At 41.9% G+C, this 128,438-nt stretch overlaps 2 protein-coding genes and 1 long non-coding RNA gene across 5 annotated transcripts in view; 2 read left to right on the forward strand and 1 right to left on the reverse strand.

Moving 5' to 3' along the window:
- Positions 1-22,398: 22,398 nt before the first annotated feature.
- On the forward strand, positions 22,399-22,991 carry LOC117529972. Its single transcript, XR_004566162.1, has 3 exons — positions 22,399-22,524; positions 22,662-22,766; positions 22,852-22,991. It is a non-coding gene; the product is annotated as an uncharacterized LOC117529972 (long non-coding RNA).
- A 25,775-nt stretch (positions 22,992-48,766) lies between these two features.
- On the reverse strand, positions 48,767-91,318 carry reep5 (receptor accessory protein 5). The gene is made up of 5 exons (XM_034192292.1): positions 91,087-91,318; positions 90,909-91,002; positions 72,177-72,315; positions 51,830-51,998; positions 48,767-49,045 (listed from the first exon to the last, which is right to left on the reverse strand). Exons 1-5 carry the CDS (start codon positions 91,202-91,204, stop codon positions 48,996-48,998), a joined length of 570 nt encoding a protein of 189 aa, XP_034048183.1. The 5' UTR covers positions 91,205-91,318; the 3' UTR covers positions 48,767-48,995.
- Positions 91,319-99,615: 8,297 nt separating this feature from the next.
- Positions 99,616-128,438, forward strand: part of dcp2 (decapping mRNA 2) — a 44,676-nt gene continuing 15,853 nt past the window's right edge. The window contains exons 1-9 of one of the 3 annotated variants that reach the window (XM_034191508.1): positions 99,616-99,871; positions 108,490-108,641; positions 110,479-110,606; positions 113,799-113,897; positions 113,970-114,122; positions 114,257-114,369; positions 116,172-116,270; positions 124,209-124,320; positions 127,458-127,547. In XM_034191508.1, the coding sequence (XP_034047399.1) occupies positions 99,804-99,871; positions 108,490-108,641; positions 110,479-110,606; positions 113,799-113,897; positions 113,970-114,122; positions 114,257-114,369; positions 116,172-116,270; positions 124,209-124,320; positions 127,458-127,547 (1,014 nt within the window). In that variant the 5' untranslated portion in view covers positions 99,616-99,803. Of the gene's footprint in view, positions 99,872-108,489; positions 108,642-110,478; positions 110,607-113,798; positions 113,898-113,969; positions 114,123-114,256; positions 114,370-116,171; positions 116,271-124,208; positions 124,321-127,457; positions 127,563-128,438 lie in introns of all 3 variants that reach the window. The other 2 variants (XM_034191507.1, XM_034191509.1) reach the window with 2 other exon arrangements.

Raw genomic sequence — 128,438 nt, forward strand, 5'->3', positions numbered from 1 at the left:
TGTGTGCTGACAGCATGTGTCCCTCACCCTTCTTCCTTCAGTGGCACGATGTGTCAAACCCAGGCGCGGTCCTCAGCGTCTCACAAACGAACATCACAAGGTCGAGTTCCCGGCAATTCTGCTTGAATCACACATGGCTTAAATGCAGAACGCCATCTAATTATCTGCTTCAGCTGAAAGTCTTTAAGGTTGTATGTGAGCACCATTCACAGGTGCTGCACATACTGTTGATGAGGGTGAAGGACTCTTCTGCCAGCACCTTCTCCACAGACAAATCAGTTTTCATACCACCTGGAGAGCAAAGAAAAGAAAAGAACACCAAAATGTCCAGCCACACCCCCCTAACACACAACAGTACCCCCCCTTTAACGGGAAGCCTCCCGGCGACTGAACAGACCAGGCCCGAGAACAGCACCTCCCTCCGGGGTCCTCGTCAGGTAGCAGACAGCACAATGCTCCCAAGGTCCACCACAGACAGCAGGACAGGGCACCGCAGCTGGAAGGCCGGCTGGCATCAACAAAAACCCCAAAACAGTCCCCAGTACAATCCAACACACAAGAAAAAACATAAAACCCACCCAAAACCTCCCCAGGGGACCGTCCCATCCAACCCCGGGAAGAAAAGAAAAACTCCCAAACGCAAAAACCCAACACAGCCCCACAAACACAATACAAACATAAATGCATAAAAGAAAAATAACAAACAACCCCCCCAGAACGACCTGCAGAGCCCAACCCCCCCCCAGAAGGCCTTTACCGCCGGTTCCAGGAGGAATAGCCAGAACCTGAATCCCACAAAGGTCCCCAGGTATACATGGAGCAAACGGCGCCCCCCAGAGGACCGTACCATCAAACCCCAGGAGGCACCCTCCCCACAATCCCGGAACCCCAGACCCGGCCACACCTGGCTAGTCGGCCCCACAAGCCAATTCCCCCCCAGAGGACCGTCCCATCAACCCTGGAGGTGGAACCCGGAAGGAAACAAAACAAAATCAAAGTCCAACCCCCGGAGGACTACCGTAAACAACCCCGGGGGCAAATAAAACAACCGTTAAACCCTGTTACCTTCCCCGGCACCCCGAAAGACCCCAGGTCCCTTCCAGAGCCCCTCGGCGGCTCAATTTTGGCGAACGGCTCAAAACCTTAAGCCGGGGAAGGGAACAGGAAAAACTAACCCAGCCCCAACCCCAAGGCGCAGCGGAAAACCGGAAATACGTCCAGTGCCCCAACTCGACCATACCCCAGCCTCTCGGGAGGGGTGGAACTACCGAAATGGCGAACGGCAACAGATCGGCCCACCCCTCCGACTTAGGTATGTTCCCGCTGCACCACACCCCGGCAACACCAATGACGAACGGTTCAAAGGCTCACCGAGGCTGGAGTGGAACCGGGCCCTAACCAAACCAAGAAAAACGCCCCTAACAACCCCCCCTAGGTGCAGAGGTCTACTGAGAACGCTCAGCGTGACCAACCTGCACTACCCCACAACCCACAAGACGAACGGTCTTGGGACAAGTGAGGTTGGGGTTAGGGATGTAGGGAAACAAAAAACAACAAAACAAAACGACCCCAAAACCCAAACAGAAAATACCTAAATACACATAAAAAAATAACGATTAAGTGAGCCCAGACGGGCTTCTAACCGCCTAACGTTCACTCCACCAGACACGCCTCTGACTCCCCAAACAAATTATAACCCCTATTAAAAAAAAAAAAAACATTAACCCCTACAAGTTTTTTTTTTCTTTTTTTTTTGTGTGTGTGTGTTATTTCGCCTGTCCCAGAACACCTGGAGATACGTCACCATTATTTTTCTTGACGCTTATATGTCGGGGCAATACAGTGGTCTCTGCTCGTCCAAGCTGCATGGGCTCGTCTGCAAGAGGAGCCAGAGGTCCCGTCGGAGGAGCCTCAGTGGGGCGAAGAAGAGGCGGCCCAGATCTGTGTCGGGGAAAGCCCCGAGACGAAAAAACCCGCCTCAGATGGCCGCCCTCTCTCGCGTCCACGCTCCTTCATCCGATCATCTAGACGAATCACCAACGATATTAGCTCATCTAAATCGTTTGGCTCGTCACGGACTGCCAGCTCGTCTTTTAATGACTCATTTAACCCATCTACAAACACTCCTCGTAAAGCTGCGGCGTTCCAACCTGACTGAGCAGAAAAAATCCGGAAGTCCACGGAATACTCCGCTGCACTCCGCCTCCCCTGCCTGAGATTCAGCAACCGTTGGGCAACGGTATTCGTTTTCACCGGATGGTCAAAAACCAGTCGGAACTCCCGGGAGAAATCCTTAAAGGATCCTAACAATGGCGAGTTGTTACTCCACAACGCTGTGACCCAAGCTAAGGCGTCACCTCGGAGCAAATTTGTCACATATGAAACACGGCTCCCATCAGAAGAGAAGGAAGCCGGTCGCTGAGCAAAACCAGAGAACATTGCATCAAAAACGAAGCACAGGCTTCAACGTCTCCCGCATAAGGCTCCGGATGACAAATAATCAGTTCGGACGCCGAATCTCTGGGTGACGGAGTTATCTGCACCGGTATCGATGGTGCCGCAGCTGGAGCAGCAGGAAGCGGAACGGCTTACGCTGCAAGCTCCGTAACACGGGCGTCTGTTTGTTTAATTTGGTTTGCGAGATGCTGTAATTGCTCCCATATTTTCTCCAAGTGTTCTTGAACTTTTTCAGCGAAAGGAACCGCCTCTGCCGCTGGGTCCATTATGGAATGGCCGGGAACTACTGTTATGTGTCGACGCGGGTTGAGGAGCGGACCTGCGTCCGATGGAACCCAGCGCTAAAATAACCAGAAAGCGGTTCCAATAACAAAAACAATTTATTTTTTCACCCTCTGGTGCATAATAAAGTGTAGAAACTAAAACAGCGTCATTCTGGTGGAGTGAAGGCTGGCACGCTCTCCAGCGCCCAAAAGGATCGAAGCCCGACGCTTCTGGACTCACTGTTACCGCCAAACACCCCCCAGGTGGACACGACAAACCGACTCTCTGCGAAGGATAGAAGAGGTGAGGTAAGTCAGCAGTTACAAGCAATATCCTTCAAAAGGCACACACTATCAGCAACACATTCAGGTGTGTATTTTAAGCTTTATGTAAATGAGCAGCTTCTCACAACAGGTGGAGGATCACCAGTCCGCACACCACGGCAGTGAGAAGCGAGCTGCACAATTCTCATCACAATTCAAATCTACTGGAATAACAAAATACCAAGTTACTATCAACAATTAATCAAACAATTATTCACCTCTGATGTGTGCTGACAGCATGTGTCCCTCACCCTTCTTCCTTCAGAGGCACGATGTGTCAAACCCAGGCGCGGTCCTCAGCGTCTCACAAACGAACATCACAAGGTCGAGTTCCCGGCAATTCTGCTTGAATCACACATGGCTTAAATGCAGAACGCCATCTAATTATCTGCTTCAGCTGAAAGTCTTTAAGGTTGCACGTGAGCACCATCCACAGGTGCTGCACATACTGTTGATGAGGGTGAAGGACTCTTCAGCCAGCACCTTCTCCACAGACAAATCAGTTTTCATACCACCTGGAGAGCAAAGAAAAGAAAAGAACACCAAAATGTCCAGCCACACCCCCCCAACACACAACACCACTACAGAACCACCCAACACCTGTCACTCCTGGACCAACAGGTTCCAAACAGAGAACCAACAATCACCCACCTCTGCTAGACCAATGGCCTCTAACAGAAAAACACCCAACACCCAACCTTCCTAAACAGGTGGCCTCCAATGGAGAACCCAGGACTTGCACTTCATGTAACAATGACCTCTAATGGAAAAAATAAACCTACAGAACAGCCAACCTTCCTAAACCAATGAACTCTAATATAGAACCACCCAACACCCACCTTTCCTCAACCAACAGACTGATGCAGGAAAAGAGGACCAATGGGCTCAACTGATCCTCCATCAGAAACAATGTTCTTTTTCTCTATTTTACACTTTGAGGATGAGGAGGATTCTTTGAGGAGACATGAGTGAGGATATGTCAGATCCTCATGGAATCTTTTTTATGGTTCAAATATACCCCATTTAACATAAACTCTCTCTGTCTTTGTTGATCAGTTACTTTTAGTGATTTGTTCAATGACCACTGTGGAAACAAAAGAGAGAAAGAAAAACCTAAATCAGCTTCTACACAGAGTTAGTTTTCAACTGAATCTCCGACACTCAGCTGTGACTTTAAAAATGACTCAGCAGGGTGGTAAATCCAAATCAGTGAGAATGTGGACTTAGTAGGAACGTCAGCTGTCTAGATACATTTTATCATCTCAGGTTCTCTAATCCACATATGAAGTATTTAAAAACAGATTTTTCCAGACACAATGTCTTCATACAGAGACACAGTCAGAGGAATGTCGTCCTTCTGAGACACATCTAAGAAATACAGAGGATCCAGTGTGACCTGTGGATTAAAACCCTGCTGGACCAGCTTCATCTTCTGCTGCTTGAAGGTCTCAGTGACTTCAAGAACTCTCTAAAATAAGAGAGGAATAATAAACAGAAAACATGTGGCTCCAGTGTCATTTTTAAAAAGACACAGTTCAGTGAACCTGTCGTACCTGCAGTCTGAGAAACCATGAACAGGTTGTGTTTGCTGTAGTTTATTTTCATCCTGAAACCACGTCCTTGACACACTGATCAAGCAGCAGCACTCGAGCCTGAATTTTGGCCCTAAAGCAGAAGTCATTTTTCTTGTAGTTCCTTGCCTGGCCACTTGAGGCTGACTCCAAAACAGAGCACTTTCCCATAGGACTCCATGTTAAAATGTCCAACTTTAGAGCAGAAATAAACATGTTTACAGGCTGGAACAAAAACAGTTTTGGTCTTTACAGATAGTTTCTGCCTCCATGAGAACTATACGCGTGTGAATTATTTTTTTTTTCGAGCTTCTTAGTTTTAGACATTTTAAGCAATAAAGTTCTGTATAATTGTGGGCGTGGCTCCTTTGAGTGACAGATGATAAGTTAAGCGACAACTCCACCTCTCGTAGCCTCGACCGTAACTCAGAGTCCGCTGGCAGCGGCTGCTCTCTGTTGTTTTGTTGGTGTGTCTGTTTGGAGTATTTTATTAATAATATGGCTTGCTGTGCAGTGAAACGTCTTAACGGATCGTCGAAGACGTTCCTGTTGTAATATTGATGCTGAGTGAAATTTAATGTTGTGTGCTAAAGGTGTTAGCACTTTTAGCAGCTGTCAGTAGATCCACTTAATGCACGATGACTGAGGAAATATAACGGCTAACATTTACTGTCTTCATCAAAGTAAACCGTTATGAGAACCACCGCGCAAAAACATGATTTAATAAACACCCAAACCAAGGTTCGCTTCTTAGCTGGCGCTTCGGACTCGGAGGAGTGTGTTTAGGCATTTGTCGTCACATACAGATCCACGCACGCTCCGCCCCTTTATGAATCAATGAGTTCACTGTGAATCAGTGTGGGCGGGGCTCTCAACATGGTGACACCCAGAAAAGGCATCATTTAAGCTGTTCCACGTCTCTATAGAAAACCAAAGGATGACGTCACGCAGGCTCTGTCCAGTATTCATACAGTCTATGGCACTGATTCTAACAGTCTCCTTACTTTTTTTTTTTTACACAAAAACACAATTTTGTAACTACTTTTTTCACCCAGGTGAAGATGTGTACCTCTGCTCGTGAACATAACACAAGTGGTGCAGCCGAGCTCTGCCAGCAGTAATGTGTGGATAGCTTTGTGAAATGCACCAGTCTCCATGTTGCTTAAATGCAGCAAAATTGAAAACTTTCTCGCTACCTCCTTGTCGAAATCCTATGAGGAGGTGATTTAAATTTATAGCAAGGTTTGTTGCAAAGCAGACATGCACACGCAGGGAGCATATCTGAGTGTGTGTTTAATAAAGCCCCTTCACACATAATGCAACGTTTGGTCAAAATCAGCAAATCAGCGCGAAACAGTTCGAATTTGCGCACCACAAAACGTGCCAATGATCAGGCGTGCATGATCCCGGTGCAAGACTTCATGCACGCAACGGTGTCTTTCGAGCAAGAACACAGTGAGTGGTGCACCACATCGCGCTGCCTATGTGGAAAAAATAAAAATAAAAAAACCATACCACCCATGGGACGCGAACTGGCACCTTCCAAAAGTTGCAATTCCCAGTCAGAAACTGTACCACTGAGCTACAGAACTGTCCTTCGAAAGCTGCAGGAATCTGCCACATATCAGGAAGGACATGGATGTACTACAAAAAAAATTTAAATCACACACCTTATAAAACACCGCTTTTATCAAGCGAGCAATACAAATGTGATCCATCTGTTCCTCTGTAGATGACCCATGGTCACTGACATATGATCATGAAATGACATGAATGACAAGCAGTGTGCATTGATCATGTCCACATCTACTGGACCGGTCCGTCCAGTTGCTCCGCGTGCATGTTCTGCCCGACACGCGTCTTGTGGAGGGCGTGCCGCAGCACAGACACCATGTCATGCGTGTTCTGATTTGACGGTCTGTTTCAACCTGGCAGGCTGTCAATGTCCGCTCCATGTGCACGCTTGCTCGCTGCTGCTTGTCGCCACTGCCATATATGTTTTTATTTATGTCCACTTGATAACAGCAAACACACGCATCACAGTAGTCAGTCGTTAGTCCATGTTTGTCCAAACACAGTACGTGTTGTCCAGCTGAAATATCCAGAATGACAGATCACCACAGCCGTTTGTCACAGACCAAAGCCAGACTCATGGGGAACTTAGACAAATTTCACTGCGAGCAGAACAGTGGTTGTCTGCAGACTTTTGTTATGCCAAGAGTGCGATGGTTACACATTTTCTAAGTGCCAAAAGAGAGGTGTTAGATGTTTGTGCATGTCAATTGGAATTTGGCTGGCACCTGCCACGAGAGGGTTTGATGGGTTCACACATCGTACACTCTGTCTTTCAGTCATTGGTATGGGCAAATAGTTGCGGCAACAGGTGTACGAGGCATTGGAGGCAGGTACGAAATTACACGGTTTGCATACGATTCCTGCTTCATGTGCACTTAATGTGCAATTCAACCAAACTACGCACTATGTGTGAAGGAGCCCATAGAAATGTGCACGTTTGGCAGGAGAGTTGTTTTTCTGACTGTAGTTTATTGTTGAACTGTGGACTCAAGAAAACTTGCAGAATGAATGAAAAAAACGCAACACGTGCCGCATTATTTATAAGGACAGGATGGACACAGTGAGAATGTGGTACATGTGTGCGATGTGACTGCTCACAGTAAGAATGCTGTAAAAAAGAATTGAATGTGGAACATGTACAATCAGGTGCAGGGTAAACATTTGTGGGAACGAGCTAGCTGCTGTGATAACACGGCAGGGATGTAATGAGGATGAAGCATGGACTTGAAAACTGTATGTTTTTCCATTTTGATCATGCGCCTGATGTGTTCAACAAAATTTGCATGATGAACATGAAGCTTTTGAGTCATAGAGACAGTTGAATTTGTCTCTGCTTTGCTGACTTTATTTGTTTGTTAATGAAAAGTCTGACACGGCAGGGATGTAATGAGGATGAAGCATGGACGTGACAGTAAGTCTCATCTGTGGTCACAGATGTTCCACTGACTACAGCAGCTGCACAGTGAGGTGTCATCGGGGTGGTGGGTGGCGTGGTCTCAATCCTGGACTCTTCCATCATAATCTCATCTTTAAAGCGACACTTCAGCCAAGAACAGAGAAGCTGCAATGACACACCGTGGTCACTCATTTATCCTCACCACTCCACCAACAGGGGCAAGAACAAATGGCTGCACGCTCAATTTAAACAATAAATAAATTCTCTGTATCACAAAACACTTTCCACAGTTTGACCGTCACTGTGGCGCCAAGAACACATTAGATTATAATAAAATAGACCAATATGGAGCAACACACTCTGTAGCCGGCAATCAATTCACCCGATCCACCTTATTCTGAGTCCCCATGAGGCCTTTTGTGAATTATGGGTGAGACTTCCAGTAAGAACTGGAACCAGCGTTTGTCTTCATGTTAACTGTTCGTGCTAATCCACTTTCTATGACGATTAGAGACGTAAACAGCAGCTGTCACAGCTCAAACGAAACAACATTACAATCCCGATGTCTACAAATACAGAGAGGTGGGAGGACGACATGAAGAAGTGACCAAAGATAACATAAGGTAACATTTTTAGCTCCTTTCTTAACTCTCGCTTCAGACGGGGAGGCAATGAACAATCTGTGGCTGGTTATCTGGACACCTGGGGCCTAAGCGGGGTTAACTTACTCAGATGTAACCCAGGGTCAACCTCTTAAACCGGGTTGACAAAACCTGGTGTCTCAAGTGGTGTTAATCGGTACTACGACACTGATTAAGATGTTGATTTGTTGAACCTGTGTTAACCTAATTGGAGTTGTGCACGTTCACATAAAAGGGGCAGGTTGCAGCGCATGTCACCATTTTTCAATGATGGCGCGGTCACCTTACTTTACCGGAGAAGAATGCACGATTATTATGTGGAGCTACGAGGAATTTAAATTAATGTTAAGGGGGAAATCGAACACATCGTCTGCCAATAAAGCAAGACAGGCTTGTTGGCAACGTATTGCTGATCAGGTAAATGCATAAGTACAATTCAATTGTTCTCCAAATCTGTTACAGATTATTAACCTGTGGAATGTCTATGTGTAAAAAAATTACCTTCTTCCATTAATTACGTCCAGATGCAACACGATTCAGAAGTGGGCATATATCCACTGAATGAATGGAATCTGGGATGAAAGTACAGCATGTTGTGTTCAGCAGAACACAAACTCCTCCCTGTGAACCAGTAAGCAAGTCTAAAACCATGCGATTTGCATCACCATGGTACGTAAAGCATCTATTTCAGTGTTTTGAGCTACTACTATTTTCTCAGTTACATTCATGAACAGACCCAATCGATAATTCAGAGTTTCAATCATTAATGAATTTTTTACCACTCCTATCCAGGGGAACAGTGAATGTGCTATTTTATCTCCTACAGACCACAATGTTTTGGTCCTTTGGTACATCCGAGCCCCACATGTGATCATGTGGCAACGCATCTGGGTATATCGATCTCCTCCGTCTGGTGCTGCCATTCTTCTTTGTGGGGGTCCTTGGCACTACCACATATGTATGGTCAGTCACCTGGGTAGGTGCACACACACCACCCCAATTTGGTGGGAGACTCATGTACAGTCTGAAACCACAAAGCCAATAGATGTCATCATACACCGGAGTACCATTTACAGGTGGTAGCAAAAACTTACTAACATAAGGACATGATTCATCCGTTCCCATGGACAGGAGCCTGTATGATTACATCCACGTCCAATGTGATGAAGATAAGTACCATCCACATAATATGTTTGGTTAGGCTTAAATTATTTGATAAAACATACGTTTGGGTACACAGACGTTTCCTAATTTTACCTACAGTTCCCGTAAAAGCAAATCGGGAATGGTCGTTGTGATGACAATTTAACATGTGATGATATTTTTGCATTTCCCTTCAGTCTAGTCAATGGAGCAGCACTTGGGCACGCTTGTACGTCTTCTGTTGAAATCCCTATCATATAAGTGGTTGCACTGAGGCAAGTGGTATTACGTTTTGTCAGATTTGCTGAGAACTGTTGCCCCCCGAAATACAGTTTGATTATGCATCTGTATGATAAGACATTCTGTCACCCTAGCAGGGTACGGTTTAGCCGTCAAAGCTGGGTGTGTTGAGGATATAGGCATTTGCGAACAAACATAACAATTAGTAACATGTAATTCCATAGCCAATAAATGAACATATCTGTACCACATATTAGTATGGTATATATGAGGGTGTCCATCTGTCTCATTCACATTATGAATAAACCTCTTCTGACGTTGCTTCCGTTGTTCTCTGGCTCGGTCCACAGTGAGCTGCAGTTCTTGGGTCAACCACCAGGCCAGAATCCAAGGAGCACGAAACACACTAAGATCACAACGCAACCGGCTGCCCTACCAACAGTCCGGCAGCGGCGGCGCTGAGCACGCCGCTCCAGGGTCTGCTGTAGTTCAGTCATGATTGCTAGGATACAGTGTTGTTAACCAACCTCACCTAATAGTGCAAGGATCTCCCTGCTTCACTGGCGTTGAGACAATCTATTGCTAATTAAATAGACTCCCTTTGTAGCCAGACTTCCCCTTACACTGTGGAGGCAGCCAACACACGCTGTATCTTACAGTGACTTAGATGTATCCACGTTGATCTCTCCGCTATCTTTACTGCAGTTGGTGTTGTTAACAGCACTTGGTATGGACCTTCCCAACGAGGACTGGACCAGTTCTTCCTCTTAATCACTCTGATGAACACCCAGTCTCCTGGCTGGACTACTGGAAGGCCGTCCTGTGGGAGATCAAAATTATTCGGCAGTAAATGTGTTTGAGTTATCTCTTTCTGTGTTAATGTCTTTTTCATAAAATCTTCTAATGTTTGTTCCTCATCTGCTGTTTTAGTATCCATGTCAAAAATTGGTAGACGATATGGTCGTCCATAAAGTATCTCAAATGGTGTTAAACCTGATGGTGTTGGTGTTATTCTTATATACAATTTTACTAGGTCCAAACATTCAATCCAGATTCGTTTTGTCTCTTCCATACATTTCCTTAGTCTTGTTTTTATTGTGCCATTTGTCCTTTCCACTAATCCTGCACTTTGTGGGTGGTAAGCAGCACAATGATGTTTTAACTTAATTTTCATGTGTTCTGCTACTCTTTGTACAACTTCATTTACAAAATGTGTTCCATTATCACTGTACAATGTCTCTGGTATTCCATAATACGGAATAATTGTCTTACACAGTGCTTTTGCTACTGTTAAAGCATCTGCTTTTTGTGATGGAACAATTTCTACCCATTTTGAAAAGGCATCAATTAATACTAGACAGTATTGATAAGGTCCACAAACGATTAGTTCAATAAGTCCATATGAACAATTTGAAAAGGATACTGTGGTTTTGGGAATTGCCCTCTCCGGGGTCTTATATTTCCCTGTGGGTTGGTTTCAATCAGGTAACACAGGCTTTACAAAACTTTTTTGAGTATAAATTAAATCCATAGGTAGTAAAGTGTTGGTCTACCATATATACCATCCACCCTGCGACACATGCGTTAACCCATGCGTCACAATTGCAGCTGCTTTGAATAAGCTTTTGGGTAGGATGGGTTTGTTATGTACACAATAAAGTCCTTTGGGGTTGGGGTTGCCCCATTTTTCAACCACAAATGTCGTTCCTGCGCTGGTGCCTATTTTTGCATATCCAATAAAAAGGTCAGAATCTATTAATGGTTCATTGTCTGTCTGAGCTGTGTAAATAGAAGAGTGTCCATATCGACCAGCTGCTGCTTCTTTTGCTATTTTGTCTGCCAGGCAGTTTCCTCTGGAATCAAATCTGTACCTCTGGTGTGGGCTGCGCATTTACATATGCCAGGTGGTGATGGTAATGTCACTGCTTCTAGCAAATTTGTGAGTAAGCCTGCATGTGTCACTGGTTTCCCTGTAGAGGTTATCATACCTCTTTGTTGCCATTGTTTTGCAAAGAACCAAATTGTTGAAAATGCATATGGACTATCTGTACAGACTGTCAGTTTCTGTCCTTTAGCCAAGATACAAGCTCTGGTTAATGCAATGAGTTCTGCCGCTTGGGCTGATTTAAAATGATCAATCTGTTTTGCTTCAATAACAGTATTTGGTAATTGAACAACAGCATAGCCTGTTAATGTCTGTCCTTTCTGATCTTTGAAACATGAGCCATCCACAAAGTAATGTAGTCCATCTGTAAATGGTTCGTCTGTTAAGTCTGGTCGAGGTAATTGTTGTTTCTGTGTGTCTGCCAAACAATCATGCGGTTCACCATCTGTCTCAGTAGGTAGGAGCGTGGCGGGATTCAAGGTGTTGCATCTTTCAATGGTAATATGTGGCTGAGACAGTAGCATTGCTGTATAAGCTATCTGTCTAGCAGGCGATAAGAATGTCATCTTTGTTTGCAGGAGTAACACACTGACTGTGTGTGGTACTTTAACAGTCAATGGGTGGAACAAAACAACATCCGCTGTAATTTCCACTGCCATTGCTACTCCGCATACTGCTTGGACACAGGGAGGTAGGCCCTGTGCCACTGGATCCAAACGTTTGGAATAATAGCCGACTGGTTTATTTTTATTACCATGTTGTTGTAGCAAGACTGCACACATGAATCCCTGTTTTGTGTCCACCATGAGAGTGAATGGCTTGGCATAATTGGGCAGAGACAATACTGTGGAACTCACAAGTTCTTGTTTAAGAGCTGTAAACTGTTCTTCAGCTTCTTTATTCCACTGTATTTTGTCACTCATAGCCATTGGTATAGAGTGTAATTAAATCCTGCAATTTCTGCACCTTCTCTGCATAACATGGAATCCAGGCTCTGCAATAATTACAGATACTTAAGAAAGTCATCATTTCCTTTTTTGTTGACGGTTTAGGCGCTTTGAGAATAGCGTGCTTTCGATCGTCTTGTATTCGTTTCCCCTCAGCTGATAGGACATGGCCTAAATAAATCACTTGTGGTTGCACGAACTGCAACTTTTGCTTTTTAATTTTACTTCCTGTTTCTGCCAAATGTTGCAAAAGCATCATGGTGCATTTGTACAGCTGTCTTTTGTCTTTCCTGCCACCAAAATGTCATCTACATACACCAAGATTTGTGAATCTTCTGCTGGAGTAAATGAAGATAAGCAACAATTTATTGCTTGTGTAAAAATGGTCGGACTGTCAGCAAAACCTTGAGGAGTCTTGTATATGTGTATCTTTTCCCTTTGAATGTAAAAGCAAACCAAAATGAGAGTCTGGATGAACAGGTACTGAGAAAAATGCATTACTGATGTCTATGACAGAGAAGTACATGTTTCCAGGACTTAATCTATTTAGCAGCGTATGTGGGTCTGGGACCAGAGGAGCACTAGTTTCTACTGCAGCATTTACTGCACATAGGTCTTGTACCATTCGTCATTTCTGATTGTCTGCTTTTTTCACAGGATATATTGGAGTGTTACAGGATGCATCTAAACATTCCCTGATGACTCCTGCTTCCAATAATTCTGCAATAACCGGTTCAATTCCTTTTCTGCTTCAGGTTTTAACGGATATTGTTTATCCGTGGTCTCCAATCAGATCGTGGCTTAATTTTGACTGGCGGAATATTTTTCAACAGTCCTACATCTGTGGGTGCTTTCACCAGAGATGAGGAGGCAGTTTGGCCAATAAAGTCTCATCTTCCTGTGTCAACAACACAGATGTTGTTAAATTTCAATCGTCCAGATCTACTTCATGTATCACCGGTGTCGTCCAAGCACTTACAAACATGTATTTCCGATACAAGCCTGTGGATGGACTGAAATCCCACACCGACATTGCATCTGCTTCATGCCATCAGTCGCTTCCTCAGCTATTTTAGCAATTCCTCCAAAGGTCCTTCCAGGACTGAGTGTCTGCCCCTGTCAGTGAATATGCGGCACAGCCTCAGGTTTTCCTCTGTACCATTTGTCTACACTTGGGTCAGCACTACACTACACACAGAGGTGGTTTTTCTGTCTGTGTATAGGTGTGCTACTGTCTGTAATTCTGATGGAATTTTCAGAAATCCTGCTCCATAACCTTTCACATCATTTTGTGGAGTGAATAGCATAGTTATGTGTAGATCTTTTGGTGACATCATAATACATGTTCTCTGTTTTCACAGGTCATCAGACCTTCCTCCAATAATTGTTCAGTTTGTCTCAACTCCGACAGATCCAGAGTACTGCCAGGCCTGGGCCAAATTTGTATACACAGTAGCGGCCAGCCTCACAGCTCTCATACCACCTACTGTTGGCGTGACTCCTATAGATAAGGCAGTCATCAAATCTCGTCCCAGTAAATTTACTGTTCAATGGGGCGAATAAACCACAGAGACACAAGCAGTTTGGTTCGTTTCAGGATCTTCAAAATTGACAAACTTCAATATTTTCTCTGAATTCACCTGTCCATTTGCAGATTTTACCCAAACAACTTCTTTTGCAAATTTAGTTCCGGGAGGTCTGTCTGTTATCACTGTCCTACATGCTCCTGTGTCACAGAGAAAATCCATGTCCTGTCCATTTACCTTTAGAGTCACCACAGGTCTTTCTTCATCTTTATGGTGTTATGTGTCGGACGCAGCCCGGAGAACCGACCAGCGTTTGAAGGACCCAGTATAAAATAAGCAGAGCACGGTACAAAGGATAACTGAGTTTAATAAACATAACAGTGATGTGAAAAAATACCAACAAATAAGTTGCGCGCGGTCTGGCGTGGCGGATTTGCGGTGCGCTCCAGCAGCACAAAACGGTCGGAGCCAGAACCGAGTTCGGACCCAAGGACCCCGCCGACACCCCCCCAGGTGCCGCGACAACCGAGTCTGTGAAAGAAGAATCATCATGTGAGTTCACACTCCACACACAGAGGGAGAGACCGCTCAAAGGTGTACAAACAGCAAACCACTTCCGTGCTTAATTACTAATCAGCTTCCCCACCCTGCAGGCATGGAACACACCTGTTCACAAAACTCCACTGCAGTGGAAGCTGATTAAACGACTACATACAGCTCATATAATAAGGGGTGAGGGACACCACATTTACTGACGTATAAGGTTGTCACAAAATCTAACGTACTCAGGAAGTGTGCTGACGAACTGTTAGACCCTCACCCCCTCCTCTTCACAGACCAGGCATCAAAAACCTGGACGTTCTCTGCATCCACTGATGATGGATGGCTCTCGAGACTACGATCTCACCCGTCTGGTCACAGGTCGTGTCTCTGGCAAATACACACTGTGTACTCCAGTCTTAAATGCCACACATGTTCCAATCCATGTAGATGCACCACAGCTCTGAGTCCTGACGAGCCGCAGGTGATCAGCCCAGGTGATCAGGTGATGGTCCTGATAAACTCAGCTACACAGCCACTCAGTCCCAATGCGCACTCACCTGGAAGGAAAACCAAAAGACAGACAAAAGCCAGCCAGGCACGCCAGCCACAACATATGGCCTCTACTCTCATCTGTGCTTCACTGAGCCACATTTTGCACACTCTATTTCTCCTTCTTTTCTTGCTTTCCTGTTACCCTTTTTATTTGCTGCTGCTGCTGTAAGTTTAAACAACCAAACCTTCACAATCTGGCACAACCAATTTACCTGAAAAGCCATATTTCTTTTTCCATTTAGTTATGTACTTCAGATTTTCCAGATTGCGTTTGTGCATGTATTTTTCGTCGCCCTGAAATAGGGGCTTATTTTCTGTGCATGTGTTATCCATGTGGTCACCTATTCCCCTTCACTCTGCAAAGTTCAGGTCAGCTTCTACCCGCCGTGGGGCGGACCTCCTTGGAATCCCCCTCTTTGCAGACATCGTCGGGATATGTGAGTGTGGTGCGTATGGACTTAAAATGACCTACTTTGCAGACAATACGGCTCCACTTTTATCCCCTGATAAAATGGGATATCAAGCTGTCCGTGCTTATTACTAAGGAATACTCAGTCACAACAATCCACACATAGAGTCCGACACTGTCATACACACACAACCACTCCACAACCGCTCCAACTCTCACACATATAAAAATAAATTACAGATTTCATCAATGATTGCAATTACAGACCAAGCCCTCATCTTAAAAAAATAAAAAATAAATCATTTTATATCAAGACATAAATAACCCAACAAATCCTTACAACAAAACAACAAAAACAGAATTTTCTCTCATTCATACCACAACACACTTAGTTTCACTTTTGCAATAATCAATTAATTCACGTCTCTAACTGCTTCTCCTGAAATTTTATTCTTACTCCTCCTGTATTTCTCAGCCTGATGGGGACTCAAACCCCTCCGCCACCTGTGCCGGCAGGACCGGAGACTCTAACTCCCTCCCCGCACTTTATTCCGGATGGGGACTCGAACCCCTCCGCCAAATGTGCCGGCAGGACCGGAGACTCTAACTCCCTCCCCCGCACTTTATTCCGGATGGGGACTCGAACCCCTCCTCAACATATTTTCCTCACAGGCAGGCAGTAATTACTTACGTTAATTTGTTGCGCCCCTCATTTGGTTCGGAGGCGTCGTCAATCTACTGCGGCGAGCGGAGGTGGACGTCTATAGTCACCGGCCCGACGGAGAATTCACTCCTCAGGACTTTCCTTCAATCCCTCTAGTGGAATCGGCACTGCGGCGTGTCTTCCTCCGTTTGCTCGAGAAGATCTGTCGACGCCCCACGTTGGGCGCCAAGAAAAAACTGTTGGGTTTGCACCCTGTTTTTAAAGAAATGAGAGGCACAGACACTGTAAAGAAACCAGTCAGAGAGAGACAAATATATATATATTTTGCTCTGCGCAGAGGAGAACAAGAAGCAGCTTATGTGCTAAGCTCCAAAGCTCTCCCAAAATCCCCTCCTCTGGCCCAGCCTTTTATTTAGTTCATCAACATGAGAAAAAACAAACAAGGACAGTCGGGAGAGGTTACACATGAGTCATGTCTGCAAGAGGGTGGTGGCAAAGCAAGGTAACGGCTGAAACCTTCCATTCCTGCAACATGAGCCTTGTGGCTCGTCAAAGCAGGATAAGGCACTTATGCAAAATGAAAAATAGTTTGCTCAATCATGAAGAATGCAGACAAGTCTTTCTTTCTAAAACCTCCTCTTCTCACTAAGAGGAAAAATAATATAAGCATAAACTATAAGAAAATAAATAATAATAATATAAGCATAAACTAAAGAAAATAAATGATAATAATATAAGCATAAACTAAAGAAAATAAATGATAATATGAGCATGAACTATATAAAATCCTTGACAGATAACGAATTCCCTCGGCTGAGAATCTATATTACATAGAGAATATCGTCCGGGTATGTCAGCAGATTCTGGCGGTCTTTAAAAACCCTCGCCCTGTGAAGAGAGCCCCTCACAATTTGTACCCCAATATCAAACGGATCATCCAGGTAGGCCGGCATTGTCTTCGGAGTGATTGAAGGTGGATGGACGGTACTTATAAAGGGAGTGGTTAAGCGAAAACCTCAAGCTAACCGAGAACATAACCTGCTCGGAGCAGGTTTGGCACACAGCATAAATTGCCATGGCAGCATACCTCGATCGAAACCTATCCACCTTTCATAGTACGGGTTAACCGGGAAGTTACTCCACACGTCATCAACTTACTCCCGAAGTTACCCTGATAAGCCAGTAACCCCGCTTCGTAGTACAGACCCCAGGAGTTGGACATTTCATTTGACAAAGTCTTTACAGACACATGAAACACCTCCAGAATTTACACTTTTCACATCTGCTTCCAACATTAGTGGCTGAAGGTTCGGCTCTGCCTCAGATATCTGAAAAATACAGTCATCACTTATCAGGCGTAATGTGTGTTACACACAACCAAAGAGAAGGAAAATAAAGAAGGATAGAAATAAGTCAGTTGTTTTTTTTTTTTTTTATTGTTACAAGGAAAACAGTGTTTTCAATACATTTTCAACGTATGTTCCAAAAAACAAAAAACATTATCTGTGTTCTGTACATGTCACATTTTACCCCATAAATGTCAGAAATAAACATGATTATTCCAGGGAGGAAACATCCAGTAAATACTTAACTGTGTTATTTGCATAATAGTGACTGTATGACTCACTTCTTGAATCCAGTTCTTTTTTGCTTTTTGAAAACTGTCTCTGTTCAGTCAGTTACACAGATTGTGTTGGCAACATGCTCTTTAAAAGTTTTTGGCAACGTTGCTTTGATTGTTTCTCCAGGCAGCCGCACAATGAGATCCTTCATGTGTTCACACATAATGTCTACCCACAGTCCCACTGTCCTGCTGACCTGACCTGTGATATTTTAAATCACTGTGCCAAATCAGCCATGACAAAGTTTTGTCTTAGTTTCATCAGTCATTAGAATTTGATCCACAACTGGCATTGATGGTGAAGTGTTTAAAATTCTGTGAGTGGAATCCCTGCATACAGACGGGAGTCTGCATCACTCTCTAAGATGCTCTCTCTCTTTCTTCGTCTCTGCTTGCAGCAGTTTCAAGGTGAAATAAACCATGACTGTCCCTTTGTGATTTAGTGTTAAATGCATGCTCTAAACCAAATCAGTTGATCATAAACCCACGTATTTGATTGCAGAGACGCTGCATTCACCACGCGCATGCATGGTTTTCCTCCTTCCTCTGCTGTGGCCGGGGAAAAAAAAAAAACACATTCTCCTTTATCGTTGGTGGAAAAACACATGATGCAAATCAAACAAAAGCACTTGTTGCAGCAAGTTGGTGAATTGTTTTGTTCCGCCAACAATCCACGTGGATTTGTTTGCGGACCCCATGTGGGATTTTTCTTCAAGAAAAACAGCCACCAGAGACAAATGATCCCATCAAGTGGTCGGCAGCAGAAATGACAAAGTATCAGGCCATTCCAAAGCCAATCAATACAACTCAGAGAGGTCTTGCTTTGGACAAGAATTGGTTGAGTTGCAGAAATATAATTTGTGTGGCATGTGATTGCATGTAAACTGCTGTACAAAAAATGCCTGAAACACTCCTGCATTTTAATGCAAATAGATGTATGTAACTTTGTTTTGCTACATTTTTACACATTTTTGAAATTTGCAATTTATATTTGCATTCTAAGTTATAAAATGGCAGGTTGTCCTAAAGTTCCCTAAAAAGCCTTCAGTTAATTCAAAATGCTGCAGCTAGAGTACTGACGGGGACTAGAAGGAGAGAGCATATCTCACCCATATTGGCCTCTCTTCATTGGCTTCCTGTTAATTCTAGAATAGAATTTAAAATTCTTCTTCTTACTTATAAGGTTTTGAATAATCAGGTCCCATCTTATCTTAGGGACCTCGTAGTACCATATCACCCCAATAGAGCGCTTCGCTCTCAGACTGCAGGCTTACTTGTAGTTCCTAGGGTTTGTAAGAGTAGAATGGGAGGCAGAGCCTCAGCTTTCAGGCTCCTCTCCTGTGGAACCAGCTCCCAATTCAGATCAGGGAGACAGACACCCTCTCTACTTTTAAGATTAGGCTTAAAACTTTCCTTTTTGCTAAAGCTTATAGTTAGGGCTGGATCAGGTGACCCTGAACCATCCCTTAGTTATGCTGCTATAGACTAGACTGCTGGGGGTTCCCATGATGCACTGTTTCTTTCTCTTTTTGCTCTGTATGCACCACTCTGCATTTAATCATTAGTGATCGATCTCTGCTCCCCTCCACAGCATGTCTTTTTCCTGGTTCTCCCCCTCAGCCCCAACCAGTCCCAGCAGAAGACTGCCCCTCCCTGAGCCTGGTTCTGCTGGAGGTTTCTTCCTGTTAAAAGGGAGTTTTTCCTTCCCACTGTAGCCAAGTGCTTGCTCACAGGGGGTCGTTTTGACCGTTGGTGTTTTACATAATTATTGTATGGCCTTGCCTTACAATATAAAGCGCCTTGGGGCAACTGTTTGTTGTGATTTGGCGCTATATAAAAAAATTGATTGATTGATTGATTGAAAAGAAGATTTCTGTCTTAGAAAGGTAAGAACAGATGCATTATGGGTCATCGTGTGTTTTAGTGGTCCAGAGCGTGAATTCTTTATTCTCTGGAGCAGGTGACAAGAAAGACATAATGAGTCAGGAGTCATTCAGTGACTCCAGGAGTGAACTGAATGAAGTTCTCAATGTAAATCGAACCATCTGGAGTTTTTGCTGCTCACTGCTCAGGAACCATGAAAAGCAGCAGAGCAGCCAGTGGTCCTGTTAGTTTTGATCATTAAACATCTGGAAACCTTGACATGTAATGGACGGAAATTTGAAGGTGAATTTTTGTGTGAAATGAAAGAAATGAGTGTTGTGTCTTCATGTGGTGCAGGCGATTATTTCATCACGAAGCAGCTGCTCGACGTCCAGGAGAAAGTCCAAGCCTCAACCTCTGTCTCCATCACAGCTCCAACAATTCACAGACTGCATCAGCGTGTGAAGGCTGCAGGAAGTCTATAGACCCAGGTTTGTGAAATACACACACACCAACACACACAAGCAATTTTGGACTGTGACGTAAAATGAGTTCAGTGTGAACCAGTTCTTCTGCTTGGTGTCTCTGCACAGCTGGTGAAAATTCGAGCTGAGGCAGATGGTTCTGCACTCGGCTGGCTCAGGCTGAACAGGAGGCACAGGCCGTGCAGGGGAAGATGAAGGAGGAGATGAGAAGGTGCGCGAGGAGCTGCAGGAGGAGGTGCAAGCTCTGAACATCACGCCGGCTGATCTTCCACATGCAGGTTAGAAAAGTTTGTTTTTTTTTTTTTTTGTGCCGAGAAATGTGAAACTGCCTCAAAATCTTTCCTCTTTTGTGAGGTCGGTTTTCTTTTAATGTCAGGTTATAAGCATTCTCTTTATGATGCTCACAAATGAGGATAAACATCTGAGGTCCTGGAGGGTCTGCTGGACTGGTTTTTATTTCAGGATCTACCTGAATGAGACGTCACATCCCAGACGTCTGGAGCGGCTGTTCATTGTCCATGTGTTCTGGTGTTTTAGGTGGAGACTCAAAGGGACCAGATGGAGCTTCTGGAGCAGAAGAAGGAAAGTGCTGCTGGAGGAGAACAGAGCTTCAGCAGCAGCTGAGACTGTTGGAAAGGTCAGTGTTGGGAAAGTGTAGTGACCACGGACCCACAACAGGGGGCGCAAATGAACGGACAATAGAGGGAGTTAAATTTGAACACTTTACTGTTGTGAATGTCACACTACACACAGCAGATTATAGAATAAATACAAGTCAATGGATAAAGGTGTCGTGTGGGCAGGCCTCGACGATAGGAGACGTCCGTCTGGAGATGAACCGGAACCACACGATTTACACCGCCACCGAACCCGAAGGATACTGGAGCCGCCAGGTCCCGAAGTCCCCAGGTGGCCACCGTCTCAGCGTGTCGGATCTGGTACTGCTGGCGAAGAGCCAAAGACAGTCAAGTGTGGGTGTGTGTGCACCCCGTAACCAACAACGGTGGGAATTCCACCTCCACCTCTACACACACTCGTGCAGGCGTCTGAGTACCTTATCTGGTGGGAAGTAGAACGAAACAGTCGCGGCCCCACGCCGGTCCTCTGGGTAGACAGCTGCAACAAAGTAGCTCTTGCAATCAATTAGTACAATACGCAGGCAGAGAACGTTACCTCCAAAGATTACGATATCTCGGCGACGTGGTGGAGGTGTCATCCTGCTTTTATCCGGGGTGAAGTGCAGATGATCGGTTACAGCTGTCACCTCGGCTGTTCCTGTAAGGCGGCAGCGCCCCCTCGTGCCTGAAGCTCGCACTTCAGGCAGGGCGCCCTCTGGTGGTGGCCAGCAGTACCTCCTCTTCTGGCGGCCCACACAACAGTCAAAAGTGACTGTCTCTTCTTTCTCCACACCTTCAAGCTTTTGTTTGTCAGCAGCACACGCACATTTTATTTCCTGACCAACAAGTCTTCTTATTGTCCAAGACCCTGATCTGAGATCAGTGCTTCAGTTTGAGGATTCCATATAAGTCCCAGGAATAAGTGGGGACGTCCGATCAACATGATCACAGTCCTTTAACATTTAGGTATCAGTGGAAGACCCTCCAGCATGTTGTATTTACAGGGTCTCATGTTGGTACATAAAAGATGATGTGATTAACTTTTGACCAATACAGGTTTTGGGAATCAGTTCAACATTGATTGACTAATTTTAAAAGCACCTTTTATGAATTTCTGCCGTCAGGTCTATCAAGTAGCTGGAAAAGCCTTGTTGCGTGATCACATGTCCTGGTGGCCACTAGAGGTCACTGCTGCTTGTCCGGACACTACAAAATAAAAACATTGATTTTTATGATAAAAAAAAAACTATAAATGTATAAAGATTGTACTCATTGATGTCAGTAAAAGGTGTTTTCCATGTTCATATATGTTTTATTATATAGTCTTAAAAGTCTTAAGAGTTGTGAAATATTTAAAACAAAGTAACATTTTCTCTGAATAACTGATGAATTATAGTTAAGAATTTCTCTTGAGATTTTTGTTGCTGAGTATATTCACACATGAAATCAAGAAATTAAACAGCACATCAACACACAGGAAGAATATTTTAACATCTCACTTTAAATAACCGTCTTAAATTACAGTCTGCGACCGACAATCATCCATTATTGATTAAAATCATGATTTAACTCAATACAAGCTGAATATCAGGACTTTTAACAACAACAATGAACCAGATGAGCAGAAAGTCATCAGAAAATGACGTATTTTTGTTTCCGTCTCCTCCTGCAGAAAGCTGAAGGAGTCTGTGAGTCAGAACGATGATCTGAAAGCCCTCAGCAACCAGCTGGAACTGAAAACCAGCAGCTACACCCTGCAGGTCCAAAAGCTCCAGGAGTCTCTGGATGATGCTCACAAACAGGTGCGATGTGACAACACCTGCAGTCTGTTCAGCTCTGATCATGTGACGTGCACCGTGCACGTTCATACCTCAGAGGGTGTTGGTGCTCAGCTGCTGCAGCTCTTTCACTGACTTTGACGCTCCGTCTTTTCCTGCAGATGCTGAAGGCCAGAAGTGATGCTGAGGAACAAGATCGCTCAGCTGCAGCCACCATCTGTCAACTGCGGCGTGAAGTGACCAGTGCGATGGAGAAAATGATCAAGGTGCCAACAGGATTTTTACCAGCTGACTTGTTGCCTGTGTAGAACATGTGTGAGTAGTTGTGTAACGTGTGTTTGTCATGTTCAGATGGAGGAGGATGTAGCCCTACTGGAGACACTGAAGGATCGCTGCAGTTGAGTCAGACTCTCCAGAGCTACATCACTCACATTGTGAAGATCCGGTCAGGGACACACCAGGAGCTGGACGCTCTCCCAGCATGCACTGGGTCATCATCGTCCTTCACTACGGGACAGTTTGAGCACGGACACGGAGGAATCATCATGAGATCATTTGGAAGAACGTGTGAGGAACATTCATTTGTAAAATGATTTCAGTATGTAGAAGTTTTAGTCGTTGAAACAAAAACCAAATAAACGACTAATAAATACCAACTTTCAGTGGTTCTGATTATTTTAAAGCTACAGTGAAGTCAGAGTGTATCTCATGTGACGTATAATTTAATCATTTATTCACTTTTAGAGCACTTTCCAGTCAAAAATATCAAGGTGCTGAACACGAGCATCAAAAAACAATCTTTAAAACTTAACACAGATAAAAACAAATTCAAGCATCAAATGGAGACAAATTACACAACACTGGATTTGCATGTCATTTTGAATAAATTATTGTAAAATGGGTGTGTAAATGTGCATTGAGTCTTTGGAGAACCATCCAAAACCCAACCTTTCTTGGACCAACGGCCTCCACTTGTTATGTGTCGACGCGGGTTGAGGAGCGGACTGCGTCCGACGGAACCCAGCGCTAAAATAACCAGAAAGCGGTTCCAATAACAAAACAATTAATTTTTTCACCCTCTGGTGCATAATAAAGTGTAGAAACTAAAACAGCGTCATTCTGGTGGAGTGAAGGCTGGCACGCTCTCCCAGCGCCCAAAAGGATCGAAGCCCGGCGCTTCTGGACTCACTGTTACCGCCAAACACCCCCCAGGTGGACACGACAAACCGACTCTCTGCGAAGGATAGAAGAGGTGAGGTAAGTCAGCAGTTACAACCAATATCCTTCAAAAGGCACACACTATCAGCAAACATTCAGGTCTGTATTTAAGCTTTATGTAAATGAGCAGCTTCTCACACAGGTGGAGGATCAGTTGTCCGCACGCCACCGGCAGTGAGAAGCGAGCTGCACAATTCTCATCACAATTCAAATCTACTGGAGTAACAAAATACCAAGTTACTATCAACAATTAATCAAACAATTATTCACCTCTGATGTGTCTGACAGCATGTGTCCCTCACCCTTCTTCCTTCAGTGGCACGATGTGTCAAACCCAGGCGCGGTCCTCAGCGTCTCACAAACGAACATCACAAGGTCGAGTTCCCGGCAATTCTGCTTGAATCACACATGGCTTAAATGCAGAACGCCATCTAAGTATCTGCTTCAGCTGAAAGTCTTTAAGTTGTATGTGAGCACCATTCACAGGTGCTGCCAATACTGTTGATGAGGGTGAAGGACTCTTCTGCCAGCACCTTCTTCCACAGACAAATCAGTTTTCATACCACCTGGAGAGCAAAGAAAAGGAAAGAACACCAAAATGTCCAGCCACACCCCCCTAACACACAACAGTACCCCCCCTTTAACGGGAAGCCTCCCGGCGACTGAACAGACCAGGCCCGAGAACAGCACCTCCCTCCGGGGTCCTCGTCAGGTAGCAGACAGCACAATGCTCCCAAGGTCCACCACAGACAGGACAGGGCACCGCAGCTGGAAGGCCGGCTGGCATCAACAAAAACCCCAAAACAGTCCCCAGTACAATCCAACACACAAGAAAAAACATAAAACCCCCCAAAACCTCCCCAGGGGACCGTCCCATCCAACCCCGGGAAGAAAAGAAAAACTCCCAAACGCAAAAACCCAACACAGCCCCACAAACACAATACAAACATAAATGCATAAAAGAAAATAACAAACAACCCCCCCAGAACGACCTGCAGAGCCCAACCCCCCCCCAGAAGGCCTTTACCGCCGGTTCCAGGAGGAATAGCCAGAACCTGAATCCCACAAAGGTCCCCAGGTATACATGGAGCAAACGGCGCCCCCCAGAGGACCGTACCATCAAACCCCAGGAGGCACCCTCCCCACAATCCCGGAACCCCAGACCCGGCCACACCTGGCTAGTCGGCCCCACAAGCCAATCCCCCCCAGAGGACCGTCCCATCAACCCTGGAGGTGGAACCCGGAAGGAAACAAAACAAAATCAAAGTCCAACCCCCGGAGGACTACCGTAAACAACCCCGGGGGCAAATAAAACAACCGTTAAACCCTGTTACCTTCCCCGGCACCCCGAAAGACCCCAGGTCCCTCCAGAGCCCCTCGGCGGCTCAATTTTGGCGAACGGCTCAAAACCTTAAGCCGGGGAAGGGAACAGGAAAAACTAACCCAGCCCCAACCCCAAGGCGCAGCGGAAAACCGGAAATACGTCCAGTGCCCCAACTCGACCATACCCCAGCCTCTCGGGAGGGGTGGAACTACCGAAATGGCGAACGGCAACAGATCGGCCCACCCCTCCGACTTAGGTATGTTCCCGCTGCACCACACCCCGGCAACACCAATGACGAACGGTTCAAAGGCTCACCGAGGCTGGAGTGGAACCGGGCCCTAACCAAACCAAGAAAAACGCCCCTAACAACCCCCCCTAGGTGCAGAGGTCTACTGAGAACGCTCAGCGTGACCAACCTGCACTACCCCCAACCCACAAGACGAACGGTCTTGGGACAAGTGAGGTTGGGGTTAGGGATGTAGGGAAACAAAAAACAACAAACAAAACGACCCCAAAACCCAAACAGAAAATACCTAAATACACATAAAAAAATAACGATTAAGTGAGCCCAGACGGGCTTCTAACCGCCTAACGTTCACTCCACCAGACACGCCTCTGACTCCCCAAACAAATTATAACCCCTATTAAAAAAAAAAAAAACATTAACCCCTACAAGTTTTTTTTTCTTTTTTTTTTTGTGTGTGTGTTATTTCGCCTGTCCCAGAACACCTGGAGATACGTCACCATATTTTTCTTGACGCTTATATGTCGGGGCAATACAGTGGTCTCTGCTCGTCCAAGCTGCATGGGCTCGTCTGCAAGAGGAGCCAGAGGTCCCGTCGGAGGAGCCTCAGTGGGGCGAAGAAGAGGCGGCCCAGATCTGTGTCGGGGAAAGCCCCGAGACGAAAAAACCCGCCTCAGATGGCCGCCCTCTCTCGCGTCCACGCTCCTTCATCCGATCATCTAGACGAATCACCAACGATATTAGCTCATCTAAATCGTTTGGCTCGTCACGGACTGCCAGCTCGTCTTTTAATGACTCATTTAACCCATCTACAAACACTCCTCGTAAAGCTGCGGCGTTCCAACCTGACTGAGCAGAAAAAATCCGGAAGTCCACGGAATACTCCGCTGCACTCCGCCTCCCCTGCCTGAGATTCAGCAACCGTTGGGCAACGGTATTCGTTTCACCGGATGGTCAAAAACCAGTCGGAACTCCCGGGAGAAATCCTTAAAGGATCCTAACAATGGCGAGTTGTTACTCCACAACGCTGTGACCCAAGCTAAGGCGTCACCTCGGAGCAAATTTGTCACATATGAAACACGGCTCCCATCAGAAGAGAAGGAAGCCGGTCGCTGAGCAAAACCAGAGAACATTGCATCAAAAACGAAGCACAGGCTTCAACGTCTCCCGCATAAGGCTCCGGATGACAAATAATCAGTTCGGACGCCGAATCTCTGGGTGACGGAGTTATCTGCACCGGTATCGATGGTGCCGCAGCTGGAGCAGCAGGAAGCGGAACGGCTTACGCTGCAAGCTCCGTAACACGGGCGTCTGTTTGTTTAATTTGGTTTGCGAGATGCTGTAATTGCTCCCATATTTTCTCCAAGTGTTCTTGAACTTTTTCAGCGAAAGGAACCGCCTCTGCCGCTGGGTCCATTATGGAATGGCCGGGAACTACTGTTATGTGTCGACGCGGGTTGAGGAGCGGACCTGCGTCCGATGGAACCCAGCGCTAAAATAACCAGAAAGCGGTTCCAATAACAAAAACAATTTATTTTTTCACCTCTGGTGCATAATAAAGTGTAGAAACTAAAACAGCGTCATTCTGGTGGAGTGAAGGCTGGCACGCTCTCCAGCGCCCAAAAGGATCGAAGCCCGACGCTTCTGGACTCACTGTTACCGCCAAACACCCCCCAGGTGGACACGACAAACCGACTCTCTGCGAAGGATAGAAGAGGTGAGGTAAGTCAGCAGTTACAAGCAATATCCTTCAAAAGGCACACACTATCAGCAACACATTCAGGTGTGTATTTTAAGCTTTATGTAAATGAGCAGCTTCTCACAACAGGTGGAGGATCACCAGTCCGCACACCACGGCAGTGAGAAGCGAGCTGCACAATTCTCATCACAATTCAAATCTACTGGAATAACAAAATACCAAGTTACTATCAACAATTAATCAAACAATTATTCACCTCTGATGTGTGCTGACAGCATGTGTCCCTCACCCTTCTTCCTTCAGAGGCACGATGTGTCAAACCCAGGCGTGGTCCTCAGCGTCTCACAAACGAACATCACAAGGTCGAGTTCCCGGCAATTCTGCTTGAATCACACATGGCTTAAATGCAGAACGCCATCTAATTATCTGCTTCAGCTGAAAGTCTTTAAGGTTGCACGTGAGCACCATCCACAGGTGCTGCACATACTGTTGATGAGGGTGAAGGACTCTTCAGCCAGCACCTTCTCCACAGACAAATCAGTTTTCATACCACCTGGAGAGCAAAGAAAAGAAAAGAACACCAAAATGTCCAGCCACACCCCCCCAACACACAACACCACTACAGAACCACCCAACACCTGTCACTCCTGGACCAACAGGTTCCAAACAGAGAACCAACAATCACCCACCTCTGCTAGACCAATGGCCTCTAACAGAAAAACACCCAACACCCAACCTTCCTAAACAGGTGGCCTCCAATGGAGAACCCAGGACTTGCACTTCATGTAACAATGACCTCTAATGGAAAAAATAAACCTACAGAACAGCCAACCTTCCTAAACCAATGAACTCTAATATAGAACCACCCAACACCCACCTTTCCTCAACCAACAGACTGATGCAGGAAAAGAGGACCAATGGGCTCAACTGATCCTCCATCAGAAACAATGTTCTTTTTCTCTATTTTACACTTTGAGGATGAGGAGGATTCTTTGAGGAGACATGAGTGAGGATATGTCAGATCCTCATGGAATCTTTTTTATGGTTCAAATATACCCCATTTAACATAAACTCTCTCTGTCTTTGTTGATCAGTTACTTTTAGTGATTTGTTCAATGACCACTGTGGAAACAAAAGAGAGAAAGAAAAACCTAAATCAGCTTCTACACAGAGTTAGTTTTCAACTGAATCTCCGACACTCAGCTGTGACTTTAAAAATGACTCAGCAGGGTGGTAAATCCAAATCAGTGAGAATGTGGACTTAGTAGGAACGTCAGCTGTCTAGATACATTGTTATCATCTCAGGTTCTCTAATCCACATATGAAGTATTTAAAAACGATTTTTCCAGACACAATGTCTTCATACAGAGACACAGTCAGAGGAATGTCGTCCTTCTGAGACACATCTAAGAAATACAGAGGATCCAGTGTGGACCTGTGGATTAAACCCTGCTGGACCAAGCTTCATCTTCTGCTGCTTGAAGGTCTCAGTGACTTCAAGAACTCTCTAAAATAAGAGAGGAATAATAAACAGAAAACATGTGGCTCCAGTGTCATTTTTAAAAAGACACAGTTCAGTGAACCTGTCGTACCTGCAGTCTGAGAAACCATGAACAGGTTGTGTTTGCTTGTAGTTTATTTTCATCCTGAAAACCACGTCCTTGACACACTGATCAAGCAGCAGCACTCGAGCCTGAATTTTGGCACTAAAGCAGAAGTCATTTTTCTTGTAGTTCCTTGCCTGGCCACTTGAGGCTGACTCCAAAACAGAGCACTTTCCCCATAGGACTCCATGTTAAAATGTCCAACTTTAGAGCAGAAATAAACATGTTTACAGGCTGGACACAAAAACAGTTTTGGTCTTTACAGATAGTTTCTGCCTCCATGAGAACTATACGCGTGTGAATTATTTTTTTTTTCGAGCTTCTTAGTTTTAGACATTTTAAGCAATAAAGTTCTGTATAATTGTGGGCGTGGCTCCTTTGAGTGACAGATGGATAAGTTAAGCGACAACTCCACCTCTCGTAGCCTCGACCGTAACTCAGAGTCCGGCTGGCAGCGGCTGCTCTCTGTTGTTTTGTTGGTGTGTCTGTTTGGAGTATTTTATTAATAATATGGCTTGCTGTGCAGTGAAACGTCTTAACGGATCGTCGAAGACGTTCCTGTTGTAATATTGATGCTGAGTGAAATTTAATGTTGTGTGCTAAAGAGTGTTAGCACTTTTAGCAGCTGTCAGTAGATCCACTTAATGCACGATGACTGAGGAAATATACGGCTAACATTTACTGTCTTCATCAAAAGTAAACCGTTATGAGAACCACCGCGCAAAAAACATGATTTAATAAACACCAAACCAAGGTTCGCTTCTTAGCTGGCGCTTCGGACTCGGAGGAGTGTGTTTAGGCATTGTCGTCACATACAGATCCACGCACGCTCCAGCCCTTATGAATCAATGAGTTCACTGTGAATCAGTGTGGGCGGGGCTCTCAACATGGTGACACCCCAGAAAAGGCATCATTTAAGCTGTTCCACGTCTCTATAGAAAACCAAAGGATGACGTCACGCAGGCTCTGTCCAGTATTCATACAGTCTATGGCACTGATTCTAACAGTCTCCTTACTTTTTTTTTTTTTACACAAAAACACAATTTGTAACTACTTTTTTCACCAGGTGAAGATGTGTACCTCTGCTCGTGAACATAACACAAGTGGTGCAGCCGAGCTCTGCCAGCAGTAATGTGTGGATAGCTTTGTGAAATGCACCAGTCTCCATGTTGCTTAAATGCAGCAAAATTGAAAACTTTCTCGCTACCTCCTTGTCGAAATCCTATGAGGAGGTGATTTAAATTTATAGCAAGGTTTGTTGCAAAGCAGACATGCACACGCAGGGAGCATATCTGAGTGTGTGTTTAATAAAGCCCCTTCACACATAATGCAACGTTTGGTCAAAATCAGCAAATCAGCGCGAACAGTTCGAATTTGCGCACCACAAAACGTGCCAATGATCAGGCGTGCATGATCCCGGTGCAAGACTTCATGCACGCAACGGTGTCTTTCGAGCAAGAACACAGTGAGTGGTGCACCACATCGCGCTGCCTATGTGGAAAAAATAAAAATAAAAAAACCATACCACCCATGGGACGCGAACTGGCACCTTCCAAAAGTTGCAATTCCAGTCAGAAACTGTACCACTGAGCTACAGAACTGTCCTTCGAAAGCTGCAGGAATCTGCCAATATCAGGAAGGACATGGATGTACTACAAAAAAAATTTAAATCACACACCTTATAAAACACCGCTTTTATCAAGCGAGCAATACAAATGTGATCCATCTGTTCCTCTGTAGATGACCCATGGTCACTGACATATGATCATGAAATGACATGAATGACAAGCAGTGTGCATTGATCATGTCCACATCTACTGGACCGGTCCGTCCAGTTGCTCCGCGTGCATGTTCTGCCCGACACGCGTCTTGTGGAGGGCGTGCCGCAGCACAGACACCATGTCATGCGTGTTCTGATTTGACGGTCTGTTTCAACCTGGCAGGCTGTCAATGTCCGCTCCATGTGCACGCTTGCTCGCTGCTGCTTGTCGCCACTGCCATATATGTTTTTATTTATGTCCACTTGATAACAGCAAACACACGCATCACAGTAGTCAGTCGTTAGTCCCTGTTTTGTCCAAACACAGTACGTGTTGTCCAGCTGAAATATCCAGAATGACAGATCACCACAGCCGTTTGTCACAGACCAAAGCCAGACTCATGGGGAACTTAGACAAATTCACTGCGAGCAGAACAGTGGTTGTCTGCAGACTTTTGTTATGCCAAGAGTTGCGATGGTTACACATTTTCTAAGTGCCAAAAGAGAGGTGTTAGATGTTTGTGCATGTCAATTGGAATTTGGCTGGCACCTGCCACGAGAGGGTTTGATGGGTTCACACATCGTACACTCTGTCTTTCAGTCATTGTATGGGCAAATAGTTGCGGCAACAGGTGTACGAGGCATTGGAGGCAGGTACGAAATTACACGGTTTGCATACGATTCCTGCTTCATGTGCACTAATGTGCAATTCAACCAAACTACGCACTATGTGTGAAGGAGCCCATAGAAATGTGCACGTTTGGCAGGAGAGTTGTTTTTCTGACTGTAGTTTATTGTTGAACTGTGACTCAAGAAAACTTGCAGAATGAATGAAAAAACGCAACACGGTGCCGCATTATTATAAGGACAGGATGGACACAGTGAGAATGTGGTACATGTGTGCGATGTGACTGCTCACAGTAAGAATGCTGTAAAAAGAATTGAATGTGGACATGTACAATCAGGTGCAGGGTAAACATTTGTGGGAACGAGCTAGCTGCTGTGATAACACGGCAGGGATGTAATGAGGATGAAGCATGGACTTGAAAACTGTATGTTTTTCCATTTTGATCATGCGCCTGATGTGTTCAACAAAATTTGCATGATGAACATGAAGCTTTTGAGGTCATAGAGACAGTTGAATTTGTCTCTGCTTTGCTGACTTTATTTGTTTGTTAATGAAAAGTCTGACACGGCAGGGATGTAATGAGGATGAAGCATGGACGTGACAGTAAGTCTCATCTGTGGTCACAGATGTTCCACTGACTACAGCAGCTGCACAGTGAGGTGTCATCGGGGTGGTGGGGTGGCGTGGTCTCAATCCTGGAATCTTTCCATCATAATCTCATCTTTAAAGCGACACTTCAGCCAAGAACAGAGAAGCTGCAATGACACACCGTGGTCACTCATTTATCCTCACCACTCCACCAACAGGGGCAAGAAACAAATGGCTGCACGCTCAATTTAAACAATAAATAAATTCTCTGTATCACAAAACACTTTCCACAGTTTGACCGTCACTGTGGCGCCAAGAACACATTAGATATAATAAAATAGACCAATATGGAGCAACACACTCTGTAGCCGGCAATCAATTCACCCGATCCCACCTTATTCTGAGTCCCCATGAGGCCTTTTGTGAATTATGGGTGAGACTTCCAGTAAGAACTGGAACCAGCGTTGTCTTCATGTTAACTGTTCGTGCTAATCCACTTTCTATGACGATTAGAGACGTAAACAGCAGCTGTCACAGCTCAAACGAAACAACATTACAATCCCGATGTCTACAATACAGAGAGGTGGGAGGACGACATGAAGAAGTGACCAAAGATAACATAAGGTAACATTTTTAGCTCCTTTCTTAACTCTCGCTTCAGACGGGGAGGCAATGAACAATCTGTGGCTGGTTATCTGGACACCTGGGGCCTAAGCGGGGTTAACTTACTCAGATGTAACCCAGGGTCAACCTCTTAAACCGGGTTGACAAAACCTGGTGTTCTCAAGTGGTGTTAATCGGTACTACGACACTGATTAAGATGTTGATTTGTTGAACCTGTGTTAACCTAATTGGAGTTTGTGCACGTTCACATAAAAGGGGCAGGTTGCAGCGCATGTCACCATTTTTCAATGATGGCGCGGTCACCTTACTTTACCGGAGAAGAATGCACGATTATTATGTGGAGCTACGAGGAATTTAAATTAATGTTAAGGGGGAAATCGAACACATCGTCTGCCAATAAAGCAAGACAGGCTTGTTGGCAACGTATTGCTGATCAGGTAAATGCATAAGTACAATTCAATTGTTCTCCAAATCTGTTACAGATTATTAACCTGTGGAATGTCTATGTGTAAAAAAATTACCTTCTTCCATTAATTACGTCCAGATGCAACACGATTCAGAAGTGGGCATATATCCACTGAATGAATGGAATCTGGGATGAAAGTACAGCATGTTGTGTTCAGCAGAACACAAACTCCTCCCTGTGAACCAGTAAGCAAGTCTAAAACCATGCGATTTTGCATCACCATGGTACGTAAAGCATCTATTTCAGTGTTTTGAGCTACTACTATTTTCTCAGTTACATTCATGAACAGACCCAATCGATAATTCAGAGTTTCAATCATTAATGAATTTTTTACCACTCCTATCCAGGGGAACAGTGAATGTGCTATTTTATCTCCTACAGACCACAATGTTTTGGTCCTTTGGTACATCCGAGCCCCACATGTGATCATGTGGCAACGCATCTGGGTATATCGATCTCCTCCGTCTGGTGCTGCCATTCTTCTTTGTGGGGGTCCTTGGCACTACCACATATGTATGGTCAGTCACCTGGGTAGGTGCACACACACCACCCCAATTTGGTGGGAGACTCATGTACAGTCTGAAACCACAAAGCCAATAGATGTCATCATACACCGGAGTACCATTTACAGGTGGTAGCAAAAACTTACTAACATAAGGACATGATTCATCCGTTCCCCATGGACAGGAGCCTGTATGATTACATCCACGTCCAATGTGATGAAGATAAGTACCATCCACATAATATGTTTTGGTTAGGCTTAAATTATTTGATAAAACATACGTTTGGGTACACAGACGTTTCCTAATTTTACCTACAGTTCCCGTAAAAGCAAATCGGGAATGGTCGTTGTGATGACAATTTAACATGTGATGATATTTTTGCATTCCCTTCAGTCTAGTCAATGGAGCAGCACTTGGGCACGCTTGTACGTCTTCTGTTGAAATCCCTATCATATAAGTGGTTGCACTGAGGCAAGTGGTATTACGTTTTGTCAGATTTGCTGAGAACTGTTGCCCCCGAAATACAGTTTGATTATGCATCTGTATGATAAGACATTCTGTCACCCTAGCAGGGTACGGTTTAGCCGTCAAAGCTGGGTGTGTTGAGGATATAGGCATTTGCGAACAAACATAACAATTAGTAACATGTAATTCCATAGCCAATAAATGAACATATCTGTACCACATATTAGTATGGTATATATGAGGGTGTCCATCTGTCTCATTCACATTATGAATAAACCTCTTCTGACGTTGCTTCCGTTGTTCTCTGGCTCGGTCCACAGTGAGCTGCAGTTCTTGGGTCAACCACCAGGCCAGGAATCCAAGGAGCACGAAACACACTAAGATCACAACGCAACCGGCTGCCCTACCAACAGTCCGGCAGCGGCGGCGCTGAGCACGCCGCTCCAGGGTCTGCTGTAGTTCAGTCATGATTGCTAGGATACAGTGTTGTTAACCAACCTCACCTAATAGTGCAAGGATCTCCCTGCTTCACTGGCGTTGAGACAATCTATTGCTAATTAAATAGACTCCCTTTGTAGCCAGACTTCCCCTTACACTGTGGAGGCAGCCAACACACGCTGTATCTTACAGTGACTTAGATGTATCCACGTTGATCTCTCCGCTATCTTTACTGCAGTTGGTGTTGTTAACAGCACTTGGTATGGACCTTCCCAACGAGGACTGGACCAGTTCTTCCTCTTAATCACTCTGATGAACACCCAGTCTCCTGGCTGGACTACTGGAAGGCCGTCCTGTGGGAGATCAAAATTATTCGGCAGTAAATGTGTTTGAGTTATCTCTTTCTGTGTTAATGTCTTTTTCATAAAATCTGCTAATGTTTGTTCCTCATCTGCTGTTTTAGTATCCATGTCAAAAATTGGTAGACGATATGGTCGTCCATAAAGTATCTCAAATGGTGTTAAACCTGATGGTGTTGGTGTTATTCTTATATACAATTTTACTAGGTCCAAACATTCAATCCAGATTCGTTTTGTCTCTTCCATACATTTCCTTAGTCTTGTTTTTATTGTGCCATTTGTCCTTTCCACTAATCCTGCACTTTGTGGGTGGTAAGCAGCACAATGATGTTTTAACTTAATTTTCATGTGTTCTGCTACTCTTTGTACAACTTCATTTACAAAATGTGTTCCATTATCACTGTACAATGTCTCTGGTATTCCATAATACGGAATAATTGTCTTACACAGTGCTTTTGCTACTGTTAAAGCATCTGCTTTTTGTGATGGAACAATTTCTACCCATTTTGAAAAGGCATCAATTAATACTAGACAGTATTGATAAGGTCCACATCGATTTAGTTCAATAAAGTCCATATGAACAATTTGAAAAGGATACTGTGGTTTTGGGAATTGCCCTCTCCGGGGTCTTATATTTCCCTGTGGGTTGTGTTTCAATCAGGTAACACAGGCTTTACAAAACTTTTTTGAGTATAAATTAAATCCATAGGTAGTAAAGTGTTGGTCTACCATATATACCATCCACCCTGCCGACACATGCGTTAACCCATGCGTCACAATTGCAGCTGCTTTGAATAAGCTTTTGGGTAGGATGGGTTTGTTATGTACACAATAAAGTCCTTTGGGGTTTGGGGTTGCCCCATTTTTCAACCACAAATGTCGTTCCTGCGCTGGTGCCTATTTTTGCATATCCAATAAAAAGGTCAGAATCTATTAATGGTTCATTGTCTGTCTGAGCTGTGTAAATAGAAGAAGTGTCATATCGACCAGCTGCTGCTTCTTTTGCTATTTTGTCTGCCAGGCAGTTTCCTCTGGAATCAAAATCTGTACCTCTGGTGTGGGCTGCGCATTTACATAATGCCAGGTGTGATGGTAATGTCACTGCTTCTAGCAAATTTGTGAGTAAGCCTGCATGTGTCACTGGTTTCCCTGTAGAGGTTATCATACCTCTTTGTTGCCATTGTTTTGCAAAGAACCAAATTGTTGAAAATGCATATGGACTATCTGTACAGACTGTCAGTTTCTGTCCTTTAGCCAAGATACAAGCTCTGGTTAATGCAATGAGTTCTGCAGCTTGGGCTGATTTAAAATGATCAATCTGTTTTGCTTCAATAACAGTATTTGGTAATTGAACAACAGCATAGCCTGTTAATGTCTGTCCTTTCTGATCTTTGAAACATGAGCCATCCACAAAGTAATGTAGTCCATCTGTAAATGGTTCGTCTGTTAAGTCTGGTCGAGGTAATTGTTGTTTCTGTGTGTCTGCCAAACAATCATGCGGTTCACCATCTGTCTCAGTAGGTAGGAGCGTGGCGGGATTCAAGGTGTTGCATCTTTCAATGGTAATATGTGGCTGAGACAGTAGCATTGCTGTATAAGCTATCTGTCTAGCAGGCGATAAGAATGTCATCTTTGTTTGCAGGAGTAACACACTGACTGTGTGTGGTACTTTAACAGTCAATGGGTGGAACAAAACAACATCCGCTGTAATTTCCACTGCCATTGCTACTCCGCATACTGCTTGGACACAGGGAGGTAGGCCCTGTGCCACTGGATCCAAACGTTTGGAATAATAGCCGACTGGTTTATTTTTATTACCATGTTGTTGTAGCAAGACTGCACACATGAATCCCTGTTTGTGTCCACCATGAGAGTGAATGGCTTGGCATAATTGGGCAGAGACAATACTGTGGAACTCACAAGTTCTTGTTTAAGAGCTGTAAACTGTTCTTCAGCTTCTTTATTCCACTGTATTTTGTCACTCATAGCCATTGGTATAGAGTGTATTAAATCCTGCAATTTCTGCACCTTCTCTGCATAACATGGAATCCAGGCTCTGCAATAATTACAGATACTTAAGAAAGTCATCATTTCCTTTTTTGTTGACGGTTTAGGCGCTTTGAGAATAGCGTGCTTTCGATCGTCTTGTATTCGTTTCCCCTCAGCTGATAGGACATGGCCTAAATAAATCACTTGTGGTTGCACGAACTGCAACTTTTGCTTTTTAATTTTACTTCCTGTTTCTGCCAAATGTTGCAAAAGCATCATGGTGCATTTTGTACAGCTGTCTTTTGTCTTTCCTGCCACCAAAATGTCATCTACATACACCAAGATTTGTGAATCTTCTGCTGGAGTAAATGAAGATAAGCAACAATTTATTGCTTGTGTAAAAATGGTCGGACTGTCAGCAAAACCTTGAGGGAGTCTTGTATATGTGTATCTTTTCCCTTTGAATGTAAAAGCAAACCAAAATTGAGAGTCTGGATGAACAGGTACTGAGAAAAATGCATTACTGATGTCTATGACAGAGAAGTACATGTTTCCAGGACTTAATCTATTTAGCAGCGTATGTGGGTCTGGGACCAGAGGAGCACTAGTTTCTACTGCAGCATTTACTGCACATAGGTCTTGTACCATTCGTCATTTCTGATTGTCTGCTTTTTTCACAGGATATATTGGAGTGTTACAGGATGCATCTAAACATTCCCTGATGACTCCTGCTTCCAATAATTCTGCAATAACCGGTTCAATTCCTTTTTCTGCTTCAGGTTTTAACGGATATTGTTTAATCCGTGGTCTCCAATCAGATCGTGGCTTAATTTTGACTGGCGGAATATTTTTCAACAGTCCTACATCTGTGGGTGCTTTCACCCAGAGATGAGGAGGCAGTTTGGCCAATAAGTCTCATCTTCCTGTGTCAACAACACAGATGTTGTTAAATTTCAATCGTCCAGATCTACTTCATGTATCACCGGTGTCGTCCAAGCACTTACAAACATGTATTTCCGATACAAGCCTGTGGATGGACTGAAATCCCACACCGACATTGCATCTGCTTCATGCCAATCAGTCGCTTCCTCAGCTATTTTAGCAATTCCTCCAAAGGTCCTTCCAGGACTGAGTGTCTGCCCTTGTCAGTGAAATATGCGGCACAGCCTCAGGTTTTCCTCTGTACCATTTGTCTACACTTTGGGTCAGCACTACACTACACACAGAGGTGGTTTTTCTGTCTGTGTATAGGTGTGCTACTGTCTGTAATTCTGATGGAATTTTCAGAAATCCTGCTCCATACCTTTCATCATTTTGTGGAGTGAATAGCATAGTTATGTGTAGATCTTTTGGTGACATCATTACTACATGTTCTCTGTTTTCACAGGTCATCAGACCTTCCTCCAATAATTGTTCAGTTTGTCTCAACTCCGACAGATCCAGAGTACTGCCAGGCCTGGGCCAAATTTGTATACACAGTAGCGGCCAGCCTCACAGCTCTCATACCACCTACTGTTGGCGTGACTCCTATAGATAAGGCAGTCATCAAATCTCGTCCCAGTAAATTTACTGTTCAATGGGGCGAATAAACCACAGAGACACAAGCAGTTTGGTTCGTTTCAGGATCTTCAAAATTGACAAACTTCAATATTTTCTCTGAATTCACCTGTCCATTTGCAGATTTTACCCAAACAACTTCTTTTGCAAATTTAGTTCCGGGAGGTCTGTCTGTTATCACTGTCCTACATGCTCCTGTGTCACAGAGAAAATCCATGTCCTGTCCATTTACCTTTAGAGTCACCACAGGTCTTTCTTCATCTTTATGGTGTTATGTGTCGGACGCAGCCCGGAGAACCGACCAGCGTTTGAAGGACCCAGTATAAAATAAGCAGAGCACGGTACAAAGGATAACTGAGTTTAATAAACATAACAGTGATGTGAAAAAATACAAACAAATAAGTGCGCGGTCTGGCGTGGCGGATTTGCGGTGCGCTCCCAGCAGCACAAAACGGTCCGGAGCCAGAACCAGTTCGGACCCAAGGACCCCGCCGACACCCCCCAGGTGGCCGCGACAAACCGAGTCTGTGAAAGAAGAAATCATCATGTGAGTTCACACTCCACACACAGAGGGACCGCTCAAAGGTGTACAAACAGCAAACACTTCCTGGCTTAATTACTAATCAGCTTCCCACCCTGCAGGCATGGAACACCCTGTTCACAAAACTCCACTGCAGTGGAAGCTGATTAAACGACTACATACAGCTCAATATAATAAGGTGTGAGGGACACCACATTTACTGACTGTATAAATGTTAGTCACAAAATCTAACGTACCTCAGGAAGTGTGCTGACGAACGTGAGACCTCACCCCCTCCTCTTTCACAGACCATGCATCAAACCTGGACGTTCTCTGCATCCACTGATGATGAGATGGCTCTCGAGACGACGATCTCACCCGTCTGGTCACAAGGTCGTGTCTCTGGCAAATACACACTGTGTACTCCAGTCTTAAATGCCACCATGTTCCAATCCATGTAGATGCACCACAGCTCTGAGTCCTGACGAGCCGCAGGTGATCAGCCTCAGGTGATCAGGGTGAGGTCCTGATAAACTCAGCTACACAGCCACTCAGTCCCAAATGCGCACCACCTGGAAGGAAAACCAAAAGACAGACAAAAGCCAGCCAGGCACGCCAGCCACAACATATGGCCTCTACTCTCATCTGTGCTTCACTGAGCCACACTTTTGCACACTCTATTTCTCCTTCTTTTCTTGCTTTCCTGTTACCCTTTTTATTTGCTGCTGCTGCTGTAAGTTTTAACACCAAACCTTCACAATCTGGCACAACCAATTTACCTGAAAAGCCATATTTCTTTTTCCATTTAGTTATGTACTTCAGATTTTCCAGATTGCGTTTGTGCATGTATTTTTCGTCGCCCTGAAATAGGGGCTTATTTTCTGTGCATGTGTTATCCATGTTGGTCACCTATTCCCCTTCACTCTGCAAAGTTCAGGTCAAGCTTCTACCCCGTGGGGCGGACCTTCCTTGGAATCCCCCTCTTTGCAGACTCGTCGGGAATATGTGAGTGTGGTGCGTATGGACTTAAAATGACCTACTTTGCAGACAACGGCTCCACTTTTATCCCCTGATAAAATGGGATATCAAGCTGTCCGTGCTTATTACTAAGGAATACTCAGTCAAACAATACCACACATAGAGTCCGACACTGTCATACACACACACACTCCCACAACCGCTCCAACTCTCACACATATACAAAATAAATTACAGATTTCATCAATGATTGCAATTACAGACAAGCCCTCATCTTAAAAAAATAAAAAATAAATCATTTTATATCAAGACATAAATAACACAACAAAATCCTTACAACAAAACAACAAAAACAGAATTTTCTCTCATTCATACCACAAACACACTTAGTTTCACTTTTGCAATAATCAATTAATTCACGTCTCTCTAACTGCTTCTCCTGAAATTTATTCTTACTCCTCCTGTATTTCTCAGCCGGATGGGGACTCAAACCCCTCCGCCACCTGTGCCGGCAGGACCGGAGACTCTAACTCCCTCCCCCGCACTTTATTCCGGATGGGGACTCGAACCCCTCCGCCAAATGTGCCGGCAGGACCGGAGACTCTAACTCCCTCCCCCGCACTTTATTCCGGATGGGGACTCGAACCCCTCCTCAACATATTTTCCTCACAGGCAGGCAGTAATTACTTACGTTAATTTGTTGCGCCCCTCATTTGGTTCGGAGGCGTCGTCAATCTACTGCGGCGAGCGGAGGTGGACGTCTATAGTCACCGGCCCGACGGAGAATTCACTCCTCAGGACTTTCCTTCAATCCCTCTAGTGGAATCGGCACTGCGGCGTGTCTTCCTCCGTTTGCTCGAGAAGATCTGTCGACGCCCCACGTTGGGCGCCAAGAAAAAACTGTTGGGTTTGCACCCTGTTTTTAAAGAAATGAGAGGCACAGACACTGTAAAGAAACCAGTCAGAGAGAGACAAATATATATATATTTTGCTCTGCGCAGAGGAGAACAAGAAGCAGCTTATGTGCTAAGCTCCAAAGCTCTCCCAAAATCCCCTCCTCTGGCCCAGCCTTTTATTTAGTTCATCAACATGAGAAAAAACAAACAAGGACAGTCGGGAGAGGTTACACATGAGTCATGTCTGCAAGAGGGTGGTGGCAAAGCAAGGTAACGGCTGAAACCTTCCATTCCTGCAACATGAGCCTTGTGGCTCGTCAAAGCAGGATAAGGCACTTATGCAAAATGAAAATAGTTTGCTCAATCATGAAGAATGCAGACAAGTCTTTCTTTCTAAAACCTCCTCTTCTCACTAAGAGGAAAAATAATATAAGCATAAACTATAAGAAAATAAATAATAATAATATAAGCATAAACTAAAGAAAATAAATGATAATAATATAAGCATAAACTAAAGAAAATAAATGATAATATGAGCATGAACTATATAAAATCCTTGACAGATAACGAATTCCCTCGGCTGAGAATCTATATCTTACATAGAGAATATCGTCCGGGTATGTCAGCAGATTCTGGCGGTCTTTAAAAACCCTCGCCCTGTGAAGAGAGCCCCTCACAATTTGTACCCCAATATCAAACGGATCATCCAGGTAGGCCGGCATTGTCTTCGGAGTGATTGAAGGTGGATGGACGGTACTTATAAAGGGAGTGGTTAAGCGAAAACCTCAAGCTAACCGAGAACATAACCTGCTCGGAGCAGGTTTGGCACACAGCATAAATTGCCATGGCAGCATACCTCGATCGAAACCTATCCACCTTTCATAGTACGGGTTAACCGGGAAGTTACTCCACACGTCATCAACTTACTCCCGAAGTTACCCTGATAAGCCAGTAACCCCGCTTCGTAGTACAGACCCCAGGAGTTGGACATTTCATTTGACAAAGTCTTTACAGACACATGAAACACCTCCAGAATTTACACTTTTCACATCTGCTTCCAACATTAGTGGCTGAAGGTTCGGCTCTGCCTCAGATATCTGAAAAATACAGTCATCACTTATCAGGCGTAATGTGTGTTACACACAACCAAAGAGAAGGAAAATAAAGAAGGATAGAAATAAGTCAGTTGTTTTTTTTTTTTTTTTTATTGTTACAAGGAAAACAGTGTTTTCAATACATTTTCAACGTATGTTCCAAAAAACAAAAAACATTATCTGTGTTCTGTACATGTCACATTTTACCCCATAAATGTCAGAAATAAACATGATTATTCCAGGGAGGAAACATCCAGTAAATACTTAACTGTGTTATTTGCATAATAGTGACTGTATGACTCACTTCTTGAATCCAGTTCTTTTTTGCTTTTTGAAAACTGTCTCTGTTCAGTCAGTTACACAGATTGTGTTGGCAACATGCTCTTTAAAAGTTTTTGGCAACGTTGCTTTGATTGTTTCTCCAGGCAGCCGCACAATGAGATCCTTCATGTGTTCACACATAATGTCTACCCACAGTCCCACTGTCCTGCTGACCTGACCTGTGATATTTTAAATCACTGTGCCAAATCAGCCATGACAAAGTTTTGTCTTAGTTTCATCAGTCATTAGAATTTGATCCACAACTGGCATTGATGGTGAAGTGTTTAAAATTCTGTGAGTGGAATCCCTGCATACAGACGGGAGTCTGCATCACTCTCTAAGATGCTCTCTCTCTTTCTTCGTCTCTGCTTGCAGCAGTTTCAAGGTGAAATAAACCATGACTGTCCCTTTGTGATTTAGTGTTAAATGCATGCTCTAAACCAAATCAGTATTGATCATAAACCCACGTATTTGATTGCAGAGACGCTGCATTCACCACGCGCATGCATGGTTTTCCTCCTTCCTCTGCTGTGGCCGGGGAAAAAAAAAAACACATTCTCCTTTATCGTTGGTGGAAAAACACATGATGCAAATCAAACAAAAGCACTTGTTGCAGCAAGTTGGTGAATTGTTTTGTTCCGCCAACAATCCACGTGGATTTGTTTGCGGACCCCATGTGGGATTTTTCTTCAAGAAAAAAACAGCCACCAGAGACAAATGATCCCATCAAGTGGTCGGCAGCAGAAATGACAAAGTATCAGGCCATTCCAAAGCCAATCAATACAACTCAGAGAGGTCTTGCTTTGGACAAGAATTGGTTGAGTTGCAGAAATATAATTTGTGTGGCATGTGATTGCATGTAAACTGCTGTACAAAAAATGCCTGAAACACTCCTGCATTTTAATGCAAATAGATGTATGTAACTTTGTTTTGCTACATTTTTACACATTTTTGAAATTTGCAATTTATATTTGCATTCTAAGTTATAAAAATGGCTCGTTGAATTTTATGTTTTTACATGAATTTAGGTTCCATGTGTTAATATAGAAGGCCAGAATGGAAGAAAAACACACTTGAGGTTGTGCTGGAAAAAAAAATGACACCAAACAAGGCAAAGTAAACAGCTTTTAAATTGAATTATGAAGGTAAAACCAAAAGTAGCCAAAATCACCCAAATATACCCCAGACTCCAGAAGCTTAGTGATGGCGTTGTAAATGATGTAATATAGTAAATCAGTGGTCTCTTTCCTCAGGCTTTTTGAATTTATTTACTTTTCCCCCAATCAACTCAGGATTTTTTTTGTCTTTACACAAGTGAATTTCTCCATAATGATGCTTTCAGAATGTCACTTTTGGTAAAGGGAGAATTCTAATGATACAATTTTATTCGAGTGATTTTTGCATCTATTTTAAATCTGTGAACTGAGACCAAGTCAACAGGTTATCTTACATGTAGCTTGTTAGATCCAAAATAAACTAGTTTTTACATGTTTCTTTCACTTTTTTTTTCCTACATAGGCAATAATGTCAATATTCGATGCAGCCAAGTATATTTCTGGTGAACCATCCAACTGAGTGAAGTCACTGTTAAGGTTCACTCTGTTGTACAAACATTTCTTCTATATTTAAAAGAAATTTACACTGAAAAAAAAATCACAAGGTCAAAATACTCACTTGCTTAATGATCGTGTACACATTGAACATTTTGAAAGGGCATTTCAAGGAATTGATTCACGATACACCTATTAAACAGTAATATAAATTCACAGGTTGGATGTCTAGAAACTTCCTACTTTTAAACTCTGATAAGACTGAAATGATGGTTCTTGGTCCAGTGAGACATCAGCATCAATTTGACCAGTTAACGCTCAGCCTCAGCTCGTGTGTCATACATCACACTGACAAAGTGAGGAACCTTGGGGTAATTTTTGATCCTTCGTTGTCCTTTGTCCACATTAGAAATATTACTAGGACTGCTTTCTTCCACTTGCAAAATATAGTGACGATTCATCCCATCCTGTCTATGGCTGATGCTGAGACCCTGATCCATGCATTTATCTCTTCTATGTTCTATTTTCTGGTTTACCGCAGTCCAGCATTAGGGGTCTCCAATTGGTTCAAAATGCTGCAGCCAGACTTTTGACACGAAGCAGAAAGTTCGACCACATTACACCCATTTTGGCATCCCTTCACTGGCTTCCTGTCCCAGTGAGATCAGATTTTAAGGTTCTGCTACTAACCTATAAAATTATTCATGGACTGGCACCTCCCTACCTAGCTGACTTAATTAAACCTTACGTACCGGCCTGGGCTTTATGTTCTCAGGGTGCAGGACTACTTTGTGTCCCTAAGGAGAATAAGAAGTTTGCAGGTCACAGAGCTTTCTCTTATCATGCCCCGTTCTGTGGAATGATCTCCCTGTGTCAATAAAACAGTCAGATTCTGTGGAGACTTTCAAGTCCAGACTTAAGACGCACTTATTTTCCCTTTCATATGGCTAGCATACTGGTACAGTTTTGTTTTACGCTTTTTACTCTTTTAATTCATTTATTAGTAATTGGAGCGGGCTGCAGCCTCAACTTTACCTAAATTCTGGGTCTTTTAGTGAAGTTTAGGGCTAGTGGCCGGCGAACACCTTAGTAGTTCTCTGTTTTTCTTGTTGTTTAATGCTGGCAAATTATACAGTATTTTTTTTGTCTTTCTGATGCCTGATTCTGTTTTTTCTCTGTTTAAGGTGCAGCTCCATCCAGAGATGGGAGTTGTATGAGGTGTTTGTGTTGGCGATGCTCCTGTCCTGCGCGCCAATAGCATTTCTTGTATATTCGTCCGTGAATTGTTCTGTAATTTATGTTTGTAGCATGGCCCAAGCAGAGGGTCACCCCTTTGAGTCTGGTCTGCCTGAGGTTTCTTCCTCAGAGGGAGTTTTTCCTTACCACTGTTGCTCTGGGGGTTAGTAAGGTTAGACCTTACCTGTGTGAAGCGCTTTGAGGCAACTCTATTGTGATTTGGCGCTATATATAGGAAATAAATTGAAAAATTAACAGGTGAGGTGATGATCTGGCAGTTCAGCAGTAGGCTTAAGACCTGGTTCAAACCCCAGCCAGATTGGAAAATCACAAAGTTGCTCCTGGTGTGTCGTGAACACTTTGTATGGCAACACCCTGACATCAGTGAATGTGTAGCATCACTGTAAAGTGTTTTGAGCTGCTCATTCAGATATAAATGCAGTCCATTTACCATATCATCTTGGTCACGTGACCTCTGACTTTAGGTGACCTTGACAGGTCAAACAGCTCCTCATAATTATTTACTTCAGTATGGATTCAGGGTGGAAGAGTTGTGTATTAGTCAAAGAGGCTCAATATTGGAAACACAGACCCACGTCTGATGGCATCACTGAATCACTAAAAATGTATTTGCACAACTGTCAAACATCACAGGTACTGGTGTTGTACTTTTTTTTTTTTGGCAGCAAATCCACATTCAAGCCCATGTCAATGTGTACAGATTCTGAGTGCCGACCATCAGCTGGTACCCTCTAGTTTTAAATATTCTGTACTTAGATTAGGTAGAACTTTATTAATCCCTTGGGAAGACTCCCTCAGGGAAATTGAGATTCCAGCAGCACACAGGGCAAGAAGCACATCAAACGTTTCAAAAGTATAAATAAAAAATTTCCCAAATGTAAATACAAATATAAATACCAAAAATACTGCTTGCTACTGGCTACTACCCTCTCCTTTCCGTCCCGTTATTTGTATTCTTCTGGATTTTGTTTGAGAAATGTGATGCAGTTATACCGTTTTCAAGTTTCTGCAGGCACATCTTCTAACAGGATGATCCTTGACATGCTGAAAAAAACAAACAAACACCACATTGTACAGAACTTTGATTTACTTTGTAGTGATTATAATTAATGGTGTCTAAAGCTTCCTTTGCTTTCAATATTGACGTCATTCACATCAGTGAACATGAGCTCCTGCTTTAAACTATTTTAAATGTGACTTCTTTATCCTATGATCTATTTTTCATGTTTCTACATTTAGTAACAATGATACAGTACATGGCATTAATATATATATATATATACACACATATATATATATATATATATATAAAATTCTACATATTGCCAGAGAAGTACAGCTATTTAATTGACAGATCCAAAACATGCTTTTCCTCATTATTTCCAGCAGGTGGCAGTAATAACTTAAATGCCCCGCGATTCCTGTTTTTGATAAAGTTGTAAAAAACAAAACAAAACAAAAAAACAGATTCTCAAAGCTTTATGATGCATTCTGTGTATTTTTACTTTTAGTATTAGGTACACTTTTAAGGTTTGAAAACACCAGTTCCTAAAATCTTTAAGACAGCCTCGAAAGTCCAAGTTTACATTTTGAAGGCCTGTAAATGAACAGAGTTGTTGTACGGTATCTTTTGTAAATGGATTCAGATGTACATTCCCGTCTATTGTAGGCATTTTTTTATTATTATTAATCAAAACAGCATCCAGTCCCATCACCATGTTTCTGCTTTGCATCTATAGAAGAACTGTAGAACTTTAAATGTGCACCTCACCCAGCCAGTAAGGGCTGCCAAATGTCAGGGTATTCAAAAGCCAGTAGTGGGCAGTACATGCCCAGGTCAAATAGCTCCACATTGACAGTCTGCCCACTTTCTGAATGTCAATATCGCGATGTTAATCAAGGCAGGAATATGAGGCAATTATCGTAGAGGCACTTATCTATATACATAAATGCAACAAACACCTAAACTATAATATGGTGTCCTAAAAACTATATATATTCTGAATCAGCATGACATGGGGAACAAGTGGTACCATTTTTAAAAAGTTGAACTGAAAATTACCCAAAATAGCCTGCTGTGAGTATGACCAGGCAGATTCAAATTTCCAGCCCTGTATATGTGTTGGCCATCTCTGTTAATTTAATCCCTTTCTACAGCACACTCAGCAAAACAACATGCTTAGGGTGAGGCTGTGGGTACGACCAGGTAGATTAAAATTTCCAGCCCTGTGTATGTGTTGGCCATCTGTTTATTTAATCCCTTCCTTCAGCTACTTTATGTTCTCAACTGTTAAGCACCTGACTGTCCTGTACAACCCAGTTTGCCTTCCTGTCTGAATACATTAATTTAAAACTGCAATGTAAAAACAGTGAAATACACCACTACCTCAATTTTGATTCATTGATATTTACGCTGAAAAGTTCTAAGGCTGACTATGATGCAGTTGTCGAATTGAACAAATTCAGGGTTATTTTTCTACATAGTCTCCCTGTAACTTCACACACTTCTTCCAGCGGTGCTTGAGTGCTTCGATTCCCTTGGCATAGAAGCTTTCATCTTGAGAGTCAAACTAGTCCTCAACGGCAGCCATCATCTCGTCACTGCTCCGATAGTGCTTCCCAGCCCACTTTTTTCAGGTTTGGGAACAGATGAAAGTCCAAGGGTGCCAAGTCAGGGGAGTATGGTGGGTGATCTACCAGTTCGAATCCACACTCGTGGATAGTGGCCATGGCCACTATTGACTTGTGAGCTGGGGCATTGTCTTGATGGAACAGCACCCCTTTCGTTAGCTTTCCTGGTCGCTTCTTTTTGATAGCCTTATGTAACTGTCTCAGTAGGTTAGAATAGTACTGTCCATTTATGGTTTGTCCCTTTTCAAGATAGTCCACGAACACAATGCCCTTGGTATCCCAGAAAACTGAAACCATGACCTTCCCCGCAGACGAAAAGACCTTGGCCTTCTTTGGAGGTGGTGACCTTGGGTGTTTCCACTGCATTGACTGTTTTTTTGTCTATGGTTAAAAGTGGTGAACCCAACACTCATCCTGGGTAAGAAAACGTTACATGTAATTGGCTGGATCCTCTTCAAATTGCGCCAAGTTTGCCTTGGACATGACTAGCCTGGTGCATTTCTGATCAGGCGTCAGAAGACGTGGCACCCACCGAGCTGACACCTTTGACCTTCCAAGTTCTTCATACAGAATGTGTTCAGTTCTCTCACAGGATATTCCCACAGCATCTGCTGGCTGATTAATCGTCGATCGTCTGTCGTCCATCACCATTTCATGAACAAGGTCAATGTTTTTCTGGGTTGTGGCTGTTGCAGGCCGCCCAGACCTTGGGTCGTCCTCAAGGCTCTCTCTGCCCCTCTTAAATTCAGCTGCCTACTTCTGCACTGTAGATATGGAGGGAGCTTCATCCCCTAATGTAGTAACCATATCTGCATGAATGTCCTTGGGCTTTAACCCCTTCTTATGCAGGTACTTAATCACACCGCAATGCCAGATTTTGTCCATTTTAGCCGTTTCCCTCTACCACGAACTTTCAAACTTGGCTATGAACCACAAACTCACAACCTGGAAGAAAATAACACAGTTAGTCATCAGAAGAGTTGAACTTAATGCATGCCAAGTTTTACTGAAATGGCATTTCTCCTTCTTGGTGAGCCTTAGAACTTTTCAGCCAGCCCTCGTACCTACCTTTTGTGTGTAATTTTGTTATAAATTTGTTTGCAAAACAAAGTCCGCATGAAGGACTTCAAATGTGTTTCTTTTAACCAAGTATTTCCACTTAGTTTGGGGAGTCCACCTTTTATAGTTCTGCTGGACAAACTATAGCCAAACAAACATTAGCTATTATATTTATAAAACATCAGCATTAAAAAATAAATGTTGGGCAATTGTTTTGATTAAAATGATTGGCATTTGGCTTATGTCTAAAACAGGTTAACCCGGGCAGTGCCGGGTAACCCAGCTAGTACCAAATACGAAGACAACAAATTAGACAGATGCACAAAATGTTTCAGTATCCTCCTTGCGTGCCTGTCACACAGTGAAGCTCATTAGGATGAATCTGTGAAGACATTTGGGAGAATACAAATGCTGTTTATCTGTCATTAAACAATATACCACAGAACATGTTATTTCTGGAAAAAAAAAATGCATTTAATGACACCAAAAAACCTCTTCAGTATGTATGTTTTTATTTGGTTCATAAAGCATTTCCACTGCAACATACTGATGTCTCGCAGACAGGCAAAGTTAAATAAGTAAAATGATGTAGACAATGGCTTAATTATAACATTACTGTCAATCACAACTCCATTAAAGACCTAAAGTTCTTTTAAAACCCAAATATCTTAAAAGGCAACATTTCTTGTGTAACGGGGTGATCTCCAGCGACAACGCCGCCCTCTTAGGAACTCTTCTTCTCCTCAAAGATGATGTTCGCCGTGGCTTTTTTCGCTGTGGGCAAATGACAGAAACCTCACTTTCAAACACATGACGGTACACATTTAGTGCACATTCAAGACTACAGTCACACAGAAAATCTAAAATGCAAATTTTATGATCGCAGTCTAGCAGAAGCTCGACGTGAGCTGACACCACAGCTAAACACACAGGCAGTGTTGAGCTAATATTAAACATTCCAAATGTAATGTTGAATTAGGGCTTGGTGATATGGCCAAAAATATAATTACAACCTTTGTTCCCCATATTGATAGATTTTGGTATTTATTACAACTTTCAAAAGTTTGGAATTGATTTCCCATTCAGCTGAATGGAAAAGTGTGCCCAGTGTGACTGGCAGCAGATGATGAGGAAATATTTAGCAACTTTGCTCACTGACCACAAGTCACATTCATAAATGAGGTGAGAAACCAGACCCATTTTTAAGCCAAATGTTCTTGAATTAAAGACTGTATTATCCAAGTAGTAATAATATTAGTGGCAAATGCTAAATTGCGCATCCACTGTGCTATCCATGGAGCAAAACTGTACAAGGCTCATCGCCGAAAAGGTACTCCAAGTCCTTTTTGCTTCTCCCTTGTTTCACTTGTTGTCACAGCAGATCTGGGGTGAATCTACATGATGATTTGGCACAGGTTTTACACTGGATGCCCTTCCTGACCTAACTCCACATTAGATGGAGAATGGGCAAGGGTGGCCTTGAACCAGGAACCTTCAGCATTGAAGACAAGCACACTTAACCACTTAGGCATCCCCTTTAGCTCCAAAACTGACATAATTTTATTTGTGAGGCGGGTCCAAAATTGTTTAATCGCTCAGCCTTACATTGAATTATTGAGGCTTGTTTTCGGCATAACATGAAATAGGATCCTGGTGCACTGTTATTTAAAAATGAGACAGAAGTGAGAGATATTCTTTTGAGCTAACAGCTATGTGCCAATACATCACATAGCATGAGTGGAGAGGAGTCACCAAAGCTCCCTGAGGTGAAGCAGTAAGGTGAAGTTCTGTATTTTTTTTTTTTAATTTGTGTTTCTCTTTATTTTGTTAAATGGGTGTTTTCAATTCAGCTTAATTTTGTGTACACAGAGTGGATATGCATCATGAATCCACTTATGTAAAGGTAATGTTACACCGCATAGATACTAAAACAAGTCTGCATGTGTTTTTATTCAACTCTGCGCTCAACTTTAGACCAGATTTTTGGTGCTCCAACTGCTTTCTACGACCACAGGATAGCAATGCACCAGTACTGTGCTCGACCACACCAACGCACTCATGAGCGCACACTTATACTTGGCGTTTTCATGGTATTTGCGCGAGGTGTGAAAATGACCACTGTATTGCTTCTACAACAGCAATGACTTGCTACACAAAGTTTACAAAGTGGTGATTCTCGCTCCATCTTTGCTTGTGAACGACGGAGCCTTTTGGGGATGCTCCTTTTCTACCCAATCATACACTCACAAGTAGTGTCCTCAGTTCCCAAATGCTTATTGAGTGTTGTAAGAAGGAAAGGTGATGTAACACAGTGGTAAACATACCACTGTCCCAGCTTTTTTGAAATGTGTTGCAGGCATCCATATCAAAATGAGCAAATATCTGCACAAAAACAATAAAGTTTATCAGTTTGAACATTAAATATCTTGTCTTTGTGGTGTATTCAATTGAATATAGGTTGAAGAGGATTTGCAAATCATTGTATTCTGTTTTTATTTACATTGTCTTTGTGGTGTATTCAATTGAATATAGGTTGAAGAGGATTTGCAAATCATTGTATTCTGTTTTTATTTACATTTTACAAAATATCCCAACTTCATTGGAATTGGGGTTGTACAAGAAGCAGGGCTGCACCGTTGTCTGCCTGAGTGGTAGCTATCCAGAACATGGGGCAGTTCTGTGATGTGTTGAATGTGGCGATACATGATATTGGCACAGCGGTGGGCACAGTTCCGCTAATCTGCTAATTAGTGAAGATAACATTTTTGTTAGCAGATTAGCTTTTCAGATAACTTTGAAAGCCATCAGTGGACCAATTAGCTTCAGCTGAATTTAGTTATGCTAATTTTCAGTCTGCTAACTTTTTTTTTTTTTCTGGTAAAGTCAGTAAATTTAATGGTCAAAAACATTTCTAAAACCTAAAATCATACATGTTAGTTCCTGTTTATGAACACAGAGAGCTAGCTAACACTTCCGGTTCACAGGTCAAAACACAAGGGCTGGAAAGAAAACATGAAGTTACACTGTGGACAAAATGGAATGTAAGCAGCTCAAAAGTCAGTATTTTTACTTAGTTATTTTTTGTGCACTTGTTCTGTGTTTGTGAACGCAATACGGGTGAGCCGTAGCTCCGTTAACAGTTTATAAATATATAATAGAGAGAAACTGTGACTTCTAATACTGTGATTTACTGCTTTTGATAAAAATGATGACAGCGTTTGCGGTTTTATTTATTTATTTTTCATGTATTCGTTTTGTGTTTCTGATTGCATCTGAATTTACCCAGCAGCTCAGAACAGGCTTATCAGTAGTCGACAGTGTAATCCGATGTGGCCGCAATTGAGTCAATACTTAAAGTTAGTGGTAACGTCTGCAAAATTTTTTAGTGGTTCATCAGTTTAGCATTATAAAAGTTTACTTTTCAGTTAGCGGTTTAATGGTTATCGGAGCTAAGTTTTCGGTTAGCTATGCCCACCACTGTATTGGCGCAAGCTCCCAGACATGAACATGTTTACGCAACATTACAGGAAACATTATGGAGATGACTTCATTGCTCACCCTCATCTCTGAACTTATCAGCAGCTTCGGTTGCTTTGTCTTTAATATTCTTCACCGCATCGTCAATTCTAGCTTCATTCTTCAGGAAAAATGGTCGAATTATGCGGTTGTAAATCTGGATTGATCCATTGGAAGGAGTCGGAGCCATGCACCACACCAAGAAAGCACACTGTGAAGAAATACAAGGACTTTACTGTCAAACAAATTCCAAAAAAAAAAAAAAAAAAAAAAACTGTAACAATGAAAATAATGGTAATGAAACAGTGGTTTATTATACTGGTAATGAAACAGTACTTATTATAAGGGTAAGACTAACACACGGGTTGAGTGTGCAGTGTTGGCACAAACCATGCAGAGGAAGGGGGCGTCAGTGCTTGGCAGCGAGTACACTGTGACCAAAGACGGCCGAACTTTACTGAGCACTAGGTGGCAAAAAATACCTCTCAAATGACATGTTAAAAAAAAAAAAAAGTATAATGCAAAATAAAATACATAAACCAAAATTATGGCAGTAAGATCCTTCATAAATGCCAAGGATGATAAACTTTTAAAAAATACCTCTCTCAACAATGTCGATGATAACCTTTTTTTGTTTGTTTGTTTGAGGGTGGGGGCTAAGGCTGTGTGTGCAAGCTGTTTCTAACAATAATAAAATGCCTCCCTCATCACTTTTTTCTGACATCAAGGATGATAAACTATTTTGTTTTTAAAATGTGCATTGTGTGTATGTATGTATGTATGTATGTATATATATATATACACACACACACACACACACACACACACACACACACACACACACACACACACACACACACACACACACACACACACACACACACACACACACACACACACACACAGTGGGGAAAATGAATATTTGACCCCCTGTCAGTTTTGCAGGTTTTCCCACCTACAAAGAATGGAGAGGTCTGTAATTTTGATTGTAGGTACACTTCAACTGTAAGAGACAGAATCTAAAAAAGAAACAAACAAACAAACAAACAAAAAAAATCCAGAAAATCACATTGTATGATTTTTAAATAATTAATTTGCATTTTATTGCATGAAATAAGTATTTGACCCCCTAGAAAAACAGAGCTTAACAACTTGGTACAGAAACATTTGTCTGCCATTACAGAGGTCAAACATTTCCTGTAGTTCTTGACCAAGTTTTCACACACTGCACCAGGGATTTTGGTCCACTCCTCCATACAGATCTTCTCCACATCTCTCAGGTTTGGAGTTTCAGCTGCCTCTAAAGATTTTCTATTGAGTTCAGGTCTGGAGACTGGCCAGGCCACTCCAGGACCTTGAAATGCTTCTTACAGAGCCCTCCTTAGTTGCCCTGGCGTACTCTTACTGAGGGAAGGAGGTTGGTTGCCAAAATCTCACAATACATGACACCATCCATCCTCCCTTCAATACGGTGCAGTCGTCCTGTCCCCTTTGCAAAAGAGCACCCCAGAGTATGATGTTTCCACCCCCATGCTTCACGGTTGGGATGGTTTTCTTGGGGTTGTTCTCATCCTCTAAACACGGTAAGTGGAGTTGAAAAGCTCTATTCTGGTCTCACCTGACCATACAACCTTCTCCCATGCCTCCTCTGGATCATCCAGATGGTCACTGGTGAACTTCAAACGGGCCTGAACATGTGCTGGCTTGAGCAGGGGGACCTTGCTGCCCTGCAGGATTTTAAACCATGACAGCATCATGTGTTACTAATGTAATCTTTGTGACTGTGGTCCCAGCTCTCTTCAGGTCATTGACCAGGTCCTCCTGTGTAGTTTTGAGCTTTCTCAGAATCATCCTTACCCCAAAAAGTGAGATCTTGCATGGAATCCCAGACCGAGGGAGATTGACAGTCATCTTGTGTTTCTTCCACTTTCTAATAAATAATCATAACAGTTGTTGTCTTCTACCAAGCTGCTTGCCTGTTGTCCTGTAGTCCATCCCAGCCTTGTGCAGGTCTACAGTTTTGTCCCTGGTGTCCTTAGACAGCTCTTTGGTCTTGGCTATGGTGGACAGGTTGGAGTGTGATTGAGAGCCAGAATTCTTGCTGGTTGGTAGGGGATCAAATACTTATTTCATGCAATAAAATGCAAATTAATTATTTAAAAATCACACAATGTGATTTTCTGGATTTTTTTTAGAGTCTGTCTCTCACAGTTGAAGTGTACCTACGATAAAAATTACAGACCTCTCCATTCTTTGTAGGTGGGAAAACCTGCAAAACTGACAGGGAGGCAAATACTTATTTCCCCACTGTATACACACACACACACACTTTACAAAGTTTCACTGCAAATAGTTTATCATCCTTGATGTCAGAAAACAAGTGATGAGGGATTATTTTTTCTTACAAACATAAACAATACAGTAAAAAATTTGAAGTTGGGAAATTCCCCTTGTAATTTGAATTAAGACAAGTTCATGTCATTCTCGAGCATTCACAGCCCTGGTCCTTCTTTCCTGAAGCTTGTGGCCATCAACAAGACAAGATTTATTTATTTATTTTATTGAACACAATAAAACAATATAGAAAAACATACATCTTCTTTTAGAGACTGTACATTTTCATACAATAAAAGTGTTGTCAAAATACAGAGAAATACAAAGTAAACATTACAAAACAAAAAGAAAGAAAGAAATTGCACGGACTACCTACAAAGCAAAATCTTGCCTGGCTATAATTCAGATAAGAAACGAGATATATCCCCAAAGATCTTTCTAGCTATTTTGTTGGAGCAGCAAGACAAGCCGCACGTACAAGCGACAAGTCGGGACACCGGCCATTTTCGGCCACAGCATACTCGCCACCAAACGCTGACACCCCATTTTCTGAATGGTTTGTGCCGACACTGCATACTCAACCTGTGCGTTAGTCTCACCCTTATTATTACTGGCAATGAAACAGTGGCTTATTATACTGGCAATGAAACAATGGTTTATTATACTGGCAATGAAAGAGTAGCTCATTATACTGGTAATGAAACCGTAGCTCATTATAACGTTAATGACACAGTGGCTTATTATAACGGCAATGAAACAGTAGCTTATTATAATGGTAATGAAACAATGGTTTATTATACTGGCAATGAAACAGTAGCTTATTATAATGGTAATGAAACAGTGGTTTATTATACTGGCAATGAAACAGTAGCTCATTATAATGGTAATGAAACAGTAGCTTATTATAATGGTAATGAAACAATGGTTTATTATACTGGCAATGAAACAGTAGCTCATTATACTGGTAATGAAACAGTAGCTTATTATAATGGTAATGAAACAGTGGTTTATTATACTGGCAATGAAACAGTAGCTCATTATACTGGTAATGAAACCGTAGCTTATTATAGTGGCAATGAAACAGTAGCTTATTATAATCATAATAAAACAATGGTTTATTATACTGGCAATGAAACAGCGGTTTATTATACTGGCAATGAAACAGTAGCTTATTATACTGGCAATGAAACAGTAGCTTATTATAATGGTAAGGAAACAATGGTTTATTATACTGGCAATGAAACAGTAGCTTATTATACTGGCAATGAAACAGTAGCTTATTATACTGGCAATGAAACAGTAGCTTATTATACTGGCAATGAAACAGTGGTTTATTATACTGGCAATGAAACAGTGGTTTATTATACTGGCAATGAAACAGTAGCTTATTATAATGGTAATGAAACAATGGTTTATTATACTGGCAATGAAACAGTAGCTCATTATAATGGTAATGAAACAGTAGCTTATTATACTGGCAATGAAACAGGAGCTTATTATACTGGCAATGAAACAGTGGTTTATTATACTGGCAATGAAACAGTAGCTTATTATAATGGTAATGAAACAATGGTTTATTTTACTGGCAATGAAACAGTAGCTCATTATAATGTTAATGAAACAGTAGCTTATTATAATCATAATGAAACAATGGTTTATTATACTGGCAATGAAACTGCGGTTTATTACACTGCCAATGAAACAGTAACTCATTATACTGGCAATGAAACAGTGGTTTATTATACTGGTAATGAAACAGTAGCTTATTATAATGGTAATGAAACAGTGGTTTATTATAACGGTAATGAAACAGCAGCTTATCATTATGGCTTATTATAATGGTAATGAAATAATTATTATGATATTATCATTATTATTATTATATTATAATAATTATTACTATTATTATTGTAATGAAACAGTGGTTTATTATTATAATGGTAATGAAACAGTTAATGTAATGAATATAATGGTAATCAATCAATCAATCAATTTTTTTTATATAGCGCCAAATCACAACAAACAGTTGCCCCAAGGCGCTTTATATTGTAAGGCAAGGCCATACAATAATTATGTAAAACCCCAACGGTCAAAACGACCCCCTGTGAGCAAGCACTTGGCTACAGTGGGAAGGAAAAACTCCCTTTTAACAGGAAGAAACCTCCAGCAGAACCAGGCTCAGGGAGGGGCAGTCTTCTGCTGGGACTGGTTGGGGCTGAGGGAGAGAACCAGGAAAAAGACGTGCTGTGGAGGGGAGCAGAGATCGATCACTAATGATTAAATGCAGAGTGGTGCATACAGAGCAAAAAGAAAAAGAAACAGTGCATCATGGGAACCCCCCAGCAGTCTACGTCTATAGCAGCATAACTAAGGGATGGTTTAGGGTCACATGATCCAGCCCTAACTATAAGCTTTAGCAAAAAGGAAAGTTTTAAGCCTAATCTTAAAAGTAGAGAGGGTGTCTGTCTCCCTGATCTGAATTGGGAGCTGGTTCCACAGGAGAGGAGCCTGAAAGCTGAAGGCTCTGCCTCCCATTCTACTCTTACAAACCCTAGGAACTACAAGTAAGCCTGCAGTCTGAGAGCGAAGCGCTCTATTGGGGTGATATGGTACTACGAGGTCCCTAAGATAAGATGGGACCTGATTATTCAAAACCTTATAAGTAAGAAGAAGAATTTTAAATTCTATTCTAGAATTAACAGGAAGCCAATGAAGAGAGGCCAATATGGGTGAGATATGCTCTCTCCTCCTAGTCCCCGTCAGTACTCTAGCTGCAGCATTTTGAATTAACTGAAGGCTTTTTAGGGAACTTTTAGGACAACCTGATAATAATGAATTACAATAGTCCAGCCTAGAGGAAATAAATGCATGAATTAGTTTTTCAGCATCACTCTGAGACAAGACCTTTCTGATTTTAGAGATATTGCGTAAATGCAAAAAAGCAATCCTACATATTTGTTTAATATGCGCTTTGAATGACATATCCTGATCAAAAATGACTCCAAGATTTCTCACAGTATTACTAGAGGTCAGGGTAATGCCATCCAGAGTAAGGATCTGGTTAGACACCATGTTTCTAAGATTTGTGGGGCCAAGTACAATAACTTCAGATTTATCTGAGTTTAAAAGCAGGAAATTAGAAGTCATCCATGTCTTTATGTCTGTAAGACAATCCTGCAGTTTAGCTAATTGGTGTGTGTCCTCTGGCTTCATGGATAGATAAAGCTGGGTATCATCTGCGTAACAATGAAAATTTAAGCAATACCGTCTAATAATACTGCCTAAGGGAAGCATGTATAAAGTGAATAAAATTGGTCCTAGCACAGAACCTTGTGGAACTCCATAATTAACTTTAGTCTGTGAAGAAGATTCCCCATTTACATGAACAAATTGTAATCTATTAGACAAATATGATTCAAACCACCGCAGCGCAGTGCCTTTAATACCTATGGCATGCTCTAATCTCTGTAATAAAATTTTATGGTCAACAGTATCAAAAGCAGCACTGAGGTCTAACAGAACAAGCACAGAGATGAGTCCACTGTCCGAGGCCATAAGAAGATCATTTGTAACCTTCACTAATGCTGTTTCTGTACTATGATGAATTCTAAAACCTGACTGAAACTCTTCAAATAGACCATTCCTCTGCAGATGATCAGTTAGCTGTTTTACAACTACCCTTTCAAGAATTTTTGAGAGAAAAGGAAGGTTGGAGATTGGCCTATAATTAGCTAAGATAGCTGGGTCAAGTGATGGCTTTTTAAGTAATGGTTTAATTACTGCCACCTTAAAAGCCTGTGGTACATAGCCAACTAATAAAGATAGATTGATCATATTTAAGATCGAAGCATTAAATAATGGTAGGGCTTCCTTGAGCAGCCTGGTAGGAATGGGGTCTAATAAACATGTTGATGGTTTGGATGAAGTAACTAATGAAAATAACTCAGACATCTGAAATGGTGTTTAGTTTAGATTAAAAGGCCATTCACACAGTTCCTTTATTACCACATTATTAGGGACAACTTCACAGCTGTTTCTTAATGCAAATATTTTAATTGACGAGTCGGCTGCACAATGACCCAACCACAGTGTTCAGACCACTGGTGTCCCAGGTCTTTAACAATCAACACTTTACAGAGTTTATGGAGCAAAAACAGAAAGTTCTGTGGGTGAAAACATCAGAGGGTTGTTGCAGGGCTGACAGGAAAACCACAGTAACTCAAACCACCAATCAGCTCTCAGCATGATGAACACAAAGTCAAACCACACAGCACAGTGCAAGCAAGACAGCGACACTTTATTAGGTACATGTAGAGGAGACGTTGCATTCACTGCCTGGGATAATGGATGTAAAGCTGGTAACCATAATGTGGGGAACATCTAAAAATCAATACTCAGACACTGACGCTAAAAATGCTGCTGGTAATAAAAATTAAGCTGGCCAAAGTCAAAGTCAGAGCAGCGTTCGATACGACGGGATTGCACTGTCTCTCGTTTACGTGTCATGTGATGGTCAGAGCCCTGACTTCCAGGTCCTAGGCGGACAAAGAACTAGTTCTTCGCACCTCGCTGCTCGACTCAGACAGTCAACTATGACGCAGCAGGTATTAAAAATTAAAGACAAAACAGCATGTATACACACACGGTTTGAAACATGTTTCAAACATGTTTGAACTTTGTTGTCTTTACAAAGAACACACAAATAAGTTGTAAGTAAGTTGTTTTTGGGGATTTCAGTGAACGTCACTTCTGAGATATAACACTGCTAACCTCACTAATATACAGTCAAGATGAAAACATACAGTGCATCTGTACAGTATTCACTTTTTCCACATTTTATGTTAATGCAGCCTTATGCCAAAATGGATGAAATCCATTTTTTCCCTCAAAATTATACTCACAATACCCCATAATGACATGTTACAGTATGTCTATGTTGTTGACACAGAAAACCTGTAAAGCTGACTTTTAGTACACAGAACATTCACAAGAGGTATCGATAAGCGGAATCGATAATGGCATTGATATTGATAAAATCTTATCAATACCCATCCCTACTTAAGACAATAAGCAAATTTAAAAGACACATCAATAAAAATATACATCTAAAATATTTGCAGATAAGAACCAAATAAAATGTCAGAACGCTGCTAGTTGTGCAATAGCCATTTTAGAAAGGAAGGTTCTTAATTTAGTTTTAACAAGACCCAGGTCTGTGGCAACCACAGAGAAAGTCCGGTCTCCTCAGGGGCAGTATCTGGACCTCAGAACCTCTAGTGTACATTGGTTAGAAGATCTCAAAACTCTGGTTTTGTACATAAGTACATAAGTATTCACAGTCTTTGCCATGAAGCTCAAAATTGAGCTAAATTCAGTTGAGTTGACATCATTTGGAAAGACAGACACCTGCCTACATATAAGGTCCCACAGTTGACAGAGCATGTCAGACCACAAACCAAGCATGACGTCAAAGGAATTGTCTGTAGACCTCTGAGACAGGATTGCCTCAAGCACAAATCTGGGGACGAGTACAGGAACATTTCGGCTGCTTTGAAGGTCCCAATGAGCACAGTGGCCTCAATCATCTGTAAACTGAAGAAGTTCGAATCCACAAGGACTCTTCCTAGAGCTGGCCGCCCGTCTAAACTGAGCGATCGGGGAGAAGGGCCTTCATCAGGGAGGTGACCAAGAACCCAAAGGTCACTCTGTCAGAGCTCCCAAATTCCTATGTGGAGAGAAGAGAACCTTCCAAAAGGACAACCATCTCTGCAACAATTCACCAATCAGGCCTGTATGGTAGAGTGGCCAGATGGAAGTCACTCCTTAGTAAGAGGCATATGGCAGCCCAGCTGGAGTTTGACAAAAGGCACCTGAAGGACTCTCAGACCATGACAAAATAAAATTCTCTGGTCTTCATATATCCTTTGGTATTTTGTATGCCTTCACAGATCATATAAATAATCATGGTAGGCTGCCATGGCCAAAAATGCCAGGGCAATTTTTTTGGTCCCAGTCCAGCCCTGCCCTAAGGACACAGTGAAGATATCAAAGGAGTGGCTTCAGGACAACTCTGTGAATGTCCTTGAGTGGCCCAGACAGAGCCCAGACCTGAATCTGATTGAACATCTCTGGAGAGATCTGAAAATGAGCGTTAGTCTCACCCTTATTATTACTGGCAATGAAACAGTGGCTTATTATACTGGCAATGAAACAATGGTTTATTATACTGGCAATGAAAGAGTAGCTCATTATACTGGTAATGAAACCGTAGCTCATTATAACGTTAATGACACAGTGGCTTATTATAACGGCAATGAAACAGTAGCTTATTATAATGGTAATGAAACAATGGTTTATTATACTGGCAATGAAACAGTAGCTTATTATAATGGTAATGAAACAGTGGTTTATTATACTGGCAATGAAACAGTAGCTCATTATAATGGTAATGAAACAGTAGCTTATTATAATGGTAATGAAACAATGGTTTATTATACTGGCAATGAAACAGTGGCTCATTATACTGGTAATGAAACAGTAGCTTATTATAATGGTAATGAAACAGTGGTTTATTATACTGGCAATGAAACAGTAGCTCATTATACTGGTAATGAAACCGTAGCTTATTATAGTGGCAATGAAACAGTAGCTTATTATAATCATAATAAAACAATGGTTTATTATACTGGCAATGAAACAGCGGTTTATTATACTGGCAATGAAACAGTAGCTTATTATACTGGCAATGAAACAGTAGCTTATTATAATGGTAAGGAAACAATGGTTTATTATACTGGCAATGAAACAGTAGCTTATTATACTGGCAATGAAACAGTAGCTTATTATACTGGCAATGAAACAGTAGCTTATTATACTGGCAATGAAACAGTGGTTTATTATACTGGCAATGAAACAGTGGTTTATTATACTGGCAATGAAACAGTAGCTTATTATAATGGTAATGAAACAATGGTTTATTATACTGGCAATGAAACAGTAGCTCATTATAATGGTAATGAAACAGTAGCTTATTATACTGGCAATGAAACAGGAGCTTATTATACTGGCAATGAAACAGTGGTTTATTATACTGGCAATGAAACAGTGGTTTATTATACTGGCAATGAAACAGTGGTTTATTATACTGGCAATGAAACAGTAGCTTATTATAATGGTAATGAAACAATGGTTTATTTTACTGGCAATGAAACAGTAGCTCATTATAATGTTAATGAAACAGTGGTTTATTATAATGGTAATGAAACAATGGTTTATTATACTGGCAATGAAACAGTAGCTCATTATAATGGTAATGAAACAGTAGCTTATTATAATCATAATGAAACAATGGTTTATTATACTGGCAATGAAACTGCGGTTTATTACACTGCCAATGAAACAGTAACTCATTATACTGGCAATGAAACAGTGGTTTATTATACTGGTAATGAAACAGTAGCTTATTATAATGGTAATGAAACAGTGGTTTATTATAACGGTAATGAAACAGCAGCTTATCATTATGGCTTATTATAATGGTAATGAAATAATTATTATGATATTATCATTATTATTATTATATTATAATAATTATTACTATTATTATTGTAATGAAACAGTGGTTTATTATTATAATGGTAATGAAACAGTTAATGTAATGAATATAATGGTAATCAATCAATCAATCAATTTTTTTTTATATAGCGCCAAATCACAACAAACAGTTGCCCCAAGGCGCTTTATATTGTAAGGCAAGGCCATACAATAATTATGTAAAACCCCAACGGTCAAAACGACCCCCTGTGAGCAAGCACTTGGCTACAGTGGGAAGGAAAAACTCCCTTTTAACAGGAAGAAACCTCCAGCAGAACCAGGCTCAGGGAGGGGCAGTCTTCTGCTGGGACTGGTTGGGGCTGAGGGAGAGAACCAGGAAAAAGACATGCTGTGGAGGGGAGCAGAGATCGATCACTAATGATTAAATGCAGAGTGGTGCATACAGAGCAAAAAGAAAAAGAAACAGTGCATCATGGGAACCCCCCAGCAGTCTACGTCTATAGCAGCATAACTAAGGGATGGTTTAGGGTCACATGATCCAGCCCTAACTATAAGCTTTAGCAAAAGGAAAGTTTTAAGCCTAATCTTAAAAGTAGAGAGGGTGTCTGTCTCCCTGATCTGAATTGGGAGCTGGTTCCACAGGAGAGGAGCCTGAAAGCTGAAGGCTCTGCCTCCCATTCTACTCTTACAAACCCTAGGAACTACAAGTAAGCCTGCAGTCTGAGAGCGAAGCGCTCTATTGGGGTGATATGGTACTACGAGGTCCCTAAGATAAGATGGGACCTGATTATTCAAAACCTTATAAGTAAGAAGAAGAATTTTAAATTCTATTCTAGAATTAACAGGAAGCCAATGAAGAGAGGCCAATATGGGTGAGATATGCTCTCTCCTCCTAGTCCCCGTCAGTACTCTAGCTGCAGCATTTTGAATTAACTGAAGGCTTTTTAGGGAACTTTTAGGACAACCTGATAATAATGAATTACAATAGTCCAGCCTAGAGGAAATAAATGCATGAATTAGTTTTTCAGCATCACTCTGAGACAAGACCTTTCTGATTTTAGAGATATTGCGTAAATGCAAAAAAGCAATCCTACATATTTGTTTAATATGCGCTTTGAATGACATATCCTGATCAAAAATGACTCCAAGATTTCTCACAGTATTACTAGAGGTCAGGGTAATGCCATCCAGAGTAAGGATCTGGTTAGACACCATGTTTCTAAGATTTGTGGGGCCAAGTACAATAACTTCAGATTTATCTGAGTTTAAAAGCAGGAAATTAGAAGTCATCCATGTCTTTATGTCTGTAAGACAATCCTGCAGTTTAGCTAATTGGTGTGTGTCCTCTGGCTTCATGGATAGATAAAGCTGGGTATCATCTGCGTAACAATGAAAATTTAAGCAATACCGTCTAATAATACTGCCTAAGGGAAGCATGTATAAAGTGAATAAAATTGGTCCTAGCACAGAACCTTGTGGAACTCCATAATTAACTTTAGTCTGTGAAGAAGATTCCCCATTTACATGAACAAATTGTAATCTATTAGACAAATATGATTCAAACCACCGCAGCGCAGTGCCTTTAATACCTATGGCATGCTCTAATCTCTGTAATAAAATTTTATGGTCAACAGTATCAAAAGCAGCACTGAGGTCTAACAGAACAAGCACAGAGATGAGTCCACTGTCCGAGGCCATAAGAAGATCATTTGTAACCTTCACTAATGCTGTTTCTGTACTATGATGAATTCTAAAACCTGACTGAAACTCTTCAAATAGACCATTCCTCTGCAGATGATCAGTTAGCTGTTTTACAACTACCCTTTCAAGAATTTTTGAGAGAAAAGGAAGGTTGGAGATTGGCCTATAATTAGCTAAGATAGCTGGGTCAAGTGATGGCTTTTTAAGTAATGGTTTAATTACTGCCACCTTAAAAGCCTGTGGTACATAGCCAACTAATAAAGATAGATTGATCATATTTAAGATCGAAGCATTAAATAATGGTAGGGCTTCCTTGAGCAGCCTGGTAGGAATGGGGTCTAATAAACATGTTGATGGTTTGGATGAAGTAACTAATGAAAATAACTCAGACATCTGAAATGGTGTTTAGTTTAGATTAAAAGGCCATTCACACAGTTCCTTTATTACCACATTATTAGGGACAACTTCACAGCTGTTTCTTAATGCAAATATTTTAATTGACGAGTCGGCTGCACAATGACCCAACCACAGTGTTCAGACCACTGGTGTCCCAGGTCTTTAACAATCAACACTTTACAGAGTTTATGGAGCAAAAACAGAAAGTTCTGTGGGTGAAAACATCAGAGGGTTGTTGCAGGGCTGACAGGAAAACCACAGTAACTCAAACCACCAATCAGCTCTCAGCATGATGAACACAAAGTCAAACCACACAGCACAGTGCAAGCAAGACAGCGACACTTTATTAGGTACATGTAGAGGAGACGTTGCATTCACTGCCTGGGATAATGGATGTAAAGCTGGTAACCATAATGTGGGGAACATCTAAAAATCAATACTCAGACACTGACGCTAAAAATGCTGCTGGTAATAAAAATTAAGCTGGCCAAAGTCAAAGTCAGAGCAGCGTTCGATACGACGGGATTGCACTGTCTCTCGTTTACGTGTCATGTGATGGTCAGAGCCCTGACTTCCAGGTCCTAGGCGGACAAAGAACTAGTTCTTCGCACCTCGCTGCTCGACTCAGACAGTCAACTATGACGCAGCAGGTATTAAAAATTAAAGACAAAACAGCATGTATACACACACGGTTTGAAACATGTTTCAAACATGTTTGAACTTTGTTCTCTTTACAAAGAACACACAAATAAGTTGTAAGTAAGTTGTTTTGGGGATTTCAGTGAACGTCACTTCTGAGATATAACACTGCTAACCTCACTAATATACAGTCAAGATGAAAACATACAGTGCATCTGTACAGTATTCACTTTTTCCACATTTTATGTTAATGCAGCCTTATGCCAAAATGGATGAAATCCATTTTTTTCCCTCAAAATTATACTCACAATACCCCATAATGACATGTTACAGTATGTCTATGTTGTTGACACAGAAACCTGTAAAGCTGACTTTTAGTACACAGAACATTCACAAGAGGTATCGATAAGCGGAATCGATAATGGCATTGATATTGATAAAATCTTATCAATACCCATCCCTACTTAAGACAATAAGCAAATTTAAAAGACACATCAATAAAAATATACATCTAAAATATTTGCAGATAAGAACCAAATAAAATGTCAGAACGCTGCTAGTTGTGCAATAGCCATTTTAGAAAGGAAGGTTCTTAATTTAGTTTTAACAAGACCCAGGTCTGTGGCAACCACAGAGAAAGTCCGGTCTCCTCAGGGGCAGTATCTGGACCTCAGAACCTCTAGTGTACATTGGTTAGAAGATCTCAAAACTCTGGTTTTGTACATAAGTATTCACAGTCTTTGCCATGAAGCTCAAAATTGAGCTAAATTCAGTTGATTTGACATCATTTGGAAAGACAGACACCTGCCTACATATAAGGTCCCACAGTTGACAGAGCATGTCAGACCACAAACCAAGCATGACGTCAAAGGAATTGTCTGTAGACCTCTGAGACAGGATTGCCTCAAGCACAAATCTGGGGACGAGTACAGAAACATTTCGGCTGCTTTGAAGGTCCCAATGAGCACAGTGGCCTCAATCATCTGTAAACTGAAGAAGTTCGAATCCACAAGGACTCTTCCTAGAGCTGGCCGCCCGTCTAAACTGAGCGATCGGGGAGAAGGGCCTTCATCAGGGAGGTGACCAAGAACCCAAAGGTCACTCTGTCAGAGCTCCCAAATTCCTATGTGGAGAGAAGAGAACCTTCCAAAAGGACAACCATCTCTGCAACAATTCACCAATCAGGCCTGTATGGTAGAGTGGCCAGATGGAAGTCACTCCTTAGTAAGAGGCATATGGCAGCCCAGCTGGAGTTTGACAAAAGGCACCTGAAGGACTCTCAGACCATGACAAAATAAAATTCTCTGGTCTTCATATATCCTTTGGTATTTTGTATGCCTTCACAGATCATATAAATAATCATGGTAGGCTGCCATGGCCAAAAATGCCAGGGCAATTTTTTTGGTCCCAGTCCAGCCCTGCCCTAAGGACACAGTGAAGATATCAAAGGAGTGGCTTCAGGACAACTCTGTGAATGTCCTTGAGTGGCCCAGACAGAGCCCAGACCTGAATCTGATTGAACATCTCTGGAGAGATCTGAAAATGACTGTGCACTGACACTCCCCATCCAACCTGATGGAGCTTGAGAGGTGCTGCAAAAAGGAACAGGCTAAATCGCCCAAAAATAGATGTGCCAAGCTTGTGACATCATATTCAAGAAAACTTGAGTCTGTAATTGCTGCCAAAGGTGCATCAACAAAGTACTGAGCAAAGGGTGTGAATACCTATGCACACGTGATTTCTTTGTTTACTATTTTTAATAAATTTGCAAAAATAAAAAATAAAAAATTTTCACACTGTCATTATGGGGTACTGTGTGTAGAATTTTGGGGGGAAATGAATTTCATCAATTTTGGATTAAAGCTGTAACATAACAAAATGTGTAGAAAGTGAAGCGCGGTGAATACTTTCTAGACGCACTGTACATATCACACACAAAAGAAAATAGTTTCTTAAAAATAGTAAATGGCATTTGTAATATTACTGTTTCATCTGTCATGATTAAGGATGCCATGACTTTAGCTCTCATGACTAAAAGATGGATAAATTGGAGCACTGAATTTCCACCAGTTTCCTAACAAAGAGGTTGAAAATAATCCAACGTGACCACATGTTCAAATGTCAAAAATCCAAAATTAGTAAAAAAAATTTGTAATTCTGATCAAAAACACACGAGGACCCAAATACACAGAGCGTGAAATCCCAGAGGGACATGGCATGCTATCCCAGTATATAGTGGGACTGAACCTATGACATTCTGCTTAGGGGTGGGCGGTACAAACGGTATAAGCGGTATGTGATAAAAATTTGGCCCACGATAGAGATTTTCTTTATACCGTCATCCCACGATAGGTCGTGACGTCATCAAAGTACGACACGCTTTGCCTACTGGGACCTGCTACAACGAGGAAGCCACAGCGGTGGGGAACAGTGGCTGTGAGCAGTGAGCGTGTGGAGGAGATGGAAGACAAAGAGCTTGTCAAAAAAACCAGTGCAACGTCTATAATATGATCATGGTTTGGATTTAAAGTGTTGGATAGTGAACAAAACAACATAATCTGCAAAATATGCAGGGCAACCGTGATAGCAAAGAGAGATAACACAAGCAATCTCTTCTACAACCTGAAGTCAAAACAAGCTATTGAATATGAGGAAAGCCAAAGAATGCGTGATGTGCCACAAAAACCAAGCCAGTCTTCTTCGAGTGGGAAGAAAAAAGCACAACAGGTGTCTATCGCCCAGGCATTTTCAAAGGGCATACCATATGATAAAAAAGCCAGCAGTGGATTGAAATAACTAATTCTATCACCATATTCTTGTGCAAAGACATGGTGCCTTTTCAAACTGTGGAGAAAAGCGGCTTTTTAGGCATGGTCAAGACGCTGGATTCACGATACGTGGTGTCAAGCCGCAAGTATTTTAGTGAAGTTGAGGTTCCCAAAATCCACGCCGAGGTCCGAAATCGAGTGGAAAAGGAGCTCTCTGTCATTAAACATTGCACAAGTACCACGGACTTCAAGTCGTACGATGGACCCCTATATAAGCCTCACGATCCACTTCATCGATGACGAGTGGAATTTGTGCAGCAAATGCCTGCAAACCGTGTATTTCCCCGAGGATCATACAAGGGAGTCTACTGCCCAGGGATTAAAGGAAGCGCTCGACTCGTGGGGACTGAACGAAGAGTTAATGGTATGAATCACCACTGACAATGGTGCCAATGCTGTTAAAGCAGTGTGACTGAATGATTGGACACAACTTCAGTGCTTTGGCCACAGGCTTCACCTCGCTATCAGTAAGTTTCCCTGATATTTATAGGTTAATATTTTTTGTATGATACATGGGAACTGGTAGCCCTTAACCCTTTACCTACTGAGGCTATAAATGGACGATTGTTTATAATTTTTTATTATAGCAATAAAATTAAGAAATAATGTTCTATGTTTGTGTGCTTTGGTACCCTTTTCCAAGAGTACCTGTATTTCAATTATATTACACCTGATTAACCCTTTATCTACGGCGATGGCGCCCACGCCATATTTTCCATATGCGTATTTTTTTTACCGTAACTCCGCCATAGTTTGTCCAATCCGAATGATTCAAAGTGCATTGTTAAGTTAACACCAAGGGCTTTCCAATGATATATGGTGTATTATGGTAAACATAAGCCTGTGATGTCATCACGCAGAGGAAAAACACAGAAGTTTCACACTAGTGCGCTGCTGATTCTCATTACCGTAAGTTCTCATGTAAGCCCTCAATCTGAAAAATTTCAACACTGACAGCAAGCCAAGAACCCGTGCTTTCCAACAGTATGCTATATGTTGCATACGTTATGGTAAAGTGCGCTCGGTGACTTTTGAAACCAGGGAAAGTATGAAAAAGAGCGCAAAAGTGACAGAAAAGTACAGAGACAGACAGCAAACATAAATGTAGTAATTTTTGAGGAAAAGGCAGGGTGTTTGTAAAATTGGCCTCTGTCTTCAGCCAGACAGAAACTGTTACAAACAGTACCACACTGACAATGGACTGATGTAGTTTAGATCTAATTTTGATTCTTGGTTATATATTTGTATATAGTTTGACACTTTATTGTTTTATTCATATTGTATAATTTTGCACAAAATGAGTGATCAAATGAGTGATTTTATTGCACATTTTAATAATACAGATAATAATTGATATATTTATATATAGTTTTGCACTTTGTTGTTATTCATAGTCTGGTTCTGCACTTTAAAATTGGTTACTTTTTGCATATTTTCGCCTTGTAAAATGTTTACTTTTGCACTGTTTCTGCACTGTTTCTGAGTTCTAGACACACAAAATTAATTATTTTGATTGTAAACACGTACAGCTTCCTGTTAAAAATGTGAAATCCAAACTTCCTTTACATAATCATTTTTCACTAAAAAACTGAAAAAAAAATCAAGTTCGTTTTTGTGTTTTTTTCTCATTTTAAAAGCTAAAACTTACATATAATGTGTATAAATAGTTAAGTGTAATATCATGAGGAAAAATGTCTGTAGGTTAGATTTAACACAATAGGTGTTCAATGCATTAGGTTATAAGTCAACTATAAAGTGCCTTGTCCTTATTATTGCACAAATAGCCCAACTATTTTTCTGACAATATATGTTTCATCTAGGATTAGAGCCTGGTGTACAGAATTAGTGTATACGTCGTAATTGAAACAGTTTTGTTAATGTAGCTGGACTAATTTTTTTAACAATTTTGTTTACAGAGGCGAGCGTGAAAGAGCCCCGGATAGACCGTGCAGTAGGCTTGTGTAAGAAAATTGTGAGTGCATTTTCTTACACTAATAAACGAAGGAAGGCAATGACCAAAGTCCAGAATGAGCTACACCTGCCTCTTCACCGCCTCATTACAGAGACGCCGACAAGATGGGGATCACGGCAACAAATGATTGAGCGAGTACTAGAGCAGGAGAAAACTATTTCACAAGTCCTGAAAGCTGACAAAAAAGTCAGACACCTGATGCCTACTTGGCAAGACATTGATGTCCTTGAGTCGGTGAACAAGGCCCTTGCTCCACTGACTGAGTTCACGGATGCACTCTCTGGTGAAGACTACGTTAGTGTGTCCTATCTAAAGCCTGTACTCAATCTCTTGAACAACAGGGTCCTGTCTTCAGCTGAGGACGACACAGAACTGACCAAGCAGATGAAGAGGTCCATTCTCCAGTATTTAAATGAAAAGTACTCTGACCCTGCCACCGACGACCTGCTGGATATGGCCTCCCTCGTTGATCCACGGTTTAAGCTATCGTACGTAGCCGACGACCGTAAAGAATATTTGAAGACTAAAGCGGTGGCAGGAATTCAAGGCCTACTGGAAAAGCAGACACAAACAGCTTCACCTCAGATTTACCACCATCTGCCAGCGCAGGAGCAGCTGAAGAAGTTAGAGAGCCCAAGAAGGTTAAACGCAGTTTGGGCAGCTTTTTCAAAAAGGCACCAGTCGCAGCTGCTCTCCCAGACAGAGATGCCATTGAAGTAGAGCTACAAAGTTACCTCCAGGCACTGGATATAGATGGAGAGGCTGACCCATTAGACTGGTGGAAGCTGCATGAGGCTAATTTTCCAAGAGTAGCAAGCCTGGCTCGGAAATACTTGTGCATTCCAGCTACCAGTGCCCCGTTAGAAAGGGTATTTAGCACTGGTGGGAGTATTGTTACATGCCACTGTTCTGCACTAAAGCCAGAGAATGTGGACAGACTTGTGTTCTTGTCAAAAAAATCTGCCATAAACTGTAACCACTAATTCTCAGTTTGCCTTTGTGATATTTTTGCATATACATGTTTAGTCTACCTCTAAAATACCTAAAGCTTTTTGTTTTGCACTCCATTTGAAGTAATTTTGTGGTTAAATACATTGTTACCTGTTTACTTTAAGTTTTTTATTATTTAAATTTAAACTATTTATACGCCTTATTTGGTTGTTTACATAAGGAAAGTGAAGGGGAAAAAGTTGTATTTTGCACTAAAGTATACTCAACAAAAATATAAACGCAACACTTTTGGTTTTGCTCCCATTTTGTATGAGATGAACTCAAAGATCTAAAACTTTTTCCACATACACAATATCACCATTTCCCTCAAATATTGTTCACAAACCAGTCTAAATCTGTGATAGTGAGCACTTCTCCTTTGCTGAGATAATCCATCCCACCTCACAGGTGTGCCATATCAAGATGCTGATTAGACACCATGATTAGTGCACAGGTGTGCCTTAGACTGTCCACAATAAAAGGCCACTGTGAAAGGTACAGTTTTGTTTTATTGGGGGGGGATACCAGTCAGTATCTGGTGTGACCACCATTTGCCTCATGCAGTGCAACACATCTCCTTCGCATCATCCATGAAGAGAACATCTCTCCAACGTGCCAAATGCCAGCGAATGTGAGCATTTGCCCACTCAAGTCGGTTACGACGACGAACTGGAGTCAGGTCGAGACCCCGATGAGGACGATGAGCATGCAGATGAGCTTCCCTGAGACAGTTTCTGACAGTTTGTGCAGAAATTCTTTGGTTATGCAAACCGATTGTTTCAGCAGCTGTCCGAGTGGCTGGTCTCAGACGATCTTGGAGGTGAACATGCTGGATGTGGAGGTCCTGGGCTGGTGTGGTTACATGTGGTCTGCGGTTGTGAGGCTGGTTGGATGTACTGCCAAATTCTCTGAAACGCCTTTGGAGACGGCTTATGGTAGAGAAATGAACATTCAATACACGAGCAACAGCTCTGGTTGACATTCCTGCTGTCAGCATGCCAATTGCACGCTCCCTCAAATCTTGCGACATCTGTGGCATTGTGCTGTGTGATAAAACTGCACCTTTCAGAGTGGCCTTTTATTGTGGGCAGTCTAAGGCACACCTGTGCACTAATCATGGTGTCTAATCAGCATCTTGATATGGCACACCTGTGAGATGGGATGGATTATCTCAGCAAAGGAGAAGTGCTCACTATCACAGATTTAGACTGGTTTGTGAACAATATTTGAGGGAAATGGTGATATTGTGTATGTGGAAAAAGTTTTAGATCTTTGAGTTCATCTCATACAAAATGGGAGCAAAACCAAAAGTGTTGCGTTTATATTACAAAGTTTTAGCAACGTTTTCATATTTTGTGTTATATAAGTGAGGGGAGAAAGTAATATTTTGCACTAAAGTGATGTTTTATTTTTAAATTTACATTGCCTTAAGTTACAAAGTTTTTGCAAAGTTTTCATATTTTGTTATTTATATAACACAAAAGTAAAAAAGAGAGTTTTTTTTTTTGTTTTTTTAACAAAATTTTCAAATATGTTCTTGTAATTTTGCACAATAAATTTTGAAGAAGCATTTCTTGACTTGGGTTATAATATAGAAAACCACTTCCTACCAGAATGCGTTTATGGTGTACCCATTCCGAAACGGTTGAAATTCACACCTAATTATACCGCAATATATACACCGTCTACCGTCTATGGTTCAAATTATATTGCAATATACATTTTAGGCCATATCGCCCACCCCTAATTCTGCTGTGGTTCCATAATGAGGCACCAGCATTCTTTATCTGTTCCTACCAATGTTGTCGGTGGAGATTTTTGTCCTTCATTATGACACGTGTAATGAGCCACATTAGCACAATCATAACAGACGTGTTGGATCACGTGATGATGAGCTGAAATGTTTGGCACATCAGGACTACCAGCAGGCAGCGTCAAAGCCGACAACGTGGCATGAAGATGATGGAAAACATACCTTCCCAATGTAGTAGAACGGGAACCAGGACAGGAAGATGTCGGCAAAGAATTCAGCCACGCTGAATAGTCCGTAGACCACCCAGTATGTCAGCCACTTAGTGTCGTCATCTTTGGTGGCACTTTCAATGGCCTTGATTCTGCAGAAGAACAAGAAACCATGTAAGACACTCGTCCGTTACATCAAGTATACAGTACGATCAACATTAACCCTCTGGGGTCCGAGGGCATTTTTTGGACAGTTCACCTGCCTGGCATAAATGTTTTATTATTGCTGTTAACAGCTCTCCCTGCATCCCACAATCAAGTTTTATGTCTCTTTTTTCAGGACAACCTGTGCTTTCAGAATATATATGTTTTTTGTTGTGTTTCATAAGTGTAATAAAGGTTTACAATCAATAGGCAAGGAAAAAATAAAGCAAAAAATAATTTTCCACACACATTTATTCAAAACACAGCAAACTATAACAAACAACTGTTTTGACACTTTATAAAAGGTAATTTGAGGTCTTGTGTGAAAGACTGTACAACAAAAAGGCTCAAACAATAAACACAAATGCACATTTTGAACAATATATACAAAATGGTCTCTGAGTTTTGTTATTTTGATATGGTAAACAGTGCTTTACGCAGAGAAAGCAACAGAGTTATCCAGTAACATTCACATGCAAATAGCAGAGCAATCCTGATAGTTACACACTCTTTGTTTGAGCATGTGAGATTGTCATCAGAGGCTCTCCGTCTGCTCACTTTCGCTGTGCGTAATGGCGCAGGGTGCACTCAGTATGTACTAATAGTATGTACTCATTGCAGCAGAGCCGGCCCAAGGCATACGCCAACTACGCGGTCACTTAGGGCATCCACGCCACCAGGGGGCCACGAGAGCACCGAGACGTTGTGATAAAAAACTAAATATATACAAGAAATTAAAATAATATTGAAAAATTTAAACAAAATTGTATTACACCCGAAAAAAATCAATTCATTTTGACAAAATACCAATACTAGGTTAATTGATGCCTCCTGTTGGCGGCTGCCACCGTTGGGCAAATTTAGATGCACCGCTTGGGTCAGGTGGTCGATGACTAATCGTGAGGAATGAAGTGAGTGAAAGTCATGTCTCAGAAAATAAATTATCCCTCTGGAGCGGAGAAAAGAAAAAAGAAGAAGTTGGAAGACGAGAAAAAACAAGACAAAGGTAGGTTTGCAATATTACAATTTTTGTTGTCATTATTTGCGAAATGCTCCGTTCGTTTAGTGTCAAGTGCTTTAGGTGTCTTAAAGTCAGAGGCGATTGCTCTAAGACTGCAAGGGAAGCTCAGCTTCCCCTAAAATGTAAAAAAATAAGTGATCAAATATATACTACTGTTGTGTGTACATGTCATTGACTAAATATGCGCTACAACGCGCTCAACTTTTGTTCAGAATCAGCTTCTTATCACTGGTATCGACACGGCTTTCCTCTCACTCAAACCCGCAGCTTCACAGTGCTTTAAACAGTGTGGACGCTGAGCGTCCAGACAGAGTTCAATAGCGACACAAAGACACAAAGCTTTGTCCCGCCCATCGGACGCACAGCGTGTCTGGGGGTCTATGGGGCAGTGGGCTGGCCTCGGCTGGCCCGGATGCTCAGCTTCTGCATGATGATTGGATGAACTGTCTGAGGCTGAATCCCTTTTTGATTGACAGCGAAATGAGCGAATCAGCGATCTTTTGGTGTAAACATCCATGGGAGCATTTTCATTCTGTTCTGAATTGAACCGGAGACTTTCCTAATCCTCTTAGCCGCATTTTCTTTGTTAAAAACGACTAGCGACAAATCGAGCTTCTATTTCTGTTTTTTTTTTTTGTAGCAGCTTGTGTTTGGAGACTGACTTCTATCTCAGTTTCTGTCCCTACCGAGCAGCGGGTGCTGCTGAGCTCCTCCACCGTCACAAAGCGCTCACAGGCGGACAAACTTCATACTAGCCTTGCGCCAGTCCCAGCTAGCGAGCTAGCTAGGTAGCAAGCTGCACATAATGGCAGACAATTTGAATGTTGTGGACCGGATTTTGGCGAAGCCATTTGATAGGCTTCCTTACGAAGAAAAACGTAGAGTTAAACAGCAGGGCAGATCAACTCCTCAGATTAAGTTGGTGCAAAAGGTGGGGAAAAGTAGCTCAGCTCTCAATGGTTTGCAGGCCAAAGTTAAAGCAATAGTCCCAGTGCAATGTTTGTGCATTGCTATGCACACACATTGCTGTTATGTTGTGGATTTCTATGTTCATTTTGGAGATTATTTAAGTATTTAATTTTGATTACAGTCTCCTGCCTGCTGATGTTACTTTCAAATAGTTAAAATAATGAGCTATACTTATACATCACTCTGTATGTAGAAGTTAATTAAAACATATTTATGAGTTTGCTACCCATTTAAGGTTAAAAACAAGAATGACACCTGTATGATGTAAGATAATTACAAATAATGCTAATGATTGTGGGTACGTTACACACATAACTGCAGCCTATGGAATAATGAGGCATCTGGTGCTGATGTGATGGTAGGGGGGCCCCAAATGAAATTCTGCTTAAGGCCCCATAAAGGCTTGGGCTGGCCCTTCATTGGAGCACCCAGGGGGCTATTCAAATGGGCCAACTAGTAACATATCACTCCTGAAAACGATCTTTGGCTTTTCACGTGAGGTAAATCTGCCCTACGATTGGATTTTGGAAAATCATGTGACAGTGAACCAATTCCGATTGGACACTCACATTGCGCACGTCATCACACAGCTTCTACGAGGAGTACAAAGATGGCCAATGGCAGGCTCGAAAGTCCGTGGAGTTAACTTTTCAGAAAAAAAAAAAGAGTAAGTTTCTATCTCATATCATTAAAAAGTAATTTATATTTTAGTAAAGCTTGGTCTTAGCCATCGTATACGATGGCGTCAGCCCCAGAGGGTTAAAATAGATAACGGTGTCCGTCAGTTTTTCTGGCTGTCTGTCTTCCACGCAACTGGGCAAATGTTTTGTGTAGATGTGTGGCACTCAGGGTCACCACAGCAGATCTAAATGTTGATTTGGCACAAGTTTTACACCGGATACTCTTCCTGACACAACTCCATATTACATGGAGAATCAGCAGGTGTGGTCTTGAACCAGGAACCTTCCGCAGTGGAAACAAGCGCGTTTAACCGCTTGGCCACAAGCCCCATTAACTTGGACGCGTCGTCAGTAAACTCACATGTACATATGACACAGGCGGACTGATTGCACAGGGACAGCGGTTCAATATGAATGTGTGGATTGTACACTTTCAGGTTCAAATTTCTGAAGAAAAAGGTAAGTTATTATGACGGAGCCTCGAGAATTCTAGCATCGCGTTTAAGGTTGCATTTTGGAGTTTTCAATGCATTCTTTTCAGAACAAAAGGGTCAATACGAGCATTGTGTTGAAATATGAATCACTGCATCTCCTGACTAACTAACAAACCAACCAACACATGACGGTTGCTAGCTTTGGTGATCAACCTCATACAATATCCAGGTTCTTCGGACAGCGTGTTCAGATGAATCCCTCTGGATCACAAAACGTCTAAATCCATCCTGCACATTAAAAAAAAAGCATGGAAGTGATTTTGTGGCACATCTTGAGATGAATCCATGTTCTTTTGACCACTTGTATGAATTGGGGCATTTCAGTTGAATTCTATGAGCACACAGTGTCTGACAAGAAAAGCTGTGAACATGTGACCAACATGCACGCTGCGTGCACACTCCCCAGCTTCACATGGGTTTTGAACAAAAACAACTACAACTGAGGTTATGGACCGATCACAGCATAATATGCTCTTTGATGCTGCTGGAGGGGGCGGGGCTTTGACATAAGCACTGTGTCACGCATCTGATTACACGAAAAGTATTTTTGACATCGGTGCATTAAAGGGAAGAGACACATCAAAGACAGAGACAGAAACGCCTTTAAATGGGAACAAACTGAACCGTGCGTCTCTCCCGTGCAAGCAGCAGTTCTTTCGCTGCGTGACATGTCACAGGAGTGGTAAAATGAGCTGTTTCAGTCCTAAATTTTGTGTGCGGCAGGAGAATTTCTCCTTGCACAGTCACAGACTTGTGGGATTTGGTGGATGAGTCACAAACCTCATCCAGCTGTAACGCTAAAAGGTTGATTAAAGCAGATTTTGCACAGTTAGACCACTTTAACTTCAGGCTGCAAATGATTTTTGTTTGCTGTGTTGGTTTATTTTTGTGCTGAAGTGTCGCTGTATAAAAGCTCTTCTGTTCTCTGAGAGTCACAGGGTTCTGCTCCGCTTGGGAATAGATGTAATCCTTCGGCTATCCGTGCGGATGAGAGGCTCCCTGTGTTAGAGCTTCAAATGTAAACGACGAGAAGCCGGAAACATTAAGATGCTGGAAATCTGCGGCTCATTTCTCCGTCCACAAACTGCTTCAGGGCCAGATTTAATTTTCTCAGAATTTTAGATGATATTCTGTTTATGACGTGATGCAGCTTTTTTTTTGGCACATAATAAAAAAAAAAATCTGCACTAAATGAGAAGAAAACTTCTTTATAAAACACTTATCGTATTTTCTGGAGTATAAATTGCACCTTTTTCTGTATCATCAGCTCTTTAATTTGGGATTTTTGTGCATTGATGTAATGTACTTTTTCTTACTGGCATTTATTCTTTTATTATGAGAGTTTATTTTGTTCAGTGCTTTGATTCCTGGTAAAGTCCTGTAGAAATAGTCATCAAATGTATGATTTTTTTGGGGTCACACCAGAGTACAAGTCATAGAAACTCCCAAACTAAGGGAGAAAACAAAAACAAACTGCAACTTATACTCCAGAAAATAAGCTCATCAATATTACGGTCTGCATGTTTTCTCGTACTTCCTGTTGCAGCGTGGTGACTTGTCATTTCAGAAGCCACAGTCCGGTCCGTTCAAAGTTGAGATGATAAGGGCTCTTGGGAAACGCCTTCAGTCCCCTAGAGCTCCTTGCGAATGGCAGAACCCTGACATCAGTGTGTGAGTGCGTCTGTGTGAATGTGAGGCATGTGTAAAGCGTTTTGAGCATCTGGCGCAGATGGAAATGTGCTATATAAATGCAGACCATTTACCATTTGCCAAGATGAAGATGATGGATCTGTATTAGGACACAAATACATCTCGCCCCATTAACCATCAGGGTTCGCTATGATGCTGTCAACGTCATCAAAATACGTTGATTACAGCAGACCACCATAGTCTAATAGTGGGGGTAAAAATGGTAGGCGTGACGCAAGGATGTCAGGGGCTGGATGATTCTGGCGCGTGGTTCTTGATCCCGGGTGGGACACCGGCCCGCGCACTCGGTAGGTTTTTGTACCATCTGGTGTTGGGACCAGAGTATATGCCCTAGATCACATGCTCACAGGGCTGCTTGGTGCACACCTGCAGAGAGGTTTGATGCACCCACTTGATGGCTATGTGGCGTTTGGTCAGCACAGTCGCTTTTTGCCTCCTTGAAATTGATCTATCTTTTGTACTCCGCCCTGCCGCAGGGCGACACCTGCAGATTTGGGGCCATGTGGCACTGATGCAACTCATCCCACTCATTCATGACTCATGTTATTACACACACACACACACATTACGTCGACCAAACTCTAGTCTGCACATGTTGGAGTCATCGCACACACGCACACACACGTAACTCGCCATCTCTTCCTACAGCCCTTCAGATCTCTATGACTGCTGCTATCATCATCAGCACTTCCCCTTTAAAACATTTTCTTCCTTCTTGTGGTTTCCTCACAGTCCTTGTTAGAGACTGAATCATCATTTGTCATTGTTTGTCTGAAGCTGTCACATCAAAACAAAAAGAGAACTGCAGCTGCAATATTAAAGACAAACTGACATTTTTTTTAAAAATCTGGAGCCTATTTTTTTTTTTTTTTTTTTATCATTTTGGGTTCAACTTTCACTTGGCACAAAAACCCTTGATTTCAGTATTTCATTTGATCATTAAACCCATTGCAGCTATACAACGTAAGCATGCGGGGAAAGCTAAAAACATCACAAGAAAATACTTCTTGTCGCCATTGATCGCCAAACACGGGAGAGCATGCAAATTTCACACAAAGACCCCAGGTGGGAAGCGATCCCATGACCTTCTTGCTGTGAGGCAACAGTGCTAACCACTAACGCACCATGCCGCCCGATGGGTTAGAGTCTGACAATTTACCCAGACTGACAATAAATATGAGTAATTAAGTCAAAGTCAAGTCAAAGTTTAACTTTATTGTCAATCAAGCCATGCAACAGTACATTACACAGAAGACTGAAACTGCGTTTCCCCAGACTCCAAATGTGCAGTAACAGAGGCTAAATTAAACATACAACTAAATATAAACTGGACATCAGACATCACTGGGACATAAAATGCAAATAATATCAGTAACAGAACAACAATCAACACGACATACAGACAACAGTGAGCATACATTTCCAGGGCTGTCATAGTGTTTCAGAATGTAGGTATGTTATTGAGGTATGTTACTGGAGTGCAATACAAGTACTGAGTACGACAATATAGGTGCAATGTGGCAAAAGTGCAGAGTAGCAGCATGGAGGTGGATAAGTTTGTAAAGTTTTTTGTTTTTTGTGCAAATGAATGTGCATAAAAGTAGTTTAGTTTGTAGTGTGTGTGCGTGTGTGGTGGGGGGGGGGGGGGGGGGTTATGCTCTTGCTTTTGGGAGTGAGTTTAGCAGTCTGATGGCCTGTGGGGAAAAAGCTGTTGCCGAGTCTGGTAGTCCTGCAGCACATACTGCTGTAGCACTTGCCAGATGGTAGGAGGGTAAACAGTTTGTTTGAGGGGTGGGGAGGGTCTTTGATGATGTTGATGGTTCTTCTGTGGCAGCGGGATGGGTACAGGTCCTGTATGGCTGGTTGGGCTGACCTTGTGATCTTCTCTGCTGTTCTCACCACTCTCTGTAGCGCTTTCTGGTCAGCAACATGGCAGCTGCCATACCAGACTGAGAGACTGCTGGTGGGGATGCTCTCAATGGCGCCCCTGTAGAAGGTGGTGAGTGCTGAAGGGGGGGAGACTGGCTCTCCTCATCCTGCGTAGGAAGTGGAGGCGTTGCTGTGCTTTCTTGACAAGGGAGGTGGTGTTGGTTGTCTATGTCAGGTCATCAGTGATGTGCACCCCCAGGAACTTGGTGCTTTTCACTGATTCCACAGCACTGCCATTGATGGTGAGAGGTGTGTGAGGCTTGTGATTCTTCCTGAAGTCCACCGTTATTTCCTTTGTTTTGTTGACACTGAGGTGCAGGTTGTTGATGTCACACCAGTTGATGAGATGATGTACCTCCTCTCTGTAGGCTGAGTCGTCATCGTTGCTGATGAGGCCCACTACTGTTGTGTCATCTGCAAACTTGATGATGTGGTTTGAGTTGTGTCTGGCACAACAGTCATGGGTCATCAGGGTGAACAGCAGAGGGCTCAACACTTAAGTACTTTTATTTATTTTTTTTGGTGGTTTCTTGAGGCATTTTGTAAATGTGGAAATGTGCTCTGACCTCAAAATGTTCTCCTGTGAAATAAATCAAGCACACACACACTCTTTTTCGATGGCGTTTAACGGCAGCCGGTGTCGCGGACTGAATGGCCCCCCCGTAAAAATCGGTCCCCCCTGATGACGTGGTTCACGGATTATCACCTCGTTTCTGCTTCAAACTGGACTCCAGTCATCATCTATCTCAGCGACAGACATCTGAAGCTTTTGTACAACAATCATTTCCACATAAATTCAGCTTTATTTCATCAGAAAAGGCAGGAGAAGCGATCAGAGCCCCGTGGCTAAACGAGCTGTTAGCTGATGCGTTCACTGGGCATCTGACATTTCAAAGCGTCACAGAATTTCACCTCGTTTCTGCTTAAAACTGACTTTAGAATGATTTAAGAGGTTTTATGTTGTCATCTGATGGTTAATAATCCCATTAATCCATTTGATTGCTTTGGGTGAAGCGACTCCGTCTCAGATGCGTTGCTGTGGTCTGAAACGACGCATGCGCAGATGCAAAGGTGGACCAGTCAGTCTGCGACACTGGCATCCTTATTGTTGCATTGCTGCCACGTTCTGCATCAGTCAGTTATAGCAGCACTAAATGCTATCGATGAGTCCAGTGTCTTTCACGTATTTAAAAAGCCAACACTTCCCCCTCCCACTTGACTCTATGCCTAAAGTACTTCCTACAGAAAATTCTTTCAGGCCTATTCTTCTAAATTCTGAGAGAAACTCTTGGTTTTCTCTGGAATATTTCTTACAATACATGAGGACATGCCTAATCGCCAAAAAAATGTCCTAAATGAGGTCTTGGCAACTCCTGGATGAACCTGTCCCAATACTATTGATAGCTGACACAGAGTCAATTCAATGTGCACTGTATTTTATTAAATGTATTTAAGTAATATCACTGTGTGACGTTACTGCCTAAGCATCCTTTAATCAAATCTATAATAGAAATGTACATGTCACCATTTTAGTTTCAATAAATATTGTGAGCTTAAGTATCTGATTGTCCAATATTTTGGAAACATTCCAAAAACGCACCGCCTTGAATGATAATTGCCAACAGCACCGCTATACTAAAAATTTCTGGGGAGAACCCTGAGATCATTTTGTCAGCGATTTGCATTTTCTTGTTCATAATAACCGGCCCCATATTTTTAAGGGGGTAATACACTGCAACATTTTATTATGCAAAATAGTACCACCCCCTATTGGCACCGGACTTTCAGAATAAAAAAAATTCTCAGGGAAATTCTGATTAAAATCCACGCTCACGAATAATATGTCTTAGACTTAATTCCCATCAATCGTTAAATACATGATGATATTTTTTTTAAATAACTCACAAAGTGTGCAAAGTGGCGCACACAGTGTGTAACAACGTGCTCCACGCTGTTAGACAGATCAGGAAACAGCCAACAGATGTATAAACAAATACCAAAAAAATAGATCCAGCACTAAGTCTGTCATTCTCAGCTGCTCCTACTGATCCTCTCTGAGCTTCAAGGAGAGATCGAAGAAAGAAGAAGCAGGTCAAATCCAAGAAGGAGCACAAACAAACAAACAAAAAAAACAAAGCACACTGTGAACATTTTGGTTGAAGCTTGGAACTGTCATGTTCTAACACTTTTGTGCGTCTTGCAGGATCTGGCACGTTGTGCATCTGTCTGACATCATCACCGACTTATGACAGCAGCTAAAAATATAATCTATTTTCTGTCCACCATATCAAGGTCTGCACACCCGAGTGAGCCGAAAGCAAACCGTGCTGATGAACACCAACTATTTAAATATTTACCACTTCTCACACCCAAGATGACATATTTATCAGAAAATCTGATTGGATTTAATTGTATTCTTTTTGTTGTTGTTGTTAATTTGGAAATGAGGTTTGGAACTTAAAAGATAATCAGTTTCTTTCCATTTTTGGAAGAAGTGGTGAAAGTCACATTTTCCATCCAGGGGAAGACAGGAACATGTGGGTGGAGAACTCACTTCTCTTGCCCTCATAACCATCACTCACGTCCCCTTGAGCAAGGTATGTAATCCCCGGGTTGCTCCTGGTGTGCAGTTGAAGGCCGTATTTCACATAATATAGAAGGATTTTATGACATTTACTATGCAAAACTGTAATAAATAATAAAAATCTTTCCAGATCAAACACAACGCACTCACCGGCCACTTTATTAGGTACGCCTGTTCAATTGCTCATTAACGCATATAGTTAAAACAGCCAATCATATGGCAGCAACTCAATGTAGTTAGGCATCTAAATGTGGTGAAGACAACTTTCTGAAGTTCAAACAGAGCATCAGAAAGGGGAAGAAAGGGGATTTAACTGACTTTGAACTGAAACTGCTGATCTACTAAGATTTTCACACACAACCACCTCTCGGGTTTACAGAGAATGGTCCAAAAAAAAAAAAAAAAAAAAAAGAGAAGATATCCCGTGAGTGGGAGTTGTGTGGACGAAAACGCCTGGTTGATGTCAGAGGTCAGAGGAGATTGGGCAGACTGGTTGAATGGGCGACTGCGTGATGCCATCATGTCGATATGAAGCAACATCTCTGAGGAAAGTTTCCAACACCTTGATGAATCCACGCCACAAAGAATTCAGGATTTCTGAAGGCAAAAGGTGGTCCAACCCGGCACTAGCAAGGCATACCTAATAAAGTGGCCAGTGAGTGTACGAGGGCTGTCAATAAAGTATAGGTCCTTTTTATTTTTTTCAAAAACTATATGGATTTCATTCATATGTTTTTACGTCAGACATGCTTGAACCCTCGTGCGCATGCGTGAGTTTTTCCACACCTGTCGGTGACGTCATTCGCCTGTGAGCACTCCTTGTGGGAGGAGTCGTCCAGCCCCTCGTCGGAATTCCTTTGTCTGAGAAGTTGCTGAGAGACTGGCGCGTTGTTTGATCAAAATTTTTTCTAAACCTGTGAGACACATCGAAGTGGACACGGTTCGAAAAATTAAGCTGGTTTTCAGTGAAAATTTTAACGGCTGATGAGAGATTTTGAGGTGATTCTGTCGCTTTAAGGACTTCCCACGGTGCGAGACGTCGTGCAGCGCTCTCAGGCAGCGTCATCAGCCTGTTCAAGCTGAAAACCTCCACATTTCAGGCTCTATTGATCCAGGACGTCGTGAGAGAACAGAGAAGTTTCAGAAGAAGTCGGTTTCAGCATTTTATCCGGATATTCCACTGTTAAAGGAGATTTTTTTAATGAAAGACGTGCGGACGGATCCGCGCGTCGGGACGCAGCCGACGCGGTGCGGCGGCACAGGAAAAACACCTCCGTGTTGATAACCATTTGTAAAATCTAGGCGGCTTTTGATGGCTTTCAGTGGAGTGAGTATATGAGAAATTGTTTAACAGGCAGGACATGTTCCAACTTGTCCTTAAGGCTTTCAACAGAGGTGTTTTTCCTGTGGCGGAGCGTCGCGGCGGCTGCGTCACGACGCGCGGACCCGTCCGCACGTCTTTCATTAAAAAAATCTCCTTTAACAGTGGAATATCCGGATAAAATGCTGAAACCGACTTCTTCTGAAACTTCTCTGTTCTCTCACGACGTCCTGGATCAATAGAACCTGAAATGTGGAGGTTTTCAGCCTGAACAGGCTGACGACGGCGGCTGAGAGCGCTGAGCGACGTCTCGCACCGTGGGAAGTCCTTAAAGCAACAGAATCACCTCAAAATCTCTCATCAGCCGTTAAAATTTTCACTGAAAACCAGCTTAATTTTTCGAACCGTGTCCACTTCGATGTGTCTCACAGGTTTAGAAAAAATTTTGATCAAACAACGCGCCAGTCTCTCAGCAACTTCTCAGACAAAGGAATTCCGACGAGGGGCTGGACGACTCCTCCCACAAGGAGTGCTCACAGGCGAATGACGTCACCGACAGGCGTGGAAAAACTCACGCATGCGCACGAGGGTTCAAGCATGTCTGACGTAAAAACATATGAATGAAATCCATATAGTTTTTGAAAAAAATAAAAAGGACCGTTACTTTATTGACAGCCCTCGTATAACACTCATTTTAAAATAAACAGCTGCTCTTCATTTACAGTGTTGGAGGAAAAGGCCTGCGTAGTGCAAAATAACATCTCTTCAGAGGGATTTTATGGATACATTCTTTATAATTTTCTTTATTCCTTAAAAGCGGAAGGTGCTGGAGATCTTTCCCCTGAAGGACAAGAATTTGGTCATCTGGATGGAGAGCAAAGACTCATCAGGAATTTAATAAATACAGAGAGGTTCTCAACTGCCACAGGGGACTTAAAAAAAGGAACAGGCCACATTTGGCACGCGGGCCCCACAATGGGAAACCCTAAACACACTCACACAGCCACAGAAAGACAGTAAGAAGAAACTTGTGCTTTGGTGTGTTTAGTGTCCAAGTGGCTGCAGAGATGACAAATTTAACAAAAACAATCATAGAAAAAACTACTCATAATTTTATTTTACACAACATCATTATTTTCATGGTTTAATCATTTGTGCGCATGAATAGTTAAATATTTTTGGCACCGCATTCAGCAACTGGAAAAGGTGCAGTTGCTCATGTGACACACTTTTCTCTCTGAGCAAACAAAATCTGTTCTGTGCTCACGAAATGGATTTACATGTTTGTTATTATCCACATAAAAACCAAATAATAATAACATCTATCACACAGGTGTTATTTTTTTATCTCAGTTCTCTGTGCATACAGTAATTTGGCACAGTGTCTGTCTGTATGGCATCAATAGCTTGATTAGATTTTTATGTTGGAAAAAAAATGATCTAATGATATTTTGTTTAAGACCAACGATCATTTCAGGCAAAATCTCAGCTAGTTAACACACACAATTTAGATATTTTGTTCATTTTTTCCTGTTGCTCTGCTGCACGTGCACAATTTTTTTACCTTGGAAAACATTTTCAAGGTTAAATTCCTGTTAGAAGTGGCTTGTCATAAGATAACATAATACAAAATACAGATCAAGACCAAGATGGATCAAGCCACAATACGGATCACATGCAAATCAAACTTTATTCATTGAGAGCACCAGTTTGCACCTCACTGTTACAAATCAGAGTGATTGAGGCACTTTTGACTGAGATATGCAAAATGTACATCTAATGGGCTTTTCAATACTAAATTCAAAAGTCCACAAAATCCACAATCCGGATTAGATCTGGTTCAAACTTTGTCAAGCGACAGTGAGTGCCAGTCTGCACCTCACTTTCAAATATTAGAGTGCACGTTTGATTAATGACCCAGTCACACGGCACTTAACGAAGGGCAACAAAGCCCAAAGGAAACAACAAATCTGAACTTTCGTTGGCATTGTTTTACCTTTGTGCAGCCTCGTTCCTGCAGCTGGCGCTTCGTCAGGATTTTTAAACTGTTGAAAAATTTGAACAAAGGGCAACAAAAACCTCAATTCATCCGTGTTTCGTTTTGCTGTCGTTCTTGGCGTTTTTTTAATCGTTTGTTTAGTTTTGTAGTGTTATTGTTTAGTTTGACTTCGTTGGAGCAGCTGAATGTTTTCACACAGTGCAGAAGCCAGTTTGTGAGTGCTGAGGCTGCTGCTGCATTCATGTAAAGTTGGAAATTACAGGGCAAACTCAGCCTGTTTGCCTGGATTTTTTTTTATGAGTGGGAGGTCAGCTTCAATGGGCTCAGGGACCTTATATAGGCCAGAATTAATCTTTTGTGTGGATACAGCTAATTATTTTTCCACAAGTAAGTGCTGAGTTTGAAACAGCAAGAAAGTTGTGTAATTTCCGACAGTACTTGAATGCAGCATTAGCGGCAGCAGCACCAGCTGCTGCGAGTGCTTATTATTTTTTAAATATAACAATATGAGTGTAGGAATGACAATCCAGACCTTATGTACATGTGGCAACAGGTAGATGATTCAAATGATTATATAAAGAGCTGTGTCAAAGGCAGAATTCACGTTGTGGATCAGCTGCAGCTCGTGGAATAACAGTACGTGAGTCAATGCACGGCATTCACACGGACTGATAAGTTTACTGCTCTGATACATTCAATCATCTTTAGACTTTTATAAATCATATGTATGGCTTAGAACATAATACAGTGATACAGCAGTGACCACGGAACACCAGAGGTTGTTTTTTTTTTTTTTTTTTTTTTTTTTTTTTTTAAATTGGAGCAAGACGGAGCGTGCAGCGTGTTGACAGACAGTGAGCAGGGGCAGTAACTAAATACATGTACTTGAGTACTGTGCTTATGTGCTTTTCTTGCGTATTTCTGTTCTTCTACACCACTTGTCAGGTGTTGTAATTTTACTCCACTACATTTATTTGACAGCTTTAGTTGCTAGTTAGTCTGTATATGCTAGTAACTAGTATAGCTACTAGTTAGTCTGCTCCTTTCCAAGTGCAGGACCAACAGACTGAAAAACTCCTTTGTCCCTTAGACCATCAGACTGAACAACTCCTCACTCAGCAGGAGGAGGAGTAACAGGAAGACAGGGGACGGGAAGGAGAGCAACAGTAGTAGTCAGTAAACCAGTAGTGATCAGTATGTCTGGTATTTATATTTATATCTGCAAATTGTTTTTTTTTTTAACCTTCACTTTTGATACTCTGTGTGCTTCTTGCCCTGTGTGCTGCTATACAATGCTGCTGGAACCTCAGTTTTCCTGAGTGAGTCTTCCCAAGGGATTAATAAAGTTCTATCTAATCGAATCTAATCTAATATAATATGTAAATTAACAACCCAAAATATGAATGAATGAACAAATGAATTTATTTATTCGGCACACAGATGAACAGTAACAAAGACAAAGAACAAAGACTCATAAAAGGAACAATGTTACAGTGAACCCATATGGCCGAAAGGGTGAATGCAGAAGCGAAGCTTATAAATACCCTCCCTTTATCCCAAAAAAATAAAGAATGTATACATATATAAATATCAGTGGTGTGGTGTTTTTGCTAGCGGATTAGCTTTTCAGATAAGTTTTAAAACAATCATCGGACCAATTATCTTCTGATAAATTCAGTTCTGGTAACTTTCAGTCCGATAACATTTTTTTTTTTTTTTTTTTTTTTTTCCTGGTAAAGTGAGCAGTTTAACGGTCAAAAACATTTGTAAACCCTAAAATCAAACATTTTAGGCCGTCTGTTGTGTGTTTGTAGCAGACTGGCTGCCTGTCACTTGCTGATTCTAGGTGTAAATTTACTTATCTGCTTTGCTCGTTCAGAGTTGGCTGGCAGTTTAGCGACGCGCTGGTCAGTAGTCGGCAGAGACCGCTGCTCCGCTCCTTTTAGCTCCGGGTGATGACGTAGCATGTGGGCTTGCAGATTTGAAGTGTTTCCGAAGTACTTGACTTTCATTTTGCAGATTTTGCACACTGCACAAGCTCCTCCTTACGCAGCAAATAATAAAATCCAAAATGTGCCCAAACATTTGCCTTCAGCAAAGACGGTGCTGGCTGAATTAGCTCTTCGTCCGCCATGCTAAGCTGCAGCTCATGAGTGTTTGAAGTACGCCGGACCCTCCCCTCGCGGGGACGCTGTAGTACGGAAGCCGTTGCCTGACAAACAGTACACGCAGCGAGTAAGCAAGAAAATGTTTAATAAAATGCTTTTTAAAAATCGATTCTTGGACATTTTGGATCGATACAGAAATGTAATAAATAAGAATCGCGATTCAGACGTGAATCGATTTTTTCCCGACACCCCTACTTGCTACCTCTCTTTAACATAAAGAGCACTTATAAGTTTTCAATGTTGAATTCAAAGCTGAGTTCAACATCCAAAACTTATAAGAGCTTTTTATGTTAAAGAGAGGTAGCAAGTGGACAAAACTAAACGAGGCTGCAATGTTTTAGAGTGCAAGTGCATCCACTGGCGCCGGTATCTGAGGCATTGCGGAGATAAGGACAGAATCAGAGCAGAACTGAGACACGCCTTTTCAAGTGCTGGTGCATCGATTTTCCCGTCTTGTGTTTCTCACTTTGGGATTCTGAATCTATTGACTTCCTGTATAAAAGGTGCCGTGCCTTGAACACACTCCCTGGTATTAATTTAAGTCACGCCCCAAAATCTTCCCTGAAAAGCCAGTTTTCACCCCCCCATGTTGTCACGTTACATCTAGTTTGTTGAAAGTGTGTCTGTGTCAAACGTCCTGGCAAGAAACAAAAGGTTTGTTTGTTCCGCTGTCTTAATTTGCATAGTTATGAGAGGCTTTCACTGAATTATTAAAATAATAATAAATAGATATTTACATTTATTTAGATGTTTTAAATTGCAGTGTCAGAAGAAAACATGGATAAAATCCTACTTCCTACATCTTGCCATTTTTAAAGAACTTTGAAAGACTAATTTATTCCACAGTATTCACAGCTTTTCCCATGAAGCTCAAAACTGAGCTCAGCTGCATCCTGTTTCCACTGATCATCCTTGAGATGTTTCTACAGCTTAATTGGGGTAAATTCATTTGATCGGACATGATTTGGAAAGACACACACCTGTGTACATATAAGGTCCCACAGTTAACAGTGCATGTAAGAGCACAAACCAAGCATGAAGTCAAAGGAATTGTCTGTAGACCTCCGAGACAGGATTGTCTCGAGGCACAAAACTGGGGAAGGGCACAGAAACATTTCTGATACTTTGAAGGTCCAAATGAACACAGTGGCATTCCTCTGTGGAGAGAGGAGAACCTTCCAGAAGGACAACCATCTTTGCAACAATCCACCAATCAGACCTGCATGGTAGACAGAAGCCACTCCTTAGTAAAACGCACATGGCAGCCCACCTGGAGTTTGCCAAAAGTCACCTGAAGGACTCTCAGACCATGAGAAACAAAATTCTCTGGTCTGATGATGCAAAGATTGAACTCTTAGGTGTGAATGCCAGGCGTTATGTTTGGAGGAAACCAGGTAACATCCCTACAGTGAAGCATGGTGGTGGCAACATCATGCTATGGGGATGTTTTTCACCAGTAGGAACTGGGTGACTAGTCAGGATTGAGGGAAAGATGAATGTAGCAATGTACAGAGACATTCTGGATGAAAACCTGCTCCAGAGTGCTCTTGACCTCAAACTGGGGAGACGGTTCATCTTTCAGCAGGACAATGACCCTAAGAAAACAGTCAAGATATCAAAGGAGTGGCTTCAGGACAACTCTGTAAATGTCCTTGAGTGGCCCAGCCAGAGCCCAGACCTGAATCTGATCAAACATCTTTGGAGAGATCTGAAAATGGCTGTGCACTGATGCTCCCCATCCAACCTGATGGAGCTGGAGAGGTGCTGCAAAACTGCCCAACGATAGGTGCGCCAAGCTTGTGGCATCATAGTCAAGAAGACTTGAGGCAAAGGTCCTTCAACAAAGTATTTAATAACTTGGAAAAAAAAAAAACTTTTTACGTTGTCATTATGGGCTGTGGGAATTTTGAGGGAAGAAATTAATTTACTCCATTTTGGATTAAGGCTATAACACAACAAGTGGAAAAAGTGAAGCTCTGAGAATACCTTCTGGATGCACTGTGTGTGTGTGTGTGTGTGTGTGTGTGTGTGTGTGTGTGTGTGTGTGTGTGTGTGTGTGTGTGTGTGTGTGTGTGTGTGTGTGTGTGTGTGTGTGTGTGTGTGTGAAATTCTTCCTATGGCCCAATAGTGCATCACAAACAACAGAATGGAACAGGGTTTGACTAGATGAGAGAGAATGTTACTGATCCCTTGGGAAGACTTCCTCAGGGAAACTGAGGTTCCAGCAGCATTGTATAGCAGCACACAGAAAAAGTAAAGTAAAAAAGTTTGCAATATAAATATACAATATAAATACCAGACATACTGATCAATACTAGTTTACCCCCATACTACTGTTCCTCACCTTCCCATCCTCTGTCTTCCTGTTACTCCTCCTCCCCTGAGTGAGGAGTCCTCATTATATTCTTTTAATATGGTGAGTTATGTGATGATTGTACTTATTTGTTTTTGACTTATTGTCTGCACAAGCTGGTTAGGATGGACTAACTCACTAGCTAGGTTTCCATTCCAGATTTGTGCAAAGCTTAAGCAATAGTTTCAGAACATAAAAACACTTGCAAAATGATGGTGTTTCCACTGACTGATTGAATGACACTGCTGGGTTTTGTCATCCTGTGAAAACTGTTATTCTAGTAACGCTCTCACAAGAACTGCAATTCCAAAAGTCATGGTGACCGATCAGTAAATCCTGCTAAATATTGGGATTTTGTTGCTTTTTTAATCCGGTATAGCTGTAACGTCATGTCTTATAATGTTTAACAAGCTCTCTCTCTTACGTTGTCCATATGTACTGTGTTGTGTATTTTAAAAACATCATGCTAATCCGCTAGCAAAAATACCACACCACTGATATTTATATATGTATACATTCTTTATTTTTTTGGGATAAAGGGAGGGTATTTATAAGCTTCGCTTCTGCATTCACCCTTTCGGCCATATGGGTTCACTGTAACATTGTTCCTTTTATGAGTCTTTGTTCTTTGTCTTTGTTACTGTTCATCTGTGTGCCGAATAAATAAATTCATTCATGCATTCATTCATATTTTGGGTTGTTAATTTACATATTATATTAGATTAGATTCGATTAGATAGAACTTTATTAATCCCTTGGGAAGACTCACTCAGGAAAACTGAGGTTCCAGCAGCATTGTATAGCAGCACACAGGGCAAGAAGCACACAGTATCAAACGTGAAGGTTAAAAAAAAACAAAAAAACAATTTGCAGATATAAATATAAATACCAGACATACTGATCACTACTGGTTTACTGACTACTACTGTTGCTCTCCTTCCCGTCCCCTGTCTTCCTGTTACTCCTCCTCCTGCTGAGTGAGGAGTTGTTCAGTCTGATGGTCTAAGGGACAAAGGAGTTTTTCAGTCTGTTGGTCCTGCACTTGGAAAGGAGCAGACTAACTAGTAGCTATACTAGTTACTAGCATATACAGACTAACTAGCAACTAAAGCTGTCAAATAAATGTAGTGGAGTAAAATTACAACACCTGACAAGTGGTGTAGAAGTACAGAAATACACAAGAAAAGCACATAAGCACAGTACTCAAGTACATGTATTTAGTTACTGCCCCTGGTCTGCGTGTGTGTGCGCGCGCGCGTGTGTGGGTGGGGCCGCAGCGGGCCCCTCCCTGCACACGGTGCTGTAGAACTTACGAAATGTATGCTGGGTAAAGGAAACCGATCAGGTTGCACAGCAGCGAAGCTCCGTAACCAATAACCAGATAAACTGCGATCACACCGATCAACACTGCAACACAAACATCACACTTCTTACTGATGTGATCACTGAAGGCCACCGAAAGCTGCTGGAGCGCTGTGGTTTGTTACTCACACAAAGCGATGTAGGTCCGGCTCACTCCGGTTTTTGCTTCGATCTTTGCCAACACGTCAGTAACAAGACTCTTCTCGTGGAGAAACTTTTCAAATCTGTTTTTGAGCCCCTGCGCCATGGCTGCACTTCCTCCTTCTGACGGCGGCGAGCGAAGATCGAGCTGCTGATGTGTTTTCAACTGCGCCACGGAACGACACCCTGCGAGAAAACCACGGCGCGTCCGCAGGGCGTCAGAATACCCAGCGCACACACGGCAGCATCCTGCCGGACCCTACAAAATAAAAGCATCATTCTCAGCAATGTGACAACGAGTAGGTGACACTCAGGAAATATGAAGATATATATATATATTATACAAATAATGGATGGTAAGGAGTCCAACATAGAGAAATATTGGATGAAGAAAAGTTATATACGCCTCGTCCAATATAACTTTTCTTCATCCAATATTTCTTTATGTTGGATGACTTGCCATCCATCAATTGTTATGTTCTCCACCCCCCTCCCAAATTAAGCAAACAACAAAGAGTCAAGTAAATTAGATCAATTTATTTTGTTGTGAACAGCATATGATTGATTCCGATGCAATGAATGCTTCTAAAACATCAGTAGCGTGCTTGTCTACCTTCTTAGTGTTTTTGGCGTCCTTGGAGTTCAATATTTCCACCAGCTTCTCCTCTGTGATCACAGCAAACCTCGCTGGCAGATGATTTTCTGCTGTTGTTGACATGTTTGTTGCCATTTTATTTTTTAAGCTCTAACTCTATTGGTCAGTGGGAACCGATCCAATATAACTTTTGGTCCTAGCCTTTTTGGATCCTTTTGGATCCAACATAACTTTCTGGTGCCAAGCATGCCAAAATACAGGTAAATGATGGACAGAAAGGCTAATCTGTGATTGGCTATTGCAATCTGAGTGGAGAACATATATATATATATATATATATATATATATAGCAAACCTCAGATTCAGGAGGAGCAGTGTGGTTTTTGTCCTGGTCATGGCACACTGGACCAGCTTTGCACCCTCCATCGGGTGCTCGAGGGTTCATGGGAGTTCGCCCAACCAGTCCACGTGTTTTGTGGATCTGGAGAAGGCGTTTGACCATGTCTCTCGAGGCGCCCTGTGAGGGGTGCTCCGGGAGTATGGGATATGGCTATCCGGTCCCTGTACGACCGCAGCAGGAGCTTGGTTCGCATTGCCGGTAGTAAGTCAAACCTGTTTCCAGTGCATGTCTGCTTCCGCCAGGGCTGCCCTTTGTCACGAGTTCTGTTCATTACCTTTATGGACAGAATTTCTAGTTGCTGTCAGGGTGTAGAGGGGGTCTGGTTTGGGAACCACAGAATCTCGTCTCTGCTGTTTGCGAACGATGTGGTTCTGTTGGCTTCGTCAAACCAGGACCTTCAGCGTGCACTGGGGCAGTTTGCAGCCGAGTGTGAAGTGTCCGGGATGAAAATCAGCACCTCCAAATCTGAGGCCATGGTTCTTAACCAGAAAAAGGTGCTTTGCCGTGTTCAGGTCGGTGGGGTGTCCTTGCCTCAAGTGGAGGAGTTTAAGTATCTCGGGGTCTTGTTCACGAGTGAGGGACGGATGGAGCGCGAGATTGACAGACGGCTCGGTGCAGCATCTGCAGTGATGCGGTCGCTGTATCGGACCATCGTGGTGAAGAAAGAGCTGAGTAGGGGGGCAAATCTCTCGATTTACAGATCGATCTACATTCTGACCCTCACCTATGGTCATGAGATTTGGCTCATGACCGAAAGAACAAGATCGCAAGTACAAGCGGCCGAAATGAGTTTCCTCAGCAGGGTAGCTGGGTGCTCCCTTAGAGATAGGGTGAGGAGCTCGGTCACTCAGGAGGAGCTCGGAGTTGAGCCGCTGCTCCTCCACCTCAAAAGGAACCAGCTGAGGCGGCTCGGGCATTTTTTTCGGATGCCCCCTGGACGCCTCACTGGAGAGGTGTTCCGGGCACGTCTCATCGGGAGGAGGCCCCAGGGAAGACCCAGGACACGCTGGAGAGACTATGTCTCGCAGCTGGCTTGTGAACACCTCAGGGTTCCCCCGGAGGAGCTGAGGGAGGTGTGTATGGATCGGGAAGTCCGGGCGGCTTTGCTTGAGCTGCTGCCCCCGCAACCCGACCTCAGATGGAGCGGAAGAAAATGGATGGATGGATGAATGTGTGTGTGTGTGTGTGTGTGTGTGTGTGTGTGTGTGTGTGTGTGTGTGTGTGTGTGTGTGTGTGTGTGTGTGTGTGTGTGTGTGTGTGTGTGTGTGTGTGTATACACTCAACAAAAATATAAATGCAACACTTTTGGTTTTGCTCCCATTTTGTATGAGATGAACTCAAAGATCTAAAACTTTTTCCACATACACAATATCACCATTTCCCTCAAATATTGTTCACAAACCAGTCTAAATCTGTGATAGTGAGCACTTCTCCTTTGCTGAGATAATCCATCCCACCTCACAGGTGTGCCATACCAAGATGCTGATTAGACACCATGATTGGTGCACAGGTGTGCCTTAGACTGCCCACAATAAAAGGCCACTCTGAAAGGTGCAGTTTTATCACACAGCACAATGCCACAGATGTTGCAAGATTTGAGGGAGCGTGCAATTGGCATGCTGACAGCAGGAATGTCAACCAGAGCTGTTGCTCGTGTATTGAATGTTCATTTCTCTACCATAAGCCATCTCCAAAGGCATTTCAGAGAATTTGGCACTACATCCAACCAGCCTCACAACCGCAGACCACGTGTAACCACACCAGCCCAGGACCTCCACATCCAGCATGTTCACCTCCAAGATCGTCTGAGACCAGCCATTCGGACAGCTGCTGAAACAATCGGTTTGCATAACCAAAGAATTTCTGCACAAACTGTCAGAAACCGTCTCAGGGAAGCTCATCTGCATGCTCGTCGTCCTCATCGGGGTCTCGACCTGACTCCAGTTCGTCGTCGTAACCGACTTGAGTGGGCAAATGCTCACATTTGCTGGCGTTTGGCATGTTGGAGAGGTGTTCTCTTCACGGATGAATCCCGGTTCACACTGTTCAGGGCAGATGGCAGACAGCGTGTGTGGCGTCGTGTGGGTGAGCGGTTTTCTGATGTCAATGTTGTGGATCGAGTGGCCCATGGTGGCGGTGGGGTTATGGTATGGGCAGGCGTCTGTTACGGACGAAGAACACAGGTGCATTTTATTGATGGCATTTTGAATGCACAGAGATACCGTGACGAGATCCTGAGGCCCATTGTTGTGCCATACATCCAAGAACATCACCTCATGTTGCAGCAGGATAGTGCACAGCCCCATGTTGCAAGTGTCTGTACACAATTCTTGGAAGCTGAAAATGTCCCAGTTCTTGCATGGCCGGCATACTCACCAGACATGTCACCCATTGAGCATGTTTGAGATGCTCTGGACTGGCGTATACGACAGCGTGTACCAGTTCCTACCAATATCCAGCAACTTCGCACAGCCATTGAAGAGGAGTGGACCAACATTCCACAGGCCACAATTGACAACCTGATCAACTCTATGCGAAGGAGATGTGTTGCACTGCATGAGGCAAATGGTGGTCACACCAGATACTGACTGGTATCCCCCCCCAATAAAACAAAACTGCACCTTTCAGAGTGGCCTTTTATTGTGGGCAGTCTAAGGCACACCTGTGCACTAATCATGGTGTCTAATCAGCATCTTGGTATGGCACACCTGTGAGGTGGGATGGATTATCTCAGCAAAGGAGAAGTGCTCACTATCACAGATTTAGACTGGTTTGTGAACAATATTTGAGAGAAATGGTGATATTGTGTATGTAGAAAAAGTTTTAGATCTTTGAGTTCATCTCATACAAAATGGGAGCAAAACCAAAAGTGTTGCGTTTATATTTTTAAGTGTGTATATATATATATATATATATATATATATATATACAACCTTTATTTGTCCCTTTCAGATATTAGTTTTAATGTTATTGTGCTAAATGTAATGCAATACTTCATCTAGTGGCTTTGCATTCCCGTAAATGCGCCGTAATTTTCCCATAATGCAGTACAATTTTTTGGCATGAATTTGGGACACGACACGGTAAAGACGAGAGCATTGCTGGTGGACACAGAAGGTGCCCATTTTTTGAGTGATTCTCCTAGATTAACTGGTCTGAATTAAAGGAAAGTGGTACCTGCAGGGTACTTTTTTGTGATGTTCCATTGTGCAGCAATTTTTGTGGGAAGGATAAGGTGCTTGGGATCAAGAGATCATACTACAGATTCCCGCGCAAAGAACCAAAAATATTACAATTTACAAACCAGATATTGCCCCTCGAGGGTCTCGGATGAAATCGCACACACAAGGTGCTGAGCTATTTCGAAATGCTACGTATGTTCTCTATTTTTCCATACCTTAACAAATTATCATTTTAAGGTACTTTATTTTAATGCAATGCCCATGTGTTGCATATCAAAATGTTCAGAACAATCTCAGCTTTCTGAATGTGAGACATGCATTTGTGAGCAAAGTGTTTCAACCTATTATCTATGAATGGAAATATCATGAAAAATTGACCAGAATGCAGAAGAGCATCATTAAGGCTTTAAGGATTAAGGTTGCAGAGTTGACATCAGACCCAGGGCCAGATCTCTGTCACCACTGTCCCACCCCTCGACCCAAAAAATATACTCAGAATGTTTTAAAACATGTTTTTTCCTAACATTCATCACTTTAGTCAGACTAAATCAAAGGCCATGTGAGATCCATTGGCTACGGCAATTGTGATCTCACTCATGAGTTTACCCACAATAAGAGAATATCTTACTTTCTTTATGGAGGGCAAGGGTGGTGGCCAAGTGGTTAATGCACTTGATTTTAGTGTGGAAGGTTCTTGGTTCAAACTCCAACCCTGTCACATTTCTCCATGTAATGTGGAGTTGTGTCAGGAAGGGCATCTGGTGTAAAATGTGCCAAATCAACATGCAGATCTACCTTGGATCTCCTGTGGTGACCATGAGTGAAAAAACAAGGGAGCAGACAAAGGGATTTGCTAAGATAAGATATACTTTTTTTTTTATCATTGCACAATACAATGAAATTTTGTTGGTGCCATCTTCCAAGTGCCAAAATAATACAAGATAAAAAAAAATAAAAATAAAAAGCTGAGAAAAGGCAGTATAAATAGCAATAAACGGTCTATTTACAACTGTATGTAATGTGCTAAAGTGGCTTAATGGATGTAGAAGAGGATTATCTGTTGCATTGTCTTACTTTATAGAACTATTACCCACTCTTGCAGCACATACAGGCCAACTCATAATCAGTTATTAACTAAAATGTTTAGACACACACCATGTCTGGTACAAATTCTGAGTATCTAAGTAAACACATAAAACACTACCACTACCCATATGCCCCAGATATAAATATATGCTATAAATATATTTAGTAAATCTCAATGTTAATTTTGTGATACTTTAGGGATTTGCACCATATAGTCCTGGGAATACATACAACCATTCTAGAGAGGTTGGAACTTGGAACAAAGGCTTCCAAATCACAAAGAATGCCTTATTCCCCCAAGCCCCTATTAATCCAGGGTCTTGGGGAGGTGGTGTGTGCATTCATATGTCCCCTAGGTTTGACTCTTGATCCTAGTTCCACTGTTTACCATAATATTTTGAAGGTAAGTGGAAGTTGTGTGGTTTTTGACAGAGAGCTCTGCCAGCTTGGTGCTGCTGTGTGAGCCACTGTTGTGACTGCAGCACATCACCTTTTCCTGATTTTAGTCTCTCAGGCACAGCTTTTGTTCCAGAACACGTGCTCCTGCAAAAGGCCACCCTAGTCAAATAGTTTATGGTTAAGACGGTTGCTTGCAGCGACAAGCAGCGTGCATGTGTGTGGGTGTGTATACCTGCAAGTGGTTTCCAGGTTTCCAGTTCAAACCCCACTCCTGCCCGTTTCACCATATAATGTGAGGTGCATCAGGAAGGGCTTCTGGTGTAAAACGTGCCAAATCAACATGGAGATCCACCTCGGATCTGCTGTGACGACCCCAAAAACAAGGAAGCAGCAATCGAAGGGACTTGAGCATGCGGTCATGTTTGGAGGAGGAGCTGTCAGTGGTACTGATGCGCTGATGCTGGTTGCCTTAGAGATTAAACTCAGGGCACAGAGTCAACCCAATTCCGCTGCAGCCCCACCCTTTGTTGCTTTGATGACATTGCAAAATAAAAACCCTGACAGAGTAAGGTTTCTGTCAAAAATCTTGAAATATATATAGCCAGGATTTAATTGGCTGCCACCAGCTCCCACTATAAAGAACAGCTTTTTCATCAGGTTATGGAGATAGCATCAAGCTGAAGGAAACACTCAGCATTTCCAAAACATATCTTTGTTGTTAGCATATGGCCTAAGTCAGAGGTCTTAACCCTCTGGGGTCTGAGGGCATTTTTTGGACAATTCACTTGCCTGGCATAAATGATTTATTATTGCTGTTAACAGCTCTCCCTGCATCCCACAATCAAGTTTTATGTCTCGTTTTTTCAGGACAACCTGTTCTTTCAAAATATATATGCTATAGTTGTGTTTTATAAGCGTAATAAAGGTTTACAATCAGAAATAAGAAAGGAAAAAGTAAAGCGGGAAATAATTTTCCACACACATTTATTCAAAACACACAGCAAACTATAATAAACAACTGTTTTGACACTTTATAAAGGTAATTTGAGGTCTTGTGTGAAAGACTGTACAACAAAAAGGTTCAAACAATAAACACAAATGCACATTTTGAACAATATATACAAAATGGTCTATGCATTTTGTTTGTCTTCATCTCATCTTCAAGTCCCCTGTCCATGTTGCAGCTCTCTCATTGAGATTGGGAACAGAGCCGTCCGCCATCCTCACTTGGAGTCACCTCCTGTCCCACTCGTCGTGGTCACACTTCTCCATAATTGGATAAACTTCTGCGACTTTCTCCATGAGACCCATCAGCCCCCGATGTCTGGGTTAGTTTTCCACTGCAGGGAACGTCTCTTCTAGCGAGATATTTTTTCAGCTGTGGGGCTGTCAAATTCCTTAAAAGGTCATCCACCCTTTTCAGGTTTCAAATCCTGAAAAACCTTGGAGAGGTCGCCGCGCTGCGAGATCTCAGTAACATTGAGAACTGCACTGAGACACTCTGATCACGCTGCACTTTAACCGCTGCACACGGACAACAGCATTAACATCGCAACATAAAACTATTTTTATATTGTGCCTAAAACTCTCATGAATATATTCTCTGGGTTTATAGATGTTGTTATTGTTTGTTTTATGTAAACATGCGAGAATCACAGGCTGTCTCAATGTTATTTTCAATGGGAGCTGATCCTGTTCATGTCATTCTGGGGGAAAGTGAAGTTTGCTCTTTAACGTCTTGATTATTGTTCTTTACAACACTGTTTGTCCTCTTTGTTCCAGACTAATATATATATATATATGTATGGGTGATTCTTAGACTACAGGCACTTATTATGTCCTTTGATCATATTGTATGAAAAACAGAAAAAAGGGGAAATTTCACACTTTTATAGTTATCTTTACAATGAAAGTGTGTTAAGAAATTTGTTCTAGTAGTCTATGATGACTTTTTCACCTTTTTCAGCATCATTATATGCAAATATTGCCATTTTGTGCTTGTCCCACACCCAGACTTTTGATCTTCAATAATAAAAATGAATGGTAAAGAAACGTTTTTTCTAACGTTTTAAAATATCTCTGAATAAAATATCAGTAAAATAATCAAAACATAATTGGGGTATTCAATGTCATACAACTGTTGTGATTTTTTTAAACAAAATGTAGCTGTCCCACACTATTGCGGTAATTTCCACCACAACACTGTAATGTCCCTAAACAGTTTGTATGAAAGATTGTTTGGGTAGTTTCTATGGAGATAAACAGTGACATCAGAGCACATGTATATAGCGCCAAATCACAACAAACAGTTGCCCCAAGGTGCTTTATATTGTAAGGCAATGGTGTGGTGGAAATTACATTTACAAGGCCAATAGTGCCCGTAGTTAAAGAATCACCCGTATATAATATGTCTGAAATTCGGTTTGCATTTATTAAATTCCACACAGATTAAACGTAGCAGACACGGATTATTCATTATAATTGTTTTAGCAAGTTTTCAGGGTATCATGCATGCAGTCTCTTATTAACGTGATGAAAAGCATAAAAATTAAAATTATGTAGTATAATATTCATTTACAATTGTCATCATGTGGATTCTCTATGTTGTTTTGACTGCAGCGACTCTGGCGCGCAAGGGATTATGGGATACATGAACACCCTGGATGCGAGGTGGGGGGGGCACAGGTAACCTTGCGTTAGAAAGAACCGCTACTGGATTGATGGTCTGATGTCTCAGACAAACCTGCTGCAAATCCTCCGCCTTGGGTCATTTGACAGACATTGCGATCAGCCAATAGCCTTTCAGATTGTGAGTTTGCTGCCCCTCCCCCACCATCATGTACTGATGTGTCGTGAAGCGACCTGAAGTTCGCGGCGGTACTGTGCAGGATCAGGTCTGCGTTATGAATCAGATATGTGAGGTTATTTAGATGTGTGACCTGGATCCGGCAGAAATCGGTTGATGATGTGATGTGGAGCTGACGACAGAAACCGAGCGGAGACGAACGGAAGTCTTTTTGTGGGCCTGTGCGCGCGCGCTGGGATGTTTTCATCTAACGTGGAAACAAAAAGAGTGGAAATCCCCTCCGACGTCTTGGATGACCTTTGCAGGTTCGTAAAAAAACAAAACAAAAAACAACAGAAACTCTCTTGACGCCTCTCGGAAAATAAAACTAGTGGGTGCGGGAACTATTCCTCCTTGTTGTTGGTACGATGGGAGGTATTATGATGACGTCACGCGCCTTTCGTCCAGCTTGTTTCTCGAAACTTGCAAAACAGAACTGGAAGACCACTTTAGTGCTCCAAGATTCACCTCCGAGATAATAATGTTCGTCTTTACCATCAGATTTCAGAGATGTCCTCTATGACAGAGGACACAAAGGACAGAGATGTCCTTTATGACGTAAAATCGAACTGAACATAATTACAGTCCATGCAAACACTACTGCTCCATGTAAACGTAACCACATTGCATAAGGTAAACCGTGGTATGGTAACCATGTGCATCAGGCGCTGTGTATAAGTCACCAAGTGTTGGGGGAGGCACCAAAGAAACCTGATGCACGACAGTCCAGTGAGGGATTATATTCTCTTCAAAAGCTGTGATTTAAATAAGAAAAATAATCTTGACATGTCCTGCAATTAAAATACCCCCCCTCCCCGATACTGTTTTTTGAAAAAGTCACATGGAGCCCCACAAAGATCTTGTGGAGAACACAAACGGTAACACCAATACACAATCCAGCCGTCCTTTATCTGAACTTGCGTATTCCATTTAAGAGTCACATGGAGGTTGGAGCTTATCGTAGTGGTTATTGGGCAAGAGGTGGGGCACACCCTTAACAAGCTGCCAGGCTATCTGAGAGCAGACATATGGACATCCAAATTCATTGACACTCTGACTCACACCTGTGGTCAGTTCATCTTACCTGCATGTCTTAAGAAGTGGGAGGAAGCTGGAGCACCTAGAGAGAGCGAACATGGGGAGGACATGCAAACCCCACACAGGAAATGACAAGGTAGGATGTGAACCTGGGACCTTCTTGCTGTGAGGCAACAGTACTTCCCCAAAAAACAGAAATATAACACAAACTATTAAATACTAGGCGTTACATAGCAACAGTTGCTAAGACAACGTAATTCATTATACTGTACATGCGTATCTTTGTACAGTCTCAAATAACCACCCAAACCAATCATATAAAATGCAGTGATGTGTTCTTTCAGAACAACTGGTCATAAACCTCAGAGACATGAAACACAATCAAAACAATGAATGGAGATATCTATATATAACACTAGAGGTCTTGGCAGAATTTTATTGTACATGCATAAATTTTGTTATATCTGCTTTAAATGGTAAATATCCAGCAGGGGGAGGTATTGCTCCCTTTCAAAAAACCTTGGAACAAGATGACGACTAACCTGTTGCTTATAGTAGTAGATGTCCATCATCAAGAACAGACGAAAGTCTCATACAAGCTTTTTTCCTACATAACAAGGCATATTTAGAAAATACGACCTTATTTCCATATTCTGTTTATATAATGTGAGATATAAAAGAATATTTCTTAAATGAGATGAATGAGATATTTGTACTTGATTCTTCTGTTGGATCATTCCATATCAGATCACCCAGTTTGAGAAAAATGTCCAAGGACGCCCACTCAGATTCCACAGAAGAGAAAAAGTATAACGCAATGCTAAAATCCCCTCGGCTGTATGAGCATTGTGTTCTTTATAATTTGCAGTGTGTGTGTGTGTGTGTGTGTGTGTGTGTATGTATATGTATATATATATATATATATAATTGATACATTTATTGTTATATTAAGATTATGTTGTCTTACGTACAATTTGTACATATTCAATAAAGCCCCTCTATCAATCAATCAATCAGAAACAATATTTACATTTTAACGGTGTCTGCAGGAGGGTGTGCGTGTATACATACATGAGCTTTTGACAAGAGCAGAAGTTAGCTTTGAATTAGCAGAAGTTAGCATGCATGCTATTTCCTTGAAATGTCTGGTAAATCACTCCAGAGGTGTTATCATGTTACAAAATCAACATTTTCAGTTTTGGAAGTGTTTATGTCTTGCTAGCCTGTACATAATATATGACAAAGAGCTTATATTTACACACAAACAAAACAGACTTTACAGGTAGCTAGACCAGCCACTGATGTCACGGTGCTGCTCTATTCTGATTGGCTGTCACCCCCACCCCTCAAAAAAAACAGAAAACCCAGAACAGAATGAAGCAGAATGTAACTTTTTAACCTCTTAAAGGCCCTGTCACACATTGACGATTTAGCCTGCGTATGCCTGCAGTATTAAAAATGCTGGCACATGCTGTCGTACGTCTAATAAATTAATGCAGCTGTCACACTTGACGATTATCCAGCGTCTGCCGACAGCCCCGTTTTGACTCAGTGGTTGTGGTCGGTACTGCACCGTGTGGTGCACGACAGAAACAGAGTAACTTAAGATTATTTTATTTATTTTATTTTCATTTTTTATCTCGGTGGACCATTTTCTTTGTGTACAGAATGCTGATGAGTGGACTGGCTGTGGGAAACGCTGCTGTGAATGAATGAAGCTCTGTCTCTTTAAATGTTGAAAGCGCAGAGCGGCTGCTTCCTGATTAGCAGACGTGATAATGAATAATGAAACGCTGTGATGATTTAAAGTTTTAAAGCAGCGTTCGACCGCAATCAGGTGTGATCTAAATGAAGTCCTGTGTGATCTGGCGCTTTAAATGTTTAAATCATTATAGTGCTTCTGTGGGTTCAGAGCGCAGCACCGGCATGAGAAATGCACCTGGAGCAGGAAAAAACACAGATGGACTTGCTTTAAAACACTACGTTTCCAACCACAAATTAAAGTATTTTCTGAGGTCATTTTCAAAAATCAGGAGCTTTATGTGGATTCATGTCCATCTGTGATGGTGAATTTGACTGAAATGAACAGGTCAGACTTATGAGTAAATTACAAGAAGCCTCCGCCAACAGTCACATAACTTAACTACAACTTGTGTCTAGCATATGCGGGACATATGAGTCACTCGCTGGCATGTGTTGAAAATTTTCAGCATGCCCAATATTTTTTGAGTGAGCTTCAGCGTGTTTCAGCATGCTTCAGCTTGCTCTTAATTTATAAAAAAACTTACCCTTAACTTATTGAACTTATACCAGTGTTTTTTAATATGGTTGGCATATGCTGGCTAAATCCTCAAGGTGTGACAGGGCCTTAAAATACCTCTTAAAATATGTCAAGGTTAGCCATCTTTGAACTTGTCCAAAGTCTGTGTCCCAAGAATGTTTCCTCTGAATTTGAAGACTGGCATTAATAGGACTGGACTTATGAAGACCACAAACAGACGGACAGACGAATGGATGGACGGATGCAAGGTCTTCACAGTAGACTTCTCAATAGATGGTCTTCAGATATGGCCATTGGGTAAAAATCACACACGCTCTTATATCATCCTTTCATTCATATCATCATTCCTTTTTTTCTCGGAGCTCCACCTGTGCTTGGGATATTGAGCTCACAGCAAGCAAAGATCCAGTAAGTGGCAGCGAGATTGTCTGCTTTTAACAGGCACCATTCACATGAATGCACAACTATTGTTCCCTACTCGCACTCTGATTTAGCTGCAACTCTGCATCAAGATTTACACCATTACTACTTTAAAATATAACGCAATGCTAAAATACTGTTGGCCATATAAGCATTGTCTTCTTTATAATTTGCAGCTGTTTAATTGGTATCCCAGTGCCAAGTATAGCCTAAAAACATGTTATTTACATTCATTATTAAGATCCTATTGTCTTGTACATGTTCAATAAATCTATCAGTCAATCAATCATAAACAATATTTACATTTATGAGCTTTAAACAAGAGCGGAAGATAGCTTTGAGGTAGCGGAAGTTGGCGTGCGTGCTAAGTCTGTGAAATGTCTTCTAAATCACTCTAGAGGTGTTATCAGGTTACATAAACAGTGTTTCCACTTTTGGAAGTGCTTATTTCTTGCTAGGTTTTACATAATATATGACAAAAAGGTTATATTTCAACACAAACGAAGAGATTAGCAGCAACTAGACCAGGAGTGATGTCACCACACTAACGTCTTAGATGTCTTTTAAATCACTCCACAGGTGTTATCAGGTTACAAAACAGCGTTTCCAGTTTTAGAAGTGTTCATTTCTTGCTAGCTTTTACATAGCGTGGTGACAACAGGAAGTGATGTCACCACGCTAACGTCCATGAGATCATACCAGGAAAATAGGAACAGAATGTGACTTTTTAACCTCTTAAAATACATCCGGGTTAGCTATCTTTGATCCAAGGTCTGTGTCCCAAGAATGTTCCCTGTGAATTTGAAGACTCTTGGCAGTAATAGGACTGAAATTATGCTGAGCACAGATGGACAGACGGACGCAAAATCTTTCCAATACATGATGGCCATATCTGGTGGTCTCAGGTAAAAACAGTTCACAGAGACAACAAATCTGTATTTCACACCATTATGTGAACTGTATAATTAATCCGCGGTTCATTTGTGTGCCTTACAGTGGGAGGCGGTCTGTGAGCTGTGATCTGATACACCACTAAAAGTTACCATTGCCTTATTTATTTATTACCTCCACCAAGGAGGTTATGTTTTCGGTCGTGTCCGTTTGTTGGTTGGTTGGTTGGCTTGTTAGCAGGATTACTCAAAAAATCCTCAACGGATTTCAATGAAATTTTTACCAGGGGTGTATCTTGGCCGAACTTAGAAGTCAGTGTGTAGTTTATTTCTCTTTATAAACACATTTGCTGAAGATCTAAGGGTTTAACCCTCTGGGGCCAATGCCGTTGTATACGAAGGCTGCGACCAAGCTTTACTAAATTATGAAAAACTTTTTAATGATATGAGATAGAAACTTACTTTTTTGCTGAAAGTTAACTCCGTGGACTTTCAAGCCACCGACTACCATCTTTGTACTCCTCATAGAAGCTGTGTGATGATGTGAGCAATGCGAGTGTCCAATCGGAATTGGTTCAACGTCACATGGTTTTCCAAAATCCAATCGTAGGGCAGATTTACCTCACATAACACACCAAAGATTGTTTTTAGGTGTGATGTGTTACTAGTTGGCCCGTTTGAATAGCCCCCTGGCTGCTCCAATGCGCCCTGCGCCATTACGCACAGCAAAAGTGAAAGTGAGCAGACGGAACAGGCAGAGAGCCTCTCATACAATCTCACGTGCTCAAACAGAGTGTGTGAGTATCAGGATTGCTCAACTAGTTTTCCTGTGAATGTTACTGGATAAGCTTGTGGCAAGCTCTCTCGCTCTGGTGTAAAGCACTGTTTACCATATCAATGGAGCAAGGGGGGGAGGGGCCGCTCCTCAAACTGAATGAGCCTCGAAGTGTGAATATTGCTTTCAGAGCAGGAGAGAACAGTCAACTTCATAGAAGAAGTTTGTGATGTGACCTTTGTGTAAAGCCCCTTTCACACCGGGGGTGCTCCCGGTTGCGCCGTGCGTCATTATGACAACACTGCGTGGAAGCAACTCAGTGCCGAGACGATGCAGCTTGGCGCCACAACAGCGTGAGGGGTGCAAAGGAGGAAGCAAGTCGGGCGCCGAAAAATTAAACCTGTTTAATTTTTTTGGCATCCTGTGCTCGATGCAGAAAGGAAGTGGTTCCAGCGCAAGTCAGGGCAAAGAGGTGTAACTCGGGGCAAAGAGGCATTACTCGGTGTGACTCGAAGCCAATTTATGATTCCTGCTATGTTCCATTGTTCCCGCAGTATAAATCACGCAGGATTGTTTTTATACCATGTACTCAGTGCAGTAAAAACTACACGCAGAAGTAAAAAAAAAAAAAGCAGACTGATTGCCAGAAATATCCAGTAAAAAGTCCGGACATCTCTGGTCCACTCATGGACGTTTGTTCACGCGCGCACATGTGAACAATTAAAAGAAAAAAAAAGTCTGGCTGCAGGCATTAGTTCCTCAAACTTAAACTCACATCACAGTTTTAAAAAAAAAAGGACAAAAAAGGACATAAGTCCTGAGACAGGACATGTCAACATCAAGTAGAACTCCAGACATCTCCATATGTGCTTCAATTTCAATTTATTAATTTATATAGCGCCAACTCACAACAAAGTCGCCTCAAGGCGCTTCACACAATTCACAACACAAATTAATCTAAAATTAAAAGCAAGAGAAGCACAATAAAAAGATAAAACACAGAAGAATAAAAGGAAATTACAAAGCAAACACAAACAAATTAAATTAATAAGACAGTCTAAAAAAGTGGGTCTTCAGTCTTGATTTTAAAGTCTCCACCATGTCAGACTGCCGAATAACAGCAGGTAGATCGTTCCAAAGAGTCGGACCACTTTAGGAGAAGGCTCTATACCCCACAGACGTCTTGTTCATCCTCGGAACACACAGAAGCCTTGCACCCTGCGAACTCAAGGGCCTCGCAGGTACGTAGGGCTTAACCAAGTCCGCCAGGTAAGAAGGTGCCAGTCTATGAACAATTTTATAAACCAACAATAAAACTTTAAAATCCAATCTGGCAGAAACCGGTAGCCAATGAAGGGATGCCAGAATGGGAGTAGTGTGGTCAAACCTTCTACTTTGTGTCAAAAGTTTGGCACCAGCATTCTGTACCAACTGAAGTCCTCGAATGCTAGACTATGGCAGGCCAGAAAATAAAACATTACAGTAATCCAGTCTGGAAGAAATAAACGCATGTATCAAAGTCTCAGCATCAGCCATAGACAGGATGGGACGAATCCTCGCCACATTTCACAGATGAAAGAAGGCAGTCCTTGTAATGTCTCTGATGTGGGGACCAAAAGACAATGTAGGATCAAAAAGTACTCCAAGATTCCTCACTTTGTCCATATGATGCACAACACACGAACCAAAATTAACTGCCAACTGATCAAAATGATGCTAATGTCTGGCTGGACCATGAACCATCATTTCAGTCTTATCAGAATTCAAGAGTAGGAAATTACTAGACAGCCAACTTCTCACAGATATGGGCAAGATTACCAGCAGTTACCAGCATGTACAATTGAGTATCATCAGCATAACAATGAAAGGCAATCCCGTAATGCCGCAGAATATGCCCAAGGTGCGCTATATAAAGTGAGAAAAGCAAGGGGCCTAACACAGACCCCTGTGGAACCCCAATTTTCATTTTACCAAGACCAGAAGTAGTGTTATTATACACAACACAATAAGAACGACTGGACAAGTATGACGTCAGCCAAGCAAGAACACTTCCAGTAATCCCAAAGTAATTTTCCAGCCTATCAAGTAAAACACGATGATCCACGATGGTGCTTGACGGTTCGCTCGTGCATGTGCATCTCGCAGTCAAAGGAGGAAAGAAAAGAAAAAAAAATTGTCTGCAGGCAGTTGTTCCTTTCTCTCCTCAAACTCTCTTATCACAGTTAAAAAAGGACACAAGTCCAGGACATGTCAACATCAAGTAGAACGCCAGACATCTCCACATGTGCTTGACGGTTCGCTCGCGCGCGTGCATCTTGCGGTCAAAGGAGGAAAGAAAAAAAAATTGTCTGCAGGCAGTTAGTTCCTTTTTCTCCTCAGACTCTCTTATCACAGTTAAAAAAGGACACAAGTCCACAGCTCCACATTTGCTTAAGGACGGTTCGTGCACCCGCGCGTGCATCTTACGGTCAAGGGAGGAAAGAAACTATAACAGAACTCATAGCGCAGCCCTGCAGCTCAGCACAGAGCCTGCAGGCTGCGTTCTCACCTCCTCTCTGCCCCCTGCTGCGCGTACCTGAAGCAGATATTACTGCATCGTCATGACGCCATAAGGAGCAACTGGGAGCAGCCCCGGTGTGAAAGTGGCTTAATAGCAGACAGAAGTTACTTTGAGATGAAGACAAACAAAACACATAGACCATTTTGTATATATTGTATAAAATGTGCATTTGTGTTTATTGTTTGAACCTTTTTGTTGTACAGTCTTTCACACAAGAGCCCAAATTACATTTATAAAGTGTCAAAGCAGTTGTTTATAGTTGTTTAACAGTTGTTTATTATTTACTGTGTGTTTTGAATGAATGTGTTGAAAATTATTTTTCCGCTTTACTTTTTCCTTTCTTATTTCTGATTGTAAACCTTTATTACACTTATAAAACACAACTATAGCATATATATTTTGAAAGTACAGGTTGTCCTGAAAAAAAGAGACATAAAGATTGTGGGATGCAGGGAGAGCTGTTAACAGCAAAGTAAAACAGTAATGCCAGGCGAATGAACTGTCCAAAAAAATGCTTTCGGACCCCAGAGGGTTAACCATTGAATCTGAACCATGACGGTAGATGCATGAAATGACGTGGAATAAGTCTCTTTGCCAAAGGGTATTCCATGTGATGTCAGTGACCCTATGGCCTTGGCGGAGGTTTGCACTCTCCAAGTGCTTCTAGTTTAAAGTAGCTTTTGAAACCCAGACAGTGTAGTAGATGCGACAACACTGAGCTCCTGCACAACTACCCGACCTGACCTCATCCGACTTTCGAGCATTCTAGTTTATTTTCTTTCCCACTTGATAGCATAGCAGCACGTAGCATCTGGAAAGTATTGCGTAACTGTTGGTTGTGCATCAAACACACAGTTTGTTCAAGTTTTTATAAAGCTCCTGTCATGTCTAATGAACTTTCCCTTCCTTTGTGTTTACAGCCGGTTCATCCTGCATATTCCCAGTGAGGAGAGGGACAATGCCATCCGGGTCTGCTTCCAGATCGAGCTGGCTCACTGGTTTTACTTGGACTTCTGCATGCAGAACAATTCCAGCTTACCTCAGTGTGGGATAAGAGATTTTGCCAAAGCTGATATCCTTAAATGAGGAATATTTTGGAACAGTGTCAACATTTAAGATATGCCAAAATATGGCCATTGGGTATTGTGAAGACTTTGCGTCTGTCCTGTCTGTCTGTGTTCAGCATAATTCCAGTCCTATTACTTCCAGTGTCTTCAAATTCACAGGGAACATTCTTGGGGCACAGGCCTTGGAGAAGTTCAAAGATGGCTAACGTTGACCTATTTTAAGAGGTCAAAGGTCACATTTTGTTTCTTATTTTTGTGCTCATAGGGCCGAGGGAATTTTATTGTTGCATTATATTTAATAGTGTTACTGTCATGTTTTACCCTTCATATAGGTTTGGTAGGGCGTCCAGCAGGTCTGCCGCATAGTTCAGGAATGTGTATCCACAACAAATTATGAGGTTCATATTTGAAGACTACAGTCAGCGCAGGGACTGTACGTGCAAAAGTACATACGGAGCGTGTTTGTCAAGTGTGAAAATTCCATATCTATTTTAATAACAATGCAGTTTATAGTGATCATTAATTTTTACCCAAGGCCATCAACTTTGGCCATCGGGCATTGCAAAGAGTTTGCCTTTGTCCGTCTATCTGTCTCTGCTCAGTATGAGTCCAGTCCTATTACTCCCACAGTCTTCAGATTCACAGGGAACATTTTTGGGATACACACCGTAGACAAGTTCAAAGATGGCTAACCTTCACCTATTCTGTTAATTTTTAGTTTTTTTTTGTTTTTTTTTTGAGGGGCTGGGTGACAGCCAATCAGAGTAGAGAGGCACCGTGATGTCAGTGGCTGCTCTAGCTAGTTGCAAACCCTGTTTTATTTGTGTGTAAATATAACCTCCTTGTCATATGTGATGTTAAAGTTAGTGAGGAATAAACACTTCTAAAACATGAAAACACTGTTTTTGTAACCTGATAACACCCCTGGAGTGTTTTACACTGCATCTCGTGGACGTCTGCCTGCATGCTAATGTCTGCCAACTCAAAGCTAACATTTGCTTTTGTCAAAAGCTCATGTATGCACACATGCACGCCCTGCTGCAGACGCCGCTAAAACGTAAATATTGTTTGTGATTGATTGAGAGAGGGGCTTTATTGAACATGTACAAATTGTATGTAAGACAGTAGGATCTTCATAAGTAATGTAAATAATAAATGTGTAATTAATTTTATATGTGTGTGTGTGTGTGTGTGTGTGTGTGTGTGTATATATATATATATATATATATATATATATATATATATATATATATATATATATATATATATATATATATATATATATATATATATATATGCTTTGCACTGGGATACCAATTAAACAACTGTATATTATAAAGAAGATAATGGTCATACAGCCGAGGGTATTTTAGCATTGTGTTATATTTTTAAAATTCATTTGTGAATAAGCGAGTCTGTACATCTGGTCAAACCTGCATGTACAGTTCAGAGAGACAAGAAGGTAAAGATAAAACTGTGGAGAAGGTTATGGATTATTACTGATAGACTGGCAGCCATAACTGAGCCCAAAGACAACGCATCAGTTCTGTCACTGGAATTAAGTTGGGTAGGTTTGGTGGTCATTGCACAACTACCAAAAAAAGTAAAGGTTTTATGACTAATGATTTTATTTTTAGAGAGCTCCGCTGTATTATTTGACTTTCATCATAAAACATCTGACTGCCTCCTTGTATATTCACTGAGAGATGCAAGTGAAAAAGAAGTGTTTGTTTTTCCATGCAAGAAATTTTAGATTTGTGTGCTCAGACTTCAGCCAAGCAATATAATCTGTTTCTGTTCCAGCAGCTACAGAACAGTTAATTTTCCTTAACAGCTGCAAACTTTTCCAGCATTGTCCGTTTCTCTTGCCTCATGGGGAAGATGTGCAAAAAGTTCTAGAACAGTGGAAAGAATATAAGATGGGTGTACCAACATATGGTGCAATCATTCTGGATCAAACACTAGAAAACGTGAGTTTCTTCATCTCCATCATACATACTTTTAAGCAGATTACAGCCTTAGCCTTTTCTTTTCACAATAACTAGTAACTGAGCTCCCTGGGATGTTCAGTTTGTTTTTTAACGTGTCCCGACATGCTTTTCAACCTTAGCAATCAGAACTCCTTCATGAATTTGAATTTTATACTATTTATACCATGCAGATGTGACAATCAAATGAAATCTTTCTTAAGGTGCGTTTGCACATAAGCAAGACGCGTTGCGAATGTCATTTTTCTGTCATTCGTGACACATTCCTGATATTCTTAACGTGACTTAACGCATCTGAATAGGTTTCTTAATAGTGCGTGTTGGTGCGTGATGTTCTTGATATTCGTGGAGCATGTTTTTGCCTGTCAAAAAATCTTCCACGAATGTCACACACCACCCTCATTTCATCTCACGTCGTGGAGGTCGCAACTGAGCGTGTTGATCCATCTTGATGAGTAGTGATCCTTAATAGAATGTGACAATGTTCTTAGTGGTTCCTGTGATGGTTCTTGGAGCCCAAACTGTCACGCGTTATTACGAAGTGACACGGAAACTGTCAAGTTTTGACACGAGTTGTAATGCGGCGTCACATTTCACTGCGCACCACGACAAATCAGTTTTCTGTCACGTGCGCATAAACTCGGCTCCACAGTGTTCAGTTTAATGCAGTATGCCGAAGAGGAACAGTGACACGAAGTCAGCCAAGTGTCCTTCCACAGTTCCTGCTGAAGCTTCTCAGGATGTTCCTGCAGGAGTTCCACCTGCTGTTGTAACCGATGAGCGGGAGAACGAGTCTGAGCCAGAGGAACCAGAGGAGACTCACATGCAGCCAGACATCTCTGCACCTCCTCCAGTCCAGCAGAGGAAGAAGCGCGCGCACTATTAAACCCTGCTGCACCGCATTCAGTTTGATTGCTGACACCAAGTCGGCTAAAAGTCTCATTTCAGTGCTCTTCAGCGCGCTCCTGCAGGTGTTCCACCTGTTGCATGTGCTTGATGTTTGGGAAAACACACGAGACGAGAGCCACATGAAGCCACACATCTGGCTCTGTCCGTCTCCTCCTCTGCGCCACTCCATGGCACAGAGCCCAACTATGCATGCAGTCACAAAGTTCTGAAAAACTGGAGGGATCTGAATTCGGTTGGATGAATATGGGTGTGTGTGTGGAGACAGTTCACCTTTTTCACAAGGTGACAGAACTTAACGATGCGCTGTTACACGCACAACAGTGCTTAACATTATTCTTGACCGTGCGTAATGGTTCCTGATAATTCTCCAGCAACACGTGCCGTTAATCGTAACGTGTGGTAACAGGTTGCAACAGTTCCTGAGGACACCTGACGCCTCTGCCCCGAATCATCACATTCGTGATCAGCGGCCAAGAATGTGTACTTCGTGGCATTCGTGACTTGTCGTCATGTGTAAATGCAGCATTAGCTAAAGAATCGTGTTTCTCTGAAACTAAATTACTATAAAAGTGATAATTTAGTTATATTAAAGAAGACAAACAGTACTTGTAATCTATTACTTTATTTATTTATTTATTTTTTTTGTGTGTAGATCTTGCTGGAAACAATTTTCACTTTAAAACTCACAGGCATCATCATTCTTTAAACTGTTGTATAAAGACACTTAATTTTCAATAAAAACATGGAAAAGTCAAGTGCAGGTACTGTGCTCGTAGGGTCTTATACACACGCACGTACATGGGCCATACAATTCTGATATTGGTGATTATGTTACATTTATGTTACATTTATTTTACAGATGTATTTGCTGATATAGACACACACATTAAAAACGGCAGTGATTCCTAACATTTCCGTATCAAACTCTTCTGACAGAAGTGTATGTAATTGTGGTTTGATTTTTACAGTTTAACCATGAACTTTATTACAAATAACTATAAATATAACCTACCAACAAACCACACTGTTATCAAGCTGCCTTCACTTTTATTGGCAGTCGCCATGTTATATCGCTCAGCATTTGCACAAAATAGACTTTTGGTGTTCTTTAGTCCTGTCTAGCTGGTGGCATACAGACCATTTGTCTTGTCACTGTGAAATACTCACTCTGATTGAAAATGAATGGCAGTTGGCCACTTTCCTCTGTCTCTTGTAGCTAATGTCACCAAGGTGTATGGGGGTCCCAGCCATTCTTCACAGTGTTGTAAACAATGCAGTCGGAGCAACCTGTACTGGACAAACTATGTAATGACCTGATTTCCGACAGTGATTTTTTTTTTTAACATTGTTTGTTTGTTTGGAAAAATAAAGGTTTTTCTCTCTGCAAAAATAACACCAATACTAACTGTGTTGGTGAAAGGCTCATATCGGCTAATGTTATTGGTCAGCCGATAAATCGTTAGAGCTTGAATATACTGTATATATTGTATTTAATTTAGAACATAGTGTCATTTCTTTTCAATTTGATATAAAAAGGATCATTAGTTTTTCTATAAAGAAATGTTTTGGGTTTTTTTTCTGTACGCCATGTAGTAATTGAAAAGGCAGGGGTGGTGGTACACAGTTTCAGTGCGGAAGGTTTCTGGTTCAAACCCCACGCCTGCCACATTTCTCCGTGTAATGTGGAGTTATGTCAGAAAGGGCACCCAGCGTAAAACTTGTGCCAATTCAACATGCAGATCCACTGTGGTTTTGCTGTGACGACCCCGAGTGCAAAACAAGGGAGCAGCCGAAGGGAGTTTTTTTCATGTAGTAATGGAAAACATACAGCTGCCGTTTTTTTTCTAATGTACAATCAGCGGAACACATCAATATATGAAGTAAATTAATGGAGTACTTGAATTAAAAATATTTCTAATCTAGCTTTAAATATAACCAGCTCTTCTTTGACTGTTTGCCTGTCATATGTAATTGAAAACCATTCATAAGATTTTTGTTTGTTTTTTGAGATGCTAAACAAATGGACAAAAAACATGTACAAAATGACGATGTACAAAAATGTCCAAAAGCTTGGAGGTGGTGAAGACTTTCAGTAGGAACTGTACATTTATTCATTCACTCGTTGATTTTCTGCCACTTATCCGTGTCGTGTTGGCATCAGACTGACCAGCTCAGGAACTGTACATTTTACTTTTAATGGAGGGTTGTTTGCGTTAATCAGCATGTGGTGATCAGATTGATGTATGTGTACGGTTTTCCTTTTAGGTCTTGCTGGTTCAGGGCTACCTTGCAAAGTCGGGCTGGGGCTTTCCCAAAGGGAAAGTAAATGAGGATGAAGCTCCTCATGACTGTGCAGTTCGAGAAGTGAGTCCAACTTAAATTGGAAGCTTTTAGTCCAGTGTGTTGTTAAAACTTTCCACATAATGTCCTTTGTAGGTTTTGGAGGAAACAGGTTTTGACATTAAGAACCGCATCTGTAAAGATATGTACATCGAGCAGAAAATCACTGATCAGTTGGTGCGGCTCTACATCATACAAGGAGTGTCAAAGGACACAAAGTTCAACCCCAAAACGAGGAAAGAAATTAGGGTAGGAAATTGTTTTTGCCTTCTTTGGACACATCTGCTGACTTATTTACAGCTTTGTGTAACAATCAGTGAAGTTTTTCCTTTCTCGTTTTGAATGTGGTTTTTTTTTTTTTTTTTTTGTGTGTGTGTCTGTAGAACATTGAATGGTTTCCTGTTGAGAAGCTGCCATGTCACAGGAATGACATGACCCCAAAGTCCAAACTTGGACTTGCCCCCAACAGGTTCTTCATGGCTATTCCATTCATAAGGTGAGTGTTGATGATATCATTGGTAGCTTTTAATTTTTAGAATTTATTTAATGTTTATTATGGCATTTAGTCATGGGGTGATTATGACATGTCTGTAATAATCAACCATGAATAAGTTGTGATGTGCCTGTTGCAAGTTACATATTGAAATTAACAATGAAGATCCTTAAAAACTGAATTCAGGTGTTCTAAATAAACAAAGTGTTTTATGATGATGCACTGCAGTGAAGCGATTCCAGTTCTTCAATGTGTGATGCTGTAGCCGGTAAGGTCCCCTTCACACATAGTGCGAATTTGGTCGAATTGTGCATTAAGTGCGCATGAAGCAGGAATCATGCAAACCATGTAATGTCGTAGCTGCCTCTAACTGTTGCTACAACTATTTGCGCACACCAGCGGCTGAAAGACAGTGTGCGCTGTGCGCACCCATTGAACCCCCCTCGCGGCAAGTGTCAGCCAAATTTCAACTGACACGCACGTACATCTAACACTGCTCACATGGCACTTAGAAAATGCGTGGCCAGTCGCACTCTTGGCACGACAACAGACTGTAGACTACTATTGTCGTGTTGGCAGTGAACTTTGTCTAAGTGCCCCATGAGTGTGGCTTTGCTGTGTGCGCTAAAAACTGACAGCAGGTGTGGCAGGTATGGCTATGATAGAAGCGGCCATGGGGATCTGTCATTCTGGACATTCCAGCTGGACAGTTCTGTATTTGGACAGACATGGACTAACAACTGACCACTGTGATGCGCATGTGTCTGTTTGCTGTCATCAAGTGGACAAAAATAAAAACATATATCACTGGTGACGGACTGCAGCAAGCGCACACACGGTGCGCACATGGACAGGCTGCCCCCAGGTTGAAACGGACTGTCAGATCATAACACGCAGCAGGCGATCTCACTGTCACGTCACCCGAGCTCTGTTCCACATGACATGGTGTCCTGCGGCACTCCATCCACAAGACACGTGTGTTGGCAGGACACGTGCGCGACCGGCTGGAGATGCGCCAGAAGGACATGAGACGAGCGAAGTGCTTGTCATTCGTATCATTTCATGACTGTACGTCAGTGACCAGATGGATCATATTTGTATTGGCCGCTTGATGTTGTTGTTGTCCATTCGGCTGCTCCTGTTTTTTTTTTTTTTTTTTATTCGGGGTCGCCACAGCGGATACAGCCAGATCTGCATTGGTATTTGGCACAAGCTTAATACCGGATGCCCTTCCTGACGCAACTCCAGTGTAACATGGCGAAACACACACAACCGCCCGTGTTCCAAAGAGTCTGTATTGGCCGTTTGTATATGGTGCGTCGTTTTTATTTATTTTTAAATACATCCATGTGCTTCCTGATGTGAGGGAGTTTTCAGCACCTTTTACAGGACAGTGATGGTAACTCACTTGGTAAAGTGTTGGGCTGGCACTCAGGAAAGTGCAGGTATGAATCCCGTGGGTGGTATGTTTTGTTTTCTTTCCTTTTTTTTTTCTTCTTAACCTTCGAATCGTGATACCACTTAAAGTCCAGTGCAGTGCATTTCGTTATTTAAAGAGCACAGTAATCAAATGTTTCACATTTCGGGTCCATGACGCCTCCACACGGCAGTGTACAATAACACATAATAGAACCATAACACAGAATTTAACATGAAAATGACTTCGAGCAAACCTGTGATTTAGAAAGTTTTTGAAGCATTTTAAAAGGTACTTAAAATGCTCAGGTTGAAAAATGAATTGGGGTTTATTTCATGAGGACAGTTCACTTGTGCTGATGAAGAAATTGTTCCCCGTGCGTGCACAGGTCACTGCGAGAATGGATTGCCAGACTGAAAGGAGAGTCTCCAGACAGTGATGATGAGTTTGCAAACGGCACACCGTCCAAACCTTCAGAAAGTGCTCGGTAATTACTGTTAGCTTTCATCATCATTTAAAAGGTTACTGTTCATCGTCTCTCCCATGAAGCCTGCAGCTGTTCAGCTGTTACGTAACAGCTAGGGTGCAGCCTGTTCAAACAAATAAAGGCCACTCCAAAATAAATGCACACAGGCGTTAACAGCGATTTATTCTATCAAAGTGGTGGTGACGCATAATGTTTCACCTTGGACATGTAACCTGGTGTCCTCTCAAATGGGAACAGTGCCAGCTCGCCAGGTAACTCATTAAATTGTCCTTTTGTTCTTGAGTTTCAACAGAATCATGCTAAAGTTTTCTCTATCAGGACTCCAGCTCCATAGTCAACAATTCCTTTACATTTTAACAATATGTTAATGGTGATGTAGTCCTCTCTTAAAGGTTGATGATGTCATATTGTCTGATGCGTCCACATCCATCACTTCTGTAGTGGTGATCCCGAGGGTCTGGTGGACCTTGAGAACAATCACTTAATTTGGACTTCCTTCCTTGATGTGAACTCTGTAAGGTCCCATGGTTCTTACACATCATATCTTTGTTGGAATCAGTGGTGGGCACTGTTCAGCTAATCCGATAACCGATAATTATCGAAGCTTTTCAGATAAGTTTTAAAACCATCATCGGACCAATTATCTTCTGATGAATTTATTTCCGATAACGTTTAGACCGCTAACATTTTTTTTTAAACATAGCTAGTAATGTTGAAAAACATTTATCATCCCTTTCGCTCCTGTCTGCTATGTATTATGCAGCAGCGACGTAGCTAAGAGGAGCAGAGCTCAACTATGACCCCATCAGAAAGGGCCTGACTGCCAAACTGCCACAAAAAAGAATAAAAAATAAAAATCATTATTCCATATACCCTATATAGTGGTCCAGTGATGAGGCAAAGGTCTTGAAATGGGAAGAAGGTCATACATGTCAACCTTTACTGATTGTCCGTAAATTATACGGATTTTTCTGAGTTTCAGAGTCATACGAACGTACGTACAAATACAGTCTTACAGATATTCAGGGTTTGGTCTACAGCGGCTCTGTAATCAACTGTTTCTGCAGTGCGACTCCACTTTGATGCATGAGCCAATGAAGCAATGCTTCGATCCACTAGTTTGTTGGTGCTTTGATTTGCTGCTCTTCAGAAGCGGTAGTTCCGCTTCTTAACTCCTCTCAAAGCCATTAAGTGACTCAGGACTCACTTTTGTGTGGATTAAAGTCACTAACTGGGACTCTTGTCTTGTTGCAGTCAAGAAACGAGAACTGTCCTCCGTTCCTTTGGCTCAGCTCCAAATGCTGCGCAGCTCTCTGCCGAGACAGAGTCCGGTCGGAATTAATAACTTCAAAACCAAATACTGCTGTAAATAAAATGATACCTCTTTAAAAAGTTGTATTACAGACAAGAAACTACAATCGACTAAAATGTTTTTTATCTCCCAAAATGAGACGTGCTGTATTCTTTATGAATTACATCCTGACGTGCAGCACAGCAGCTGCAAGAGTTCAGCTCAGATGTATGGAAAGACACTTATGCCAATAATGTCTGAAAGGGAATACTTTTGACAAAAACTACAGGTTTTGTTTATTCCTATTTATATCCAGAGATCAAGGATCCACCATGTAGAGTTTATTATGTCCAAAGTTTAAGGATCTAAGACTCAATAAAATGATGTTCAATTTCAACTCAATTTAATCGGCTTATAAAGTGCCAAATCACAACAAAAGCCGACAAGACACCTCACATAGAACAGTTCAGCATAAAAAAGTTAAATAAATAAAAATTAAAAAATTCAAATACATAATTAAAAACAGAAGTAAAAGAATAAAACAGATAAAAAATAAAAACTATTCATAAAGAAAGAGAATAAAAATAGGCTTTAAGTCTTGACTTAAAAATGTCCACAGACTCCAACTGCCTCACGGTCGCAGGAAGACCGTTCCACAGAGCGGGTGCACGATAAGAAAAAGCTCTTTGACCCACTGACATAGAAAACCTGTAAAGCCTACTTTTAGTACACAAAAAATTCACATGAGGTATCGATAAGGGAATTGATAAGGAATCGTATCGATAAGCGGAATTGATAATGGTATTGATATCGATAAAATCTTCTCGAAACCCATCCCTAATAAACACAGGCGCGAAGTTGAGGATCATCGACATGCCAGTCTACAACATCGGCACTGGCGAGGTGATTTTCGATACACGATGAAGTTCAGAGGTATGTTTTATTTTGTTCATTTTATTCAATTTATTTTTCATGATTTTATTAACGTATTTCCATTAGTGACACACAGTTCTTGTTTCTGTAAAAACTAAATTTGACACATTCAGTTCTATAAAATTCAGCTTGATGTATGAATACTAGATCTCTATTCTTTGAAATTCAGCTGTGTAGGAAAAACTAATGATCCTGACTTTAATGTCATTATAGCAACTCATAATATGTGGACAAAAACCCAGTTATGTGATACTGCTATGCGGTCGTGTGTACTGTAATAAAACTGACTTTGGTGCGATTTGCAGGTTAGAAGGATTTTGTGTTGATTTTATAGATTTTCTCACTTGGTTATACTCAACAAAAATATAAACGCAACACTTTTGGTTTTGCTCCCATTTTGTATGAGATGAACTCATGGATCTAAAACTTTTTCCACATACACTATCACCATTTCCCTCAAATATTGTTCACAAACCAGTCTAAATCTGTGATAGTGAGCACTTCTCCTTTGCTGAGATAATCCATCCCACCTCACAGGTGTGCCATATCAAGATGCTGATTAGACACCATGATTAGTGCACAGGTGTGCCTTAGACTGCCCACAATAAAAGGCCACTCTGAAAGGTGCAATTTTATCACACAGCACAATGCCACAGATGTCGCAAGATTTGAGGGAGCGTGCAATTGGCATGCTGACAGCAGGAATGTCAACCAGAGCTGTTGCTCGTGTATTGAATGTTCATTTCTCTACCATAAGCTGTCTCCAAAGGCGTTTCAGAGAATTTGGCAGTACATCCAACCAGCCTCACAACTGCAGATCACGTGTAACCACACCAGCCCAGGACCTCCACATCCAGCATGTTCACCTCCAAGATCGTCTGAGACCAGCCACTCGGACAGCTGCTGAAACAATCGGTTTGCATAACCAAAGAATTTCTGCACAAACTGTCAGAAACCGTCTCAGGGAAGCTCATCTGCATGCTCGTCGTCCTCATCAGGGTCTCGACCTGACTCCAGTTCGTCGTTGTAACCGACTTGAGTGGGCAAATGCTCACATTCGCTGGCGTTTGGCACGTTGGAGAGGTGTTCTCTTCATGGATGATGCGAAGGAGATGTGTTGCACTGCATGAGGCAAATGGTGGGTGGTCACTCCAGATACTGACTGGTATCCCCCCCAATAAAACAAAACTGCATCTTTCAGAGTGGCCTTTTATTGTGGACAGTCTAAGGCACACCTGTGCACTAATCATGGTGTCTAATCAGCATCTTGATATGGCACACCTGTGAGGTGGGATGGATTATCTCAGCAAAGGAGAAGTGCTCACTATCACAGATTTAGACTGGTTTGTGAACAATATTTGAGGGAAATGGTGATATTGTGTATGTGGAAAAAGTTTTAGATCCATGAGTTCATCTCATACAAAATGGGAGCAAAACCAAAAGTGTTGCGTTTATATTTTTGTTGAGTATAGATGGACCCTCAAAGGGGTTGACATGTATGGAAGGTTTGACTTATGGTTTTGATTTATAAATCAAATTATTCCGGATAGAATAACTACATTAATGTAAACTCTTAAAATCTACAAAGTAGATATATAACACATATCTGTTAATTTTAAAATAATGTACTCATTCTGAAGATTTGAACATTAACACACATGTGCCCAAAGGGATTATGGGTAGACTTAGCCTCCGCTCATACTGATTGGTTGACTAATTCATTCTATGTAAAAACCAAGACAAGTGAATCATTGTAACGTGTGTTGTTTACAAATAAACGTGCTTTTGAAAAATATGTAATTTTTTTTCATTTGTGTAAAAAAAATAAATAAAGATTTGCAAAGCCGAAAAGTCTGTTAAATTGTGATTCAGGATGTGTGATATAACTGGCGTCAAAATGCATAGAACACTGTCATCTACTGGCGACCGGTTATATCACAGTGTTGTCGATCGCAGGATTTTAAAATTATCTGTAGGTTTCCAAAACCTGAGACCATGCATGTGGAGATAAAAAATGAAAGATGTGACAGGTTTGGTTGTACAGTGTGTGGTGTGCAGCCACACAGTAAAAACAACACACACGAACAGATTTCATGCACGAACATTCCGTCAGACACCTCACTTTCTGATTGGCTGCACGTCACATTTAGCTCCTCACGTCCTTCTGAGCAGATCAGAGCGCTCTTAACACAACACACATGGCAGGAATATCTGATTAGATTATATTTAGCATCATCACAATTGTCGGAGCGTCCTTAAGATTGTCGGAAGGGGAAGATCGGGTCCGATATTGGCCTAATTATCTTGTCATGTGAACCAGGTTTAACAGATCTGTTGTTATGACGCTTCACAGAGCGACTGATTGATCCGTTGTGACACAGCACAGAGCCGCTAACCGATTGGATGTTATGACGCCTCATGGAGCGACTGATTGATCCATTGTGACACCGCTTGGAGCTGCTAAATGATCGGATTTTATGATGTCTCATGGAGCCGCTAACCGATCGGATATTATGACGCCTCACGGAGCGACTGAGCCGCTAACTGATCGGATGTTGCGACACCTCACGGAGCGACTGATTGATCTGTTATGACACCGCATGGAGCCACTAAATGATCAGATTTTATGACGCCTCATGTAGCCGCTAACCGATCGAAGGGTATGAGGCCTCACAGAACGACTGATTGATGCATTATTATGACACCGCACCGCAAAGTTCAGCAACCAAAATACCAACATTCTGGGCGCAATGAACATGTTTTCACTATTATTTGATTTCTTTGTGTGACTGACATTGTTATTCAAGCATTCAAAAGGCGATTCCTATCGCCACACAACTCCAACCACACACGAGAAAGTTTTTTGACAGTCCTTGTTATTGAAAGAAACCTTGTCTCCCTAACCCGACAGAGTTGTGATGTCATCACACGTGCGCTTAGGCGCTGTCTAGCGGGATCTTGAAAATTTCTTTCTTTTTTTTCAATAAAAAAAAATGACATATTTTACAAAAGCACATTTATTTGTAAACACCAACACGTTACATTGATTTGTGTTGATTTTTACATAGGATTAATGAATCAACCAGTATGAGCGGAGGCTAAGTTTACTCATAATCCCTTTGGGCATCTGTATGTTAATGTTCAAATCTTCTGAATTAGTGCATTATTTTAACAGTGTTATATATCACTTTGTACATTTTAAGAGTTGCATTAATGTAGCTATTCTATCTGGATTAATTTGATTTATAAATCAAAACCATAATTCAAACCTGCTTTCCATTTCGAGACCTCTGCCTCATTGCTGGACCATTGTATCCTGTCAAGGTAAATGACGCTTCCCTACAGCAGTGGGCAGAGTGCACAAAGATAGAAGCGCTGGCTCATTGGCTGTGTTTGGGTTTGTGATCACCTTTGATTCTATTAGAAGCTTTGGTGGTGTTTAAACTCAAAATCGGCTTGTTAGTAGAGCATATGCAAGACAAAATAGAAAGTTATCGGTTATTGGTTAGCTGTAGCTTCTGATAAGTTTTTAGGCAGTTTATCCATTTGGCATTAAAAGAGATAACTGCAGTTAGCTGATTACCAGTTATTGAAGCTAACTTTTTGGTTAGCTGTGCCCACCACTGGTTGGAATGTTGGAATGTCCTCCCTTGATCATATGGCCACCTCCTTTTTCTTTGAAAGTTGCTTAAACGCCCACTCTAAATGAAAATAAATTTAGTGACCCAACACATTGAAAAGAAAAAAATTTGTTTCCACAAAGTTTTTCTCTTCAAATTTGAATCCTGCTTGTCATTGATTTGTGCTGGTCTTTCCTGAGACTCTGAGTTCCACTACCAGAGCCCCTAGCTGTGGCTACTAGTTGTTGTGGAGGAGTGTGTCTGTCCTTTCTCAGTATTTTATTCCAGATATCGGTCATAACGGCTTGCTGTGTGGTCAATTATCCTAGTATCTTGAAGAAGTCTGAGCTGTAGTATTTCTGTTGAGTGAAATATTTGTTATTCAATTTATGTTCACAGTTTTTCACACTTCAACAGGTATAAGTAGCTTTGTGATTTTAGGCCCAGTTAATCCACGATTACTGAGGAAATGAGATGGTCATGAGTTTTAAAACCAAGCCACCCTTCATAAAAACCGGTGCTCAGTCCCCCAAAATATGCTTTAATCAAACACCTAAACCAAGGTTAGCCAATTAGTTGTAGGTGTGGTAGCTCTGAAATGGGGGTGTGTCTGGGCTTCATTCATCCCCTTCAAGTCACGCAGGGCATCACCAACACTCCACCTCTTTACCCCCCCCCCAGCTTTCTTTACAAGAAGAACGCCCTGGATGTACAGTACGTATTTTTAACAGACTGTACATTTGCTTGTGATGCCATGAATCTTTTTGAGATAAATCCTCAACAATATCCTGTTTTGTAGATGTCCAACATTTTGCTCGTGAAACCTTCCTTTGGTTTTTACAGATTGGCCCTTAAATATAGCCAAAAGTTCCTAAGTTAACCCTGAATTATGACAGTCATTCAGAAGCTTTTAACAATTTCAACAATTTCAGTAATCTTCTGAAGTTTTCCTTGTTCTTTAAAGAGACATTCATCTTGGTGTATGTAACCCACTGAAATAAATCTATGTTGTCTTATTTTCAAATAACATTATATGGTATACAAATAATGAATGTTTATGAGTGCAATGATAAGAATATTTCATGAGGTGAATGATGGAATGTTCCATTCAACGAGGTGCATAACGCCCAAAATAGATCCTTGTCGTTTGATATTTTTTTTAATTTATAAGCAAGAGAAAATGGACTTACATTTTGGTGTGAGTCAATAGTCCTTTGAGGTCAAGAGGTTCCAAACAGTCCAACACGAACTTTAAATAGTAGTCCAATCTAAAATTGTTCTCAGTTAACTTGCAAAAAGAGTCAGATAGTTCAGAAACAATCCTGATGATGTAGTCTGTACCTGAAGCTGTGCATTGACTTATTGGTGTAGAGACAGCTGTCTGCTTTCCTCAGTCCAGCAAAAATTGCGACAGAAATTTGTCAAGCTGTTCATCTGTCAGCACTTGTATTTCAGCCCGAGACGGCCCAGCTAATACTGCAAATGCCTCCAGACATCTTACAGTGCACTGGATTAGCTTTTTTGTGTGTGTGTTAGAAGAATGAGCACCGTCCCTGCCATGTTTGTTTTTAAGATAAGCACCGTCGCAGCTAGTGTGAGCATGCAGTGGTCGCGGTGTGCAATGGTACAAAACGCGTGGAACCAAATCTGCACGGTATATGGAACACAATGGCAAATGGGATGAATGATCCATATCACGTGACGTACAAACCACCAATCAAATGATAAGGATCTATTCAGGTGTTATATAAAAGTAAAATAGACACCTTGATTCAGTTTTAGTCAAAGTGTCTGTAAAATATAAACACATCTGTACTGAGTGCTTACACAGTTTGATTATATATAACTAATTTATTTGCTCTATGACTCATGAAGATGCACAGTACATTAGTAATTAAGACATTTTTGAAGCTCAGCCAGAAAAGCCTTCCAACACCTGATTGCTAGAGCGCCACCTCCAGTCTATTTTATACAACAACATTCAGCTAATTTTCTGAAGAGCCATATTATTATTGGCTATTATTGTGCTGTCTTGCTGACAAATATCAAAGTATTTTAAGGTGAGTCAGCAGCATAATTTGTTTTCTCTTGTAGGTCAAAATCGCGGCGCCTCCTGGGTTCTTCTGATCCATTCCCGGGAGACGGCTGGACAAAATCAAAGCAACAGAAGGCTGTGGTTCAGCTGAGTCAGTATGACCTGAATCAGGTGAGAAAGCACAAGATTAACATGATGATAGAATTTAGTACTTTGGACGCTCATAACCCACTTGTCTGTAATCTGTGGATAGAACAACCAGTGACTGATTCCAGTGCAACTAAAACCACGATGAGTGTGAGCAGGACGCGGGTGTGATATGTACCGTATTTTCCGGACTATAAGTCGCACTTTTTTACATGTTTTGGCCGGGGGTGCGACCTATACTCCGGTGCGACTTATAAATGAAAAATATACCGGTAGGATCTCAATTAATTTACTGTAACAAAACAATTTTACGTGACAGAGTCGATCTATGTTTTAAAATGGCCACCGGAAAAGGAAATGCAATGCATCATGGGCACTGTAGTATGACGGCCATCCTATAGTTCACGCTGGTCGCGATAACCAATCAGAGAACAGAACTTTGGATGCGTATTCCTCACCTCACCCACAGCGTGTGAAGCTGACGAACTCGGTGCTTGCTGTTATTCCGGCATGGCGAACAGAACAGCTTCAACCCTTGGATATCAATGTGAGCAGAGTGTTTAAGTTGACGCTGAGAGCTGCGTGGGAGCATTGGGTGAGCAACGGCGGAGGATTAGTGTGTGCACTTGGAAGGAGCTGGCGTCGATGATTGTGAAAAGCGTTTGAAGCAGACGAACATGGTGTTTATTCCGGGACGGCTAACAAAACAGCTTCAACCCTTGGATATCAGTGTGAGCAGAGTTGACGCTGAGAGCTGCATGGGAGCACTGAGCGACGGCGGAGGATTAGCGTCTCCACTTGGAAGGAGCTGGATCGACACCGCTGGGTGGTGAGCTGCGCAGGTAGGCGCTGCATGGTTCGGCTCGCAATGTGGTCCGCAAAATACAAACATATCCGTAGGTAAAATGCAGCTCACGAGAGGGCACTCGAGGCTTGTGTGACTGTTCCTGCGACTTCTGACTACCATAGAAAAATACAAATTTTAACGTTACTGATAACATAACAAGACAACGGAGAAGGCCCGAAAAAATGCCACCAAAAAGAAAATCATACTCTGCAGATTACAAGTTGCGACTGGTGAAATATGCATCCGAAAACGGTAGCCGTCACAATATTATCATCTGAACTTTTCATGTTAACATACCTGTATGTCCATGGGACTTATAGTCCAGTGGACCTTATTTATGGTTTATTTTTCTTTATAATGGATAAAGTGGCTGGTGCGACTTATACTCCGGTGCGACTTATTTATGGTTTGTTTTTCTTTATAATGGATAAAGTGGCTGGTGCGACTTATACTCCGGTGCGACTTATAGTCCGGAAAATACGGTATATATTTTTTAATCTTTCTGTTACCTGTCTGAGAACATGCAGACTAATGTTTGCTGACAGGGTGGTTCACAGCTGGGTACACACACGCCAGCCAGCACCATCCTGACTCACATTCACTGCTTCGCAAACATTCAGTGCTCTTAAGAGATCATTAGGATTTCCAAATATTTTCCTTGTTAAGTTGAAATTTTTTTTCAGCTGGTGCTTTTACAGATATGCTGATTGATGTACACTGCAAATACATAATGGAACTAATAAAAGCTCAGACAATAAAATAGTCTGAGTTAACCTGACCACAAACACACTTTAATAAATTGACCTTTTTGATTGTAGTTACGGTGCTAAGATTGAATTTGAGGTGGTGATGACTGTTTTTGCAAGTCTCTTAATCCCTTTGGTGGATTTCACTGAAACTTAACACATAGTCTATGAGCCAGTCATCAATTTTGACCTAATCGGTACCACTGAAGTTGACTAAACAACACTTAGAATTCAGCCTCAGTGTATCATGGCCTACACAAAAATGTATGATAGCCATCCCAGGGTGGTAGCTGTAGCCAGGTTGGGGTCAATGAAGAATTACATAGAGGTCAAAATTTTAAATTGCTCCAATCACATTGAAAACTATATCATGTTATTTGTCTGATCATAACAATTCCAAAAAAGTATAATTTGTGCTATCTATGATGGAATGTTCTGGGGTTATGGGGAAAAACAGCAAAAATGGTGACAAAGGTCAATTTCAGTTTGTACAGAGGTCAAAAGTTAAAGTTGCCAAAATTCAGTAAAAAAAATGATGCAAATTATTGTTTGGGTTAATAGGGTTCTAATAAGGAATAGTTTGCACCATCTGTCATGCTTAGTTATCATGTTACAGGGTAACATATGTCACATGTCATAGAATCCAATAGATGTTGACCTTGTTTGACCTTTACCTTGGAGACCAAACATTCAACACAGTCAAAACTAATCCTTTTATTTCAACCGATAATTTGCATCATTTTGTACTGAAATTGGAGCAACTTTAACTTTTGACCCCTGTACAAACTGAAACTGACCTTTGCCACAATTCTTACTGTTTTTACCCCATAACTCCAAAACATTCCATCACAGATAGTCCAAACTATACCTTTTTGTAATTGTTATGACCAGACAAGTAATGTGATATAGTTTTCAACACGATTGGAGCATTTTTAAAGTTTGACCTCTGTGTAATTCTTCACTGAGCCCTACCTGGCTACAGCTACCACCCTGAGATTGCTATCATACATTTTTGTGTAGGCCATGATACACCGAGGCTGGATTCTAAGTGTTGTTTAGTCACCTTAAGTGGTCCCGAAAACCTGCTTGGCCCGTGGACTAACAGTGTAAGAACACCATATGAAGATGTACAAGAAGGAAAATAATTCCAGTCCGACATCTTTGGGGGGGTCTTTCTTTTAGAACATCCTATTTACCAGTTGCATGTAGTCAGGTTGAGCACAGGTATTTCATCACAAAAAAAAAAAAAACAGATTACCAATATATAATACTGCAAGCAGCTAGTGCGGCAGAGAGAAGGGTATTATTGGAACTTACTCACAGCTCTCTACTTAGTTTTGGTCTTGAGGGTATTGTATCGAGCTCCCTTTCCTTGCTGAGAAAATATGGTAAGTGTATTCTGAGCCGTGGTACTCCCCAAAACCTCATGGTAAGAGCACAGTATGTTGGTGGAGAGTTCCCTTGAGGGACGTAATATTATATTGACCCAGAAATGGGAAACTAATAAATTGATTACAGGCTGCAGAGAACCGGTCCTGACCTCGTAACCTGTGTGCTTTGTTTTGTAGAGTCCAGGTTTGAAAGTTAACGCAAAGAAAGGTCATGAATCACCTTACATGAAGAAAGGAGTTGGTGACAACGGAGTAGGCAGCCAGCAGGTGAAATCCATATTAGTAAGTGCAGAATCGATGTGTTTCAGAGGACATTACTCTGTTTACTACTTAGTTTTAAAATACAGATCTGAGAGTACTGAAAGACACAGTAAGGAGGGAGGGAACAGCTTAGTGTGTGGATGAATGGCAGAGGGAGGAGTTGTTATAGAGTCAAATGGTGGTGGGGAGGAATGATTTTCTGTGATATTCCGTCACGCGTCATGTGTAGAGGAGTTCATATCAGTCTCTGTCCGTGTGTGCGTAGAGTCTGTAGGGGAGGGCAAAATGAAGAGTTGGGCCAAATGCTTCGCCAAGGCCGTTGAAATCTTTCTGGAGGAAAACAGCGGGGCATTTTGACCTTTGGTAGCTGATAAGGCTGCCATCTTTGGGTTAGGCAGAGAGACAGAGAATTCCGATATGGCCTCTCTTTAACCATCCGTATCCAATTGTGAATTTTCACTGGTCTCCAACATCAGTTCCTTTGCAGGGCAGACAACTTGCTCCAAGATGGTTTCCACTTGTGTTTAAGTTAAAAAGTTAACGCAGTCTGAGATTGTACTGCCTTGCCCACCTTGTTAATCACGACGGACAGATGTGGGGTTGTGGTTTTGGTAGCAGCCGTCTTGCCAATTTTCCGGTAGGTCAGGGCAGTGCATAATCCAAGCAGCAAAAGACCTCTTACCATAAAGGCAAATAAGAATAAATCCTCAATGTCTTCCACGGAGAGTGGTGCCAAGCACGTGATGCCCAACTTCTCCCAGGTGTTGTGAATATAGACCGCAGAATAGGTTCCATCTGGGCACGCAGGGTCCCCCAGCCCTGATTCCTTGTTGAAAAAAATGGTGTCAGTAGCGTTGAGAGACCAACTGATCAATTCCATGGTTATTCCAAATATAG

This window comes from Thalassophryne amazonica, chromosome 17 (assembly GCF_902500255.1).
Source record: "Thalassophryne amazonica chromosome 17, fThaAma1.1, whole genome shotgun sequence".
In the NCBI taxonomy this organism is placed as follows: Eukaryota; Metazoa; Chordata; class Actinopteri; order Batrachoidiformes; family Batrachoididae; genus Thalassophryne; species Thalassophryne amazonica.

Coding starts and splice junctions, on each gene's coding strand:
- reep5 (XM_034192292.1), bottom strand. CDS start 91,204: ATGGCGCAGGGGCTCAAAAACAGATTTGAAAAGTTTCTCCACGAGAAG. Junction 51,999..72,176: donor CGTTCTACTACATTGGGAAG/GTATGTTTTCCA, acceptor ATTTCTTCACAG/TGTGCTTTCTTGGTGTGGTG. Junction 49,046..51,829: donor TGATAAGTTCAGAGATGAGG/GTGAGCAATGAA, acceptor ATTTGCCCACAG/CGAAAAAAGCCACGGCGAAC.